At 38.7% G+C, this 144,179-nt stretch overlaps 1 protein-coding gene across 1 annotated transcript; it reads right to left on the reverse strand.

The window, feature by feature from the left end:
• Window positions 1–5,799: 5,799 nt before the first annotated feature.
• On the reverse strand, window positions 5,800–108,015 carry VEGFC (vascular endothelial growth factor C). The gene is made up of 7 exons (XM_047714233.1): window positions 107,720–108,015; window positions 43,129–43,342; window positions 41,489–41,679; window positions 27,175–27,326; window positions 10,203–10,309; window positions 9,550–9,883; window positions 5,800–6,476 (listed from the first exon to the last, which is right to left on the reverse strand). The coding sequence occupies exons 1-7, from the start codon at window positions 107,864–107,866 to the stop codon at window positions 6,362–6,364; spliced, it is 1,260 nt and encodes a 419-aa protein (XP_047570189.1). The 5' UTR covers window positions 107,867–108,015; the 3' UTR covers window positions 5,800–6,361.
• Window positions 108,016–144,179: the final 36,164 nt, after the last annotated feature.

The raw sequence follows: 144,179 nt of genomic DNA on the forward strand, positions 1-144,179 counted from the left end.
CAAATATTATTATAAAGTCATATAAAGTAGTGTTGAATATACAAGAAACATTTTTTTCTTTTAAAAGTATTTATAAATCTGGGGTGCATACATGGGTCAGTCACATCTCATCGAGCCCGATGTATACTCAGCCCCGGTGGGTGAGTCCATGAGCAGCATCTGAGAATTCTGAGCTGTGCACTTGTAGATAACATGGACACCAGGTCCTGGTGGTGTAGGCCGAATACCTAATCAGATCCTGTGGTTGGAACTGCAGATGGCAATGACACTGAAGCCAATCTCTCTGTCAGTGGCTCTGCCTGGGTGAGATAGGGTATTTGTGCATCTGATTGAGGTTCGGGACCAATGCAGAGGGAGTCTTAAGTTTTGCTTTCTGGTGGTGAGTTGCTCAGTTTTGTTTTTTCAAGGTAATTACTCCTTCTAGCAGTTGAGACTTTCCAAAGTCTCCATGTGTGACTACCTTTGAGATGAAATCAGGAAGAATGCTGCTTTGAGCTATCTAAGTTACTTAGAAATTAAGTAGAATAAGAATTAGAATTATGGCATGAGGGAGACAGGATTTTTCATGTATAATTTCATACATGAAACATTAAAAAAAATTTCCTCTTAAGGGGAGGGGGTCACTGATTTCAAGAATAGAGCTTTCTAAACATTTAAGATATATTTTTAAAAACATTAAAAAAAAGTGTTCCTTTTAATGGGGTCACTAATCTCAAGAATGGGGCTTCCCCGAAGTTCTTAGAAATGTTCTATGTGTGTGTTTTGCCCCCTCTGTATGTAGTTTACTATAAACTTTGCAGCTTCAGAGGTGGGACTGCATACACAATTTTAATTCAGGCCCCTCTTTCCATAGGGCAAGAAATTGAGACCCAGAAGGTGTTGGTGATTGGCTTAGGGGCACAGCAGAAAAGGCAAGACTAAAAACCTGGCACCTAATTCCTAATCCAGTGCTCCTTCTGTTACAGCGTGATTTTTAGGGCAATGAATAGTGAACTATGGAACAAAGAGAAAAAAAGAAAGCCGTGAAACTTAGGTTTAATTTTTATTTTTCAAACCATCACACCCATTTGCACTTACACAAGCTACCAGGTAATCGTTCCCCACTTATAAAATATCCTTAATATATACTAAAACTTCAAACGTGAACAGAAAATGTCAGAATTACTTTATGAAACATGTCACTGACTTTCTTAGATTTTTCTCTGGTTACACGCTCTGCCTTTTAGGGGACACTACTAGATTTATTCAGAACTTTCTAGAATTCGTCTCTATAAAAATGAGACCTGTTCCTGTTCTTTCACTGTAGCAGAGTGAAATGACTTTTTTAAATGTCCTTTTCATTTGCAGTTCAAAAGGTAAAGTCCCTAAAAAAGCAGCCTTTGAAAAGTCTGCCAGAGAAAGCCCAGATCTGGGGGGGAGAGTGCGGTCAGAAAGGTGAAGTGAGGGCTAGAGGTCCTTACTCAGCTCTCTGCCCAGCACCTACTCAGTGAACATGGAAGTCACTGGAGCAAGGAGTTTCCTGGGCTTTGGCAAGGTGCTAAAGAAGGCTGTGCATGAGCTCCCCGACCTGCTGTGTCTGCTTTTCCCCCACTGTGAGCGGAGCAGGGACCTGGGAAAGGGGTAAGAGGAAGCCTGTGACCCTTTGTCCTTGCCTTAGAGAAGTGCTTTCTGGGCAGGCCAGTGAATGCCTCTCAAGGTCACCACTTAGACTTCTGGGATAAGTTGTATGAGGACAAAGTCTATTTTTAGAAAATCTAATAATGGAATCTATTTCACTCAAGCAGTTAGCAAATTAAAACCCCCTTCCAAAACAAAACGAAACAAAATCTGGAAGCTAAATGTTACACAATTGCCTTTTTTAAAAAATATTTTTTATTTTAAGTAATCTCTGTAGCCAGTATGGAGGTCATACTTACAACCCCAAGATCAAGAGTCACATGCTCTACTGACTGAACCAGGCAGGCGCCCCTTTCCATTAGTCTTTTAAACTGAATGGACAGTATTTGGTATTCTAGACCTAACATTCTGTGTACAAACTTTTAAGATTTCCATATGTGTATTAACTGTCCCTGGAGACATCCTGTGTTTTCTCATCTTTATCCTTGAGATTGGCTGGGTTGGTATGTCAAGACTAATGGAGAGTTTACATTCTCACAGCATTTTTCTTTCTTTCTTTCTTTCTTTTTTTTTTTCTTCAGCTTTTTGCTGAATCATGCTTGCTAACATTCTAAATACTTATTTAGTCTTATCTCTAGTCTAAACTAGCACCACAGAATCTCAAATATTATAATTTAGTGAAGTGAGATTTTTTATGGCTCACATAAAATTATTTACAAGTATGTCAGGCAATGTATTGTTTTTGTTCATGTTACTTTTGATTTTGGCCAAAATTATTATATCTCCAGGGACAAATTAAGTGCTATTTTTCTGGCATGCTTCGTGATCTGATTTTTGATCGAGTGATTTTTTTTTTTTTTTTTGGCTTACCCACATATTCTAAGAAACTAATTGTCAACACATACTTTAGATTTTTTTAAAGCTGATAGTAGTCATTGTGCCAGGTTTTATTTCCTTACATGGCCTCAGGGGCCTGATTTGAAACTTAGAATACATATTTTCCCCTAAATTTGATTAAAAAATCAATATATTCCCCACATACCAAAACTGAAAGTGATTAACCAGATTGCTATAACAGATTTTATGATGTTTGTTTGCTTACATTCTTGGCTCAAATGTGATGAAAAATGATTGAATTGAATCTCAACTGAATTTCATAGATGGTGACCAGTTTATGCCCTAGGGACTATGCCTCCCCACCAGGTAGAAAGATATTATTTTGATTCCACTTTTCCTTTGGTAATCATCCCTGAGTTAGTTCTTATAGAGACATATTGATAAAGCCGTAGCTTTGGTCAAATTTAGTTATCTTTTTTCTTTTGTGTTCTTATTATTATTATTTTCTACTGTGCTTGTGTTTGAAAATGACCTAGACTATGGCTTGAACATAGGATTTACAGTGCATAAATTTTCTGCCTAGAGCTTCAGCCATTCTCACTAAAAAATAGGAAGATGGTCTGTAAATGTTTAATGAGAGAATTTCAGAAGATCATTTTCCCCCCAATATTTGAAAAATCTGACTTTTAAAACTCGATGTTGAAGTTATACAGAGCGTATTATTGGATTTCTCTAAACATTACGTGTAACATTATTTTTTTTAAATAATTTATTTATTTTATTTTATTTTTTTAAGATTTTATTTATTTATTTGACAGACAGAGATCACAAGTAGACAGAGAGGCAGGCAGAGAGAGAGAGGGAAGCAGGCTCCCTGCTGAGCAGAGAGTCCGATGCGGGACTCGATCCCAGGACCCTGAGATCATGACCTGAGCCGAAGGCAGTGGCTTAACCCACTGAGCCACCCAGGCGCCCCACGTGTAACATTATTTTAAAAGAATTATTAAACTCAATACCCAAAGAACAAATAATCCAATCAAGAAATGGGCAGAGGACTTGAACAGACATTTCTGCAAAGAAGACATCCAAATGGCCAACAGACACATGAAAGTGCTCAACATCACTCGGGATCAGGGAAATACAAATCAAAATCACAGTGAGATACCACCTCACACCAGTCAGAATGGCTAAAATTAACAAGTCAGGAAACAACAGATGCTGGCGAGGATGCAGAGAAAGGGGAACCCTCCTATACTGTTGGTGGGAAGGCAAGCTGGTACAGCCACAACAGTATGGAGCTTCCTCAAAAAGTTGAAAATAGAGCTATTCTATGACCCAGCAATTGCACTACTGGTTATTTATCCCAAAGATAGAAATGTAGTGATCTGAATGGGGCACGTGCACCCCAATGTTTATAGCAGCAATGCTCACAATAGCCAAACTATGGAAAGAGCCCAGATGTCCATTGACAGATGAATGGATAAAGAAGATGTGGGGTATATATACAAAAGAATGTTATGCAGCCATCAAAAATGGAAATTGTGCCATTTGTGATGACGTGGATGGAACTAGAGGGTATTATGCTAAGTGAAATAAGACAGTGAGAGAAAGACAGTTATCGTATGATCTTGCTGATATGTGGAATTTGAGAAACAGGGCAGAAGGTCATGGGGGAAGAGAGGAAAAATGAAATGGATGAAACCGGAGAGGGAGACAAACTATAAAAGACTCTTAATCTCAGGAAACAAACTGAGGGTTGCTGGAATGGAGGCAGGTAGGAGGGCTGGGGTGACGGGGTGATGGGCCCTGGGGAGGGTATGTGCTATGGTGAGTGCTGTGAATTGTGTAAGACTGATGACTCACAGACCTGTACCCCTGAAACAAATAATAGATTATATGTTAATTTAAAAAAGGAAAAAAATAAATAAAATAAATGGGGAAAAAAAGAACAACACTTAAAAAGAAAAACATACTGGTGCATGCAACCATAGGAATGAATATCGAAAACACTGAGTCAAAGTGGCTTCTGTGTCAAAGAATACAAGTACCTGAGAGGACATATGTGATTCCATTTCTGTGAGGTTCTCACACTGGCAAAACTAATCTTGGGTGATAGAAATTGAATCAGAGCTTGCCTCAAGGAGTGAGGGACTGACTGCAAAGAAGTACGAGGAAATTTCCTAGGGTGATAACAATGTCTGTACCTTGATTCAGTGGTGGTTACACAGAGGGTATATATCCGTCAAAACTTACCAAACTCTATACGCAAAATGTATGCATATTACTCCATGTAAATTATACCTCAATAAAATTGATTATTTATATACTTAAAGATTTTATTTATTTATTAGACAGATCACAAGTAGGCAGAGAGGCAGGCAGAGGGGGAGAGGGAAGCAGGCTCCCGCTGAGCAGAGAGCCCAATGCGGGGCTCGATCGATCCCAGGACCCTGAGACCATGACCTGAGCCGAAGGCAGAGGCTTAACCCACTGAGCCACCCAGGCGCCCCTAAAATTGATTTTTTAAAATGTAAAGAAAGAAAGTCAATACTGAAAACACTCAGGGCATATTTAAGCCATCGGTCTTTTAAAATATTTGTAAAGAAAACTATCTTACGGCAAAACATGGATACTAATATTCTGAGTAGTCACCTATACCATGTAAAAATGCTTTTGCTATATTTGCAAGCTTTAAGAAGCTCATCTTTATATAGCTCTCTAGAATTTTCTTCTCCTTTCAGGACTTACTGTGTTTATGTGTTGCTGTAGCTGTGTCTTTGTATGTCTTGCTGGTACTTACGCATTCTTCTTTGCTAGCAGCTGGATCGTACCAGCAAGTAATCCTCTATCAATAAGCAAACCACTCATATGGTTGTATTTATGCAGGCAAAATATTTGTTCCCAGAGGAAAGTATTTCAGCGTGATGCCCTTTTAAACATGAGACAAGCACTTCAATTGAGTTACTGAAATGTTTCCTTTTTAACCTGTAAGAGCAATTAAACATGATTTCCAGTTTATTTTACATGTGCTGGCTAGGAGCTCATGAAAAGTATTCAGCTCACAAGAAGTATTTCAGGTGGCCAGAGGGATTTAAATACTGGGAAGGATTCTTTTTGAGTAAAATACCTTAAACCATCTTAATTTATACTGAGGGATATTAAATCAAGTATGAGTCTGAATGATCCCAGGGCACTGAATAATTTCCACCACGTGGTCATGCTAAGCAGATGAACTTATAAGCTATGTTCCATGTTGACTCCCTTGTTTATAAATTCCAAAGTGTCATGTGCTAAAACATTTAAAATCATTATATTTATTCAGAGATGAATTTCAATAAAATGTAATAGCAACTGTTGTCCCTCTGGAACTTTCTCTCTTAGGATCACACTTTTTCCTAATAGTCAAAATCTGACATCTGGTTGGAGGAAAGGAGGAAGGGCAGGAGGAGATGAATGTTTTCATATCATCAAGTTTTGCTTATTGTGGAAGATAGTAATGGACTGATCTTACCAGTTTATAATACAATTTTCATTTTATTTTAAACATTTTGCATGATATAAAAATATTGATCACAGTGAGCTTTACCAATTGTTATTGCTATAAAAATGAATGCAGAAACAATATTTTTAGTGGAAATAAATTATATAGTCATTTTTTTTTTTTTTTTAAATCACAAGAGAAAAACCTCAGCTGTCTGGTCATTGTCAGAAAAACCAGTCATTAAAAGAGGTCTTTTGCAGATGAGCTCCAGTCCGTTTCTGTAAAGTTATCCACACGGGTCAGCAAACGCTGACTTCTGTCTTTGTCTCCATGGCCCCACAAAGGTCTCTCTGTTCACAGACAGTTCTAATGTGGCAACACAGTTTTCCAAGAGAGAAAACTGACAAACTGGAAAATAGTACAGTCTTAATTCATATGTGGTCTTTTCCAGTATGAAGGGACACAGCGACATACTTCTTCACTAAATAGAAGTCCTTGGTCACAATGCTTCGGTCGATTTGCACACGGTCTTCTGTAACAACTAGGAAAATGAGGAACACGTTTTTGTTAAAGGCCAAAGCAATGAGTTCATTACGCTACAAACACAGTTGTTTCCCTAAATTTAAAACAAGAACAAAGTTACTCATTTTATCATAAAATTATTCTTAGGTTTATGTCTTATTGAAGTTTGTGCTGAGAATTACAAAATTTAGGAGGAATGGAAAAGCCTAAAAGCAGTCTTTCTGATAGAACAGATGGGAGACTTGAGATGACGTGAGCTTTAGTTCTTTTGAAGTGCTCTCTGCTTCGAGGATGAAAGGAACATAAAACAGAAACTGTGAAAGTGAGTGTGCAAGGTCTACCGATGTGGTGTGAGCGTAGCAGCATGGCAGAGTCTGTAAGCATCTGGGACTTGCATGGAACCCAGACCTGTATGGAAGTCCAGCCATGCTGGCAGGATGTTGTCCTCCGCGGGGGGGGCCACCCCCACCCCATCCCTCTGCTGGGCAGGCAGGTGGTTGAGCCAGGGTGGTCCCCTCTTCCTCTCCACCTGGGCTGCAGGTGAGAAGAAGGTGGTCTGGGGGGGTTGGGAGAGAGAGAGTGCCTGTTCTGGGCACCCCTCTCTTTGTACCCTAGACTTCCAGCTTCCAGCAGTGGTGAAAGGACATGATCAAACAGCCCCGTTGCTGTTTGCAAGCAGGAGCTGTCTTTGAAGAAGCTGTGGGAGTGTGAGCGTGTCCAGGGCTGGGTGTCCAGGGAGCAATGCAGGATGACCCGGCAGGGAAATCAAAAGCGCACTATAGAGAAACTGCCAATGTGAGTCTGAAGTTTCATTTCTTGTGCTCTAGTAGAAAAGAAGGTGTATCTAGTTAAAATGTTACTAATTTTTTTTTTTTAACTTATAAGTACAGATGCATTATTAGAAGACTTCTGGCATTCCTTTACTAAAAAGATGCAATTCTTAATCATCAATGAAAGTTGCTGATTTAAGGCAGTGGACAAAAAATACATAATCTGCCCCCTCCCCCACTTCTGGAATAAATATTAAGAGAAAATGAGTGTACATATTTTCAAAATATTAAATTACCTTTTTTGTTTCAATATATATGTAAACCTGGAAGTATATCCTTAGAAAAATGAACACAGGAAGAGTTTCAGTTAAATAGAAAGTCTTCATGAAGCAATGTATACTATTAGGAGAAATACAAAGATCAAAATCTTTTCTCTTAATATAAGAATTCTGTAGAAAAATATGGCTGGTTAGTCTTATGTAAGCAAAAAATCAGGTATCTCATGGATGACAGCTTTTTCTTTCATTATTGCTTCAGAGTACCTTATAGACATCCTTTTGTTTCCTTTCTAGAATATATATATGTAAAATATATATATATATATAAAAGATTTTATTTATTTATTTGACAGAGAGAGAAGACACAGTAAAAGAGGGAACACAAACAGGGGGAGTGGTAGAGGGAGAAGCAGGCTTCCTGCTGAGCAGGGAGCCTGATGCAGGGCTCAATCTCAGGACCCTGGAATCATGACCTGAGCCAAAGGCAGAGGCTTAACCAACTGAGCCACTCAGGTGCCCCTCCTTTTTGGAGTATTTTGAGCAACAACTGTATTCCAATTTTTCTTGCATATCCCTACTCTAACTACTAGAAGGTTATTTCAAAAATGTAGAGTACTATATAGATACTAATCTTACCAAAGATTATTAAACCAATTTGTATACTGAACCCTTCTGAGTGAACCTAGATTCAGGGAAGTTCCCTTATGCAATGGCTAAAATGTTAGTATGGATGGATCATTAGAGATAGAAATTAAAATAGGAGCACAAAACTCATGAGGATTAAAAAGATGGACATTTTATTTACTGGGGAAAGGTTATGAACATTAATGAAGGTACAAAACTGTAAATAAAAGAAATTAAAGTCTCAAGTCCTGTGAGTGGTCCGCCGCTGCATGGGCATCACCGCCATCTCTAAAGACTGAGCTTGGAAGAAGAGAGCCCAGTGGAGGTGATGAGGCACAGACCCATCTGAAAACTGGAAGGGCAGCCAGAGAAGGAAAATGTTATGTCCGCCAAAACAAAGAGGGGGGGCTTCAAGAAAAGGAACAGAAAAGACAGGTTACACGAAGACCAAACTTGCCCACTGGATTTGGCTGTGGAGTCTACTAACCCTTGACTAGCACATTAACCTGGCATTCTAGGGCCTAACCTGGGTCACAGCTAGTTGGATAAATGAGAGAAGAAAGGGGGGGAACGCAAAGGGTGAGTGCCTGGATCCTGAAGCGACTCTGGAGAGGACAAAGCTTCACTGCCAAAGTGTGTTCAGCACCATGGTAAGATGCTAATAAAACAAAAGTTTAGGAACTCTCATAAATTAAGGGGAAAGAGAAGTAGTTAAAGATGTCAAACGTATGGGAGAGAGAAGGCCTGTCTAGTGGAGTTGTGCTGAAGGAAATGCCCAAATCACAGAGCCGGCCCAAACAGCCCATCTCACCGTCCGATTAAAGAGGAAGTCGTTCAGGGAGTAACACTGAAAGTGTTTGACTCCAACAGTCTCATTTTGTTTTTCTTGGTGAAGAAGGGGCAGAATCGACGTTTTAGGAATGCATCTTGAGTAATCTTTAACAATACAATTTATTTCTCTAATTCCACTAAATAAATATTTTTCTAGATACAATTCTATATTTAGTTGCACTCTCCCATCCTCTGTAAATTTTTCATAAAATTTTCTGCACTTGGAACAGCTGTCTTATATTACGATGGCATCATAAGTTTTGGTGGAGGCAGGGATGCCATGTTTGGATGTTCTGGAAATCCTCCTCAAGCGACTGTCCTGTGCATCTGTCTCCCAGCCCAAGTGAGCACCACCGCCTCAAACTCAGCCTCTGGGATGAGCAGTAGGAGTACATTCTGGGCTTGGATCTGGCTTTGGTTCCCAGGGCTCCTTTCAGGAGCAAACACAGTCTCAAGGAAATTTCAGTTAGAAAATAACACAATTCATCTTCCAGAACTGACGGGTCTCATTCTAAAAAGGCTCCGCCATTTTGGTTCAGGAAACTGTCCTCAGTAAGAGAAAGGAATACACTTTACGAAGATTTCTTACCTGCATGTTTGATGTTGAAATTTCTTTCCTTTTAAGAGACATTTCTGTGAATTTTCTGTACATTCACAGGCACATTTTCCAGGGTTTAGGGGTTGATGTCTTGGGCAGGTTCTTCTGCATACGCACTGGCATGTGGTTTCGTCAAATTCCCTGTTGGCCCCACAGGAGCTGGGTAAAAGTTTGTTTTTACAGACACACTGGCACGAGTTTCTGTCTAGTTCTTTGTGGGGTCCACAGCTGGAAGGCTGGAGCCCCCCTTTGCAGACACACTGACACGTTTCTTCGTCGAGCTCCTTGTTGGGTCCACAGATGTCATGGAATCCATCTGCAGAGTCTAGACAAACACAGTCCGACATCTTCAGTACACCTTACTGGTGTGAGACAATTAAAAGCACTGAAAAGGTCTCTATGTTTTTCATTAAAGTGTGTGCACAAACATGGGTCTGTCCCTTTACAAGGAAGTTCAAAACAATACCAATGTCAAGTAGACAGCGTCCTCTCTGGTAGTTTGTTATTCCAGTGATCATCAGAATATTGTACATGTGGTTTTAATACTAAAATGTTAACCAAACTAGAGGCACTTGGCATTTTGTCTTTAAAGTATCATTCTGCTTAAAATAAATAAATAAATAAATAAATATGATTCTGCTTACCATCTCCAGAATTTGAGGAAAAAATAAAATCTTGCTGAGCCAGGCATCTGCAGAGGTGATTATTCCAGATGTAGTTTGTGGGGCAAGTCTTGTTTGCAGCTTGGCACCTTGGGGAGAGACAGATGAGTTAGCAGTCTAACTGGTACACGGAAGGCATCCTCTCTTTTCTTCCCTGTGTATTACAAAGCCGGTACATGCCTGTGAAAAAGCTTTAATGGGATGCGAGGATATCTGAAATGAAATGTCAAAGTTCCCTCTCCGAGTATCTCCCTCCCCCACATATGTGGCCAAGTTCTAATCCCAGAGGTGACCACTTAGTGGTATGGTCTAGATCACTACACGCTTTGATCTTGTTAAGGCAAATACATTTATTTGTATAATCACATGGTGGTTTAGTTGGTGCAAAAAAAAACAGGATAAGCCTCTTACATTACTCTGAAGTTTCCTTCTTCCACTAAACAATATATTGTGGATATCTTCGTAGTTCTTTGCAGAATGTCCTGCTTGTTAGTGGTACATAGCCCTCCATGAAATGAATGAGTAATAATGTCCTGTTGGTCACTGTTGAAACTGCTTCCAGTCTGTGGCTCTTCTAAACAAGTCTACAGGAAACCTCTTTGTACTTTACCTTTCCTGACTTATTCCTGAACCAGAGATACCTATAACTATGAAGGTTCTACTCTTCCAAAATTTCCACTCTACACTGCACCAGAAGGGTATCAAAGCCCGTGCTTCATGTTACTGCTGCTCTAGTTTTCTCTCCCTTCCTCTCTCCTCTTACATTCTCTTTATCTGTTTTAGTAAAAGTTATGAACATATGGGCTTCCATCCAGTACACCAAGTGCTCCTCTGCTCCAGCCGTCCGACTGCTGGCGCCTGTATGAAATGAGCCTTGTAGAGGACAGCCTTCCCTGTCCCCTGGGTGAGCAGATGTCGCAAGCTCATCTTGCCCATTGTCTCCTCTACACCTAGAATCAGCCGTTCCTTCAAGAAGCCCTCGTTCTCTGTCGGGAAATGCCACTTGGGATTAGGTTTGCTCAGTGCCAACAGCTTACATGACTACTTAACCTTTTCAGGGCGCAGAGCTACGAAATGCACATGTATCCCACGGAAGGTCTTCTTCCATTAGAATTCTTGGCTCTTAATATCCTTACAGAGTATCTATACACCTCTCACTACCTTAATTTTCAACTGAGGTTGGTGCAGGGGAAATAATTCTATCTTTCACACTCAGTATCGTGAACAGTATGTGAGGGAAGAGTGCTGAGTTACAGGCCAGGCTGGCAGAACAGAACAGTCATGTGCAGACCTCTTAACAGGTGAACCAAGTGTAAACAAACAGGTCATGTGCTTTGGATGTTGCTGAGAAAAGTTCTAGAGTCTTACTATGTGATGACGCAATGACATGCCTTTAGAAGCCCACCTGATGTCTCGCATAGCACCCCGGGAAGGACTTTTTTTTTTTTTTTTTTAAAGATTTTATTTATTTATTTGTCAGAGAGAGAGAGGGAGAGAGAGCAAGCACAGGCAGACAGAATGGCAGGCAGAGGGAGAAGCAGGCTCCCTGACGAGCAAGGAGCCTGATGTGGGACTCGATCCCAGGATGCTGGGATCATGACCTGAGCCCAAGGCAGCCGCTTAACCAACTGAGCCACCCAGGCGTCCCCCGGGAAGGACTTTTTGAACAGTGTAAGCACATCTACAGTTGGTAACCACTTTTCCCTTGACAACTGCCCCTGAGGATTTATGGACTTTCTCCCACTCAGCAGTCTCTATAGCAGCTCCCAGACCCAGAGAGTCTCTACTTGTCCCACTCAGTGGGAGAATTTGCCTAAAATGCCCTCCCACACCTCTCCACAGAACCAAGAGTTGCAATGACTGTCTTCCCCTTATCCCTCCTCCCTTGTAACATTCTTCAAGGACCATGTCTTCAGTCTGATGAAGACAATCTATTATGGAAAGTTTTCTTGAATTTATTTTTGATTTTTTAACAAGTTTTTGAATACTGTGTGTTATTTGCTGTCCCATATCATAAGCTGATAATTTCTCACTCAGCATGCAAATAATCCAAGTAATCACACATAAAGTATCCATGTGTTAACAAGCATAGAAATTGTTGGATGATCAAAGAAACAGTGTTTGAGCTTTTTAGATCCTATCACGGTAGTATGTTACTTTTCTACAGGTATTGTGTTTAAGCTCCTTGTAGGAAATTTGTTATGTTTGGGGTTTAATTCTTCCCATTTAAGACAGTAGAAATTTGTTTGGAATGTATATTTTTGAAAATAGGCTACTGATCTTAAGTAAGAGACGCCTGTACATAGTTTTAGGAGGAAAAAAAAACATAGTGCGATTTCCAAATGTAATTTAACATTACTGGGTTTTAAACTTACTTCTTCATACTAATAACTTCCATTAAAATTTTTGTTCCTAACAATCTTTATATTTGCTTAAGTATATATTAGGTATGCCTATATATAATAGTAAGATATTTGCCTCCTGCATATATCATATGCTTTTTTCTTTATAATTTTATTTTTTGAAAATTTATGTGATTTCAGTTAAAATTATGAGAAAATATACATTCAGAGGAGTTCATTCTGATCCATGTCCTCAGCAGGCTGATCCTTTTTGCATTTTTTGGTTTATGTTTTCAGTGTTTCTTTTTATAAATAAAAAAATATGTACAGGGGCGCCTGGGTGGCTCAGTGGGTTAAGCCGCTGCCTTCGGCTCAGGTCATGATCTCGGAGTCCTGGGATCGAGCCCCGCATTGGGCTCTCTGCTCAGCAGGGAGGCTGCTTCCACCTCTCTCTCTGCCTGCCTCTCTGCCTGCTTGTGACCTCTCTGTCGAATAAATAAATAAAATCTTTAAAAAAAAATATGTACATATGTATATATTTTTCCCATTCTGTTATCCTAAAGATAGCCTCCCTTACATGCTCTTCTAAACCTTGTTTTTCCAGTTAGCTTTGTGCCTTGGGGAATGTTATACCTCCCTAATAGTTTTATGTATTCTCAAGAGCAAGTCTTTACTTACCACATATTTTGGTCATTACTGTTTTCTTGGTTAATCATTAATGTGCATTGTTCCAAAAAAAATTTAGACAGTACTTATCAATTCTCCAAAAACAGTATCATTGTTTTTTTTTTTTTTTTTTCATTTACCTCCTATCCAAAGCTTTAGTCCCTTCCATCAAATAAGATGCTGTTAGGTTTAGTTATATAATAGTAATGCAGTCAATCCTGGCCGAATGCAACTCAGACCACTCTTCCATAAATGAAGGTAGATCCGTTTGGGCTGTGTTGCGAGGTTGATACACACATGATTTAAGTGACACACTCCCCTGCTGTAATCAGGAGGGCACAGGCCTATGGTGGCTGCAAAAGGGCGAGATCATTTTGCCAATATGTGATTTCTTCTGCCATTACTTCAGCCAGTGTTCTTCCAGTTGTTACTTGTAACCCATCAGTGGATCACGAAATCAATGATAAGGGTTGGGAAATGCATTTGTAAACTCAAAGAGTGACAGGTAATAAAAACTGCTGGAATGATATGATATGGATCGCTTTCTGCAACGACACTTCAGTTCTCTTTGTGCATATTTTTTTGTTATACGCACATATAAACAGGCATGTATATGCCCTCACACATATAACCTCCCCGTCCCACCTGTGGTGTATGTGTGTGTGTGTGTGTATGGTAGCAATGTCCAGTGTGTCTGCCTCTTAGTTAACAGTCATTGAAGTTGATAAGCATATCTAAGCTACTTATTTTCATGGGAAAAAGTGTCAAGAATGACCTCAATCACTAGCCTAAGTGAGACTGGTCCATCCTGAGGTCTTTAACTGCAGGAGAACATGCTAATGTCTCTGTACTGAAGTGAAAGTCGGTCTGCAAAATTGTTCAGCCTAAAGGGATAGGAAAATCATGTCCTATTTCTCATGTCATGAGGGAAAAGAAAGAGTTCTGTAATATCTCACATCCTTAAAAAGATAAATCCAAAAATATGGACTTTGTGTAGAAACAGATGAACGAATGCATTTCTGAAATTGTCCTACAAAACAACAAGGTATCTAGTGCCTAGTTTTACAGCATTCAGTAGTCCCCTAGGATCTGGCTACACCAGCTCTTTTGGTTTTGCACATGCACACTGAATAAAAATATGGCCTTCAGAATAACAATTTCAGTTGTTATACCTGAAGTGTTTTTGTCAACATGAACTTTATATTATGGACTAATTATGCTTTGTTCAAGGTGAACCAAATATTTTAATTTCCAAGATTCTTAAAACATAATTTAAATTTCTAGAAAAACATCACTGTAGAAGCTTTGCCAAAATTAAGAAACAACTACTTATCAATGTTAACATATTTTAATGCTGAAATTTGAAGTCTTGCTAGATACCATTTAATGAAGGATACATATATTTACATAGGATGCATTTTCATAATTACTAAATGAGGTTCCCTACTCTAAAAGTGAAAGGCAAGTTCTTAGCATAAATATTCTCATGCAAAAAAAAAAAAAAAAAACCATTTCCAGAACAGTATCTTAGAATGAAAGAAAATGTTTTTAATGTGGATAGAAGGTAGCACAATTTACTTATCTCCTACATATCTTCACCTCCAAAGCATTTTTATCCTATTGAAATTTTTCTTCCAAGTTCCGAATATTAGTGTGAACATATTAAGACTTTCAAAGAAATTATTTTTGTATACCGTCTTTATAAAATACTGATCCAAAGATGCATTTTGTCTGCAAAGCCAATGACTATGCAATTATTTGTAAAGTAGATCTGTGTTGAGAATCACATGTAAATAAAGTTTCCAGTAGGCAAAGTATTGCCTTTCCCATCCCTCCCCAGCAAACACAACCACAATCCTGTTTATAATACTTACGAAGGAAAAAGATGCTTTTCTAAGAATTATTTCATTACCTCACTCAACTGGTTAGGTAACTGTTGCTAGTTAGAACTAGAGGACAAAAACTTAAGGGCATATGGTTCAAGAATGATGGATTTAATGATTAAAATGATTCTTATCTCACCATTTATCTTTTGAAATTTTGAAAGACTAGTATGTTCCGTGTGATTAAACACTACATACTGGGTAAGAGTTGTTAGCTCCTGTGCTCTGGACACTGTAGCAGGCTGTTTTGTCCATCATGCTGTTTGGGTTCTTTCATCATCTCTACACTTTGGCACTAGAGTTTCTACATGCTTGGAAATTCTCTGACTCCCCTAATCCATATTTAAGGAACACAGACACACTCCTACGTTTTGTTTGGCATTAGTAAGCACTTAGTTGAATGTAATATAGCTTGTAATATATTTCTCAGTGAAAAAAACCCTCTTCATCTGGATTTATTTAACTACTCTTGATCCACTTTACTAAATATCTCAAAATATTTCATAGATCATTCAAAATAAATGTCAACATTAATTGAATACAAATTCAACTCATAGCACTCAATGGCTTTTTAAAAAAGCAAATTCTTTCTGTGGACACGAACTGTGCTATTAATCGAATGCTCTCATTGGCATCTCTTTTCATAAGGTGTCTCCACAACCACCGAGCTGATTAAAATTCTGCTGATCATTGGTATCATGCTCCTCAAATAGCTAGCCTGCCTTAAGTGTCCCTAAATGTGGAATGTGATCAGTGATACTAGTATGAAGGCAAGTGACGTGAGCACTCATACATCCCTTCTAAGCATCTTCATATCATTCAATGATCTATTCAGTAAGATGATCTATATTCCATTAAGAAAACCTATACAGGGGCAGGGTGTGGGGGTGGACTCTGACCATGTTAATAATGTCAATAAATATCCGAGTACATTTTTGATTCCCTAAATGCCGACTGTTGATGTCATCTGAACTTTCACCCACTGTGATTGACAGTCACTCAAACCTGTAATTATATTTTGAAAGAATATCCATCCAGACCCTCTGGCCCAAGACAGTTGTCAGAATAGCAGCCGGAACGGCAATGTTTTCTTTCATTATTAGAGCCACAGAGCCCTAGGTAAAATACTTCAATGGTTTTATTCCCAAGGCCTTTGAATTGCTGTGTTCATCTTGAGTTCCTCAAGTATGGCCCTTGAATACACTTGACTCTCTAAGGCAAGGTGTTAGGGGAATCTGGGGAAGGAGGGTAAGAGGTATATGGGAATTCTTTGTACTTTTTGCTCAATTTTTTCTATAAGCCGAAAACTGCTTTAAAAGGTCTATCAAAAATCCTTAGAAAATGACTGATAGATTTGGTCTAACGTAGACATTTCTTAAAAATCATTCTCAGTGCATTTTAGTTGAACTTGACATTATGTTGGCAGACTCTTTGATCTAATAGTTCCCGCCTCTGGGTGACAATGCAGTCACAGCCTCAGAGCAGAGGATACACTACTGGAATATTCTCAGCCACAGACCTTTTGCTTAATTTCTACCAGTCAGTCGGCAAGTCACAGGAATGCTGCGCTTCCAGCTGTTCTCTCTTAGAAGGCAGAAACTAGAGGGTCCAAGGGAAGGAATACTGGACAGCACAGTTAGCTCCTTTTAGAAAAAAAAAAAATACCTTCCAGGGTCTAGAGACTCTTATTTGAGCTCCATGGGTGAATTCATATCAATAGGTAGTCATTTGAAGGCATTAGATAATATTTAGATAATAATGAACTTTGTTAAAAAAAAAAAAGGATAGCACTGGGTGTGGTGCAAAAACAATGAATACTGTTATGCTGAAAATAAAAAATTAAAATAAAAGGATAAACAGATATGAAAATAAAAGTTCAAAAATAACTGTATAGTATCATGGGGGTTTTCAACCTAGAAAGGGGGTATTTTCAGGGCAGAATACAGATGCATCTTTTGAAGTACTGGAAAAGTATTTATTTCTGATCAATCAGCACAAGACCGTGTTGTGGTTTAATTGGCAGATGTGTTACCTCTGCATTTCTGCTCTGATGCAGTTTATTAAATGTATCACGCTATTCTATCTCTATGTTTGGTGAAGCAACAACATATGATCTTAAAATTAAAAGAAAAGAAGAACAGTAAAATGAGAAGAAACCCTCATGGATATTCAAGCTTCTAAGCACTCGGACCGAGGATCTGTTACAGATTAACAAAGACACTGAGCACTCAAGTTCTACTTCAAAGGTTGCCAGGGACATAAATCTACTGTGTTCCTTGGAGAAGAGATGACTTCTCACACAAATGAAATTTTCCTTAATAAGCCCAAATAACTCAAACTTCTTAGAAGCAAATATGTTTTAGTTGGTGTCTTAGTAAGCAATGTTGACATTTTTGTAAAAGAAATGAAAACCAGTAAACAAAACAAATGAGCCTTCAGGCTAGGTTTTTCCATGTTCTCATCTTTTTTCACCCTTTCTTTTCCTCTCTCACCACCCCAGGCCTCTCCCCCAGACTGATGTAACCTCTTTACCAGGCTGAAATCACCCATGGTTTCTATTTATTATCATTTAAAAAAAATTCAAGGTACCCTGGCTCTGCTGAGCACAGTCTTGTCATTCCTCTACCAAAAAACTCCCCACGCTACACCAGTCCCTCTACAGAAAAGGTGAAACTCTTCAGGCTGGTGCTTCTGGAGCACAGGCTTAGCGTTGCCTTTTTAATTTAGTCTCCTCTGGCCTTCACCGATTAAGACCCAAATAAATTATTCTGGTCTATCCATTGTCCCCAGAAGGTGCTATTTCCTTGAGGAACCCTGTGGGACACTGTCAGTGAGAACCAACTGACTAATATATTTGCCCGTGGGTAAAACTCACTTCAGGGCACTTGGCTATCAAAGGTGACATCTCTCTCTTTTGATTTTACTCTCTTCCTAATAAGTAGCATAGTGCCTCCCCTATAGTAGGTGTCATAGAATAAGCACGAACATTCACTCACTCATTCATTCATTCATACAATGGAATATCATACATGTATGTAATGAACAAGCCAGGCCTATAGACCTCAAAATGATTACATGTCTAACACATACCATTGAGAGAAAAAAGTAATGTCACCATTTTAACATAAATATTTTAAACAAAGCTGTATTATACATTATTTTTTCCTATGTTAATACATCCGTATGCCATAAAAATGGAAGAGCATGAATGAGAATACAATTTCCAGGCAGTGGTTACCTCTGGGAACAGAGGATGCAGAATGGTGACTGGGGCTTTGGGTTGTATCTTAAGTGAATATGACAAAATATTTGTTGAATTTCAAGTCAACATATGGAAGGATATATCCATATCCAACAATATGGAAGGATATATCGATTTGTGAGTTTTTTTTTTTCCTTGTCCTTTAGTATTTATTTGGAGATTTCTTCTGAAATTTAAAAAAGTTAAAAATGCAGTAATGGGGGCGCCTGGGTGGCTCAGTGGGTTAAGCCGCTGCCTTCGGCTCAGGTCATGATCTCAGGGTCCTGGGATCGAGCCCCGCCTCGGGCTCTCTGCTCAGCAGGGAGCCTGCTTCCTCCTCTCTCTCTGCCTGCTTGTGATCTCTCTCTGTCAAATAAATAAATAAAATCTTTTAAAAAAAAATGCAGTAATGACTGGATTCCCAGAGGAATGGATTAGCTCCAAATTTAGTCTGAATCTCTGGTTTGCTCCTCTCAGTTGGTGATGGTGGGGAAAATGACTTAATCCCTCTGATTTGGCTTCTCATGTAATAATTGAGAATTTCACCTTCAGATTTCACCCTCTTGTTTCCTCTGCCTCTTTCTCAAGACTGTTGCGCAACGTGGGATATCAATAAATAAACACGTTATCTCCCCTTTTTGTCCTTCCGATAATGGAGTCAGTCCTGGTCATTCTTGAGTTTGACCTAATTCTTGATGATCCCACCACTTCTTTCTTTGAATTACTGGTTTTTGCAATCTCCTTTGGATTCATAATAAACCTTTATTAGTCTTAATTTTTCTGGCTGTTCTTAAGTCTCTGGCGCAGAGCACTGTTTCTCCCAGTTTCTTAAGTAGCGATCATCCCCACAGTGTCCGCTGCTGCTTCTCTTTTTACGGTCTCTATTTTCCTTGTGGGTTCATCTCTTCGAGTGCTCGACCAGCTTCATGCCGGTAGCTACCGAAGAAGAGTGCCCACCTTGGGGCAGCTCCAGATCCCACTGCCTACGGAACATTTCACTTTGATTTCTTACAGACACCCCAGACACCAATATGTATATTCAAACCAAATTCCCTGTTTCCAGCCCATTCTCCCTGTGAACATGCGTTCCATCCTTGTATCATCCGTGCACTTTCATCCTTAACTTCTGCCTCCGTGTTCTCCCACACACGCAGCCCCCAAGTGCTGGGCTTTCTGAAAAATGTCTTCCCACCTATTTTTTCTCCATCCCCATTTCCACCACCGTGGGCCCCACCCTTCTTATTTCTGTATCAGATTATTTTCGTGAGCTGCTTCCATTTTTCTATCTCCTGGTTTGCTCCTCCAACCCACCTACTACACAGCTTTCAGGATGTTCTTTCTAGAATATACAATGTAAACATGACAGGTCTGACATGTATCTTCTAATGGTTCTTGAGAGACTTGAAGAAAAAATCCATCCTTGGCACGGCGGGTGCAATCCTGTGGACTTCTGCAGACCCAGGCTGGTCCTCTCCATCTCCAGCGTGATGGCAGGCATGTGTCCTGCATACACACTTCCTCTGCCACACTAACTCCAGTCCCTTGTTCGCACGTCTGACTCGCTTATGGGATTTCTCTAGAGGAGTGATCCTGTCTACTGTTCTCTACAGCCTGGCATAGTAGCTGCACCACACAGACACACAGTGACTGTTTGATGAATGACTCAGTAAAGCACAGCATTGTGTTTTATGTACTTACTATACTAGATGTATTTGTGTTTGTACTCTGGCACATGAGCTGTTTTAGTTCAGGAAGCATATTATCCATTTTTTAATATCCCACATCTCTTAGGATGGTGTGGCACATGTCAGGCTCAACATAAATGTCTCATGAATGAATGAATAAATACTACTTTTACCAACTAACAAAATCTAGGGCATCCCTTCTTAATCACAAAGGACTCCCTCCATAGAAAGAGACCTTCCATGTAAGGGCTCATGGGACTCCACGGTGTTCAAGCTGATGGAAAATATAAGAGGAGATAATTGGAAGGAAAGAGAATAATCTGTGAGTACATCAATATGAATATTGCTGTCTTACCACTTCTCAAGATAATCTCTTCCACCTCTGGAATTTCTGATTATTTTGGCTCTGCTGATATTGAGCCTTAAAAAGTTTTCTTCTTTCTTTCTTTTTTTTTTTTTGTAAATATTAGAAATTCTATAAGATACTGGGGAGAGCATGGGTTTAAGAGTTATAAGACTTGAATTTTTTTTTCTAGCACTTTTCTTAGCTGTTAGGTTTGTATGTGCTAATTAACATTTCCAGTGCTCAATTTTCTCGTTTGTAAAATGTCTGTAAAAATAGCAACCGACATTTACTGAATGCTCACTGCCAGGCATTAGGCCCTGTGCTAACATTGAGCAGGGATTACTGATTATAAACATCGCTGCGTCCCAATGTGTGAGGTGTTGTCCTCATCGTTCTCATTATTGCTCTTATTCTATTACATCATCACACAATATCAGATGGGTATGTAATATAGCATAGTGTCATTGGATAGGTTGGTCATGAGGATTAGGTTACGAAGTTTACACTGCATTATTAATAACATTTTGATTTACGTTTTGTAGCTGAGGAAAATGAGTAGCAAAAGGTTTATAGAAGTTAGTGAAACCCCAAGCAGAAAATGAATTTCCTAACCAGGAAGCTGTGGGCAGGGTGAACACCCTTCGTCCCTGTGCTCTGGGGTGTGAATCACTGGTGTGGCCTCCTTGTGGGGGCTTGTATGAATATGATGTGGGCAGATGCTTATGCAGAGGGATGTCTAGTGAGCTACTACTGCTACTACTAATCCAGCTAGAACATGGGTCCTACCTCCTTGACTGTGAGTGCTATGAGGCCAGGAGCAGGCAGGTTCATGCTTGTCCTCTCTCATACTACCTTGCAGCATTCTTGGCCCATTTTAAAGACTCAATTATTTTATGAATCACTCATTTTATGAATGATTCATTTAGTGATTGAATTATATTTCTTCATGAATAAGGTGAAACAAAATGGTCCACTACTTATTTAATCCCATAATAATGGGCATATGACGCCCTGAGAAAGGAATGCCTCGTTTTCATTGTGGTGGTGGCTCCTGAGAGCACGGGGTTGGGGAAGAGCTGTGGCCACGGCTGGGAAATTTCAAATTCCATATGAAGGAGGGTGGGGAGGCTCTCTCCGCTAAGGAATCATGAGAATCTTAAGAGGTTTGACTTAATTACCATAAAGATTTTAAGCAAGCTACCATTTTAAACCTAAATGAATTTCAAATCTATAGTTAGTAAAAGGATCTGTTCCTCTTGCCTTTTCAAAAATCAATTTTTTTTACAAATAATTTGCATAGGATAAAATGCTCCTATTTTAAATTCACTCCCCCCCCAAATTTATGCACCCATGTAACTATTATCACAGTCAAAATACAGAACATTTTTTATTACTGCACATGTTCCCTTGGTCCCTTCCAGTCAATCCCTACCACCTGTATCTTCAGGCAACTACTGAAATGCTTTCTCTCAATCTAGATTATATTTGTCTTTTCTAGAGTTCTTATAAATTGAGTCATATAACATGTATTTTTTAGTTCAGCTTGTGTCACTCAGCTTAATGTTCTGAGATCCGTTCATATTGTGCACATCAACAGTTCGTTCTGTTTATATCACTCAGTAATGCTCCACTGTATGGACACAGTGCAGTTTGCTTATGCGCTCCCCTTTGACGGCCACTTGGGTTGCTGATTTGTTGGCTAACGAAGCTTATGTGAACATTGGTGTGCAAGTTGTTGTGTGGAAATATGTTTTTATTTATCTTGGGTAAATACCTAGGAAGCAATTTATGGATTATATTTGTAAGTGTATCTTCAAGTTCATAAGAATCTACCAAGATGTTTTTGCAAAGTGGTTATACCATTTCACATGTCCTTCAGTGATACGTGAGCATCCGACAGCCTCTCCAGCACTTGGTTTTGTCATTTCTTAATTTTGGCCATTGTGGCAGCCATTCCTATTAATTTTTAACAAATGGTTTTATAACATAGCTATATATTCATTTTATAAAAATTGCCATTATAGTAGTTTTAATTAAATTGTGGGTCAAAATTCATAGTGAGTAGAGACCAACATTCAAAGAAAGAGAAATAGAAGAGAAGAGAAATTATCTAAGTGCATCACAGTAAGGCAGACATTCACAATGGAGGCAATGTCACTGTAAGGGAGTAAAAACGGTATTGAGGAGGAGGAATCTTGAATCTTTTTTATTTTTATTTTTATTTTTATTTTTTTTAAAGATTTTATTTATTTATTTGACAGAGAGATCACAAGCAGGCAGAGAGGCAGGCAGAGAGAGAGGAGGAAGCAGGCTCCCTGCTGAGCAGAGAGCCCGATGCGGGGCTCGATCCCAGGACCCTGAGATCATGACCTGAGCCGAAGGCAGCGGCTTAACCCACTGAGCCACCCAGGCGCCCAGTCTTTTTTTTTTTTTTAAAGATTTTATTTATTTATTTGACAGACAAGAGATCACAAGTAGACAGAGAGGCAGGCAGAGAGAGAGAGGGAAGCAGGCTCCCTGCTGAGCAGAGAGCCCGATGTGGGACTCGATCCCAGGACCCTGAGATCATGACCTGAGCCAAAGGCAGCGGCTTAACCCACTGAGCCACCCAGGCACCCAGGAATCTTGAATCTTACATTGGTTTTTGGCTCTCCAAAACCCAACAAAAACTTCTGAATCAATATTTAATTTTTACTGGGTTTTATGGGCTGTCATGGGAGCAGCACTGGCCCTGAAGATATGCAAAGAGTATGCAATATAAGGGCTTTAAAATTATCCTGAAGGGGTGCCTGAGTGGCTCAGTCACTTAAGCTTCTGCCTTTAGCTCAGGTCTGATTCCAGGGTTCTAGGATGGAGCCGGTGCATTGGGTTTCCTGCTCAGCGGGGAGTCTGTTTCTTCCTGGGCCCTGCCCCCTTCTCATTCTCCTTCTCTCTTAAATAAATAAAAAAAATCTTTTAAACAAATAAAATTATAGTGAAGAGAGGGCTGTCACTGAAGGACTTTCTCTGGACCAAGTGCTCAGTATCAAAATCATTGAGTGACACTGTTTCATGTGTCTGTTAGCCATCTGTACGTCTTCTTTGGAGAAGTGTTTGTTTATGTCTTCTGCCCATAATAATAATAATAAAAAAATCACAGAGTGACAGGTGCTTGTGTGTGCCTGGTGGCTGCCTGGTGGCTGCTGCTTACACTCTGTCTCTGATGCTTTGGTAGTGACGTGAGCTTTGGAAATTAAGTAGAGAGAATTTACATTTTATTACTTAATTCTACAGAATTTATTCAAGTCATAGTATATCACAGGCTGAGAAGAAAGAAAGGGTGACACTGGATGTCTAGCAGCTACAGAAGTTACAAGTTGTTTTCTCATATGAAGCAAAATTACATTCTCTAAAGAATCTGAAACTATTTAAAAGAAATTATTTAAAAACTTATCTTCCTCTTCTTGGAAAAAGAACTGTTATGTTTTCCTTAAAAAATGTTTGTACTATTTGTTATTTATATCAATTGGTACTTTCCCCATGGAATTTCATATATTACTACTAAATAAGTTAGCTTAAATGTTTCTCAGCAGAAATTGTAGTTCTAAAATTATGTTCAATGTTAATAGCTTTTTAATTTCTTTTTTTTTTAAAGATTTTATTTATTTATTTGAGAGAGAGCACAAGAAGGGGGAGGGTCAGCGGGAGAAGCAGACTCCCAGCTGAGCAGGGAGCCTGACATGGGACTAGATCCCCAGACTCCAGGATCATGACCTGAGCGGAAGGCAGACGCATAACAACTGAGCCACCCAGGTGTCCCATAGCTTTTACATTTTCAGTTTAACTTTTAACTATAAAATTTTTTTGTCACTTTTAAGCCTACGTTATATTACCTTTTTTATATATAAAGCCCAAATATACACATGACACATAAAGAGATATGAATAGGTCTATGGTATTACAATTTTATGAGTGAGGCGATTAGAGAAAAGGTCTATAAAAGAATAGTTTGGAGGTGATAATGAAAAAAGGGTTTGGGTAGCAGTACAATCAAGGAAAGTGTTTTAAAATGACTTTCTGTTTTACAATTCTATATGATTATAACTACATGTAAAGTTACACAGTTATTTCCTTTAAATCTATGCACTATGTACGCTATATGCATATCATATAAACATAGATATTGCATTTCTCATTGTAGATGGTGGTTAAAAAAATACTGAAAAACACAGATGCGTGCATCAGATATGAACTGTAATGGTAATAATAAATCTGCCCTTCACGCTCTCTCTCAGACGCCAGGCTCTGAGCTACCCACCACACGCGCGTGTGGGACTCCATTCATTCCTCTGCACGTCTTTGTGCTTTTACATGCAAGCAGACTGCGGTTCACACACATAAAACCCCTAGCCTTAAAAAGTGACTTAGTAGCCAACCGGAATTCGGGCTCAGACCCGGCTCACTGGAAGGCACAGGCTCTTTTTGCTCATTTTGTCTGTTCTTGACATTGACGGTGTAGTAGCTACAGGGATAAGTAAGGATGAAAATCTGGGCAAACACGCAATTGCTACATAACACTGCAGATGACCAAGTCACTTCATGCAGCGAGCGCGGGTGGCCAGCAGAGTTACTGTTTAGCCCCCGGCTCTGATGCGTGAGGACTTGTCAGGTATAAAATAAGGGAATCCTGCGAGCAGCTGCCCAGGGGTCTTGGGGGAGGGTGAGCTGAAACGCAGAGGTAAAGGGCTGAAAGCAGAGAAATGACTCAGGCACTTCATAGCGTGATTAGCTGTGGTGGTTGTAAGCCTGCCTGTACCTCAGGTGCTCGCAGTCCAGGCGCACGTGCCCTTCTACACACCCCTACAAACACGCGCAAGGAGAAAGCACACACAGGGATTGCTCTGGGCATTCAAGAAGTGGAGATGGCAGTGGTATTTGGACATGACAACGCAGGACAGAGACCTTTACCTGAACTCTGAGAGATGGAGGCGGCTTTGGGAAGGCAGATGACAAAGGGCACTTATTTTATGCCAGGGTCAGAAGAGAAAGAAGATGCGCTGTGGTCAATGAGCTTGGTGTTCAGGGAATGAGACTTTGTGAACCCAGATGCGGTGAGAAATGAGATGTAAAACAAGAAAGGAAGGCTGGTCACGGGACAAGGAGGTGAGACATTTGTGCTCAATTCCTTTGGGTTGCTGAAAGCCACTGGCAGTTTCTGGTCAGATGAATGGCATGGTGGCTTTGAAAGCTCAGGGGTGACATTATGCAGGGGCTGGGGAGAGATCCAACACAAGGGAACCGGTCTGGACACCCCGACATGAGACCAGGCATACATGCAGAACAGAGCAGATGAGGATGCCAGGGGTGGAAACGAGATACAGGCACAGGCTGGGGCCCATCTCTCTCCGCCCCCACACCACCTCCCAAATCAACAGTGCTGGCGTGTGACATTAGGAAAAAACCAATTAATGACAACCGTGTGATTTTGAGGTCTCCAAGAATATGAGAGAAAAGTGCTATGAATAATGTAGAAGTAAACAGAATAAAGCTTTGATGTTTGTACCTGTTCTATCCAATATAGTTATAAACACAGCAATATAAGAGATTTCGATGTAATATTTTAAGTCCATCTGAAACCTAACTTTGGGAACAGCATGGGGATAATGGCTGAAGCCCTCAGAAGGGATGCGTGGCCATGGGAGCTGGGGACACATGTCTGAGCTGAGTGAGTAAACCTGCACATACAACTTTGGGGTAATGTGGGTACTGTGCCCCAAGCAGTGGCCTCAGTTTACGCACAGATGCCGGTAAGGCCTCTGTGTTCCCATGTGAAGGACAGACTTCACTCCAGTTAGGCTAGCCATAGTTTTTTGTGTGTCTCTGGAAAGATGAGGCTCCAATCTGCCACACTAAGTAAAGCAACCCTGGGGAAAACTACTAGCATTATCATATTTATTGTCAAGTCCCCTAAATGCAAGGTTTAAATAGGTTAGTTGGTTTGTTTTGGTAATATATATGTTTGCACACCGATTTATTTAAAATTTTGTTACAAATGTCAAAGTTCGGTAAGTTTTATCCACATGCATTGGACATCCTGAAAACCAAAGAGCTGCAGCTTCACGTTGGGGCAGAAAGCAGAAAGTTCCTCGATTTTTAATGACAATGCATAACGAGTCATTATAAACTCTTCACAGAGTCAACTCTCAATGCTCTAGGCAGGTCCTTCTGTGTGACCAAGCACAGCATCTGCTGCCCTTTACCAGGCTAAAAAAAATATGCTGAGAAAGGAATTTGATTAGCAAATGTTACTTTGAATGTTAATTTGAAGTAATAGTAAGAGAAAATTCTTTCAAGTACTTTAGTGTTTCAGTATTCAATGCTTGCTGAAATAAAAAATATGAATAGAGGAAAAAAACATCGAGATTGAAGAAACGCAACTGTATGGTAATAGATGTAAAATAATTTTTAAAAAATATTTTTTGTTTTGGATCAAAAATCCAAAGGCTTAAATGGCTTTAGCTTTCACATCAATTGTGAGTTTGCACACTTGGTTGCATGGGTGACGAAGAGTGGAGGAATCTGTATCATCTCATAGAAATAACTTCTTTTATGTTGTGAACACTCTGTCTATTAAAAAGACTTCCCTGTTTCAGTTTAATTTTACTTTTGTGCTGCAGTACCAAATTCATCTTTTGTATCTGATACAAAGTATATTATAGCAAATTTCACAAGAATTCTTGTAATAAACTGTATTTACTTGAAAATACTTTTAGCAGAGGACGCAGAAAACAAAAGCTTTAATTCATACTCACTGCGGTAGTGTTGCTGGCAGGGAACGTCTAATAATGGAATGAACTTGTCTGTAAACATCCAGTTTAGACATGCAGCGGCAGGAAGTATGATTGGCAAAACTGATTGTTACTGGTTTGGGGCCTTGAGAGAGAGGCACTGTGATTTCAAACAACTACAAAGAAGGGACAAAAAGAAGAAAAAATTATATAGATGCTAAAAAAATACCTTTATGGTCAATGTTGGAGTCCCCAAAGAGTGAGATTATCTCTTTCTGATAACCTAGTGCTCGTTCTGCATGCAGGATGCAGAAGGCTTTCATGATCACACTGTAGAAACTGTTTTGCTTCTAATCAGTATCCTTTATCAGAATAATAAACAGTCCGTTTACTTATCTCATGTCACTATGATAAAGCATATTAGAATTTTGATAACCAGCTAACGACGGAGCAGAGATGCGACAGACCACCGTGTTCAGGGAAAAAGAATCTTTCCAGAGTCCCAGATTGCTCCAGGGGTTGTTACAAAGTGGCACATATATAAATATCTTCGCAATAGAAGTGTACAAAGCTATTGGCCACACAACCTAGAAATGCTTGGTGCAGTCTTGTTCTATGTAAACTGAATACAGAGACACAAAATACAGAGATGTAAAATCAGTTTTCATTCCAAATTAAATTTCTACCTCAAAGTAGTTTTACATTTGTCCAATATATCTTATCCATTCATTATGTTCAAAAGAAAAACACATTCATCATTTAAAGGTTTGTTCCTGCTATTTTGGCAAAAGTGTTATGAAAGTAATAAGCTTAAAATAAGGTGGGACATGATACACAATTGTGGGCTAGAGTCTCAAAATTTAAAGTCTCATTCTGAATGCTTTGTCTATGGGGAACTCTAATTCTCTTGTTCCTTCTCCAAAATTAATGTTTTAAATGGAATATACAAACGAATTAGTGATTAAGTAATTTAAAGTGGATTTAAATTCCTAGGTTTCTTAAAATCTGAATTACTAGTAATGATGGTGAAAGCTAAATCTTGGCCATTACTTGCTTGGTAAGATCAGTCTGTAGTCCTGTCACTGTAGCTGAACTGCTTTGGTATTATTTGGTGCCTTTTCAGCAATACGAGCCACGCAAAAAATGGTGACAAACTCCAGAGCTTTGTGATTCAGCCGGTCAATATACTTTCAGGCCAACATTTAAAGATCACTGAAAATCTTTAGGGAATTGTATTAGTCCCCAACTTAGTCCTACAGGGAGATTCATGGAAATGAATTTTGAAGAATGAAACACAGAGATAGCTAAATTATAAACTGCACATTTTCTTCATTTGAAATGTGTTCATTCTATAGTCACTGAAAAATTCAGCTACTTTCTAAGCACAGGTGCCTTAGGTGGAACGAGCCCAGGGTTATACCCCAATGGGGCATTTTTTAAGAGCAAACCCACTTGTATGTTGTGTGAACTTGGAAAAGTCATTTAACTTATCTAAGCTGTATATTTCTTTAAAAATCAGTAAACTGAGGAAACATTTGACCCATTGTTCATGGGACTGTTAGAAAAATTACATTAACTAATGTATATGAATGTGATATGCATCCTGATTGCCATATACACGTGTTATTATTTGAATATTGTCTCAAGATTCTAGATGTCCTCCAGAATACTGTCCGTGCTACGTAGATAATCCCAGCATATAGCCTCAATATATCCCAGTATTATGACGCTGACCAGTTTCTTCCCTAAAAGGACATTTGTTTATGCAGTTTGGGAGAAACCTTTTATTAGATGAGCTGTCACTGGCAGAAGTCCTTTGCACTAGGTAAAACTATTTTAAGAGAGAGAATTGTGCAGTGTCTAAATACACTAAAGTTTACCTACTTCTTAGAACATTTCTGGACCCTATGTTAAGAACCAGTGCAACAGGAGAAATGTAAAGTTATTCCAAAAATAAGCAGTGTTTAATAAATTGCTTATTTAACTTTTATATGTCTAAAGTTTATAAATTATTTAAACCCCGTAATAGTAGAAATGGTAGGAAGATGTACAGGTCTGCTCATAAAATCTGAATTTATGTCTAGTAGGCCGTTAGATTTGTGTCAGAGCTTAGGAGAGCCATTTAAAAGCCAACAACGTTAAAGTCGTAGTCGAAGTCTTAGACACTGATGAGATTACTTGGTAAGATCATGACTGGAAGGTGGAAATGTCTAATAATAGAAACCTGGGGAACAGGTGCACTTAAAGGATGAAAAAAGGCAAATGAAGTAGTAAATATGTCTGGGAAGAAGGAAGACATAAAGATGGAGAGCCAGAAGGGGGTTCCTGCTAAGCCAAGGGAAGCCGAAGGCAGAGAGGAGAGCTTCACAAAGGTGTCTGTCGTCACAGGGTCTGATGTCTCGGGGCAATGGAAGTAAGTGTAGGGATGGAGTGAAAACAAATGGTACCAAAAGCAGCTCTAAGGACTCTGGTGGGCTGGGCTATGGGATAGGAGCAGCGGGCAGGGTGGGGATGGAGAGGAGAGAGCCCTCCAGTGACCAGAGGGAACGCACTTAGATAGCTCAGGTCAGATAGGGGGAGTTGTGTCTGGAGGATGGGAGGCCAGTTATCACTGCAGGATTTGGCACCCTCTGAAGTGACAGGAGGCAGAAGAGAGCCTGAGTGTGAGGGGTAAGGGGCTTCTGTTGTAGAAGCATGCCTGGTATTCCCCAACCCTGTGCCTCACAGCACCTCCCCTGCACCTTTCCTCCTGGACTGCTGCATCCCAGACTCCGTTATGGCACTTTCTCCTAAGGGCAGAGAGATCACAGCAAGCATGGACAGCCTTCAGCCCTTGCTGGGGGTGGGGGGCGCTGGGGGATAATGTCTACAACCAGGACCTGCCTGTGAGTACCAAGTGTAGACCCAGGAACTGGGGCTTCGAAGAATGTTCTAGTGAGATCAGAACACTTAAATGCACATCAGGAAAGCATCTTCCTGAAAATAAGCCTGGTACTAAACTTTCAAGGGGCAGAAGAGAGTTGTGGTCCATGAACACACGGACTAAAGGCGTAAAGGCGTAAAGGGGCAGATAAAGAGGTGCTAAAAAAAGACATCACTAGATCAGTCTACACAATCAAAATCACAGTCAACTAATTTGATCACATTCATAAGCATTAGAACTACAGTACAGGGGAGTCTGGGTGGCTTAGTGGGTTAATCATCTGCCTTTCACTCAGGTCATGATCCTGGGGTCCCACAACTGGCTCCCTGCTCAGTGGGGAGCCTGCTACTCCCTCCCTCTGTGCCCCTCACCCTGCTTGTGCTCTCTCTCTGTCTCAAAGAAATAAAATCTTAAAAAAATAAACTACAGTACAATAGGAGAAAAAAAATTACTTACAGTTAAATAAAAACCCCAAATTTTAACTACTGATGTTTTTTCTCTTCTTTGAGTCTAAGTAAACAACTGACTGATTAAATTCAGTTAATTTCTTCAAAAGGAATAAATATTCTGAATATTTAAAGTAAAAAAAAAAAAATCTAAGACTTTCCTTCTCTTGAAATATGTATCTTCCACCTCCAAAATTTTTACCTGAATGTTCTACCTGGTTTCTTTAATTCTCTACTTAACTGTCAGTGTGGACAAAATTCAAGAGTCCGGAGAAAGATGCCTTGACCAATATTAAAAGTAGAAAGGTTCTTGATAATTAACCTTTCCTCCTCTATGACCTTCATGACGAGAGCATGCCGTGTGTGTGCATTAAGGCACAATTGTACGTATCATGCCTTGTCATATATTGAAGGGGTATCTTTCATTTTCCAATTTCTGTCTGCACTGGTCTTAAGTGTGTATATTGGTGGACTACTCTCACTTAAAAGGATTATAAGGTTTCTACTTCCTTTTCAATAAGTATGATAAATTCCGTCTTTTTCCTTACAGATCAGTTTGTGAATTTTGAATAGCAATATTGAATCCCTAAATTACTAAAAATGTCCACAGGCCCTTTTCCCTAATCAGATAGTGTATGCTTAGAAAATGTAACTTTTTTTGAACTAAAAAATATTAATAATTTGAATCACCATATAAACTCACAAGATGTCGCCTGCAAGAAAATGTACTTTTGCAAATATCCAGCGACTTCGCTCCTTTACTAGAAAGAGAGGAGGAACCAAGAGAGAGTCTGGGCACGTGTGTCTGCACCTGCCCCTTCCAGCTTCTGTGACTGGGAAGAATTCTCTAATTTCCCTTTGCCTCAGTTTTGTTACCTATAAAAGAGGGATAGTAATGGTGTGATTTCATAGTGGTCTTCTTTGGATGATGATTCTCCTTCAAAATTGAGTTGAATCTTTGAGGAATTAGTGTTTTTGTTTAGAATTTTACCTTCTTTGGTTTTCAGTAACTATTGATTCACTAACTAGCCAAGCACCCTGCTAGCTTCTCAAGAGCCATCAAGGCATAACCCTTGCCACATGCTGCTCTGTCCCTCCTTCTCTCTCATATATATATGCATACACGGATATACTACATATACATATATATCCACATAATATACATATATATATATATAAATTTACTAGGTTAGAATTTTGAAATATCAAATAGTTTTATCACAAATGCTATTCGCAAGAACCTGCATTTTAACCCTCATGAAATCCACGCTTGCCATTATAGAAAGATCTAAACCAACACAGTAAATAACAATAATTTTCTCTCAAAAGAGTCAAGGTCTACCCATGCACACCACTGTTGAAACAATAAATAAATTCTTTAAATTTTTATAAAACAAGAATGCTTACACTAGGCTGTTTTGTGCCTTAATGGGTGCACACTAGTATTTTCTATTTTGGATTTAAGCTCATAGAGTGCAAAGTTTATGTATTATATTCAGCGTGAGCTAATCATTCCTTGTCTATATGTGTACTCAGCCAGTACTAACTGAGGATGATGACATTTATGCTTTGATATTTTGAACATGATGATTTTCCTAAGACAGTTTCAGGCTATAAAGTGAACTGTTCTTGAACACTACATTATAATAGCTTGTACCTAATTTAGGATCTAAGTAGTAATAAAATTCATAATGGAGACTGATGGTATATGTTTTGCTTATGCCTGTTAGAGCAGTTGCTGGTTTTGAAGATCAAAAGGTTTATATAAAGATGGTATTTAAATAAGCCTGGAAACTGGGGGGGGGGGGGGGGAATCTGTGTATTCTGTAAAACCTCCATAGACAGGAGAAAACACCAAACATTTCCAAATGAGAGGTTCCCAGTTGTTCGTTATCTAGTGGAATTCCTTAATAAGAATATCTGATCGCCGAGGGGGCGCCTGGGTGGCTCAGTTGGTTAAGCAACTGCCTTCGGCTCAGGTCATGATCCCGGAGTCCTGGGATCGAGTCCCACATCGGGCTCCCAGCTCCATGGGGAGTCTGCTTCTCCCTCTGACCTCCCCTCTCATGCTCTCTCTCTGTCTCTCAAATAAATAAATTAAAAAAAAAAAGAATATCTGATAGCCGATTCTCACCAACAAAAATGGACTTCAATAAAGCCACGTTTGGAAACAATAGAATTGTTCACGCCAGCATAGCAACAGTGGCAAAGGCAAAGCAACAATCCCTACTTCTACTTATCTTGCAAGCTATTCAAGAGAAAGGTGTAGAACTTCCTTACTGACAAGATCCTGGATTATTCCTTTGGAATGTGTATGTGGGAACAAATACCAAACCAAAAAAAGGGAAAAAAAAACAAAAACCAACAAAAATCCCCGCCCCCCCTTTACATCTTTTTTAATACCCCCAAACATAGCCAGTTTCTCTTTATAGCATATCTCATTGCTATTTTTAATTTAAATATTCCAGCCCTGAGTCCATTAATGAAGTATCAACGTGTAGCTCCTGAACACTATGGTAATAACTGTAAAATGAGAGAGAGAGACTACATGGCATTTAAAGAAATAATCCCTAAAAATGGGCAAAGGTGAAAACTGAGGGTCCACTGCCAGCTTTTCAAGGGAGGATCCGAACCACACGGCCCACCCTCTAGGACCTACAGAACTGAAAGTGGGTCTGGGAAGAACGTAGGAGAGCAGATGCTAACGGATTCATGTTTGTACTGGGTTAATTTTTATGTATTATTACACATAAAATGCAGATACAGTGCTGCAATTAAAAACCCCCATTCAGGAGTTTTAGAAATTCTGGATAAAATCTGTACACAGGATCAATACCTTAAGCTGGGAGAAAAGGGTATTTTTAACGGACGCATCTTTTTCTCTTAAGGCAAATGTTACTCTTAAACTCCCAATAACTCGTATTGGTATAGAGCTTCTCCCGCACATCTGGATAAAACCTGATTTCCAACAACTGTGCCTGCCAGATATTAATTAGCTAAAGATTCCAAACAAATCACATTCCACTTGTTGAATACATCTGAATGCAATCTTTCAGACTGCTGCTCTGTAAAACAGTATCTCTGGGTTGCGTTCCATAGTTGCACATTTTACTTAGGTTTAAATATGTTTTGGTAAAAAAAAAATTTTTTGTGAAGCACTCAGCTCAACTCAGATATAATCTGGGATGTTTTTGCTAATATATATGCTTATATTATTTCTTTATAAAACAATACAAAATAGATTAGCTTGCTGTTTTTTTAGAATGGCAACACAGAATTTTAAATCCTGCTGTGCAGGTCCCTGAGAAGGAACTAGGGGAGAACCAGCTCCCTCACTGCGCTGGCTCCTTCCATGGGCACTCGTTGAACCCAGCAAAGAGGCTGAGGTTTCTTTAGCTCCAACTCCAGGATTTCCAAGGAAGCCCCATTGGGTTTGGTCGTTTTTCTTTCTCATTCCTACCTCCCAAAAAACTATGTAAGGTAAATACTAACATTTAAATAACATTTTAATCCAAATGTTTGGCTCAAAAGCAGATGACTTTCTTCTGTTTCTCTATTTGAGTCATCAAATAATTTATCTTCTGCAAAATTCACTTTCTCCTTTTCGGTTGTATCTCTTAAATATACAACTTCTCATAAGAAAATATACTGACAGCATATGTTTATGAAAGAGGTCAAAAAGACACCCAATGTACTTCTCAGAAGCAGATAGCTGGGGGACTTTGAAGCAGTTGTGACCTACTAGTTCGTTCTGGAATGCTTCATGCATATGGTTTCACTTTTTAACTAATGGCTGGCTTCCTCACACATTCTGCTAACCTGCCCTTCACTGAGCCCCATAAAACAAATTCTAGGAAGTTTTTATAAAAAACTTGGGTTTAAAAATACTTAAGGTACACTGTCCTTAAAATTTATATGATTCTAGTTGGTGACCTTTTTTGCTAAAGGATATGTCTGGAACTCCTTTAACAAGAGAGAAATTCTTTTTTTTTCCCCTACAGAAAATACAGCAATAAGGAACTTTCCCTTTATGTTTGAAACAGATCCTCCCATGCTCCCCTTTATAGTATATTGAAAATAAAATTAAAAATACACTTAGGAAAGGTACTACTTAGGTGTAACCTTTTATAAGTTGAAATATAAGCAAAAATGTTAAACACACATGAAAACCTTGCCTTCAGGAGTTTCACATCTCACTGTCCTTGATGTGCATTTCCATAAAGCCCTGCATTTCTCTTTCACACATTTAGACAACTTTTATTTACTTGACAAATGTTGACTGCCTTTCCCTGCTAATCTTTGTGCTGAGTGCAGGATCTATTCGTCACGTTAATCCTTTATATGGCAGAGTACGAACACCACATGGTGGGTGCTTCACCCCACTTGCTTAATTCAATTTAAATTAAAATAATTGCTTCTATCATTAAAAGTGGATTCTTCAGGTAGGAGAAGAGCATGATATTAAGAAATCAAAAGGAGAAATGGATGGGACTCTCAGTGACTGAATGTTGGCTTTCCCTTGGCATTGGCTTTCGCTCTTCTCTCCTGATACGTGAACTCTCTAGGTAGTAGCAAGGACGCCAGGGCTTCGAACAGCATTTATCAATATGCTGCTTCCTCTCATATCTGCAGCTGTGGATCCAATCGCCGTGGCAGAACTCTAGAATCACATGCCCAATCTTCTTCGGGTATCTCTACCCAAATATCACTCCGATTCTTCAAAACCAACACATTCATGGCTCTACCCCTTGACCCTAAATCTGTTCTCTTTTCTTTATTCATGGAATTTAGTGCCTAATGCTTACTATGTGCCAGCAACTGTGCTGTGATCGAAGGTAATGATCAGTCTCCACTGTCATAGAGTTTGGAGCTTACGGACTAAAGCTGTCGGACAGATGAGGTAATGATGCTGACATATGGGCATTAAAGGATGCTGCAGACCACACAGCAGGCTGTCTTAGAGGGTGACCTTCATATCTACACCTAAAGAGTCACAGAAATTCTCGATGAGGGGGGTATAGGAAGCTGTGTAAGGAGACAGTTCCAATACAGAGTATCGTAGTGACCCTATGGAAGGAGGTACTGACAACATTTAAGGAGTAGGTGAATTTGGGTCCTTGTGGAAAGTAGTATTTGGGAGAAAGCAGTGGCAACTGGGACTGCAGATTTAGGCAGCAGCCAGATCACAGCGGGCCTCATAGACCACGTTGAAGGATTGACCCAAAGAAGGCCCCTTAAGGAGAATGTCGTTCCAAATATGTCACAGCTTAGAGCGTTTGCATAGATCAGTCAGAACACATGCTAGCCTGGGCAGAGACTGACTTCTCATTTAGAAGACAAAAACTCACTTCTATCACGTGGCCCATGACTAGGAGGGAGATAGGGAGATACGAGGCTGGCCCAGGGGACTAATGAACGTGGCCGACGTCAGATGAGATCAGCAGGATGATGACCCTGGGTAGATTCTAGCCATGTTTGGAAGGGAGATTTAACTCGAATTATTGACTGGGCTTTTAGTGAAATGGAGAATAACTGCAATTAACCAAAAAGATGGTGGTGTCACGTACAAAGAGAATACCAGAAGAGGCAGAGGGTTATTTACTTGCTTGTCCATCTGTGTGGGTGCGGTGGGCTTGGGGGAATGGGTCATAACTTCAGCATGGCGCACATGAACCAGGACCCACCAGAGGGGAAGCCAAGTCCCATGTTGGAGTATGGGAACCATGAGAGATGACAACACAAACCAATCACGAGAAGCCAGACCTCAAAAGTTGTATAGGCAAATTCTTATCCTTCCCATGAGCAGATGACCAGGAGGCAGCAGGCAAAATGAATGATTTCAACATCATAAATCTGCTATAAAAGCCATCCTAAATTCTAGGAAGCCTGGAGGTGAAAGGATGAAATTCAGTGAGAACGGATTCCATATGATCAACATAGACTTAGTTTTCTCTTAGAAAAAATATCCTACTTGGGGATACCAGACCAAATTCTATTTTACCTACACATACCTTAAATTTAGCACTAAAAGCTCTTCTTAGCCTGGAAGGCTTCTACTTTCTGAAGCCTACAGCCTTCTGACACCTCCAGCTTGACAGAAGCTTGTGTGCTCTTGTGCATACACACTTATCCTAGAATAAATGCCTTCACTCTGGCACCCAGTAAGTCCACGTGGGACCTCATCCGGGCACTGGAGGTAATAAATACGCAGTCGTGCCATAGAAACCAGTGGTGAACAGAAGACTACGTTCATTCATTTTGTTTACTAATAATGATTTTTCTGTTTTCTAAGTTTAGATTTTTACCTAAGGCACTCCTGGTGTCATTTGGCACATGTGTAAAGTGTATTTACTAAGACAATAGTAAGAGCAATAGAATGGTGACTTCTCATATCAGCTGTGAATAGGAAAAAAAAGAGGAGCATTTTCTCCTCCGTTTATTCAAAAATAGACATTTAAAAAATACTCTTCTGAAATTTATAGCCCATACTTTGATTAGGCAATAGGATCAGTTTATTTAAAAATTACACACATGAGTTAACAAACTATATTACTATTGGCCTTTAAGGCAGTAGTTTTGAAATCTGTTTTGACAGATAAGGACACCTCCCCTCCTGGGAACTGTGGGATAAGCACTGCGGATGTGTCCATATCTTCATTTCTTTTTCTCTGGTGAGAGGGTCAGTTTTAATGTGCTTCCAAAAGGGGATGTGTGCCAATTCTGTGCCTGACACTCAGGGAACTGGTGAGCAACACAGATGTGTTCTTGGCTTTATGGAGGAGGTGGACATTCATCAAATAATAATGGCTATATTGTAATAAACTAGGATTATAAGATGAAGGAAGTGCTAGGAGAGAAAAGTATGGGAAACTATCAAGCCTTTAAAAGAAATACATGAGGGGCGCCTGGGTGGCTCAGTGGGTTAAGCCGCTGCCTTCGGCTCAGGTCATGATCTCAGAGTCCTGGGATCGAGCCCCGCATCGGGCTCTCTGCTCAGTGGGGAGCCTGCTTCCTCCTCTCTCTCTGCCTTCCTCTCTGCCTGCTTGTGATCTCTCTGTCAAATAAATAAATAAAATCTTTAAAAAAAAAAAAAAAAAGAAATACATGATACAGTCAAGGAGGTCAGAAAAGTGTCCCCCAAGGACTTCTGGAGCCATGTGGCAGATCAGAAGGACTGATACTTCAGCAAGGAGGAGACGGGCAGGTGAGGGAGACTGACAAGTGTGAGCGAGGACGCCGGGCTAGAGGGGACACTGGTTCCCAGGGACTCAAGGAAGTCGACAGCAGTCGGGAGTACCGTCAGTTAAGAACAAGGGGCAGTTATGTCCCATGGTGCTGTGGAGGAAGGCAGGCACTGAAGGCTGTGATAGAGATTTAGGTCTTACTCAACAGCAGCGGGCAATCCCTGAAGGGTCTTTATGCTGGAGACTGACACCACCAGATTTGTGTTTTAAAAATATCACATTTGGGGGTCATTAAGGGAGTGCATGGGGACGAGGAGAAATGGAAGTGGGAACACCGAGGGGCATGGTTTTTCATTAGCTGGAAAGCATGAGAAGCCTGTTGGACTATAGTGATGGTGGTTGACATGGGGAGTCAAAATACTTAGGGGACAAGACGGACATCTGATGTGGTGACAGGCTGGATGTGTGATAAGAGAAGGGAGACGGCAGGGAAGACCCCTGTGTTTCTGACTAGTGATGAAGTCACACGTCAGGAGGGGAAACCACAAGGCCAGGGTGTTGTCTGGGCTGAGTGCGGTGCTGGGAACGGGAAGCTCGTCTAAGCAGCTATTGCACAAAACATCTGAGCATCCGTATCTAAAGAAGACGCACTTTGAAATATGTAATTCCAGTATTAAAATAAGGAATACACCTTAACGCATGAGATATTAAGGTTAAAATAAGATGTATTTTTTAAAGAAAATTCATTTTAAAACATATTTTCTATCAACATGCCATAATAGAAGAATCTGCAGAAGAAATTAGTAATGAGCAATAAATAGCTTTACATATTGTCAACTAGCAACTGATTTTCACCTAGAAAATAAACTAACTCCAACAGAACAAAATCCTGCTAAAACACTTATTGCTCAGCTTTATACTTTTGCAATATGAGCACTTTGAAAGTAAAGTTTTATCTAACAACCAAATCCAGTAAGGCATTTTTGAAATGATAAGTAACGAGCTTTTAGTAGATACATCTTATTTGGTGAAATAATTCTTCAAGAACTGTCTTTTGAGGCTATTCTATGTCATCCCATTTTTATTTTTATTTTGTTAAATATTTTATTTATTAGAGAGCATGAGAAAGGGGAGGCTTAGAGGGAGAAGCAGACTCCCTGCCGAGCAGGGGGCATGATGTGGAACTCGATCCCAGGACTCCAGGATCATGACCTGAGCCGAAGGCAGTCGCTTAACCCACTGAGCCACCCAGGCGCCCCTGTTATCCCATTTTTTTTTTTAAAGATTTTATTTATTTATTTGTCAGAGAGAGAGAGAGAGAGAGAGAGCGAGCACAGGCAGACAGAGTGGCAGGCAGAGGCAGAGGGAGAAGCAGGCTCCCCACAGAACAAGGAGCCCGATGTGGGACTCGATCCCAGGACGCTGGGATCATGACCTGAGCCGAAGGCAGCTGCTTAACCAACTGAGCCACCCAGACGTCCCCTGTTATCCCATTTTTAAAAGAGATATAGCCTTTCAGTCTTTGGAAAATGTAACTGGTATATCTAGGCCTTTGAACCTTAAATCGGTATCAACCAAATTGATAGCGATTTAAGTCAAATCCCGTAATAATGATATAACCTAGGATACATATCATACTGCTTAATTGAAATATTTAAAAAGATGCTAGTAAAGACATTCTGAAAATGTAATTTCCTCAAACACTCACTTTTATTTTCTCTAACTTTTAAAAAAAATGACATTTCAAGAAACTCAGAAGGCCAAAAATTCTTTTATGGAATTTGGCTTAAATATAAAAGCAGCAACATTTTTAATATTAACATCTTTTAAAAAAATGAATGTTAGTTTTTTGGAGGCTATCCTACTGGAATAAATATTTATTTTGATTTTTTAAAAGTATTAAGTTCCAACATTTATTAAAGGATTTTTAAAATCACGTTTTACTACAGCGTTAAGATAAACACATATTATCCAGTAAAACCTGTCAAATTAGTAGTATTTTATTCAGAAGAGTGTACACTAAATCTACAGCTTCTTAGCTAACAAATTCCTAATTACTGTTTGATCAAGATGGAGGGGTAAGGGCGGGGTGGGGGGGACACGACAAAGGAGCTTCACTATGCTCAATTTCTACAATTATATGTTATCCTATTAAAATATTAGAATTTTATCAAGCACAGAAATGTTATCCCATGACCCACAAACATAGTTTACTGATTGTTTCTACATGCACAAATATATTTAGAATTATGCTGCATCTCTTGCTAATGCTTGTCGGAAGGAATGCTGTATCATTGTGCTAGCCTGTAGAAGGTAATCAGGACTAAAGAAACTCCTGGCTGTGCTTAACTCTGATGATAACAGCATCACTCCTCAGTTTTGTTTTGTTTTTTTTTAAATCTTTAAAGTTTAGGTACAGGTAAGTTGAAGAGAAAATTCAGTTTTATAGTTTATTTTTTGTTTCCTCTTGCAAGTCTTAGTATCTGAAATGGCTTATTCCGTCATCAAACATACGTACAATACAAAGAAATACAATATATTTTTCCCAAAAAAGCAGTCTGGATTGTATATTAGGACAGTGTCTCCAAAACCAGAGCCCAAATGATCATCAGAGTAAAATTCTTAGACATTTCTAACCAGATGAGAAAGCACAGTTGAAGAAACTCGGGTAATCTTAATTTTCATTTTCACTTAGTTGTATTAAAATAGGAGTAGATTTTATTAATGGGATCCAAGCTTTCACTCAGCTCAAGTCTCTGTGAGAAGCTTTAATGATACGTATTCCAAGTATAGACATTATTTGACTAAAAATGTTAATTTTTTGTCATTCCACATTGTATCAAGCAAACCTCACCATCACATTTTTAAAATTATTTTTCATTTTGAAGGTCAAAGTGTAGTTCTGAATGAAGCCAGATTACCTATGTTATTTCAACTCTCAAAAGTGACTGGAAAAGCCTTTCAAGCAAACACAGGTTTGACTTTTGGGAAGTTTGCATCAGCTCAGCCCACAGCCTGGGCTTCTCCAAATATCGCTGTGCAGAGGCCAGTGACACACAGCGCTTTAAGCCACACTTGGTGGTTGTCCTGGTGGTTATCACAGCTCGTCATGTGCCTTCTGATAGCAGTCTCCTCGCCCACAGGGGACCTCAGTGCAGGGTAGCGCAGCTGAGCCCAAAATCCCGGACCCAGACCCAACCTCGAGATAAGTTTCTTGATTATTATACTAAAAGCTTCACATCTAATATGATGGGACTTTACGGGTGAACCAAAATACTTGAGATTCAGTGTCAGAATATTTTCTTGGCTTTCTAAGTGGACACAATGAACACGCCCTGAGGACTGGCTTACTTCAGTATTGTCCCCCGGTTGCACAGAACACAGATGTTTCCTCGCATGCTCTGAATTTGTGATTCGTGCCGAAGCTCTAGAATCAGAAGACTTAACTGTTTAAAAGTAATCAATGGCCAAATGGCAACATTTAGATATCTCTCTCTCTCTCTCTCTCTCTCTCTCTCTCTCTCTCTCACACACACACACACACACACACACACACACACACACACACACATTCATACGTATGTTGATGATTTGTTTCCCTTGGCTGGGACATCAGAGCTCATAAAGCAAGAGTAACTTTCTTGGCGAGATTAAAGCCTCAACACCACAGAGTACTGAGAAGTCCCCTTCACTCCCCAAAGACAATATAAACCGCTCAGAAAGGCAGGGGGACCCGCGCCACGGTCAGGGACTGAGCGGGCGGCCCGTGGGGCCAGGGCACCTACCGTCTTGCTGAGGTGGCTTGTGCTGGTGTTCATACACTGTAGGCCCTCGCTGTTACAGCAGCCCCCACATCTGTAGACGGACACACATGGAGGTTTAAAGAAGGTGTTTGTGGCAGCTCCAAACTCCTTCCCCACATCTATACACACCTCACGGGGTGCGCACTGAGTTTTTCTCCACTCATTATCAATACCTGTCGGGTCACAGGGAAGGCCGTAAGTTACACAGAAGCCAGCGAGGGGAGCGAGCCCGCAGCGAGTTGGAAGTCACGTTTGATCTCAGATTTTCAGACTGAAGTTTACTACGTGAGGTTAAAAAAAGAAATAGTTGACAGGATTCTAAATTGCCCTGAGGATCGGAATGCAATATAATATTTATTTAATACTGAACAGAGAAGCGAAGGATATTTTCTTAAAAAACGAATTTCTGTAGTCCGGTAACAAGCTAAATTAGGATTATGCTTTCTTAAAACAACACCAATTTTTCTGTAGCACTTATGTTTGGTTTTCTTTGCTTCTGAAAATGAAAATTTAATAATACAGATGTTTGCAGGACCTGCGGAGAGACAGTCACGCTCATTTGCTATAGCATGTACTATTTTTGCGGTTTAGGCAAAGATAAACAACATGATTGAATTTTTCTTTCTAAACTGAGATGTAAATGAGGAAATCGCTCCGGGTTTGGACTGAATTCAAAGATCGTTTTCAGGCAGGCTATCTGGCAGCTTTGGATAACGTCACTTGAAATGCAAGGGTGTTTTCCACCAACTGGGACATGTATCCTGAACTAAGTGTCTTCAGGAAAGTCAGATGCTCGCTCTTGGAATTCTGTTTCCAGTGACCTACAGGCTTAGTTCTAATACTGTGGACTCTTTAAATATTGCATTAGAGATGACGTACTTCTCAAATATTCTGGCTTCTTTTCCCCATCTTCTCCCTCAAGTAAAATTTTTAGAAGAAAGGATATAAACTATGGGCTATTCAACCTTGAAGCCATTTTGCTTGCATGTCTTTTCAAAATGATTTGCAATCGCAAACCGTGATAGCGATGACTCTCTCCCAACTGAAGGAGTTAGTTTTTTTTTTAAAAGTAGCCCACCAATTTATGCTATTGCCCTTCTACGCAGCAAAATTTCTTATAATGCTCCCTGCTAGATCTTTCAGTAGCTTTCCAAAAGTCTAGCTCCCAAGCCAGTTACCTGTGAAACAAGGCAATAAGAAGTCTTGGAAAAGATGATTTGGGGGGTGATTTAGAAATTAAGCACTTCTGAATCCGAATCAGAAAAGGTATGTGCAATTATTTTGTAAGATACAGAATATTTAAATGGGGAAACTGACACATTGTGGAAAATACTTCTTCAGGTTTTTAATATTTTGCAATGGAATATCACCTTAATAAAAAAAATGTGTTGGTAGGTGTGTACCTTTCTATTTTTATATTTCGAGAATTCCTCTTTACCACTCAGAGTGAAATTATAAAATGCTGTATTTTGAAAATCTTCATTCCTGTTTTTTTCCTTTCAGCCCTAAGGCATTTAGTGGTACAAATGCTGAAATTTAAGAACAAAAACAAAACAACAGGCTGGCAGATTTCACTGGGCTGATATATAAAGCTTATCATATATTTTCTTTCCCATACTTACTTTTCAAGATCTCTGCATTATAATGTGCTGCAGCAAATTTTACAGTCTCTTCTGTTCTCGCATTGTTGTTGGGCTGTTCTTTGTAACGCTGCCAGCCGCCCTTCCTTAATTGACACTTGTACATTTTCCAATATTCTGGGTAGAGCACAGTCATGAGCTCGTCCACACTAGACACTGACCGCAACTGTTCCTCCAAATCTTTGCCTGCATACGCCTATCAAAGAAACACGCATGATCAGTTATCAGATCAAGAGATTTGAAAACAAATGCACTAAAAAACCCTCTAGGTTTAATGTTATATATGCCAGATCCTTATTAAAAATGTTATTAATTAAAAAAAAGTTATTATCCTTGAATTACTTCATTTACTTGGTAAAATTATATTCATATCTTAATTTGAATCAGTACCATGATTAAAAATGAAGTTAAGTATGCACAACCAAATTTGTAAAGTATACAAGATAAGAATTTTGTGAGACGTAATTTTATTTTTTTCTATTTTTAAAATTATTTTTATTAACATATAATGTATTATTTGTCCCAGGGGTACAGGTCTGTGAATCATCAGGCTTACACACTTCATAGCACTCACCATAGCACATACCTTCCCCAATGTCCATCACCCAGCCACCCTCTCCCTATCCCCTTACCCCCAGCAACCCTCAGTTTGTTTTGTGAGATTAAGAGTCTCTTATGGTTTTGAGACATAATTTTAAAAATAATTTCCAAAGTAGCTTGTTGGATTTATAGTTCTACATAACTGGCAAATTTTTAAGTCTGAGAATGTATTCAAGCCTGTATTATCCTCCAATACATATAAACTGAAGTCCGCTCTAACGCTTTGCTTCGCTTTTAGTTATCAGCATCAGTAAAATATAATGGAGCAGGATGCTTGACATTAGGAAACTCTGTTTTACAGAAGTGGTTTTAGAATGAATAATTCCACGAAGGATGGGATTTCAGCAACAGCATCCCAGGTTTATATTCTGGCAGGACCTCCAAGTGTTTCCAAAAAACCTGACTGTCAAGATTAATTTTGCTGTGAAAAAGACATGAAATAGTTTGGAGAACATTAATTCTGCTCATAAATAACTGTCCACATTACTGTGTCCAATTAAGTAGACCATCCCAAGTTATATTCAGGTAGTTACCATAGATACAAAAAAAAAAAACCCCTCAGCTTTCTAAACTATTCTTTGAAATTAAGGGAAAATGGGACATTGTTTAACTTCATCTGCAAAGTGAAATACAACATGAACTGTTTATTTTATACTGCCATGCTTATCCCAGCTCTTAAGTCTAAATGTGGGAGGAAATGTTTCAGACACTGGTTCTTACAGTTTAGCGTGTGTAGGAATCAGCTAGAGAAGTGACCACCCCCACTGGGGGGTCTTGGATGGAGATCAATAGTCTACATTCTGGGGTGCCTGGGTGGCTCAGTGGGTTAAGCTTTGCCTTCGGCTCAGATCACGATCCCAGGGTCTTGGGATGGAGCCCCGCATGGGGCTCTCTGCTCAGCAAGGAGCCTGCTTCCTCCTCTCTCTCTCTCTGCCTGCCTCTCTGCCTAAATGTGATCTCTGTCTATCAAATAAATTAAAAAAAAATGGTCTATATTCTAACAAGTTAGAGTTGGGCAATAAAATTGGATAATAAAAGTGTTAATTTTAGGATTTCCTTATTAATTTTAGGATTTCCCCTTCCTTTATTTATTGTGTCAGTGGAGTATATATTTAATCTCTTTAGGTCTGTGTTCTGAAAATAGGGATATTAATCCATTACCTTCTGGAATTCCTGATATGCCATCTGGCTATATAAATATAATTCCCTTGAATAGATGGAAGGTGGGATGGAGAAGTTGCAGTAAATGAAAGTGACAACATCTCACACAGTTGTCCAGTTGTTTATGAAATATTTGTCTCAGGAAAATCTCATCTATGACACAACATTCAAGAATCAAAAACGTCTTGGAATCTTAAAAGGATTGCAAGTGAAGAGAAAGGCTGCAAAAAAGTACATGGGTAAATGTTTGGTCATCGCTACCTAAAACGCAACATCACGGATGGGGTTTCCGTCTGTCTCTGCTTGCTTGAATAGCCCTCGAACAGTAGGAACACCATGGGACTGTGTGACTGGTGGGTCCCTGGGAATCTTTTCCCCATAATTTGGCTGGAATTAAAGTCAAGTCGTGACCTCAGCTGATCACACGAAACTCACAGGAACATGCATGAGTGTTCGCTCTGCCAGGAAGAGCTTCAGGACCACACCCACCAGTGTTACATGACAGAGGAGAGGAACATGCCAAGCCATAGAGCACAAAGAGACAGTGGGGAAGTGGGACTTTCAGTGAAATATTATTCAAAATTTTAGGACAAATCAAAATTGTGCTTCACATTTTGTACTTCGAAACTTAGAAAGGGAAAGTAATATTAATTGTATCTAGGACAGAAAATGCCATTACTTGTTAGATAAATAGAAAAATATAAGCATACAATTCACAATAGAAAAAACACAATATAAAAAAGTGGAAAAAAAAAGTGCCAAAGCCAACCTACAACATAGGAATAGAAAATAAGGTTTTATTTATATTCTTAGGCTGAAAAAAAGGCTTTTTATGTAAATTATCTATATGGTAGAAAATACTGGAAACCAAAATACAATAAAGTAGGGAAACTATTTGCAATATACATGACAGATGGAAATGGACTAATATTCTTAAAATATCTCATGAACATGATAATGACAAAAAATAAACAGGTGCTTCAATAGAAAAATGGGCAAGGATCGTAAACTGAAGATTCACTGAGAATAAATATGTTAGTATGTATTTGGTGATGGTAAAAGTGAAGGAAGCCCTAATTTCTTTCAATCCTGGTGGGAATGTAAATTTGTAAAGCAATTTAAGGCAAATGTGTTATTTCAAATTGGAGGGAGTTGAGTTAAAAACAAGCTCCGTTTTATTCAGCAAATTCACTTTGGAATTAAATTTTCCATCCAATAGAAGTGAGACTATCATTATGCCAGATATAAGTACAAACTTGTTATGCGGCTGTCTATCATATATGAACTTAAAAACAATCTGTACAGACAATAAAAAAAACTGATTAAATAGTATAGCGTACAAACATAAATGTAATAATACAATAAATGAGATATGTAAAGAGGTTCATAAGTACTTTATGAAGAAGTATACAATTTAGACACAGTACACAGGATGTTTATATATGTAGTAAATATTTTTATAAAACCAAATTCACATATAGATTGTATGCATACATTTGCATATATAGACAAGAGTAAAACATATGCAGCTACATATATATATATATTCTCCAAATTGCAGAATTAAGGTAATTATTATGTCCTTCTTTATAAATTTTTATGCTTTAAATTTTACTTTTTTTAAAGGTTTTATTTATTTGAAAGACACAGAAGGTATCAGTAGGGGAAGGAACAGAGGGAGAGGGAGAAGCAGACTCCCCACTGAGCAGGGAGCCCAACTCAGGCTCAATCCCAGGACCCGAAGATCATGACCTGAGCCAAAGGCAGACATTTAGCCCACTGAGCCACGCAGGCACTCCTGTACTTCAAATTTTAAATAATGCACATATATAATTTTGAACAACAGAATGACAATTTGAAAATAATTGTCTCTAAATGCATTGGCTCTTATTTCGGCCTTCATTTGCTTTTTTCTTCTTATGTTTCTATAGAGCATGCCTTTGACATATAAATTTATAGCAACCACTGGCAAAAGCAGAAGCTGTCATAGAATACCTACGTCTAATACCTGTCTAATACCTAAAATGGTATTAGAATAGCTTGATACTGAGTAATTTATTTATTCCCATTAGACTTTAATTATTATATCTGTGGAAGAAAAAGAAACCTTAATATCAAAAGACCAGATTTCCACCTTGGCAAAAGACCTTTTTAACTGAGGAAAATTAGATTTCATTTTTTCAAGTCTCCCTCTATAAAATGGAAATCATAATATCTTTCTCATAGAATTTTTGTGATGATCCAAATAGACATTTGATACAGAAGTATGTTACACATCTTATAGGTAAAGGTGAATAACTTGTCATTATAAAATCTATAGACGGCAAACGCACAGTACAGATTTTTTAGGTAAACTGAAATTTTTGCTCAATTTTGAACTGTAACTCTCAGTATTGTACCAGTTCTGGCATCCTATTTCTTTCAATGTGTCTTCTGCATTTTTGTTCTAAATGAGTAGCAACCTGGGAATTCAGCATTGTCAGCTAAGTGATATGGCCAATGTGTGACTCTGGAGAAGACCCCAGTCTTAAAGATAAAACAGTGCCAGTTTACCATGGCACATTCACGTTCACATTCTACTTTTGAGGAATTAGAAGAGGTCCCAGTAAACCTAGAAGGAGTTCTGAACCAGGAACACCCTCAAATCTTTCAAGTAGAGGTGTATCTGTGTGAAAGGTTCCTTCTCAAAGCTTGCTCTTTTTTCTTAGTACAATATACTTAACTCCCAATGTTATATTAATTTTAGGTGTACAACATACTGATTCAAAAATTCTATATGCTTCTCAGCAGTCACCACGGTAAATGTAGTCACCACCTGTCACTGTACAACTTTATTCTAGTATTACTGTCTACATGCCCCATGCTAAGGTTTCTATCTCCATGACTTATTTATTTCAAAACTGGAAGTCTGTACCTCTTAATCCCTGTTTCTATTTCAACCATCTGCGTGTGTACCTCACCCCTGGGAACTACCAGCTTGTTCTTGTATTTAAGAGTCTCTTTGTTCTGTTTTGTTTTTTTTAGATTCCACAGTTCCATGTAAGTGAAACTGTATGGTATTTACCTTTCTCTGACTTATGGTGTTCAGCATAATGCCCTCTAGGTCTATCCATGTTGTTGCAAATGACAAGATCTCACTCTTTTATGGTTCAGGAATATTTCATTGTGTGTAGTTATATGGATGTGTGTGTGTGTCTGTGTGTGTGTGTGTGTGTGTGTGTGCACAGGCGCGTGCGCACGCAACACCTGGGTAACTTCCATATCTTGGCTATTATAAATAATGCTACAATAAACATAGGGGTGCACATATCTTCTCAAACTAGTGTTTTCATTTTCTTTGGGTAAAATAGTAAAATTACTGGACCATACAGTATTTCCATTTTTAATGATTTGAGGAATCTCCATACTGTTTTCCACAGTGGCTGCACCAGTCTACACTCCCACCAACAGTGCACGAGGGTTCCTTTTCTCCGAACCTCACCAACACTTGCTATTTGTCTTTTTGATACTAGCTGTTCTGACTGGTATGGGGTAGTATCTCATTGTGGTTTTACTTTACATTTGATCATCATTTGATGATTAGTGATGTTGAATATCTTTTCATGTGTCTGATGGCCATTTGTACGTCTTTAGAAAAATGTCTCTTCAGATCCTCTCCCTATTTATTAATTGGATCATCTGCTCTTTTCTGGTGTTGTATAAGTTGCTTATATAATTGAATATTAATTCCTTATCAAATATATCATTTGCAAGTATCTTCTCCCACTCAGTAAGTTGCATTTTCATTTTGTTGATGGCTTTCTTTGTTGTGCCATAGCTTTTTATTTTGTTGTAGTCCCAACAGTTTACTTTTGCTTTTGTTTCTCTTGCTTGAGGAGACACGTCCATAAATATGTTGCTATGGCTGACATCTAAGAGATTACTGCTTATCTTTGCTTTTTGCAGTTTTATGATTTTACGTTTTACACCTAAGTCTCTAATCCATTTTGAGTCTATATTTGTGTCTGGTGTAAGAAAGTGGTCCAGCTTCATTCTTTGCATGTAGCTGTCCAGTTTTCCCAACACCATTTGTTGAAGAGATTTATCACCATTGTATATTTTTGCCTCTTTTGTAATGGGTTAATTGACCATATAGGTGTGGGTTTATTTCTGGACTCTATTCTGTTCCATTGATCTGTTATCTCCTTTTGTGCCAGCACCGTACTGTTTTGGTCACTACTGCTTTGTAGTACATCTTGAAACCTGGGATTATGGTACCTCCAGGTTTGTTCTTGTTTCTCAAGAACATAAAATTGCTTAAGCTATTTTAGGTCTTTTGTGGTTCCATATAAATTTTAGGATTATTTGTTGTAGTTCTGTGAAAAATGCTATCAGTATTTTGATAGGGATTGAACCGAATCTGTAGATTGCTAGGTAGTATAGATATTTTAATAATATTAATGCTTCTACCTCATGAGCATGGAGTGTCTATTTGTTTGTGTCATCTTCACTTTCTTTCGTCAGTGTCATAGTTTATGGAATACAGGTCTTCTCCTTAGTTAAGTTTATTCCTAGGTATTTTATTTCTTTTTGGTGTAATTGTAAATGGGATTATTTTCTTAATTTCTCTTTCTGCTATTTTGTTATTAGTGTACAGAAATGCATCAGAGTTCTGTATATTAATTTTATATCCTGTGGTTTTACTGAATTTTGTCATCAGTTCTAGTCGTTTTTTTTTGTGGAGTCTTTAGAGTTTACTTTAGGGGGGGTTCTATGTATAATATGTGATCTGCAAATTGTGATATTTCTTCCTTACCAATTTAGATACCCTTGTTTCTTTCTCTTGTCTGATTGCACTGGCTAGGACTTCCATTACTAAGTAGAATACAAGTGTTGAGAGTGGACATCCTTGTCCTTGATCTTAGAGAAGAGCTCTCAGTTTTTCACCACTGAGTATGTTAGCTGTGGGTTTTACATATATAGCCTTTGTTATGTTGAGGTATGTTCCCTCTAAACCCATTTTGTTGAGAGTTTCTTTTCTTTTTCTTTCTTTCTTTTTTTTTTTTTTATCATGAATGGACGTTGTATTATGCCACATGCTTTTCCTGTATCTATGCAGTTTTAATTCTTCCTCTTGTTAATGTGGCATATCACATCAAGAGATTTGTGAATATTGAAACAATCTTGAATCCTTGGAATAAATCCCACCTGATTATGGTGAATCATCCTTTTATTGTGTTGTTGAATTTAGTTTGTTAATGTTTTGTTAAGGAATTTTGCATCTGTGCTTGGCATCTAAGTCAGAGATACTGATCTGTCATTTCTTTTTTTTTGTAGTATCTCTGTATTCAGGGTGCTACTGACCTTGTAGAACAAATCTGGAAGTTCTTCCTTTTCTATTTTTTTGGAGTAGTTTGAGAATAGGTATTAACTCTTCAAAGTTTTGGTGGAATTTATTTGTGAAGCCATCTGGCCCTGGGCTTTTGTTTGTTGGAGTCTTTTGATTACTAATTTAATTTCATTCTAGTAATCTCTATGTTCAAATTTCCTACTTCTTATTCAATTCTGGAAGATGCATATTTCTAGTAATTTATCCATTTCTTCTGGGTTGTCCAATTTGTTGGCAAATATTTTTTCATAATATCCTCTTATAATTCTTTGTATTTCTCTGGTATCAGTTTTTATTTCTCCTTCTTCATTTCTGATTTTATTTATTTCAGTCCTTTCTCTTTTTCTCTTGATGAGTCTGGCTGTTTTCAATTTTATTTATCCTTTCAAGATTCAGCTCTTAGTATCATTAACTGTAGTATTGTTTTCTTTTGTATTTTTCTTTCATTTATTTCCATTCTAATATTTAGTGCTTCCTTCCTTCTACTAGCTTTGAGCTTTGTGTTTTCTTTTTCTAGCTCCTTTAGGTGTAAGGTTAGGTTGTTTGAGAAGATTCTTACTTCTTGAGGTAGGATTGCATCGCTATATCTAAATGCTTTCTCGAGTCTTCATGTTCATCAATGTTTTCCAGAACATTGAGGTCCTTTGCTTGAATGTTATATATTCTTTTTATTTTTCCAAAAGAATTTAGTACATCTTACAATAGGAAGGATCTTAAAAATGGATATTCAAATGTAATAAAAACCTTCAAGTAATCTAAAAATGAATGTAATTTTATACTCTATCCTTGGAGGGATCAAATACAATGGCCCAGTGATGACTCTTATGTAATATTCAGTCTGTATGCATTTGCAAACAACCACCTATGTGACATTCCATGGAGGATTTTGAGTGCTATGGAAGTCAAGCTGAGTGTGCAACATCAAAGACGGGGAGCTACCATCAGGAACAAACCGCTTTCTTGATAATTCATTGTACATGAAATACATTCCCTTTTTACCCTAACAGAAGAATGATGATTCCAGAAGTTACATGATGAGAAAGAGTTTTGGGGATTCACCTTCAATCTGTAATTCCCCTAATTATGAAGAATCATAGTATAAACTGAACACCTGAGGTAGCATTGACTGTGGATCCTAATCACTTTACATTTTACACACCTAGCCTGCAAAACCTATTTTTCCTCCTCCTTCTCTTTGTTGACTAGCGGTTGTTCAGACACCTGCTAGGGACAAATCAAGAGTCCATGTAGGTTGTCCTTCCTCCCCCAAACTGTGACAACCCAGAGAGTCAATGATAAGTAGCAAGTAAGTCACTTAGGATTCATGTTAGTAATAGCCAATGAGTGGAAAATTGGTTTTTAGAAAACCCTCCAAATCCAATGTCAATAATCTCTTCGAACAACAATCTTAGTTAATTTCTATGTTATATCTAGACTTGACACTCATTTGATAATATTATGAAGTTGAAAATTCATGAGGAAATGCATATACTTTAATTATGGAAAATTTTCTTTCACTTAGAAGCATAATTTGTTACCAGAGAGTAATAATCAGAATTGAAGGAGTGGGCAAGAGTCTATCCAAGACAGGTTTGATCACACTACTGTATTTTCATGAAATGGCCAAAAATGTCATAGGCAAATCTGTTTGGTTGTCCCATATATCTATATTTTGAAGGAGAGGAGGTAAAAAACTTATCGTTCAAACTGGAAAATAAGGGATGTTTGCATTTTTTTCATAAACTGTGTATATGCTGTCTTTAAAAGTCTGGCTCAAATTATACTTTATATTTGAAAAGTGTGTATTTTGATGGACAATTTCACAAGACGAAGCAAAAAAATTATTTGGTCAAATTATCAGTTTAATAAAACAAGAAATTTACTAAAAAGTTGAAAAGAAAATATTTTTCATATTATTCCCATCATATACATCATTCCTTTGCCTTAAGAAACCAAATTATCAGTAGAGATCAATTATAAGGCAATTATCAAGATCAATAACTCTGTATTACCATTGGGTTTTCTTTCTTTCTTCTTTGAAAATAGGATCAGATCCAATCATTAGAATAAGTAGTTGCTGAAATTATTGTTTCCCTAATACAGCAGAGGAAATGCTTATTCAGTCCTTCTTCCTTAACAGGGGCAGTTATATGGCAGGTGTTCTGTTTCCTTCAGACAACTATCCACACTAGGCAAATTTGTAAATTTTACAGTATATTTTGATTAATGAAAAAACACCTTTTAAAAGCCAAAATCTGGAAAAGGTGGCAGAACGTAGAGGGCTTTGGATTTGAAAAATCATCCAATACATAGCTGTAAAATTCATTTAAAAAAATCACCCTTTAGTAGAGTCATAAATAAATATGTAAGATGAAACGTTATCCTTCTAAGGAATAGGAACTTGTAAATGTTTTATATAAGCTTAGCAAGTCATTCTACCTAATGTTTCAGGGAGGGTTTCAGAGTCAGGTATTTCCCCCCACAGATTACCCATCACCTATGTCTACACCAACCTGATATGCCACAGATAGGTATACCCTGAAAGCAGACATTTATTTACATTTCAGTTTAACACTGGAAGTTTTTTATTGGAAGTTTTAAGTTTCAATTTTTTTCTTAATCCCCTGAAATATTTTATTGTAAATTTTGAAAATAAGGCCATAATAAAGAATGGAATCTTTTTATGTCTATTATTAATAGCATGGATTGCTCTTTTTTTTCCCCCCAAAAAGTCACTTTTTTAGTTTATCACATATATGAATTAAATTAAAAAATCAAGTATTTATCTCATTATCTAAGTAGACTCGTAGAAGATATTTTAAATATTCACTTTCAATTGTTATTGTGGAAACAACTTTCTAATTTAATGCCAAAGTAGACAATCATATTTGCATAATCCACACAACGGACAAGATAGCTCTATATACACTGACTACTTGCACCCAACACTGAAAACCACTCGCTTCTTATTTTTGAACGGAAGTGGTCTTCCTTATAGAATGACAAACTGATCTCAGAACTATTAATTCCAACCTTTGTCCATGTACAATGGCAAAAATAGCACCAGACAGATGAAGCTAGAAATCAGGAATGTTTTTACTGACAACAAGGGACCAAGGAACTAAAACCATTCACTCAAGAATGACTGACAAGCAAGGAACTAAAACATATTACTCTAATATTCCAATATTTACATATTGTAGAGCAATGGCTTTAAACCAGGGATGATTGTCCCCTTGGGTCATTTGGCAACATCCACAGACATTTTGACTTTTCAGAACTATGGGGTGATGCTACTGGCCCTAGTTAAGTGAAGGCCAAGAACCCTGGCAACCATTCTAAAATGCACAAGACAGCTTCCTAAAGGAAAAAAAAAATTATCCAGGCCAACACTCACTGGTGCTGTTTGTTGGGAAACTGCAGCTAAGTTAGAGTGGGCTTTGCCATATTTTAGCCTCTTTTTTTTTTTTTTAAGATTTTATTTATTTATTTGACAGAGATCACAAGTAGATGGAGAGGCAGGCAGAGAGAGCGGGGGGGGGGGGGGAGCAGGATCTCCGCCGAGCAGAGAACCCGATGCGGGACTCGATCCCAGGACCCTGAGATCATGACCTGAGCCGAAGGCAGCGGCTTAACCCACTGAGCCACCCAGGCGCCCATATTTTAGCCTCTTAAAAATGTGTCAGAAGGTTAAAATTTGCATGCATTTTACTTTTTAAAACCCCCAGTCAGAACGACTAAATGAATGAATGTATGGTTTTAAAATATCCCCTGCAGGTGGACTTAGTAACATTCTCAGAGATACTTTTTATCTTGCAGGGTTACATCTTATTTTTCTTTTTACACAGGCATTTCTCAACGCCTTGTTTCCTAAGGAGAAGAGAACAGAGTAGTTTAGACACAGTCTTCCTAGGTAAGTAAATTCAAAACATTTCATAATTATTTTCCTTTGATTGCTTTCATGTTTTCTTTTGAAGATTAATTTCAAAATCAATTTATACATTTTTTTGATGATGCTCTTTTAGAAGGTTATTTTGAAATTACAGAATGTAATGGGTTATTATAAGATTTCTTTTCAGTAAAAATTTTTCTTTGATATTTTAAAGGCTAATTTATATTACTGCTGCTTAATTCTGGAAGTAATATTAATAATACTTTTAAAAGTCCTTAAAAATATTCATACAAGAAAGTGAATCATAGGACACAGTTTCATAAACTGTACAAATTGAACACACCCCTGTAATTGTACCCAGATCAATGATACAGAGTATCAACCACATTCCAGGAACTTTTTTTTCTCCTCAGTGATTATTCTTTACCAAATATTGCCACTTTGTTATATTTCTGCATTTCTGTTTTCTGCCAACATAGTTTTTAGTCTTTTTAAAATTTTACATAAAAGGTATCCAAGAACATACAGTATTTTCTGTTGGGTCCTTTTCTCATGCTTTCATTTGTGTCATTCGTGTCTGTCATCTGAAGCAGTTGGTTTTCCTGCTGTCTTGCTTCTCATTCTATGAAATACTGTAATTTATTAATCTAATCTATGCTCAGCATGTCTTCTGATAGACGTAATATGAATGCAGGGGTGGTCTCTAACTAGAAATAGGTTTGGTGGTTCATGAGGTATGCATATATAGAGAGCTTATAGATATGGCCATTTCTAAAGTAATTGTGCCAATTTATTCTCCTAAGGGCTGTGGACAAGAATCCCTGGCTCCTTATCTTTGCCAACAACTAGCAGTGTTTGGTTTTCCATTTTAGCCATTCCGATGGGGTTGTGAGAACACTTATGTGGTTTTTTGTGTAGTACGCCTCGATGACCGATGATACTGAGCATTCTCATGTTATTTGGACATTGGGTTATCCTCTTCTAAAAACTGCCAGTTAAAAGCTTTTTATTCATCCCTGTTGGCTGTCTTGTCATTGATTTGTAAGAGTTTTTAATGGACTCCGGAAATAAGTCGTTTATCAAATATGTGGATTGTAAGCATCTTCTTCCGGTATGAAACTCATATTCTCTCTCAGTGGTGTTTGCTAAGAGAAATTAAAGAAAATCCACATAAATGAAGAGACTTATCATGTTCACAGACTTGAACACTCAGTATTATTAAGTTGACAATCCTCCACATGTTGACCTATAAATTCAACGCAGTTCCAGTAGAATTTCTTGCAGAAATCACAAGCTGATCCTAAAATGTGTGTAAACAATGTAGAATAACTAATTTTACTTAGAAAAAGAACACAACCTTGGAGGACTCACATTTTATCACGTCTCAAACTTTTTGCAGTAATCAAGACAGTCTGATACCAGTTTAAGACTAGACTGATAGATTAGAATACAGAATGCAGAAAGAAACAAATAAAAAACATCTAGACTGATGATCAATAGATTTTTGACAAAGTTGCCAAGGCAAATAAATGCAGAAGGGGTAGTCTATTCAATAGAAGGTGCTGGAACAATCAGTTAGTTAAATGCCAAAACAGAAACAGTAAAAAACAACCAAAAACCCCTCAAAAAACCCAAAACCAAAAAACAAAAACCAAACCAGAAAACAAAACAACTTAGACCCTTTCTTCTCACACACTTATAAATCAATACAAAATAGATCATATACCTTAAGGTGAGCATTAAAACTATAAACATTTTAAGACAAAATGTGGTTTCACCTTTGTGAATTTGGATTCGGTCACAGTATCTTAGATGTGACATCAAAAACATGATTTATAAAAGAAAAATTATAGGCTGGACTTCATCAAAATGGAAACTTTTGTTCTTCTAAAGACATCAGTAGAGGCACCAGGGTGGTTCAGGGCGTTAAGCCTCTGCCTTTGGTTCAGGTCATGATCTCAGGGTCCTGGGATCTAGGCTTGCATCAGGCTCTCTGCTCAGCAGGGAGTCTACTTCCCTTCCTCTCTCTCTGCCTGCCTCTCTGCCTACTTGTGATCTCTTTCTGTCAAATAAATAAATAAAATCTTTAAAAAATTAAAAAAAAATTAAAGACATCAGTAAGAAAATTAAAAGACAAGCCAAACATGGTAGTAAGATGTTTGAACATCATATTTCTGATAAAGAACTTGTATCCAAAATATACCAAGGTCTTCCAAATAAAAAAAGAAAGACAACCCAAGTTTTAAAAAGATGGGAGGCAGAAGACTTGAATAGATGTTGGTCCAAAAAAGATATTCAGATGGCTGATAGGTACTTGAAAAAATGTTCAACATCACTAGTTATTAAGGTAAATTATGCAAATTAAGCCCCAAGTTATCATTACACACACCCACCAGAATGACTATAATTCAAAAGAATAACATACCAAGTATTGGTGAGGAAGAGGGAAAAACTACAACCCCCCATTTTGTTCACATGAATGTAAAATATATACTTTGGGAGCTAGTCTGACAGTTTCTTAAATAATTAAACATATATTTATATGGCCCAATAATTCCACTGCTTGTGATATGTCCACACAAAGATTTGTATGTGAATGTTGACAGTCACATTATTCATAATAGCCCAAAACTGGAAAAGATTTTACAAACCTAACAACTGGCTAAACATGAGTAAAATGTGTTATATTACATAATGGAACACTACTCAGCAATTAAAAGGAATGAACTACTGATAGATGAATGAACCTCAAAAATAGACATGCTAAGTGAAAAGAGCCAGACCCAAAAGACTCTGCATGATATAATCCCATTTAAAAAGAATTTCTGGAAATTGCAAAACTACAGAAAGGAAACACAGATTGGTGACTGCTTGAGGGTGGGAGCAGGAATTGAGCACAAGGATACTTTTTAGGGTAGTAAAGATACTAAAAAACTGGACTGTGATGGTTGTTGTTTATCTATAAATCATTATCTATTTACAGTGAGCAAATTTCATGGTATGTGAATTATACTTTAATAAAGCTCTTAAGAATGGAGATTCTTCTCAATACCCCCACTTGTGATGAGCACTGGATGTTATCTGGAAGTGTTTAATCACTACAACTGAAACCAATATTACACTGTGCATTAACTAACTGGAATTTAAAGAAGAACTTTAAAAAATGAGATTCTTCTTCAAAATGAGGGAATAAGCCACAAAGAAGACATACAACCCAGGAAATTAGCATTCTCATACTGGAAAGACATGAAGAGATGTACATAGGACTTGAAACTTAACTAGTGGCAGAGGCCTCAGGAGAGAAAAAAGAAAAAAATATGTAATTTCTAAATTAACTGCTATGTTTTGTTATCAATTTTCAGTGGACTCTTTTACTTATTTTAGAAGACCTGTAGAACATTCGTGGCAGGGCCAAGCGAACAGAAATAAATAATTATTAGTTCTAAAAACTCCCAAAAACTTGTACAAGAAGAAAAGTTATTCAACAATAAATAGTACAGTGTATGATAAAATAAACAAGGTACATCTACCCTCACATTCGGATATACTGTAGCTCCTTTATGAAGATGAGTGGATAAGAAGTGTGTGTATGAGATGCAGAGGATGAGTCGATCAAAGGAGGGATACAGACCAGATCCTTATCTTCTATAATAACAAGACAATAAATAAAATCTAAATGCAAAATATCAAGAGAGAGCACTGAAATATGGAGGTAACTACCAATAACACCATCAAAAGACTTGAAAGAGGTTGTATCTGGAGAACAGGACTTAGGGATATGAAAGGCTGTGGCAGAGGATACTTTTTTCATTAGCAGAGCTATGATACCATTTTACAGTTAACTCTTCCCATGTATCATTTAATAAAAAGTTAAACTTCCCACCATTCAAGAATTTGGTTGAAAGGCACAACCCAATCTATTAGCATATGAATCCCACAAACAGTTACGTAAACAGTTACAGAATTTAAAAAACCTCCATCATATCCATCCAACTTCTCACCCAACTCCTATCCCCGATGTTCCCCAAGATGAATCTGTACCAAATGGTTCTCCTTGTGCCCAGGTGTAACTGGCTTCATTATGCAGTCGCTCTGTATCTCCTCAAATTATTTCTTTCCTCTTTTCATCCATGAAAATGATACCTATAGTTCAAGACCAGGTTTACCTATTAATTTCACCCTGAATTGTTCTTTAGCCGTTTAAACAAACTTCACATGAACATGTTGGCTCTTGATTATTCACTCTTTCAATGTGCGGCAACTGTAGTCCTCGTACTTGCTGAATTCTCTTTGTGTATGAAAAACTATTCTGTTTGTAGACATGGAGATTGGTAAATAGACTGGAGGGCCATGGAGTGCTAAAATGTAGAATACTTGGTTTATATTAGCAAAGTGTGAGAGAGGGAAATGTCTGCGTGAATACAGAGTTTCTGGCATGAGTGACAAATGGTGAATGCAGAATACTATGGGAGGACCAGATCTAGCTGCTACGAAAGTACAGAGTGAGCACACAGCCACGGAGAACTTGGCCTGGGAGCTCCCAGATCTGACATTCAAATTCCAGAGCATGAACCTGTGAAACAGCAAAAGGACACTTTGGAGGAGCTGGTGTCAGGAAATTTAATTTAAGGTAAGGGAGTGTTTCTGAAAGGAGGGAATGGTTTAAAATGAAAGTTAAATTCTCCTGCATACTTTGTAAGATGACAACCCAAGCCATCAAAAGGCCCAGAGCAAGGGCAGTGATCCCTAGCCAAGTACAGGGCAGAAAACGGGCAGAAAAATAAAAAGGTGACGATTCACTGATAGATGAATTACCCAAGAGAATGGGAATTCTCCTAACCGGTTCTGACTACTTTATTAAGAGAATACACTGCAGTTTGGAGGTTTGGGTTGGTTTGAGGAACCCTGACTAGGTTCTTAGGGAAGCCAGAAAATATCACTCACAAAATGTGTGACTTGCCAGTTTTCAAGAATAGATTTCAAAAACCATCTCATGTTTTCATAGAATTTATGAAAGTAGAAGGAAAAGGTATGCACAGATAGCTTCCAAATTGCTCAGATAGCCAGGAAGTGAAGCACGGACAGAATAAACACAAAACATATATATATATATATATATATGTATGTTTATATATATATATATATATAAAAGTCTCAGAGACTTAAATGTGTAAACCTCACAAAAATTTCTAGAAGAAAATCTTTGTGCTCTTGAGGGAAGCAAAGTGTTTTTTAAATTTAATACCAATAACAGGATACCCAAAATAAAGTAAAATAAAATACAAATTGTATATTTGAAGAAAACTGGATGTATACTTCTGGAAAGACACAGAAGCCACACACTGAGAAAAGATACTACCAAAGCACGAATCTGATAAGCACTTGTTTCCAAAATAGAAAGGAACTCTAAAAACTGAATGATGAAAGATACAAAAATGCGCAACAGATCTATCAGATATTTCACCAAAGAAGAGAAAACAGTTGGCAAATAAGCACATGAAACAATGTTCAGCATTATTGATTATTAGGGAAATGCTCACTATGGACTTAATGAGATGCTACTTCACATCAGTTAGAATGGATAAAATTCAAAATATAATACTATGTGCTAATAAGGGATAATATTATTATAATACTTATCATATGGGCACCTGGGTAGCTCAGTGGGTTAAGCATCTGCCTTCGGCGCAGGTCATGATTCCAGGGTCAGGGATCAAGTCCCACATTGGGCTCCCTGCTCAGCGGGGAGTCTGCTTCTCCCTCTACCCTTCCCCTGTGCTCCTGATCTCGTGATTTCAGCCATTCTAACTGATGTAAGGTGATATCTCATTGTGGTTTTGATTTGAATTTCCCTGATGATTAGTGATGTTGAGCATCTTTTCATGTGTCTGTTGGCCATTTGTATGTCTTCTTTGGAAAAATACCTATTCAAGTCCTCTGCCCATTTTAAAAATTGGATTATTTATTTCTTTGGCACTGAGTTGCAGAAGTTCTTAATATATTTTGGATATTAACCCTTTAGTAGATATATCATTTGCAAATATCTTCTCCTATACAGTTGGTTACCTTGTTTTTTTTACTGATAGTTTCTTTAGCTGTGTAAAGGTTTTTATTTCTTTTTTGTCTGATTGCACTGGCTAGGACTTCCAGTAATATGCTGAATAAAAGTGGTGAGAGTGGACATCCTTGTCTTATCCTTATATAGAGGAAAAGTCCCAGATTTTCACATTTGAGAATGATATTAGCTGTGGGTTTTTCATATATGTGCTTTATTATGTTAAAGTATGTTCTCTCTAAACCTACTTTGTTAAGAATTTTTAACATGAATGGGTGTTGTACTTTGTCAAATGCTTTTTCTGCATGTATTGAGATGATTGCTTTGTTTTTATCCTTTCCCTTGTTAGTGTGATGCAGTGCGCTGACTGATTTGCAAACATTAATACACCCTTGCATCCCTGGAATAAATTCCACTTGATCACAGTTCCAATATTTTCCTTTTAATGTAAATGACTAACAAGGCAACTATTTCTGATTTTGCTAAAGATGTGATCTCCCGCTGTTGTAGGAGTCACTCCCTGGTTGGAAAGAAAGTATTTGCAGTGGATTTCTCTGTAATGTAGTTTTGTTTATTCTCAATCTGCTGGCAATCTTTTTTTCCTGTAGCATACAGTTCTCTCTTCCCTTAGCTCCTTTCTACATGACTTACTGACTGTAAATACATTAAAAAACACCTTTTTAGGGATGTCTATGTAGCTCAGTTGGTTAAGTGTCTGCCTTTGGCTCAGGTCATGATCCCAGGGTCCTGGGATTGAGCCCCGTATTAGGCTCCTTGCTCAGCGGGGAGCCTGCTTCTTCCTCTGCCTCTGCCCCTCTCCTGCTTTTGTTGTTCTCTCTCTCTCTCTCTCTCTCTGACAAATAAATACATACAATCTTAAAAAAAAATCTTTTAAATCCTCACATTCTATTAACATTTCCCAAAATAGTCTTTCAGGTACAAATGAAAACTTGTCTTCTTTATCTTCAGGTATTTTTCAAACTATTCTCTTTTTTCCAGCACTTTTACCTATATTTTTAGGATCAAATACAAGATTGTGAAGTACTTCACCATGGTAAAATTAGTGATTATGTGTGTTTTTATTTTAATAATTTTAAATTTGACAGTATAGAATAACTCATTATTCAGAATAGCATAAATCTGTCCACCTTTTGGATCTAAAAAGACAGAATTCTGACTTATAGGTCTTTGGCCCAGTTCTAATCCTTACATATTATAAAACAGGAGTGAAAAGGGAAAGAAACAAAATATTAGGAGCTATATACTACCACTGCCTTTTCTTTTTTCAGCACTGGATGTTTTGGACAGAGGCTCTTAGAAGACGTCTTCCCAGAGATGAAATTCTTATCTTTGCCTATTTGTTTGTGTAGGAAGAGTTCGATGGAGTAAGAGATTGTAAAAAATCATATTCAAGAGCTTGCAAATACACGTTTCTGAATGGTGACACTTTGAATAGAATGATGCAAAATTTAATCTTGGAGGACCTAACATTGACCTTCAAGTGCAAGGAAACACTTGACCAAATAGTATCACAAAGCTTCAGAGGGGTGCCTGCCATTTGGATCATTTTCTTTTCTTTTCTTTTTTTTAAGGTTTTATTTATTATTTGACAGAGAGAGAGAAAGAGAGAGAGAGCACGTGCACAAGTAGGTCGAGCAGCAGGCAGAGGGAGAGGGAGAAGCAGATTCCCCACTAGGAGCCCGATGTGGGGCTCGATCCCAGGACCCTAAGATTTCATTCATAAGTGGGATCTAAAAAACAAATTAGGGAACAAATAAAAAGCAGAACTAAACTTACAAATACAGAAACCAAACTGATGGTTGCCAGAGGGGAAGGGAGCTACGGACTCGGGCAAAATGAATGAAGGGGAGAGGGAAAACAGGCTTCCATTCTAAGATGAGTAAGTCACGGGAATTAGAGGCACAGAATAAGGAATATAGTTTATGATGTTGTAAAAACAATGTATTAGGACAGAAGGTGGTTACACTTGTGGTGAGCACAGCATAAAGTATAAACTTGTCCGATGAACTATGCCATACATCTGAAACTAATGTAACATTGTGTTACCCATATTCAAATAAAAAATAAGAGATGATATGTGTACAGAATTCAGTTTAATTCTTGGTATACATAATGAACACCACATAGTGTGAAACTGTTTTCTCTGAGGCTCCAAGAAAGTGTTCATGTTAAATTTAATAACATGTAAGGAATGAAAGACTCCATCTTGGATCTATACATTCATTTCAATGAGAACATCTCTTGTAGTGATTTTTAAAATGTTTCTTCTTTTATGGACTTGTTAAGTATCTCATAATTGTTTCAACATTTTTCATATTTCTATACAGGGTGCTGTTCACCAAATTAAAAACAATTCTTAGCTAAACACGTATAGGTAGAGGAAAACTACAGAGTAAATATTTATCAATGAGCTACACAATGAACATAATTTTATTTTTTTTTAAAGATTTTATTTATTTATTTGACAGACAGAGATTACAAGTGGGCAGAGAAGCAGGCAGAGAGAGAGAGGAGGAAGCAGGCTCCCTGCTGAGCAGAGAGCCCGATGTGGGGCTTGATTCCAGGAACCTGGGATCATGACCTGAGCCGAAGGCAGAGTCTTTAACCCACTGAGCCACCCAGGCACCCCTAATTTTATTTTTAAGGATGCATTTAAAAATGTGATCTTTCTAGTTCAACAAATGATAACTGTTTTTTTAAAAACCATTCTTAAACAAAATATCTAATGTATCAGTGTATAAATTTTAAATGGTCATATAAAACATGCATTATTTGTAAACCAGAGTGGTAATATTAATTAAGAAACCACCCACTTTGTTGTATTAACTAATAAACACCCTAAAATAAAATGTAAACCAACACTGAAAAAGAAATGTAAACTACCATTAAAAACTCATTAATTAAAAGAAGAAGGAAGGAATTATTATGTTTGAAAGTATTCTAAAAAAAGATTAATGCAGAATTTATTCAGTGTTTCTAAAAAAATTTTGTCTTTCAGTATTCATATAGTTCATGTAATGCTCATAGCTAAAAATTATTTGAAAAGGAGAAATACTTTCCTTCACTTTATAAAAAATGCCCCAAATAACAATACAGTGTTCTAAACAGAATAATCATAAAGATAGTCCAGTTATAAAACTTTTATAGCATCAATTTGCTTTTTTTCCATTAAACTCTCCTTGGAAAAATTACATCAACTCTTCATCATTTATCATATTTTATTCCTTAGTGGCTACTTAAATACAATCCATGATTCCCATAATAAATTATTTCAGATCTATAAGCTGCAGAGGCAGAAAGTACAAAATGAGCAGAATATGTTTTGGAAATTGTGAGAGATACTTTTCCTCATATTTTCAGTTGATGAATAAAAATGTATTGATTTGGGGGATGATAATAAAGTGAAGAAAAATCTTTCTGCTATCAACTTGACAGAATAAGATGCTGGATCTGGGCAAAAGATGGAAAGAAACTGCAGCTGGAAATTCAGAGAGAAAGGGCTTGAAATTTTTTAGGAAATAAAACAAGATAAGTCACGGGTTGAAGCTTTTAAATCTAGATGCCAGGCCAAAGTGAGGTTACGTTGTGGAATTTCAGTAACTTTGGAGGGACAGGTAACCCAGGGGAGATGGTGCGTGAAGTCTGAGTCTGGGCCAGACTGCCTTAGCGCGCCGCTGAAATCAGACTTCAGGAGGTTAACGTCACTTTGTGGATTGCCGTATAAAAACAAGTCAGACACGAGACTTTTGGTAAATACCACATTTAAATGACTTGGTGACTTGGAAGTTTCCATACTGATTGTTGGTATTAACCAAATTTTTGCAGTTTGATGATGGTAGTGCTGGCCCTCAAATCAAGTGTAGGAAAATTTAAGTGAGTCTTCAGCTGGGATCTAGGTTTCTCAGCTTGTTAGCTGCTTGGGGGTTTTGCATTCAGAGGCTGTTAAAAAGGGTTAGGAATGTGCCAAAACCATAGGTTTCAGATTTGAAATGGTTTTCAGAACACACACACACACACACACACACACCCCTCATCTTTTTACAGTTATACAGATACTCTGATCACAACCAGACTTCCCTAACAATTGGAATAATTCACATTATTTATAGAACTTGGCCTCAAACGATTTGGGCTGTTATTATATTGGGAATTATTTAGATTATTTTGAAGGAAAGAAAAACTACAGATAATGGAGACACTTTCAAAAGTCAATATTTCAAAAATGTCTTAAGTAAAGTTCTCCTCTGTCCCAAGTTCAGGTAATTTTTTTTCCATTGCACTTCAAACAGTTGTTTACACAGAGCACGACCTCAGGTAATACTTACTGATTGAAACGGACAGCAAGTACTCAACAAATGTTTGTTGCATAAAGTTGGTAATCCATTAATTAATGAGGCCAACGAGAACTCCCTGAATCTGAGAGATAAAACAACAAAGAAACCCAAGGAATAACTATTTCATTTTACATTCTTAATTTGCCAGTGTCACTGTCCAGCGCCTCTCAGGGATTGGTGTGTGCGCCACATGGAGCTCAGTTTTAAAGTGAAAGCTCCGTTCTGATGGTTTGTCTTTATGGAAAATCATCATCTTACAGTAAATTGGGAAGTTAAAGAACACAGGAAGTTTTGTGGTTGTTTCACTTAAATCCTAACTTTGTAGCATGAAAGCATTCTTAATAGAAGAAACACACACAGAAAAGAGAATATGTTCATTCCAGCTGGCTTAATTGTTGGAATAATGACTTGTTTTATGTAAGTCATGTGTGTACTCAGGGCTGTGCCAGCTGGACAATCAACATTGATGGAGATTACACTGGGATGTCCTGCAGGCTCTTTAAAATGTGAGAAATCCAGGCCAGCATCTACTTTGTGGCCTGATTTATCTGGTGCGGTTCGTTATCTTTAGGATCACAGCAGTTGGGAAACTGCCAGATTGCTACTGAATTATGCTGTGTATGTGATGTCTTGGACCTCTAGTTCCTAATTTTAAGCTAAGAGAGTACATAGTGTCCCATACGTCCTAAAACACTCTGCTGTGAATGATAAAAAAAAATAAAGTGTAACCTTCAGTTGAAAAACCATTTAATGGGTATTTTAAATTGAACTGTTCCATACAGCTGTTATTGATTGTACTGTTCATTAAGAAAAAATATTCTGGATTATACCCAAGATCTATAGTAGGGAAAGGAAAGGGGCATGAGAGTGATTATGCTTTTTCTTGGCAGTTACCACATTTAAAAAGAAAAATCATAAATGATATAGTATTAAATTAATTCTCTTATTTAGTTAAGTGTTGTTCTTCCTCTCTTTCTTCACAGTTCAAGCTCATGGTTTAAGGGAAGATCATGAGTTTGGGACCAGATAGACCTTGGTTCCAATCCTAGTTCTTCTATTAACTTTTTCACTTACCTTCAAATAATTATTTGTAATAATTCTGAGTCTCAATTTTATTACATTTAACTGTATTTCATAATAACTATCTTTTGGTCATCCTGAAGATTAAAATACTCAACGTGTTCATCTTCATGCATTTTTTGGGGGGCACTAATTTTTAAGTTGTAAAATTCTGAAAGCAACTCTATTCTTAATGAATTCTGTTCAAATTCTTCTGTGATTGGTGGTTTACTCTTGCCCATAATGATGTGAAAGGTCAGCAATTAAAATTTATCCCCCACAAAATATTTACTTGGCAAGAAATGGGCCAGGTGCTAGGATGGCAGGTGGAAAATGTCTCCTAACTTGAGATGGCAGTGATGCTCCTATCAAAGCATCCACAGTCAGCTAACCACACAAGGGAGCCCATTTGGGTGTTGGATTAAGGGAAGAGGAAGAATCAGACACTGAAGGCCAGATATATTCAAGGAAGGGCTAGCAACCCAGGGGAATGAGAAGATTAAGAGGGAACTCAAGAAGGAAGTCAAAAGGTAGACATGGGCCATGGGGCAAACCCCCTTGTTGAGCACTGCCTCCCATTCTGGTCATAGAGTCTCTCCCTTCCTGTCCCTGGAAAGGTCCTGTGAACTCCAAGTCCTCTGGACAGAGCAGACAGAGCTTGTTTTCAAAGTATTTATTTTCATTTATCTTATTTCATTATTATTCATGTATTTATTTTCATTTATATTCATATAGAATACAAAGGTTGAAAATATTTGGGACAAGAAAATCTAATAAATTTTGTATGTAGCTATTTGATATGCTCTGCTTATTTAAATAAATGAAGTGCAGCGGGTGGCTCGGTCATTAAGCATCTGCCTTCAGCTCAGCTCATGATCTCAGGGTCCTGGGATGGAGCCCCACATTGGGCTCCCTGCTTGGCAGGAAGCCTGCTTCTCCCTCTCCCACTCCCCCCTGCTTGTGTTCCCTCTTTTGCTGTGTCTCTGTCAAATAAATAAATAAAATCTCTTAAAAAAATAAATAAATGAAAATGATAGCCAATTAAAAAATCATATAACAGAATCATAAAATGAGGGTAAATGATTTAAAACCTTCTCTGAAAGAGACTGGAAATAGTATGTAGCATGAACAATTATGTAGTCATCACATATGTATAAGTATATAATATATAAGGTAAAATATATTACAATGACATACAAATAATATATAGTTATCATATATATATAGTTCTCCAGGGTTGAGGATACTTAGTAAGGGCTTTCCTTAGCATTTCCATAGCAATGGAAATATTTTATATTTCTCTTTAAAAAAAAAAAAAGATTTTATTTATTTATTTGAGAGAGAGGGAGAGCACAGAGGGAGAAAGAGGCTCCCCACTGAGCAGGGTGCCCAGTGTGGGACTTGATTCCAGGACCCTGGGATCATGACCTGAGCCGAAGGTAGATGCTTAACTCACTAAGCCACCCAGGTGCCCCTTTATTCTCTTTCTACTGTTTTATTCATATGAATGACAAATGCATGTAGGCATTTAATAGTATATATTACTCAGTGAATTTAAAACATTTACTCGGCAAGCTAAGTAATAGCAACTTTCTAAACATAACATAGCAACAGTGTAAGCGTACAACAAGTACTATTTCTGACCAATGACTCCACATCTCCACCCCGGGCTTCAGGCCACATAAACTTAACAAAATTTTCATTTCCAAAAATGCTGTTGCCATCCTAAAAGGAAAAATTTGCCACAGTTTCAAGAAACCTTTGTTCTTCCATTTTAACTTGAGCTATCTTTTCTCAAAGCCATTATGTGACTCAAAACTTTTCCTGCTTACAGCATTAATCAAATTTGAATGTGGTAGGAATCCCCATCCTAAGAAAGAAAAATCACTTTATGTTGAAAATGTTTGTCAGCGATTAATCCTGTATCCTCATTTTTCTGAATTCATGGACTCTGTCTTGCCATCAAGTCGTTGGTTACATAACTATTTCTGTGAGCTAAGCCTTTATTTTATAAATACTATTTGTGTGAATGGAATCTGTGATGAGTGAGGTTCTGAACTAGAATAAAGAGAATGTTCAGAACATCTAGAGAATTCAGGGCAGCATACACACAACGGAAGCAGAAAGAAATACCTTATTTTCTCAGAACGCCAGAAGGGCCATGGCAAACATTTCCTTCTGAATTATCAAGGTCCTTTTCTAAATGAAAAGCTAACTTTCCATTCCCTTCACAGCACAAGGTCCGTATGTGATGGGCCCACAGAGACAGAGCTCAGGAAGATGTTACCTCTTTCTTTAGGGCCTTAGGATTAAGTACGATGCTCAGCAGGAATGATTTCAGCATGTCTGCCCCAATATTTTGGCAATCCTCATGTAACGATATAGAGGTGTTAATGGAAAGGAGGGTAATCAACTTGTGTAAGATTATTATAATAGCAATAATTATCAAAATTCTTATTGTTAATGACTAGAATCTCTCCTAGTTGTTTAAAAGATACACTATTGCTTCTCCTGTAACAGTACTTCTCTACAAGGTAGAGAATATTAACCTTATTTTATAGCTGGGAACTGAAGTTAAATAACTTGCCCAGGGTATGCAGCCAGCAAGCAGGGAGACAAGATTCAAATCCATATTCCCATGATGTCACAGCCTGTGCTATTTGCACTGTAGTTCAGTATTTCTATGTCATTCCATAAATCTGCAAACTGTATAATTTTATGCTCCCCAGTAGCAGCGCACATTGGGAACTGGGTGTGTCTTACCCTTTCTGTTTCAGTCCTTCCCCTGACTACCAACTTTTCTCCAGTCCTGCTGGTGAAAGACATAACTGACTTGGTAAGCGTCAGTAACAAGGACCAAGGTTTTAAAGACCGACAGCCCCACGTCAGACACCAGCCACTTCTCCTTGCAGATTTCCGAATGCCGCCTTTTCCCTGAGTGCTCTGGGCAGCTTATCGATTCCCCGCAGTCAGCCGGTGGCTTGGGTACCGTAGCTCAAATGCCCACTGCCCACACGCTCAGCCTACCAGTGATTCCAAAGCTTTTGCTAATGAATGTGCAAATCTACAAACATATATATTTCTTTGTGTTAAAAATATAAGTTCCTCGGCTTTTTTTCTATAGATACCAACTGAATTGTTCTTTATCACTGGGCCTCGCTGCATGTGGGTCGGATCTCTGGCCTACTCTTCCCACAACCGGCCCTGCAGTGTGGCTAGTCTGACCCAGCCAGGAACCCTGGGGCTGTCTGACTTCTCCACTGCCCACGGAAGCCAGATCTGGTCCCAGGAGCAATGCTGCTAGACCACGTCTCAAATAATACCGCAAACGGCCTGGCCTAACAGCTCATGCGAGAAAGTTCATCCAACACCAGAACTGTGACGTTGCACTCAAGTGGCACGGAAGCCTGCTTGGTCACAGATGGCAGCTGGAGCACTGTTTCCACCTGCGCACCCCTCGTTCCAAGATGCAGGACGATGATCCAGATGGGGATGGCAGGGACAGTTAGCACTCTGAAAGCCAGGCCAAGGAAGGGACTGTTGGGAGCACTAGAGATGAACGGGGTGAGAAAATATAAATTCAAAGGAAAAGAGATCTTTTTCCACAAACTTATTGTGTTCAGATTTGGAAGACATTTTCTTTACCCTGGGAACAGAGCTAGAACCAGTGTGCAAAGGCAAATTTATGGTTCATCTTAAGAAATAATTTTCTAAGATCTAGAGCTTTCCCATAATGTAAAGTAGTGAGGGCAACACCCGGCAGAAGCAAAGGAACTTGTGAGGGACAGTTCTTGGCCAGAGTGTGCTGGAGAACTTATTGACACCAGAAGGTGAGACTAGAGGGTATTTTCGATTCAGCAGTCACTAGCTTCCCTGCACCCCATACCATTTATATGAACAGACAAGTAGCGTGTCTCTAGCTCACAGAACTAGTGTCCCTCCCCCAACTAAAGTCTGTGCTACTCTTCTGCTCTGTGCCTAGAGAACAGTAACCCGTGCTAGGCCAACAGTGTTCACTCTTCTGTTCCAAAGTCAACAAATACAGAGAGAGATGGCCTTTGGAGCCGGACACGTGAATGTAAATATGTCTGAGAGAAAGGTGTGAGATTTTATTGCTGAGATCCAGGACTGGTCAGGAAACTTCCAGAGTCTTGGCTATGCAGTCTTGGTTCTCTGCACTAAAACTGTATCTTTTTTTTTTTTAATTCTTTTTTTTTAAATTTTAAGATTTTATTTATTTGAGAGAGAGAGAGAGAGAGAGAGAGATCACAAGTAGGCAGAGAGAGAGTGGGAAGCAGGCTCCCCTCTGAGCAGAGTGCCTGATGTGGGGCTCGGTCCCAGGACCCTGGGATCATGACCTGAGCTGAAGGCAGAGGCTTTAACCCACTGAGCCACCCAGGTGCCCCCCCCCCCTTTTTTTTTTTTTTAAGGAAAAAGAAATCCCTTTTAAATCAGCAGTTGGTAGGAGTCCGTGTCTTTTACTTGCTAAAAACCCACTTTTGAACATCTCGCCCTCCCTCATAAAATAGAATTCCTAAATATTATGTTTGTTGTTTTTTTTCCCTTGATGCTTGTGTTTTGGAAGGTTCTTCAAGTTAAGGTACAGGGGATAACAGTGAAGGCTACAGAGGCATTGGTCGGTCGACCCTGTGATGTCTAGGAGTGTGAAGCAACCAAGAGGAAGTTGGTTACGACAGGAACATTCACAATAACACACACACAACACTAAGCCACTATTGAAATTCCAAGCGACCGCAAAAATGATCAAAGGTCACCAGGCATCAGTTATTCATAGAAAACCACTAAAGTAAGGCAGATGCCAGATGTTGATAAACTCTTGTTTGGTTAATTTATTAAGAGATACAGAAATTTACTTATTGCTCGAGTGCTTGGGAACCATCGTGACATGCACTTTAGGAATATGCAGACAGGGAGACGAAAAGCTTCCTCTGTACAGCGTGGCGTGTGACCGTGCATACTCAACGAGCGGCACCCTTCTGGTCCCATTCGTAATCCAAAGATCTGATATCATGAAAATATGTCATGGGATTGTATCCTGTGACTTTGCGTATAAAACCTAACAGTGCGGTTCTATAAGCTTCGAAAATGGAAGCAAAGGCAAATGAGATGCACTTAAAAACCAATCAAGATGGAAACAAATTGAAGTTACGAACTGATTATGTTCTTCTTTTAGAGCTCTGTATTAAAATACACTGATTTGAATTATGTATATACAAATGATGATGCCAATCTTTTTTCTGAATAGTAAAAATAAAGGCAGAGATAAAGTACATAAAAACAGCTCCACTATTTTTTAAAGGAAATATCACAGTCATTATTCATTCAGAACTATAATGAATGTGATTGCAAAGTCTGGGACAGAAGCAGAAATTGGACAAGCACACCATGCAAAGCTTACAATTAAGCTTTATGAAACAGCTTATGATACAGGAAGATGACACGAGGGCCAAGAGGAAGGGAAAAGGTGGCTTAGACCGAGCATTATTTACTTGGCTTTGATCTGCCATGAGTTTAACTTTATTTTTCTAAAAATATTAAAAACAATTCCTTTGGGATTGCCAAAGGCTTTTAAAATATATATTGAGGCATTTAATACATGAACCAAAAATCCTGGAATTTTAGATTATACTAGGAATGCACCAGATTGATTTTGAATTGGATCCCTTTATTTTTTTTTAAGATTTTATTTATTTATTTGATAGAGATCACAAGTAGGCAGAGAGGCAGGCAGAGTGAGAGGGAGAAGCAGGCTCTTCGCTGAGCAGAGAGCCCAATGCAGGGCTCGATCCCAGGACCCTGAGATCATGACCTGAGCCGAAGGCAGAGGCTTAACCCACTGAGACACCCAGGTGCCCCTGGATCCCTTTATGATGTGATGGGTTACCTTATGATATGATTCCATAGGTAAAATTCATTTTAAACTAAGAGAAATTTTTTGTGTGTCTTAGTAACAGCTCATAGATAATTGTTGAGGTGATGAATTATTACTTTAGTATAAAAAAAATACACAAGGCAGGGGCGCCTGGGTGGCTCAGTGGGTTAATAAGCCTCTGCCTTCGGCTCAGGTCATGATCTCAGGGTCCTGGGATCAAGTCCCGCATCGGGCTCTCTGCTTGGCAGGGAGCCTGCTTTCTCCTCTCTCTCTCTCTGTCTGCCTCTCTGCCTACTTGTGATCTCTCTCTGTCAAATAAATAAATAAAATATTAAAAAAAATACACAAAGCAAATCAACATAGAAGTTAGAGCATGTTCTGGAATAAACACATATCCGAACCCAAGTCTGAGCTTTATGAGATTAGTGCTATAAAATCTGTATTTGGCTGTTACTAACTTCATTAAGTTAGTAACTTAAGAGGAAGTTGGTTACGATAGGAACATTCACAATAACACACACACAATATTAAGCCACTATTGAAATTCCAAGTCTCCATTTCTTCAGTTATAAAATAAGAACAGTATTTTCCACATATTTGGTTGTTTTGTGAATTAAATGTAAAAAACAATGAGTACAGTGACTGGACATGTAGGTATGAGAGAAGTGGTATGAGTATAGACTGAAAGAAAGCAATTAGATGAATACCTGCACATTTCATGTTAATTCTTTCTGTTTTAGTTTCCTTATCTACAAAATAGACTAACAAGATAAGCCCTATTACCCTCTATAACGTTTGATACAAAAATGATTATTAAATATAAAAATGTTATTTTTTTAAAACATTCATCAAATTGTGTTAAAACTTTTGAACTGGATCTTTGCTGTATGTTGCCAGGAAAATACGGGGCACAATTTATATGGAGAAACGAGGCGTGAAGAGTAAGTCCTCTTCTGGTGCTGGTGTGGTTTCTATGTCACTCATACCGGCCCCTGGAATGACTTATTGACTTTCCATAACCTGAGTGCGAGAGAGGAGATCTTCTGGCTGTGAAGACACTAATGACACCAACCATCACCACCAAAATCACCTTCGTCTTCACTCTGCCACTTTAGGAAGGCACAGAGGCATTTAGATACGAAGGGATGAAATGCAAAAAGAATCATTCCGGGGCGCCTGGGTGGCTCAGTGGGTTAAAGCCTCTGCCTTCGGCTCAGGTCATGATCTCAGGGTCCTGGGATCGAGCCCCGCATCGGGCTCTCTGCTGAGCAGGGAGCCTGTTTCCTCCTCCCTCTCTCTCTGCCTGCCTCTCTGCCTGCTTGTGATTTCTCTCTGTGTGTGTCAAATAAATAAAATCTTAAAAAAAAAAAAAAAGAATCATTCCTTCTGCTCCCTACTAAAATGGAAATTTCATCTTTTGGCAGTTCATTTGTTTCACAGAGACAAGCACATCCTCTCATGAACGTTTTCCAGGTAACGTGTACTGTGCACACACGATGTCACCAGGCATGGTGCTTCTCACACAAAACTCGGGGAAGCACGACTTTCCCACAGGAGAACTGGAACGTGGCCAGTAAGAAGCGAGGCCGGGCAGCCAGAGAGCTTGGGCCTCCTCACCAGCTAGATGGGTGACTTGGCCCTCTCAGCTTCCTCATTTGTAAAGTGAAGACATGAATACCGATGGTCTGATGTGAATTTAAAGACCAGAACGACAGTTGACAGCATATGGCTTATTCAACAAATGGGGCACATTACGATTTACTGATGGACGGTGGGAATTAAGTGCAGGGAATCAGGTCCAAAAGAAGCTGGCAGGGACAGCAAAGACCTGAAATCCCTAAGAGACATTCCGACATACCCGGGGGCCCCCCCTGCCGCTCTTCTCCATCTCCGGGCTGATCCTGCTAAAGTACTGACAGGTTGCAGCTGTGACATTCTTAAGGGTTGTTTGATGGCTGTGCCATTTGTAATCAAACGGCAAATTGTTTATTATTGTTTGGCTCTGAGCTTATTTTTGGTAGGGGCACGAAAAGGCAGGGCGTGTCAAAGAATGATGTATGGGCCACAGGATAAAAAATCCGCACACCAGTGCCTCACCTCTAGGGCTTAAGAAGAGAGAAGCCCGCGACCCCACCTTACGGAATTCATTAGCTGTGTGGGTCCCTCCCCCGCCAGCCCAGGGCAGCCTGGAGTCCTGCTTGCAAGCAGGCGGCTGGTCTGGCTACAGCAAGGATGACCCTTTCATCACAGCCCGTTCGTCCTTTTCTGTGCCCCCAAGGAATCTTTGCTAATATTAAGACAGAGGCAAAGGAAGATTCAGAATGCTCTTTTGCCAATGTTTCAGAAAAGCTCGAACAAGAACGCAGTTTTATAAGCCATGCTGAAGCAGATGAGGCAGAGTTCAGTACCTAATAGCCCTCCTAAATGTTTTATTCTCATGTGAGTGAGCTGTTTAAAAACACTTCTAATTGAGGGCAGAAAAAGGCAACTTAAAATGTAGGACAGAAAAGTAACAATGATGTTGTCACTCTCAGTAAACATCCAATCATGTAATACAGACTTAGGACTTGTTGATTGTAAATCTATTATAATACTTCTTCATTTGATTCAGAAACACTAAAGAATCTCTCATTGGACCAGAAATATGTGGCTTAATTTGTATTTTTTGAGTTCTTGATTTCTGAGATTAAGTCTTTTGCACTAGCATTTCCTAACAAAGCCAAGTGAGACTGCCTATACCATCTCGGAGTCTAGAAAGTACTTTTGCATGGATTAGCTACACTGAACTTTCAATACACTCCTGAAAGAGGCAAGAATGTTAATACTGTCCCTACATTCCCGAGGACAAACTTAAAGCTAAGAGAAATGAAATGTTAACTGAAATAGACAATAATGAGGCAGAATTCCAAGCCAGTTCTGTTTTTTCAAATTCCAAATTCTTTCCAGTGTTCAAAGCACAGCATTCTTTTTTTCTTTTTTGCCTTTAATTTTATTCATTTATTTATTTTTTTAAGTAGGCTCCACACCCAACATGGGGCTTGAACTCATAAACCCGAGATCAAGAGTCACATGCTCTACTGACTGAGCCAGGCTTAAGATGCAAAAAGTCACCGTATGAGTCAGGGTCCTGTCACGAAAACAGAATCTATTCTAGATGGTTTCCATGGAAGGGATTAAATCTGTGGTCCTTGATGACAAAAACTATGGAACAGTCATGAAGACAAACAGGGAATGTTTTAACTCAAGTGTTGGCGAGAGCAGGAAGCCACTCTCACCTCTACAGCGAGGGGTGAAATGAGTGTGGTATTCTGAATCCTAGAAGCAAGATTGATGCGACGGAAGCTAGAGTTGACAGGAGAGAGGAGACCCCAAAAGGGGAGACATCCTCACTAAATAAAACACCAACCTACCACCCCAAAGCAATCGCTGATTGAAATACTTTTTGCTCTTACAGCTGAAAAAAAGAATAAAATAAAATACTTTTTACTTATTTTTTTAAACTTTTTTTTAAAAGATGTATTTATTTATTTAAGAGAGAGCATGAGCGGGGGGCAGTGGCAGAGGGAGACGGAGATCACAATTTTTAATACAACAGAAAAAAGCTATTAGGTAGGGGCGCCTGGGTGGCTCAGTGGGTTAAAGCCTCTGCTTTCGGCTCAGGTCATGATCCCAGGGTCCTGGGATCGAGCCCCGCATCAGGCTCTCTGCTCAGCGGGGAGCCTGCTTCCTCCTCTCTCTCTCTCTGCCTGCCTCTCTGCCTACTTGTGATCTCTGTTTGTCAAATAAATAAATAAAATCTTTAAAAAAAAAAAGTTATTAGGTAGATTTTGTACTTTTCATACTTTTACTGAAATATACACTAAAATGTATGGAAGACCCACCTTGCTCCTATTTCAACTAATACCTGATCTTCTTTACGAAAGCCCAGCATTGTTGATCATATTCATCTATCTACCTGTATGAAAATTGCTATGATTTACAAAACACATTTGGTCAACATTTTTCCTTACTCTAGGTGACCCTACATTTATGTTTGATTAGGTAGCCTATTAGTTTCTCACAGCTGCTGGAGTAAATCACGTGACACAATGCAACTGCATTATTTTACAGTTTTGGAGATAGGAAGTCCAAAGTGGCTCTCACTGAGCTACAATCAAGGGCTGTGGTTATTTTTTAAGAGGCTTTAAAAGGGAATTAATTGTGTTGCCTTTTCCAGCTTCTAGAAGCTGCCCACGACCCTTGGCTCATGTCCCCATTCCACCTTCAAAGATAGCAGTGGTCAGTAGTGTCTTTCATACCACATCACTCTGAACCTGACTCTCTTGCTGCTCCTTTCACATACGAGGACTCTTACGATTACATTACATTGGACCCACTGAGATAACCCAGGGTAATAATCTTCCCATCTCAGGTTCCTTAATTTCACCAAATCTGCAAAGTCCCCTCTGCCATGGAAAGCAAAATTCCAGGGATTAGCATGTGGGCATCTTTGGAGGCCGTTATTCTGCTGGTCACAGGTAGGTCTGAGTCATCAAAAAACTATGTATTTATACCAGTGAGCTTGGGGGTGGATACCTACAGAGAGAAGTATTGACAAGTTTGTTAGGTCACCTGCTGGTATCTTATTCTAAAGAGGACTGCTCTATATTATATAAATATGTAACTTTCTGAAATATACCAACAATTCCTAAAACACAGACTGTTACCTGGTTTGCGTCAGCATATTCATTCAGAGAGAAACCAGTTTATAAAAGTATTATCTGTATATTCTGTCTTTGCAATTACATCTGAGTCTCTCCGATATTTTAGTTTTCATTCACTCTTCTTCTGTTGGTCCCAATTCATACCGACACATACACGCACGGATGCACAGAAATCGCCATATGCACACGGGTAGTTCAGAAGACCCTGTTAATACCTTGCCTATAGGTCCGCGCCCTCGCTATTTCAATAAAGCCCTGTCCCACTTCATCTGCTTCTCCCTTTTACTGCTCAGTGCTTGTTTCTACTGCGAGAACTCATTCTGCCCACGGAGGGCAGTTAGGATGTACTGGGAAGTGTGCTCCCCAAAGAAGTCTTCAACCAAAGATTAACAAGAAGTTGTGTGCAAATATAAATACCCCAGTTCCCTTGCTCCTTGGCAGGGCTAACAGTGAGGTTCATGTTCCACACTGATTCCCAGAATGCCACAGTGGTATGAAACTCCAGATGCCCATAGCTGTAGTGTGCTTGAGAAAGTATTATTCACTGGCTCCTCTCCCATCCTGTCTCATATCACTTCCTTGTAAGTGTACCCTGGAATCATCTGATAATTAAACTCCTTGTCTCAAATACCCCATCTCAATGTCTGCTTCCAGGGAAACCCAATTAATGATCTCATCGATACACACGTATTCATAGTCCTATAACCGTGAATTCCCAGTCCGTGAGTTCCCATCTTTATCATGAACATATTACTACATCATTGTAAGGCTAGTCTGCTATTTTTAGTTTGGTAATTCAAGTAAACAGATAGGTTTACTTGATAGGTATCTAGTTAATTTATGCATGATTTGTTGTATAAGGACTATATCCCTATGCCAAAGATTATTTTGTAAATACATCCTTTGATATTGTAACATAATAAAATAACTTGGCACAAGGGTGTAACATGGCACAGAGATTGAAGAACACAAGTAAAGTTCTAAGGTCTGACAGAGCCGAGTTCAAATTCTGCCTCTGTCACTGAACCTACTGGATGGTTGGGGGCAAGACAGTTACCTCTTAAATCTTTATTTTTTAAAAAAACTTAAATGACAGTAATAGCATTAAACTTATAAGGATCTCAGAGTTGTGTGAGATTATATTTTCTTATTTAATAAAATGTACTAAATGCTTATAAACACTTTTTGAATGCCAGACATTATTCTGGGTCCCAGGCATTTGACTGTAAACAAAACACTCCAAAGCCCTTAGAGTTTCCAGTAGGGAGAGAGAATCAATCAAGAAATGAAGCAATAAATACAAAGGAGAGTGAATGGTGATGACAGTAAACTGAGGGTCATGATAAAAACCAGGACGGAAGGCTCCTAAAGAATTGGTATTGAAGCTGAAACCTCAACCACAACAAAAGAGCCAGCCATACTTCTCCAGGGAACATTCCAGGCTCTCTGGAAAGAATGTGTTTACATGGTAGACAAAAAAAGGGTGGGAGGGGATATAGTCTTTTGAAAAGGGATGTAGCAAGGGTGAAGGTGAACGGGTAGTCAGGGGCCAGATCTTACTTACAGTCCAAGGTAGGGAGTTTGGATTTTAGTCTGAATGTGATGGGAAGAAGCCATTGGTGGGTTGAGATTTAGGAGTGATATTATCTCATTTACAATTTTAAAAACTCCCTAGCAGCCATGGGTGGATTCAATTTAAAGAGCGTAAAGAGTGGACACAGGGCAATTGGGTTCTATTACAACCATCTAAGCAAGGGATAATGACGGCATAAGTTGTAGGACGGGGGTTGAAGCAGAGAGCGGTCGATGGACTGGGAATGGACTTTAGAGGAAGAGAAGCCTTGAGCTGCTGCTGGATGGCTGCAGGTTTAGGCGATGAGGTAAAATGAAAAATCCAGGATGTTTCATTCATCAGATTCATTATATAAACTAGGCATAAAGAGCTTTGTTCGATGCCTAGAACATACTGAGCCCTCAGTAAATGGTGGCTACACGATAAGGCTTGATGGATAGACAAGATAATTTAAATGTAGACCAGTAAAATGAGGAATATAAATGGAAAGAATATGTTAACATGCAGCAGAAATAAGTATATGTGTAGAACAATTATTCATTAACAATATACATTTTTTTCTGGGCACCACTTATAATCCACACATACATAACTGGATACTGAGTGTTAAGAGTTGTAAAGGGACATGCATATGGTGCCAGTCTTGATGTTCATATATATTAAATGCTGAATGAACGGAATAGGCAGTGATGGCCACAGAGGTGTTCAGAAGAGAGAGGATCTCTGGATCTGTAACATAAATTCAGAATTTCAATAGAGAAATAACATTATCTACTTCTAATCTAAGTCCTTCAATGCCAGGCACAAGAAATTCGACTGTAATTAATGGTCAGCTTGATCTGTTAACAACTTTTTAATTTAAGATTTTTTATTTATTTATTTTAGAGAGAGAGAGAAAGGCAAGCTGAGGGAGGGGCAGAAGGAGAGAGAGAGAAGACCTCATGCAGGAGCATGGAGCCCAGTGCGGGGCTCGATCCTGGGACCCTAAAATCATGACCTGAGCCAAAATCAAAAGTGAGATGCTTCAATGACCGGGCCACCCAGGCACCCTGTGTTAACAACTACTTTAAATAGACAATAATAGAAAGTAAGACTCACACTGTTCTCTGAATTAAATCAGAGATAATTACATTCTTTTTTTATGTGAACATGATTAAATTTTTATTTAATATCACTTTTAATGAATCACAGATAATTAGTCTAATGTAAATTCTAAGGTATGCATTACCAAGACCAAAGGACTTGATGGAATATAAAGCAAACAAAAAATTTCTCATGTACTACTTCATATTTTATGCTCTTTATTAATATTTCTTATGATTAGTCATCACGTGAGTTCAATTTTTAAATTCTTTCTTCTAGTTGAACATACATCCCACCAGCTCTTCAGTATTTTCAGCAGGTTTCAATTCTTTTCTCATACATCTTATTCTTGTATAATTAGTCCTGTGTATAAAGAGCAACAAGCCTCTTTGATTTCTCTGAAAATAAACCTAATTATAGGTTCAGTATCATTTTAGGAAATATTAACTTATTATATTCAATATATTGCCTTTTCCTAGATTTCCATAAAAATGAAAGCATAATTTCACTGGAAATTTTCTGTATTTCATGAAATTATGTGTTCCATGTCTTAGTGCTATCTCTTGTAAGTTTCTTACTCATTTATTCAATAATATACATTTGTTGATCACTCGGTTATGTGCAAAAATTCTTTGTTTTTAAACTCTAGGGGGGAAATAAGTGATTTAGGCATGGTTCCCTTAGGGTGAGAAATAAAAATATTCCCATATAACAGCCATTAGTAGAAGGAAGGAAAGACTGGTTACCAGCAGCAAATAAAACCCATTATATAGCTGAGGTCCCATTTTTAGAGGACAGATAAGTGTAGTTGCTTCCATTTTTCTCACTAAGGTTTATTCCTCAGCATTCTGAGATGCCACACTTTAGTTACCGTGCTGATCCGAAATACTGACGAAGTATCCTGAAGTTAAATCTATTTCCCAGTAGGACTTTCATATTGAGATGGAAAGTATCAAGCATCAGTCACACCAGACACTTTGTAGCGCTAACACACACACATCTGTTTAATCGCTGGAAAACCTCCTTGCTGACTGAAGTTGAATTACACGCGGACTTGATCCATGTCAGGGAGGATATATGGCACATCAGTAAGTAGCTTCCCAAATGGACACCATTCTGGACTTTCTGCTTTTTTTGCTCTGTGTAACTTGTCCCCAGAAAATGGGCGTCCTCAAACCCTGGTTATCAGTAATACAGTGTATCCAAATTCTCGTATCTAAAATCTGAAAGCTTTCAATGACATCCGCCTCATGCTCCATACCGTGCTCAAATACCAGACTTTAGTTACACCCAAGCTGCCCGTCTCTTTTCTCCTTGATGCTCAGGTTCTAACTCTTCTGCACTTACAGTCTCACATGGCCATTCCTAGAACAGACCCATGGTTTCTTCATGTATTTGGTCCTGACTGGCACTTGCCTGGTGCTATCCCAACCCTCCTGAGCTCATGACCCTGCATCCACACCCCGGGAGAGCAGAGCCAGGATCACTGGTCTTCCAGTTCATTGCTCTTGAATTACATCTTCAATGTACTAGACGAGCTTCCCACTGAGAGAACCAGGAGACTTGATAAGAAACTCTCTAGGAGGACAATATTCACTGTCACGAAAATGAGCTACCTTTCAAAAAGAGAATCAGTAGAATGTCACAAATGAATTGTAAAAATTCATACATAAACGAGAAGCTAAAATAGCATCTGAACAATGTAAAACTCAGTAACTGTGAAACTAAATCCTGAAATTTAGAATTGGCAGGATAAAATTTTCTTCATTTATATTTAGAAATTGAATCTAATCGGTTTCCCCCTTTGAAAACACGTCTTAGATGTGGTATTTCTTGGGGGAAGCCAATTCATTTAGGAGAGTGGGGTGAAAAGGTACTTGTGTATTTGTTTATCACACAGAAAAGTGAAAATAGTTAACAGCAAGGAGGGACCAAAACAAAAAATGATGTAATACAGTCATTAAAATCATATTCTTATGGAATAGCTTCTGATAGGAAAAATAGAGATTATGTTTTAAAATTAAGTTATGAAATTGTATTTGAAGCATGGTTTTATTTTTTCCAAATACAGCTTGGGAAAATATAAAGCGAAGTATGGTAAGCACTATTACAGACAGTCATTTTAATATATGTCTGATTTTTAAAAATTACCTACAAAGATCTAATATATATTTATAGAAACAATTCAAAATATAAGGTTATTTTAAATTTAATTTCATGCATACATTTCAAGTAGCTCACTAAGCAATAGTCTTTCCTTTTATAATGGTTCCCAAGGAATTAAAAAAAAAATTCTCCAAGCAAAACTATCTTTTAGTGGTTGGTGGGTTTAAGCAGACTCAATTACAACAGGCTAAAATGTCTTCAGATGTTTTTAGGCACTACTCTCTACATACTTGTAATAAATATTTATCAGCCTACTGACTAAAGACTTTCCAGAGCAGCAGGTAAAGAGGAAATGATATAAGCATTCTACTCTGTAACAAGCTTTTACTGTTTCCTTTTCTTAGCCCATACTCCCCCTCAGAAGTCTACTCCAGCACCTCTTCCATACAACCTCAAGTCCTCTGAGAAACAAGGCATGAAAGAATTTCATTTTCTCGGGCCAGTTTTCTCTGGCCAATTTTTTTCCCACGCCTAGAGTTTGAAAAATTCCTATTTATTCCCCAGAAATATGCCATTCATTAATGATCTACTGATTCCAAAACAAAGAATTATTTTTTAAAGAATTGAACAAACACCACATCGAGGCAGCTCCAAATGGCATCAATCTCAGTTAGGATGTTGTCTAAGCTTATTACAACTCACAGTACCTGCAATTGTCCTTTCACCGACGGTAAAATCACTCAAAGTCAGCATAAACAAGTCTGGCACGCTGCAGGTCTGGCCCAGTTAGCAAGACTACGGCTTCCAGGAAATTATCTATTCCCTAACATGAAAGTCCTGTATTTTCCCGCTATTGAACTAACAAAAGCAAGCGACAATTTCTGAAAACAAAAACAACAAAAACCCACAAAAAACTAGTGTATAATAACAGATCTTTTATGGAATTGTCCTAAAATTGCTATGATATTAAATAACACAAATGCGAAGGAAATGTATTTACCTCCTCTTACTATACATTTTCCCCTCAAATATCCGTGAACATTCTAATATAAGTATCTTTAACCTTGTATCAGTGAAGGTAAAGACAGCTAATATCATTTGTGGTGCCTATATACACATGTGAGTTTTCTGGGGGAACAAATAGTTTTTATAGGTGATCCTTAGAATGTAAACAACTGTGTCACATAGTAAGATTATAAGAATGTGTAATGTTGAATACTGCATCAGGGACAACAATAGATTAGTGTGTGTGTGTGTGTGTGTGTGTGTGTGTGTGTGTGGCCTCTGCCTTTGTCAGACAGCTTACCCGTGCACATTATATACATGCCTATGTAACACTAGAGAAAGTACTGTATACTTAGCACGTATGTTAACTATATCTAATGGCACACAGAAATGACAAAGAGGAAGTACGTGTGGGCTCATCATATGCAGATGGAAGGATTAAAGGGAGAAACACAGAGTGTTTAAATGGGATGACAGAAAGTATAAGAATGCAGAGCTGGAAGAAATCATCAGCCCAAGAAGAAAATCTGGTCAGAGAGAGAAAGGTAAGAAAATGAGAGAAAGGAAAGTCCAGCTGTCTCTGACCTATGCAATTAGTTTTATTTAGAATAGCAAATTTATTCACTATCTACCTACCTACCTACCTCCACACATATAAAACTGCACATGTGTGTGGACATGTGTGTGTGTGTGTGTGTGTGTGTGAGCATCTCCATATAGAGTGATAATCAAGTAAGAAAGTAAAGATTTCTAGGAAGCCAAAAATGAAGTGAAAGAGGGAAATCCACAGACTAAGCAAGCACTCAAGTCATATTTACTTTGGGAACAGGTTTGGCTGATAAACTTGGGCTTTGAAATTGACTGTGTGACAGAAGACAGAGCCCAGAATTCTCCCAGTGTTGGGAATCTAAGAGAAAATCCATATTAAGCTAGAATCCCCAAAGTCTACATTGTCCTTTCAATACAAGGACAAACTGGGGAAAAGGTTTATGTCCACAGAGACAGCAGGAATTGCCACCTCACCATTTGTTCTGTGTGTAAGAGGGGAAGAAATCTCTTTCTTGTAAGATAGTCACAAAAAAGTCCTCATCCTGGTCTGTGTTCAAAAATAATACACTTGTGCAGTTCAAGGAGCTTTTAACCAAAACTACCTTTGAACGTGGTCTGTATTTATGGTGTCTGGAGGTTCCTAACAAAAATCTGCTCTACAGAAACTCATCCTAAACCCACTTCAATAGGGCTCCAAAAAAAAAAAAAAAAAAAAAAAAAAAAAAAAAAAAAAAAGAAGGAGAAGAAGAAGGAGGAGAAGAAGAAAAGAGCCCTAAGTGAAAGATCAGAAAACATATTTCCATTCATGGGAAAATACATATATGGGGCATATTTTTATAATACAACCTCATTACACTGAAAAATGAGGGGGGATCAAGGAACTACAGGTACACAGGTACAAAATATTAACATGAACTACAGAGACTTGACAGAAAGGGAATAAAAATCTTAAGAAAAAGATCTGATTTTCTAATTACAGATGATAAAACTGAGCTTTCAACAGAGAAGTATTTCAAACAGAGTAAGTAGAATTCAAATCAAAAGCCTATCCAAAACTTTGTTCCCTTAGTCCCTAAGCCATCCTAACCAGATAATTATTAAGATGGTTTATTTAGTGAATGGCACTTCCAAACATGTTGGAGCAACTGTGACAAAACAGTGCTTCTGCCCAGAACTAAAACACATGAGATAAAACTTAAAACAGCAAACACCTATTTGAATATCTAACTGTAGAAGCAGCCAAGGCTTTGGGTGCCAAGATCTTGGATAGAAAAAACTCCGAGAGGTGGGCTGACGCTACTCTTGGACGTATATACCAGTCCTTGACTGGTGTCCAGGCCAAAACGAGATTAAAAGCGGAGAGTTCTGGATCTTTCCAACCTGTTCTGTTGGGTTGGAAAGATGAAACCCTGAGGTTTGGCACTGCGGGGGAAGTCAGGGTTTGAGGGACCCACATCTTGAGAGAAGGTAAGATAAGAGAAGCGGTCTGACATTTACAGCTTTCCTCTTGTACTTGCTAAATTTTCAAACTGGTCCAGGGCAAGAAGCAAAGCAGCCAAACGAAAAATATGAAAAGAACAGGATGTTTTCAGCAATAGCACAGCACTGAGGAAACCGCAGTTGGAGGTCAAGATCTACCAAGGAGGTAGGATCGCGCTCCAGTGACTCTCCTGAGTCAACTCCACTGGAACACGGGTGAACCAGAGCAGCCTGGGTCACACCCAGACTGCAGACAAGCCACCTGGCATGCCACACTGTCCCTGCACTGCAGTGACCTGTCCCCATTTTAGCGGACTACCAGAGGACAAAGTAACCCTCTCTGAAAGAAAGAGCCTGATACAGTTATAATTCCTCATATATCATGTCAAGCACTTCGTCAACAATCTTCAACCACACTTACAAATGAAACTAACGAAACAAAAACACAGACAAAGTAGACAACAGAGATAAACCACAGATAAGCTAGATATTGAAATGGGTATTGTAATGTGCTGCAACTAGTATGTTTAAGAAAACAGAAGACAAGGTGAAGAATGTTATCAGGGAAATGGAATTTATTAAAAGAAAACCATGCAGAAATTGGAGAACTGCAAAACATAGTAACTGAAAATAGAGATCTCAGTAGATTGGATTAATGGTATTAGGACAAAGCGAGGACTGGTACACTGGAAAACAGATCAGTAGACAACATCCATCCAGAGGAAACGAGAAGAAAAGTGTAATAGACACAGACAATACAGAGATGTGATGTGGAGACAGAGGAGACAGTGAGGGGGTCTAACATACATTCAACTGGAGAAGGGAGACTACAGGGCAGAAGGAATATCTGAAGGGAGAATCTAGAATTTTCTGAAATAATTAAAAAAAAAATCAAGCTATAGATTGAAGAACTGCCATGAACTTCAAGCATATTAAACCCAAAGGAAGCTAAGCTAAGAGCACAATAGGACTACTGAAATCCAAAGACAGAAAACCTGAAAAGCCAACAAGGAAAATCATTTCTTATTCTTCTTATTCGAAGGAATAAGATTGCCATTGGAAACAATGAAAATCAGGACAAGGTGGGGAAAAAAAATCTTTAAAATATGAAAAGAAGGGGCACCTGTATGGCTCAGTGGGTTAAGCCAATGCCTTTGGCTCAGGTCATGATCTCAGGGTACTGGGATCGAGCCCCGCATCAGGCTCTCTGCTTGGCAGGGAGCCTGCTTCCTCCTCTCTCTGCTTGCTTCTCTGCCTACTTGTGATCTCTTGTCTGTCAAATAAATAAATAAAATCTTTAAAAAATAAAATAAAATGTGGAAAGAAAATAAATGCTTGACTAGAGTACTATTCCCAGAAAAAAGATGATGAAATGCATCGTCTTTTTATCCTTTGCGATGGCGTCAACCATGTCAACTATCTGGGCACCAACAGGGAAGATGTGCAAGAGCCATTTTGTGGAGACACAAAAAGAAAAAAAAAAGGTTTAAATAATTGAAAGAAAGTTTAAAAGACCGAAATAGAAGGCTCAGTATTGCTGTATATGCCAGTTTTCTTTACGTCAATCTTCGGATTCAATGCAATCCCAGCATATGTAGCCCAGACAATATTAGAGAATAAACCAGAAGTATTTGAGCCATGTATCAAGTCTTTCTACGAAACTACACAATTTAGGAAAATGTTAACACTGGCACCGGACAGAGTAAAATAATAAAACAGACAACTCAGGAAGGAACTGCGTGTGTATAGAGAGAACATTTACAGCAAGGCTTAACACCAAGGAGCAGTGATAAAACATAATACAAAATTAGATATCTAAATAGAAAATATCCTGATGCATACCCCTCTTGCTATACAATATAGATTTCAGGTTGATTATAAATCTGTGAAAGGTAAAATAATAAAACTTCTTGAAGACTACTTTTATGGCACCGGGCAGACAAAGATTTCTTAAGCAAGATATAAAAAGCTGCAGAGAGCATCATGGAGTACCTCCTGTCCCCCAGGAGCCTGTGACCAAGCACTTAAAGGTGCGGCAGCTAGGATGTATCGCAGGGACCAGCATCCGCGGACACCCCAGAACTGGTAACGAGCAGGAGCAGAGGAGGTCCGCAGGGGCCCGGGACCGATTAAATCCCTTTAAAAGGGGGAGGATCTGGGCAGCGAACTGCCAGACTCCTCAGACAGGACCCTCGTGTCTGACCACTTAGAAAGGGCAGCGGCCTGGGAAGGCTCTGCTGGTGGATCTCTGAGCAGAACCGAGATCCTTCCCCGCTCCGACAAAATAAGCATTAGGTGCTGAGACCAGATCTGGACCAGACCAGACCCAGGCCGTGTCTCAGCTGTGTGCCCACAGACCAACTGCATGTTTGGTTCCTTAACTCCCTACACCCTCCGGTGCTCTCGTGTGTTGTGTGTGTTGTCTTCTGTCCTGCTCTGTGTGCTGGGTAAGAAGCCAGCTTCAGTCACGTGGTGACATGTCGTTGGGTTTGGAATCCTGAACCTGCTTTATAATAGTGATTAACTTGGCTTTATGGTTGACTAGAGCTGACACTGTGGAAAGACACAAGTCATGTGTGCGCCTTCATAGTGTGCTCATGACAAAAGCATTAACCATAAAAGAAGAAAAAAAGAAAAGTCATTCTACATTAAAATTTAGAAACCATAGCCATTAAATGAAAGAAAAAAGGCCAGCAGTAGGTGGAAGGAAATACTTGCAATATATATCTTATAAAAGTCTGGTATCCAAATCATATAAAGAAATTCTAAAAATCAATTAAAGAAAAGATATACAGCCAAAAAGAAAAATGAGCAAAATATTTGAGCAGGCATTTTACAAAGAGGTTATCCAAATGGGCAAAAAACTTATAAAAATGAGTCCAACTTCATTCTAGTCACCATGGAAAGGCAAAATAAAACCACAGTGAAATACTATTACATAACGACCAGAAGGGCTAAAATGTAAAAGGCTGATAATATCAAGTATTTGACTGGGATATGAACAAAAAATGGGATGGGACATTTATTCTCTTCACTCCCTTCCTTGCCTCAGCACAGATAGGGAAGTATGCCCCTTCCACACTCCAGATCCTGCTGGGCAGCCCCTCTGTCACGGTGCCAGCAGTTTCCAGGACTGATAACACCATTCCCTCATCCTGCCCCTGCAGGACTGAGGTGGTTAGGCCTTCCCCACTGTCACTAAGTCCCTGGGTGTTTCATGAATTCCACACCTCCTTAAAAGGGACCAGTCACTAAATTCTTTCAGATGAGAACATCTCCAGAATCTCATTGCTATTCCTCTGTAGAGAATTTGGTTTCTACTCTGTGCAAAATAGGGAACAACTCTGTTGGGCCTTCAGTAGAAGAGGGCTGTGGTGGGACTTGCTTTCTAAAAGGATTATTTTTACTTCTCTGTTGAGAACACTCTTATGAGGGGGTGAAGGGTGGGATCCGAGAGACCAGTGAACAGATCCCTCCTGTAATCCCCGTGAAACCCAGTGGTGGCTCCAATCAGGACAGGGAAGACATGGTAGTTAGATTCTGGATATAGTTTGAAGGCTTAGCCAAGCAGATGCCATTCCCAAATATATTTGGGAAAGAAGTCAGTCAGGGCGGACCCACTGGATTTTGACTTGTCCCACTTAAAGCACTTTGTTGTCATTGACGGAGTCTGGGAAAGCTGCGGATAGAGCACTGGGATGGGAGGTGAGGGAGAGCAGAAGTTCAGTCTTGGAATTTGTGAAATGTGGAATGTCTCTCACCCATCTGAATGGAAATGTCAGAGAGGGAGTTGAAAAGTTAGTCAGTTATGTTCTGAAGTTCAAAAGAGGAAACTGGACAAAAGACACAAATTGGGGGTATCTGGGACCATGGGACTGGACTGCATCACCAAGAGCATGAGCAGAGAGCAGAACACAGGGCATGAGGTGGAGCCGTGGGCACTTCAATATAAAAAATTCTGGAAGAAGATGAAAAAAAATGCAGGAAGAAGAATGGCTAGAAGTTATGGTTCTCTGCTCTGCACTTGCTCACAGGCTGGTGGGAAGGGAGTGTCCCTCCCCACTGGCCATTTCTTAGAGCTTCAAAGAGCACAGTGAGGAGCACATTTTGATATGCAAACTAACAAGTCCAGACCCAAACCTCCTCTATCTGGCACTTTCACTCCTTGAGGCACTGCTCCTTGTCTTAACATCCCAAGGCTGGTTACCAGGCAGCCAGGCACCAGCCTTCCAGTTTAGACCCCCTGATATTTTTAAGACCAGCCAATCCCATCCTGTCTCCCCTGCCCTGCCATGGCTTTCCTTTGGAAATTCCAATAAAGGGTCTTAGTCTCTGCTTTCCCCTCACTCCTGCTTCCCGCCTCCTCACCAGAATCTTCTCGTATGGCCAAGCATGGCATTCCATGACCTCTTCCTGTGAGTGTAACAGACTTTGATTGTGTTTCCCTTGTGACTTGTTGCCGTATCTGACTGACTACCACAGAAAGGCACACAGAACAAAAAGTTCTAATAATTGTGCATTGGCTTTAGGAACATGGAGGTCACTGCTACCTTTAAAAGAGCAATGCATTATTTATATTTAATTAGTATGTATTTAGCCAGTAGATACTACATCAATAAACAGACTTTTTAAAAAGATTTTATTTATTTGACAGAGATCACAAGTAGGCAGAGAGGCAGACAGAGAAAGAGGAGGAAGCAGGCTCCCTGCTGAGCAGAGAGCCCGATGCAGGCTCGATCCCAGAACCCTGGGATCATGACCTGAGCCAAAGGCAGAGGCTTTAACCCACTGAGCCACCCAGGTGGCCCAATAAACAGATTTTTAGATGAACTTTATTCTATTTGTGGGCCTTCGGTGACAAAATCTTAGTTAAGGACCCTGAAGGCAAGAGTGTGAATTACAGTGTTGCAGGTAAAGACTTTCACAGGCCCTGGAGAGGGAACCAGTGTTTGTAGTAAAGTTTCAGGCAACTTTAAAAAATCTGATAATTATACATGATCTTGAAAAGTAATTCTGAAGTACAAAATTCAACTACCTTTAACATTCAAAATTCCAATTACAACTGATTTTATTCCTCTTTTCCTGTTACATTGAAAATATTTAGAGAAGTTAAACTAACAAAAAACCAACTACCTAAAGACTTCAATGAATATTATTGCTTAAAATCAACAGGCTGCTTTTGTTAAACTTTGTTAGTAAAACTCTTTTCTAAACACATTTAGCGAGTATATTCAGCTACCCACAAAGCCTCTTTCCAAACATTGCAAGTCATTTCCAATGAAGAAGGGTAAATCCTAATATTACCAACATTATTATTGTGGAAAAAGTTTAATATATTAGTCACTAGGATGATTTTCTAAATATATTTAGCAGGTTTGTTTAGCTACATATGAAGTCTCTTTTCAAATCCGACTTATTTCCACTGACCTGAATAGGGTATTTCCCTGAGAAAGCAGAATGGCATCAAGTTTCAGTGCAGACTTTCCAAACAGAGAATAAGAATGCATCTAATATGTTGTCAGCTTTGAAATGATCTAATCCTCACGTAGAGTTCCCTGGACCACTGCCCCTGAAAAATCACTGGGCTCCTACTTTAGCAACATTCTTGAGTTCGTTGAGTAGGATACAGAGTTCAACCAAAAGCTATGGGAATTCCACTGAAGGTGGTGCACATGAAGGCCTGTTATATAATCTTGGGTGTTTTTTTTTTTTTTCCCCATATGATGAGCACCTTCCCACTGCTCCTCTGCCATCCACAGAGCAGCACTGTAGAACATACGAGAAGATGCTCGTATCTGGTAGCGAGGCTGTGCCCCCTCCATCTGTTCTTCCTCTGTGAGGACCATGCAGCTGGGTCTGTACCACTAGCTTTACCGGTGGCGGGAAGCCATCTGAATCACCCATCTCCATCCTAGGGTTAGTTTTTTATCCTTATCTCGTGGTGTGCTATCTGCAAATCAACACGGGCCCATCGGGATTATGGTATTTTCTCTTATCAGAGTGGCCTGTCATCTGGCAACAGCTGTTCTCCACTCTTCAGACAGATCTGTGTGAGGCAAAGGAGGACTGGAAATCTCCATCAATACCAAACTGCCTCACAAATACAGCTGCATGGTACAGAGCACAGTAAGGCTACGCATAAGCGGTGCGGAGGAATCCTTACTGTCTTACGCTGAAATCGACCTTACTTGGGTATCTTTCAAGAACATTAGCTTCTCCAAGTTTTTCCCTTCTCTGCTACTGCACTTTATTTGACCCAATACAATTAGCAAGTTTAAGTGCTCACGTTCTATAAATGTTTCCTATAAGCACCATCTCTCCAAACTAGATTTTTAAACCTTTTGAAGAGTCAAAGTTCGTACATGATACATTCATGATACCTTCTTAGCGTCAAAGAACAAAAGTACAGAAGCATTAGGAGAAGGAAACAAAAGACAAGTATAAAAGCAAATTTTTTAAAAAGTGCAAGGGCCACTGCAAATAGAAGTGGTAAGTAATGGATGAATGGGAAGTAGCCTTAATTCTTATTTTGCAGCCAAATTATTAAAATGAGGTTATGTTTAACCTGCTTTACTCAGCATCATAAAAATATGAGGTATTATACTCAAAAGGACTATTTGCAGGAGTGCAGAAAATTCACTTAAAACAAAGACAACCTCATTTCTTTACAATATTGGATAACTGATAAGTATGTATACTCTGCTTGTGGAATTTACTTGCTCCCAGCACGTTGCTAGGGAAAAGAAAATAAAAATAAAACCAGTACTGCATAATATACAGTTGATTTATGACATGCAAATAGTTGTAATTCTTGAATAATTTATGGCACAGGACTACTTAATATATAATTAATCAAATGATGTTTAATAGGAGGAAGCTGAATGTTAAATGTGAATTTTGGTTGATATGAATTATTTGAATTCACTAATAATTGTGAAAAATAACTTTGTGTTAGGTTTTAAATATGCCAGCAGGTATTATGTAGTTAATAACTTGAGAAACTAAAATCGAAGAATCACTTTTGTTTGAGACTCAGTAACTACATCTAGTTATGCCAGTAGTCTACATATGTGAGGCATGTCAAACTATTCTTCTGGCAAACAATTATCCTGATATAAAATGGCTATACCATGTAAAATGAAAGAATATGAAACTGAAAATTTAAGTATCAAAGAAGCAAGAAATGGGAAAATATGACCAATTCTAGAAATTAAAATAATATCCCAATAGAAGCTTGGTAAGTAAAAATACACTTCATGGTCCGGACGAAGTCTTGAAGGAATACATTAGAACACATATTTTATTTAATGTTGCTTCCTGCAAACGACAGGTCTTGATTCGTAGCCTCTAGACTGTCAGGTAAGAATATCTTAGATATCAGTCAGTTCAGCCTCAGAGTAGAACCACAACTTAATGACCAGATATGGTCAGAGTGCCTTGAGCATAGATAGGCAGTCCACTGTATGAATACGGCTAACTCAATGCCCAGCAATCCCCCAGATGGCACATAACGTGGCAGAGTGAATTTAAGACATTTACCCACCCTGGAGTGGAGGATAATAAATCCACAGCTTCAAGGGGAAGCAAGTAACCTTCAGGGAGAAGGCCTGTCAAGTATAAAATCTTTAATCATTTCAGATTACTACAGTTTGGCCTGGGGGCTCCAGCTCCATAATTTTACAGCTAAGGGAAAAAACAAAACAAAACAAAACAAAAAACCCCAAAAAAACCCACAACTCTAACTGAAAGAGACATATATTGTGTTTATAAATAAACCATTATTAGAAAAAGTAAACTGAGGTTCTACAACTCATATTATTTGATGGTATTCTCCCTCCCACATGTTAAGCTGAAACTCTTCATCCATCTAGAAGGGACTGTATACATTTAAAATTTGTGTTGGACAGAGCTTTTCTTAAGAATGAGTGCCCTGTGTGCTGGCCAATCACATTCTTGGAATCACCTCTAAACATTCCACTGAGTTTTATAATTACACTTAAAACCGTCCATGTGGCATCTGTAAGCACTTGTTGACAGATGAGAAGATGGGCCTCAATGCCATGTATTATATTTCCAGCTGCTTTAAATTTAAATTAGCATGCTTTCCTAATTTCCCATCTTGATGCAATGATGACAAATTCAGGCTTGTAAAGGCCTGGAATCAAACACAATTTTTGCACAGTCCAGGTATTTAATTATTCATTAATCTGAATGAAGATATGAAAATATTTTCTTGTTTGCACATTTTTTCCGTCACTTCTGAGACTTCTCATCCAAAACACACTCTCTCTCTCTCTCTCTCTCTCTCTGTCTCTCACTTTCTCTCTCTCTAAATCCCAGGAGAATTTTCTCTCTCTCTTCTCCCTAGCTACCACCTTCCAAACACTTAGAGTTGGTTAGGAGTCACTCCCAAGCTAGTAACACTTCGAACAGTGAGAAGGGACAGGACATATAGACTTTCTCCATAGACAAAATTTTTATTTATTTTCAATGTGGTTTCTTAAAGTAATATGAACATAAATAACATTTTAAGAGAATCCATCAGCCATGCAAAAAATGTTGGAAATAAAGATACAAATTATTTTAACTCTAGGGGCAACAGATGGAAGACATTGTGCAAATTTAGAAAGTCACTTCATGGCCACATGCTTACATTAATAATTATAAAAATTTTAGTCCACAGAAGTCTTAAAGTGTTCTTTTGATAAGCATAAAGTATTTTTTTATTATAAGCAATATTTTCATATTCCCAGGGAAGAAAGCAAAACAGGAAGAAAAGCAGTATCTTATCAGAAAAGTGTCTTATCAGAAAACTTACCATAAAAGTTTCTTCATAAATCTTTACTAGAGTCTGTCTTATATTTCATTGGCCAGAACTATCCTATGGTAATGCTATCTCCAAAGAAAGCTACGAAGTAAGTTTATAAATCTTAACTGAGTACAAGAAAACTGTCCCATAAAAAAAATGAGTCACTATTATATACAACACCTTTGAGCATATAAAAGCTTACATCTTAGAATTTTTTAGCATCGTTTCCCTCAGGTATTACTTAATATCTTAAATACTGATGCATGGAAGGTGATAACTACTTGGTGAACCAATTAATCAATTTTATAAAGAGACAGATACAGATCTAACAGTTACTCTCGGTATACGTAAGGTATCCATTTATAGGCAGAATGTGCCTAGACATCTAGTTCTTTGAGTTAACTCTGCTTGAAGCTGTAATTCTAAATAATTCTTCAAATCTAAGAACTTGATGTCTTTTCTGTGTGCAGTTCAAATGACATACATTTTTATTCTGCCCATAATTATAATCACCAAAATATTGAAATTTAACCAGAATAGTACATACATAAGGAAAAAAAAGAGTAGGGAGCAGAGGACAGACAGTATGACTTTACATGCTGGTGATTTAGCTGTGGCCGACACTGTTTTCTCACAGTAGACATATTTGCTGGTGAGTCTGATGACTAAACCATGCTGGGTTACGAAGAATTTCTATTGATATTTGTTTACAATTATAATTGGAAGTGACAAAGAAAATGCCACATACCTACACACACACACAGACAGACACGAAGAAAGCAAGTGAACAGGAACTTCTAGAAAGGAATGCTACCGGAGGGAAAACTACTCCTTAAGATGACCTAAATCAAAGGAAACAAGCATTTTTTTCCTCCAACCATCATTAAGCCAGTATTTAGTGCTACGACATCTATTATAATCAGATGTTGATTCAAGTAGGAACTACCCAGTTAAATAATTTTGACTAAAGCACCTGGCCCTAAGAGCAAGTTATTTTGCTGACAACTAAAACATTACAATGGCTAATGTAAACTACACTCCTCTTTAATTACCAGTCTCATTTAAGTCAACTTTTGATAACTAAACATGACCCAGTTATATTTCAGCTCCAACTCCTGCTGCAAAACATCTGGTCTGATCCAAAACACCCTCGTTCCACATGTGTAGGAACCTACCTTCTCAATTTCCCGAGCGTCTCATTTTCAAATATTCTTGTTGTCGTTATAAATCCTAGATACATCCTCGAAAATTTTCTGATTTCAAATTGCAGCAAGAGCATAAATCGGCTTAACAAAACTATGATAAATTTATACATGTTGCCACAAAAAAAAAAAAAAGGCACCAAAAGTCTGGAAAAAATTCTGGTTCTTCACTCTAAATGCACATACCGTCGACATGCTGTTTATACATGTGTATTTATGGACACAGTATAGGTACTAAGTTTTCCAAGCCACAAACCAGCTAATGGTACATGAAAATTGAAGCGACTGCAATGTAACAGCATCATTTCTGCATCAAAATAGTGGGAAGATGTACTGAGGGGCAAAGACAGCAGAACCTGGAACCTGGTCTTCCAAAACACTGAAGTTCAAATTTAAATTTACTCTAAGAAAATCTACCCTCACTAAAAATGTTAACAATCTTCACAGAACGCCATTTATATGCCATTTATATACTGTAGTACGAGGTGATGTAAACAATGAAAAACTCTTGGCAAGTGGCAGATGTAGTTATTTTGTAATGAGCAAAAGTTGTCTAAAGTGTTTAAAAATATTTAACTGCAAAATATTACACTAGAGTAGAAAGATGGACTAAAGGAAAAGATTGTATAATTTATCAGAAAGAATATGTGTCACGTGTCTGAAATTTTGGTTCATAAAAGAATGTTACCATATCTATCGGCACTCAAGAGCACATTATCAAGTGTGGTAATTTGCACTGGACTGAAATATTAATCCTTAATCAGGAGTTTCGGTAACTTTCAAAGGAGACTATGATCCTGGAATTATTGCACGTAGGACAGACCTACTTATGTCAGGGGGAAAGCAAAGCACCCAGACAGGGAAAAAAAAATGCATTTAATTAACTAAAATGGTAAGAGTTTAAGCTTAGACTTAGAAAACTAGAAACTGTTCTGGAAAAGACTACACATAAGTATGGAAAACAATGTTCAGTGTACTGCTCCTGAAATCATGCAACATAAGAGAGTCAAGTACCCGTCAGTCTAAATGACAACCATAGTAACAGATATTGAAATCCATGATTATGATAGGTTGTGACATTTTGTGAAGAATTGAAAGGTTTTAAACATAAATATTTAACTGGAACTCTTAAAGTTCAGATGAATACCAACTGTTTGGCACTTCACAGACTTATCTGTTAAAACTCATTTATAACCCTTCTGCTACTCAAGCATTTATTTTCTTTTTTTATTTGAGAGAGAGAGCACTCGTGCACAAGGTGGGGAGGGTCAGAGGGAGAAGTGGACTCCCTGCTGAGCAGGGAGCCTGATGCTGTACTTGATCCCAGGACTCCAGGACCATGACCTGAGTTGAAGGCAGAGGCTTAACCAACTGAGCCACCCAGGCACCCAAAGCAAGCATTTAATACTTAACGTGCCACACACAGTGCATATGGCATAGCCTACAGTTCGTCTGAGTATCACAGATTTAATCTCATACATAAATATCTTAGAATTTAAGTTAACCATTTTAATTTTGGGGCAGAAAGTCAAATTTATATTGATCTGCAACAACCCTGCGGGGAGAAAACCCACAGTCAGCCCTGAGAGGGGCAGAACTATTAGTGAAGGCAAATCAGGCATGTTTGTTCTCCTTCCTGCCATACTGCAGACACTTTACAGAGGTGTAATAAAGTTAAAATCAAGTTAAAAAAAAAAAAAACTTGGCATATGAAGGCAAGAGTTTAGATATTTTCTGGTAGAGGAAGCTTGAGGCAGTCACACTAACATCACCCCCAGTTTAAGAATGCAGAAGGGTCAAATAAGCATGGCAGAGAAAGTTAACACTGATTTTAAGTATTTTCATCTCTCCTTTACTAGGGTAGGTGTCTCCATATGCTACATTACGGTAATATAATTATGTTGTGCTCCTGGGGCCATGACACAAGGGTGCGTTTTTCTAAAGTAAAAGAGAATGGGTCTCCAAAAGAGCACGCTCTGCTGCTATGAATGTCTAGGAGGAAAAAATAATTTGCACAAAACTGTATAACATCATTATTTGCTTAATCTGTGTATCTAAAGCAGCTTCAAATTACCCAATTTTAAGTGTGATGGTCATGACTCATGAGTAATTCTGGCCTTAGTAAAATTCTAATTCAGCATGGATGGCCACCAATTTTTTTTTTTTTTTAAGCCCTAGGATTCAAAGAGAACAAACAATGATTCACGATCGTCCCCAAATTTAAATTTGGCTCTGAGACAAAAGGATTAGTTTGTTTTTTAGGGAAGTCGTAAGTGTCATGACCCATAAGCAAACATGGATCTAAATAAGTATTCCATTTTTCAAAACATAGACTCAGAAGAGGGCATTAAGATGGGCAAAATAACTAAATACACACAACAGATGCAAACAAAAAGAAAGAATTAAAAATATTCCACGCAGGCAAGGATACTGTAATAAAGTAAACCACGGTGGTCTGGGATGGCCTCACGTCTGGTATTGGAGATTAACCGGCTACTTCCAAGGAATCTAAATGAGAGGAAGTAACAGTCCCCCTTTCCAGATTATAGGAATTCCACCCAAAGATTCATGGCAGCTGTGTGGTCACTAGGGTTAAAGAGAATCGGGGCCATTTTCCTGTTTGTCAAGTTTATCCCCAAATGGTTTTGAGGGGAGGGAAGGGGGCATCAGAAGAAAAGATGCCGTGCAACAAGGTAAAGAGAAGAAAATGCACTATTATCTTGAGGAAAGCTTATAGGGCTCTTACCAACACATCTCTTAGTAAGATAATTATTTTTGCTATCAGAAAAAAAAGGCATTAAACCTTTGAACACTAGTTGGCTGAGAAAGGGATAAGCAGTCAGCCTCCCCTCCTCCAGGCCAGTTCCCAGGAGTGTGGCCCTTCTCCCAGGGGCACCCATTCATATATGTGAGAAGCTTCCAGAACAACCACAATGTCAAATGTGCTCTTTCCTTTTAGAAACTTTTCATCTATTTCAAGTCCTTCACATTGGAAGTCTTATTAATTTCATGAATGTTTCCTCCACATAGAAAGGAATATTAAATATGCGATGTTATTTTAATCTTGTTTCTGACCAAAAAACATAAGTATGGTACTTTTAACAGAAAAAAAAAACAAAACAGCATGAGAATAAAAATGACTGTGAAGAAAATTACATTACACTTTAAATTTGAAAATGGAATGGAACTTAAAATATAAAGTATATTTTACATCACGGCATACAGTTCCAGTCCTGAAATAAAGATATGGAAAATCAGTTTAAAACAAGATGACAGCAGTATCTGCAGATAGATTTGTATAGATAATCCACATGGATATGTATGGATTTGTATAGATGATGTATTATCTAATTCTTTATTCATTTACAAATAGGCTGAAAATCTAGTGTCTGCCTTATCTTTTGGTTTAGATTGAGTCAGAAATACATTTTCAGTTTAGAAATACGGTTTCTGATCAAAAGTTCCTAAAATACTTCAACTAACATCTGTATTTGAACCTAAGGAAGTAAACTTTCAAGATGTTATTGAAGAAATAACATATTGTTAGCTCTTGAAGAGCCAGAATCTGTCTATACCACTCATTTTGAATTTCCTCTTCCTTGTCTGCTTGCCACCTCCTACACTGCCCACCCCCATCACCATCAAGTTTCTGCACCATGAAAGTCACAGTGTTTACTGACCGTCTGGCGAACCAGTAAACAGAACCATCAAACAAAATCAACTCCTATGACAAACGAGGGCACTCAAGTAAATCAGACACGCCCTAGAAGTAAAGTATCTACTCCATGATTCATCTCAACGACGGCACAGACTTTGCTGGTTCCCATTCTGGAAGAATGCCCCAAAGAAGCAGGGCAATTACGTTTTTCTAAACAAATTTACACAAGTTTACCTCTCGTGTTTAACATTCTACCATTATATTTTCTTTTTTTAAATGGTATTTTTAATATTTTAGATCTTCTGGAATGGTTTCCCTGTAAATTTAGAATGTATATTTTTATTTCTCTTATGACAATTAATAATATACAGACTTGAGAGGTTTACACATTGAAGTAGCAACATCAGTCTGTTTCTTTAATAGAGATTTAAATTTTAGAGTATTTAAGCTTTGGGGCGCCTGGGTGGCTCAGTCTGTCAAGCGTCTGCCTTCAGCTCAGCTCATGATCCTGTGGTCCTGGGATGGAGCCCTGCATCAGGGACACTGGGTCCCCTGCTCGGCGGGGCGTCTGCTTCTCCCTCTCCCTCTCCCCAGGCTCATGCTCGCTCGCGCTCTCTCTCTCATCTTTCTCTCTTAAGTACATAAAGAAAATCTTAAAAAAACATAAAGCATTAAAGCTTTGAAGTATTCAGGATGAGGTCATATGAAATTATATGGCATTATAACACTCCTGTGTGGACCAGAATCCTTTTCAGCTATGACTTAAGTACAGGGCACTTCAGGAGATGACCATCACCACCTACCAGAGCTGTCACACTCAAGGAAAGACACAAACCCACGGAGCACACGGGAGATGTGGAAACACATTCTAAGCCAACCTACAACACGTAGCCTCCGTACACTGAGGGTTTTAACACTGTAGATTTTCCTCAACTTTCTCAAAATCAAGTATCAATATTACCTCCCCTTTCCATATTTAAGAAGTCAGGAAAACTGTCAGAAAGCTTATAGTACAAATATAATAAATTAGGTGGAAGGTGCTGGAGAATCACTCTGAAGACTATCACAGTTACTTCAAATGTCTAGGACCACAGTACTTAGGTCTGTGATGTGTTTTTGATGATGAAACCTATCTATTTAACAAAAATTTACAGAATTTGATACCTCATTTCTGCTTCTCCCCTGCCTAGTCTTACTGTTGGTAGGAATACTTGCAAGCAGATTTTAAAAAGAATTGCTGGGGTGCCTGTCTGGCTCAGTTGGTGAAGCACGTGATTCTTGATCTCAGAGTCCTGAGTTCAAGCCCCACACTGGGGATAGAGGCCTCTTTAAAAAAAAAATTTAAAAAAGGAGGAACTGGGCGCCTGGGTGGCTCAGTGGGTTAAGCCGCTGCCTTCGGCTCAGGTCATGATCTCAGGGTCCTGGGATCGAGTCCCGCATCGGGCTCTCTGCTCGGCAGGGAGCCTGCTTCCCTCCCTCTCTCTGCCTGCCTCTCTGTCTACTTGTGATCTCTGTCAAATAAATAAATAAAATCTTTAAAAAAAAAAAGAGGAACTGCTAGACTGCTAGGACATTTCAAGGTTATCAATCTCTCTCTCACCTCACTTTCTAGCTCCTTAATTGCTAGCTGAACTACCAATCAGTATATAGGCTATAGGGAATATAATATCATATACTCTGATTTTTTTTTTAATTCTCTTTCAGTGGATGTCCAAAAATAATTAGCTAGGTGAGAAAGAATACATAAGCCATGGCTGGCAGTCTGAAGCGTGACTAAGTTTGGGGGGGAGCGGAGAAAGGGGGGCAGAATGTGTGTGTGTGTGTGTGTGGGTGTGTATGTAACTAATCATGACCACTGTTTACACTGCTTGTTCTGTTTGGAATGTGAGCCATAATAGAAAAAATGTCTGTTATTAATATATTTTATAAATGTTTCCAGATAGTGCAGTGATGGGTGCTTACATAAGTCCGCAGTGGTCTTCACTATCCATCAGAAATAATCAGGAGCATATAGTGGAGCTCAGATACCATATATGGGTGGTCCATGGAATGAGAAGAGCTAGGCAGTGACAGACGCTTCAAGGAAGGCTGCAGCTGAAAATGGCTCCGGGGAAGCTTGTGGCCAGCTTCTACTTCTCTTTTTTAGACACTTCTGTACAATGATACCCAATTAAGCTCCTTCAGACACCCATTTCAGCCTATCACTCAAGTATCTGCAGTGGTCCTATTGCTTTCAGCCAAGTTCCAAAGTTAGGTCCTGCTCCTTGGTTTCTTACACCTTCTACAAGATTCCCCTCGGTTTCCCTTACAGCTCTGGACACTTCAGCCAAAGCGGTCCACTCCCCACTCACCTCCCCAACTTCCTCTTTTTTTTTTTTTTAAAGATTTTATTTATTTATTTGAGAGAGAGACAGTGAGAGAGAGCATGAGCGAGAAGGTCAGAGGGAGAAGCAGACTCCCCATGGAGCTGGGAGCCCGATGCGGGACTCGATCCCGGAACTCCGGGATCATGACCTGAGCTGAAGGCAGTCGTCCAACCAACTGAGCCACCCAGGCGTCCCCCCAACCCCCTCTTGACTGCACTGGCCTTCCTGCCTCTTTGCTTTGCTCTCAATATCCCAGATGCCCCCCTCCTTTGTTTCTGTAACCAGCATCCACTTGTTTTCTGCCGCTGACCGAACGCCGGTCCAGCCTTCCCATGCTTGTCCATGCAGCCGCCAGGGGCTTCCCCAACAATTTCTGGTAAATCAGGAGACTTGCTTATAACAGCTCTGACACTGTCTGCATTTACGGTGTAGCCCATTTTTGGTATTTTAAGTGAGTAAGCTTCTCGTTCCTCACGAAGGATCACATGCTTGTTACAGACAGGAATCACCCCGCACTGTACGCCTCACTCACCGCATTGCCATTTCCTGCTATGGTCAAAGCTGCCGTGGGTGAGAATTCATTACAATGCTCCCGAAGTGAAGTAGATTCGAGTAGGAGAATGTGGAGTCAGAAATCCATAAATCTCATCCTAACAGGGAAGTGGAACTAGTGCATCACCGTGGCCTGCTTCCCGAATCCCTCAGTTCCCCGTCCGGGTGGTCGCTGAGGTGATCAGGGCACTGGGGGGCGCCTCTGGGAAAGAAGTGCTCCCCTGTCCAATCCCGTACCCTGCCCGGGGGCTGCGCTCGCTTCAGATCACAGAATCCTTCCGAAGACCCAGTGCCTGCATATACCTTTTATACGTAACCAACATACAACCAACTCCCGGCAAGGCCGACCTCATCAGTAAATACATTACTCTGTCTCTAATGAAATTAGAAATATGCAAACTTAGATGATAAATACTATAAAGAACCTTTTGTTAGATCAGATCAAGGGTACAGGACCAAGTAATTTATGAAAAGGAGCTTTTGGATTTCAGAACTGCACCAATGCCCCCTCACATTTGAAAGCCACTGGTGCACGATCAGTACCAGGACACAGCAAGAATGTACCAGTGATAGGCATCTCAAGGCATCCGTTTGATTGACTTTATGATGGATGCCCAGTAATAAAAACAAGGTCTTCTTTCTCTTACAGTTAAACTACAAACTCTGAAAAAGAGTGAGTCTACTAATGATAGGAAGCAGCTGAATAATTTACATGAGGGAATTTCAGAAGAAACAATTATACAGACAAATTTATAATATTTACTGTAAATTTTTGAATGACGTAAGTTCAATGAACTATCATCATTCAATGAACTATCATGTCTTTTTCTAACGTGAAAAATCAAAGATACCTTAATTCACAATTTATACAGATCTGAACTCACAAATGTGCCTTCTGCAACAACGGTAGGACTAGGTAGTATTTATAGAATGAACACCGACTGGAAATAATGTAACTGGTACAAGATGCAACAACGCATGCCTGGAAGTCCAACGACCTGAATCCTTCTACCAACCACAGTTCGTTCTTTCCAAATCCAGTTATTCCTGAAAGGTCACTGGGCATAGGTAAAACCATAATTTTCCACTGAAGTTGCATTAGTGCAACTTAGAAAAACTGTGTGATAGGAATTCTGGTTAGAATTCTTGTTACGCACGCATTCATGCAATGCTACTATGGATTCAGGCCATGTATGACCACCTTTTCATCGGAGGGGGCACCATATGGTAAGGCTTGGAGGAAAGTTGTCCAATTGTAAGGGAACTGGGACTTAAATAAATGTAACTGGATAGGCCCCATGTGCAGAGTACCTCTTCTCTCTGCCTTCTTGCCCACAGCTACCACTTGCAGGAAGAAAAGACTATCTATGGTCATGGGCCTTTCACAAATCCAGAAGGCCCAAACCCATGATCACACTTTTCTAAAATAAGTGCTGCAGAAGCTTTTTTTAAAAAGAGAAACTAAAGAAAGAAAGTTCTATCTCCGCTCCCGGCTAAGTCATTCGAGGCTTGGGCTTATTATCTTTAATGAAATAAAATAACATCCATCTCAGAAAGACGTAATGAAAAACAAACTGAACTTGAACAGCTCCTGGCACAGTGCAGGGCACACAGAGATGCTGAGGATGTTACAGAGAAGATCTAATGATCGTGTGAATGCCTCCTCAACAAACAGACGTCTGCACGGTCCCCAGGAAGTGATCTGAACCTGCAAATACCCCGATAGCTGCCCAAAACACCAGTGCCAGGGGCACAGGCAACCTTCTGTGCTCTCCCACCAGCCTCTGAGTCCCAAAACATCCTAGAAAGAGCTGTGAGACAGAACTCCTGGTTGGCAACCATGTTGGTCAGGAGGCCAAGACCTTTACCTCAAGAGCCGCTGAACCGAAAGGGCAGAAAGCAGTCTCCCCAGTCCACCACCCTCCACCGTCTCAGGTCAACTTGGACAGACAAGAAAAGAGACCCACCAGCCCTAAAGCTGTGCAGCTGATACCAAGAAGTGCTTCCGACAAAGCAATCTTGATAATCAATGCTTGAACAAATGACTGTTCATCAGGTGTCCTGAATTCAGAAGAACAAATTCAAAGAAGTGAAACCCAAAGGAAAGAGGAATTGAGCTCTTTTATGTCCCAAACCATAGATAACAGCATCACTCAAAGTTGGGTCAGAAATCTTTTCCAAGAGAGGAGGCTGACAAAACACTTAATCGTACACTCTAAGGCAATTCATAATCATAAAAACTGTAGATGTGACATTAAAGTGTAGATGCTTGGGAAAAGGGGACAAAAACCCAATCCTTCCATTATGTAATCCTTTGCCCTCCTCAGAAAGGGGCTCTTAGGGAGTGAAACTCTGGGCCTCCGACATAAATTGATGTGGAGTGAGGTGAAGACAAGAAAGTTCATAGGTCTCCACTTTCACAGACATTTCATATTTCCCTACTATTGAACCCCTTTCTAAAGACTGCTGCCAGAGAGTATGGACATTTGCAGAACATCCAAGAAATGTCACGGGTCCTGCGACATGAAGCACAGAGAAGGCCGCAAGTCAATGACTACGTATTATAGTTGCGCTTACCGCCTAATTTAGTGGAGTAAAATTTACCTCTCCATTTTCAATGCAGAGCGGTAGGATATGCAGACTCTTAATTTTCCTTTCAGAATTGTAATAGTACTTGTCAAATGCTCACATACTTTAAGGATATTACACAGTTTAAGTCCTTTTGATCCTAGGCAATGATTTTCCTCCAATGGGATGTTAATTTGTAAAGCTTATTTTGCTTCTCCAAAGAGTTTTTAGACTAGTAAAATCTTAAGCGATTTACAGAATCATGCTGTCGTCATCCATCATGGATCCCTGAAAACCAGTCTCTGCTCTTCTCCGCAGTGCCCTAAACCTGCAAGGAGGACCCACGCTGCCCTACGATTAAAGTATTGATGCCAAGGTTCGTTTCTTCTACTCCCTCATCTTCTTTGTGAGTGAGTCCACAAATCTATGGGTTCTTTCTCAGTGACAGCTTTGACTTCTGCTCCTGCTGCCTCAACTCTGCTCTATACATCACTTCCCTTCTAGAATACTGTTGTTGTTTCTTCACTAGACCATGTCCCCAGCAAGTCTTTATGATTTCTAATCAGTCCCAGAATGATTTCAAAACTTCTCTTATTACCTGTGTCTTTCAGGTGCTCAGAGCATGAATCATCCTCCATAACTCACCTTCAAGTGGCTTGGGTCATACGTGACGTGACCACAACCATTTTTAAAAACTTACTCATAGTTAAGATTCTTCACTGTTATTCTATATAACCCCTTGCCTTCTCAACTTCTCACCCCATCCACGACCCAAATGGGATCCCCATGCTTGATATAGTCTAGTCACGTGCTGGAAATTCTCACCCAAGTTACAGCCCAAGTTCTGCCTCTTGTCAAGGCACTCTAGGCCACGTGGATGACTCTCTTGTGCAAACTTCAGGACACAGACGATGCTCTGGGACTATTCCCTCAATACCTCACAGTATTTTTGTGCTTAAGCCTTTATTTTTTCTATCTGAGCTGTATGCTCCTCGAAAAGAGGAAAAATGGCTTACATCTTTTAAAATACCCCCTGCCTAACAGATTACCCTGCAAACTCAACAGTTACATAATGAAGATGGCAAAACCCATGAAATTAGTCATTGTTACATACCATAGTTCAGTGATTCTAAAACTGTCATTATGCTTGAGAATGACTTAGGATGTTAGTTTAAATGTATATTCCAAGGCCCAAACCTAGAGATTTGGTTGGTCTTAGGTAAGGGGAAAAAATTTAAAGACCTCTAGGGAATTCTAATACAGTTAACCCACACATGTTTTGTTGAAAAACATCATCACTGATTAATTTGAAACAGTAAACACAAATAAAACAAGAACAAAAGTATGGAGAATTATTAACAGTGGAGAAAGAAAATCTGGCATGTTGCAAACTAGTTACCATTACTAGAAAGTTTTTTGTGATAGTAACCATAAACCATATGTTCTTTTACTATTTTAATTGAAAACAGCTATTCTCATTAAAGCAATTAGTGTTAAGATTAAAATAATCTTTTTTTTTGCATTTAAATTGTAAAGTAGGGTTATTTAAAGTTAATTATGTAAAACAAAACAAGTTATATTTGCTCATTCAATAATACTTGATCTAGACTATTCCCTTAATTGAGACATTATAAACCTTTAAGCCTTCTTTTGTTGATTTTGATCTTTAACACAGGCATGTGCAACATAAGACATGTTCTCCTTGAATTCATTGCTCTAAAATATATAAAGACCTAGGTATTTATACTCCCTGCTAAACCCCTTTTTGGAATAAAAGTATACTACTTGTAATTCTCTCTTTTTTCATGATAAACAATTTTTTTTTCTTTTAAAATAAAAACTCAACTCCAACCAACCAGAGTGAATGCTACACAATCTCATGTTGGCAAATCTAGCAATTGTATTTAGCAATCTAGTGCTCTTGCTAGGTTTTGCAGGTTTTTGAGTTAGACGATAATTTTAAATAGTTCCTCTTAATTTTAATTATATAATAATTATATAATATTATAATTTTATAATACTTTAATTATATAATTTTAATTATATAATAGGCAGTACTTTGCCTGCCATACTTTTCTCATGTTGGCTTGCTTGTACTAAGATCCTTCAGGGAAACATTCTGGGATCTGTTAGTAAGTCACATAACCAGGAAAAGAGGAACCTAATAAATATAAGTCAAGGGACAAGGGAGTCTTGTTCATATGCGCTTGGATGTATATGATATATATGTTTGTATATGCTTGTTCACGTATGCGATTTTACTTCCCATTTTTTGTATGGCTTTGGGGGGCAGTGTGGTGAAAGACTGGATGGCTAAGCTCAGTTTATAGTTTGTGACCTGTTTTGTATTTTTTTTTAAACACTATAAAAATACTTCCTAAGTGTCAATTACCAAAACTCTGCATTTATAGAAGATTTTGTATACTTAGTGTCTCTTATTTACCTTCTGAAATCTCTTCTTGGGGTGGGGTTTCTGTAGAGCACAGGAAGTTAACAATCAGTTCCTCTCCCAGCTTTACCTCCTCATGAGCCACTTGTTTAGGCCACTAGGGAGAGACATGGAGTCTCTGGACCATGGCAAGGAGCCAGCAACTTCACGAAAGGCATTAATGACGCTTGCCCCGTCAAGCCTCCACTCGACCAATGAAGAACATTTTGGTGCAGAAATAATATACTGTCTTAGGGGCTGCAGAACTCAGAGACTTAAAGTGATGTTTCAAGTGGAAGAGAGTCCCTGTCACATACAGAATATCAACTCGCATTCACCATGCGGGATATAAAAGATGGCTAAATATGAAAAGCAAATAAAAGCACGTGAAGATTTTTACAGCCAAAGAAAGATTTGATTACATCACCAAAGAAGAGGATTTTGAAGATGAAAAATAACTTTAACCTCCAAACGCACACCCATACAAAACAAACATGCATGTGCACACATGGGCACAGTCATTCAAGGCTGACCCAGCAGTGAGTGACTCCCACACAGGCTTTTGGCTTATCAGGAAAGACTTCTCATTTTACTTCCTTCTTCACACTTTCCTCCTGCAAACTCAAGTAAGTTACCACAGGTAATAACCTGCTCTCAAAGAGGTTACCTGATCTCTTCACCAGCCACCTCTCTGGGTGTTGCCTTACTAAGTCATACTTTTAATAATTTGACTTTGCAGAGACAGAAAGTGAACAGATATCATGAAATCCAAGGCATTCAAATTACAGGAAGTGTAAGTGGGTCTAATGTTACGTTTTTTTGTGGCATTTAAACACAGGGAGACATTCTCATGATAATAGTTCTACCAACATTAAGTATTTGTGTTGAAAATTATTTTACAAATCACATAATACACTCTGTTCTGCAATTTAACATTTTTTTCCTCCCAAGGTTTTCTTTCCCTTGACCCATATATAGTTACGAATTGTTTTTTTTAAATAATTTGTCCCCCAAATTTAAAGTTTAACGGTAGTTTGATTTTTTTTTGTCTTCTCCATCGTAAAACGTTATTTCAAAATATAACTGTGGAGGCAATTCAATTTCTACACATTCAACATATGTTCATCAAGTCACCTCCCAGCTGACAGTCACACACCACTGTCCAAGAGGTGAAATAAAGCACTGCATTCTGGACCCAGTCAGGGGCTCTGCACGCCTTTGAAAGGAGGCTCCCACAGTATGTGGAATATAAAACTTCTCCGGGAGTTCCCAAACTCTTCAGCACACTATCCACCCTTATGTCAAGGCTGAACGTTTTACGTACACATTTTGGAAGAGCAGAAGCAGGCACAAATACAGTCACTCCTATATGAAAATCAGAATATCTCAAAAGTACCTTGGCAACATTTTCCGGCAAAGGGTTAAACCCTCTGTTACTTAATAAACAAAACTATCCACCTTACTTTTCAGTACTTTAGCGCACTTCAGAAACGCAGAGTTTATGAAGTCGAAAAGTCATGCCCGATTGTGATCTACATGCGATCGTGCTTTGCCCAACTTCTCCAAGTGAATCTCACGTCTTGAGCCCCGAGCCGGTGACAACATTCCTTTTACACTTTCCCTAAAAACGCCCAGTGCTCCAAATAAGAGTAACGCTCCGGGAAAACAAACCTCGGATGACGGGTCGCCCCAGCCCCCGGAGCTGCGTGGACGCCCACTGATCTGATGGGGGAAGAGAAGAGCCGTCCCGACCGGACGAACCCGGGCTCCCCCGAGCCGCGCGCCCCGCGAGGGCTCAAGCCTGCCGGGTGCACCCGCGGGGACCGCTCCCAGCAGGTTGCGATCTCTATCACCCGCCGCCTCTGCGGCTGCCGCTTTCTGCTGACTTTGCTTCCCGACTTAGCAACAACTCCACCGCAAAAAACCAGGAGAAGAAAACTTTTCTCCCAGGAAGCGTGCGGGCAGCTCGGTTAACTTTGGATGCAACGCCCAGAAGGTGGAACAGCACCCCACGCTCCGCACGGCTGCCGGGTCCCCGGGACCCCCAACACCGCAGCGCCCCCGCACTCGCCCCCAGGCCGGCCCCGGCGCGCGCGGCCCCGCACCTACCTGGGCCTCGTCCGCGTCCGGCTCCGCGTCGGAGAAGCCGAGTCCCGATTCGAAGGCGGCGGCGGCGGCGGGCGCGTCGCGCGGACCCGGGAGCAGCGCAGCGGCGAGCAGGGAACACGCCAGAGAGAAGAAGCCCAGCAAGTGCATGGTGGAAGGACCGGGAGCGCGGCGGCCGGGCCGCGGTGGGGGCGGGGTGGGCGCGCGGCGCCCCCGCGACGCTGCGCTCCCTCCGCGCGGAGCCGCCGGCGACCCCCGAGGGCGGCCGGAGGCGGCGGCAGCGGTCCGCGGCTCGGCGCTCCCCACGCGGCGCGGCGCGGTCCCGGCCAGTGCCGGGGAGGGGCGCGGGGTCAGGTAAAAGCCTCACAGGAAACCGGACGTCCGAGCTCCCCGCATTCGGGGCCGGCGAGGTGAGGCGAGGGCGAGGGGGGACGGCTCCTCGGTTCGCCTTTCTGTTTTCGCTTTCTGGCACGAGGGGGGCAAAGCCGACCCCCTCGGCGCTGCTCGGCCCCTCCGACCCCCCCGAGCCCGCGGCCCCCTCCTCCCTCCCCTCCCCTTCCCCGGTGCAGCGAGCGGCGGCCGGGAGGAGGGCGGCGGGGCGCCGCGCGGCCAGGCCGGGGAGCTCGGCGGCGCGGGCGGCTCCGGAGCGCGGGGCGAGCGGCGGCGGCGGCGGGCGCAGGGGCAGGGCATGGCTGACGCGCCCTCTGCCTGCGCTTATGTGAGAGAAAGCGGCCGAGGGAGGGAGCGTGCCGAGCCCGGCCGCCCTCCCCTCTCACTTTCCCTCGGAAGCGCTCCTCGCGCTCCCTGCGGCCCGCGCCTCCGCCCCGGCGCCCCGCGTCCCCTCCCCTCTCCCCTCCCCCTCCCGGGAGCGCGGCCCGGGGGGCAAGTTCAGCGGGGGCAGGCTGGCGGCGCGGGGCCGGGCGGAGCGCGCCTGGGCCGGCGTCCCGGGAAAGGCCGGCCGACCCTTTGTCCTCGGCCGCTGCCCGGCTCCTGCCCGGCCCCCTGCGCCCCCGCTCGAGGTTTGCCAGCCGTCCCGGAGTTTCAAGAGGTCCGAGGGCAAGTCCTCGCAATGGCGGAGACCCCGCCGCGGGCCCCTCTTTCCCTGCCTGTGGGTCGCTTCGTGTGCAGCCGGGCACCCCGGGACAGCTCAGAGGGCAGGGCGGGCTATCGGGATGAGTGCTGAGGAGCCCCTCGGATCCCAGACTTTTGGCGGGTGGGGAACGTAGAGCCACAGTCTTCAAGGAGAGGAAAGACACACACTGTCAGTTTCTGCAGGGAAGTTGGGTTTCAGGGAGAAAGGGAGTGATCAAGAGACACGTGTGCTGTTCACAGCGTGGAAAGTGACATCTGCAGAAAAGTCACTGCATTTCCCCATTGGAAAGTCACGTTGTGGCGCCCATCGCCTGGGCTGTCTCCCTCTTTGGGGCTGACTGGACGAGTCGCTGGTGACCCAGATGCTGGGTTTCAGGAGCTACTTTTAAATACACTGATCATAAAGTCTTGGACGGAGAAGAGACTTTGTTACCTGATTCAACTCTCCAAGTTCTGAACCCCGCCCCCCCCCCCCCCATTACATACTAGAAGGCTCAAATATCTTCAGGGACAGGGAGTCCTCTGCCTTTTGAAAATCAACATTGCCAAAAAGCATTTCCTTCCACGTATCCATTGCTTTCGACTTCTGGATTTTAAACAATAAATCTAATCTAACTTCCACATGTGAGTTCTTCAACTATTTTGAAAACATCTGTCATGTTCTCCCTATGCTAGCTTTCCTCCAAGCTAAATATCCTTTTTTAGGAAAACGACAGCTCCACATTCCCTCATCAACCGTAATCTAATTTTCCATGTTCATCGTAAAGGAAACCGCTCAGGATGAGGTTCAGAGCTGAAAGCGCTCTACAAGTGTGTAGAAAGGGTCTTCTCGTCCAGCCATTGCTCATGTGTTGATACAGCCTCGAATAAAGTTTCTTTTCTGGCAGCCAAATGAGTGTTGACTCACGCTATGCTTAAAATCAACTAAATGCCTCAAGAATTTTTCGTGTGTATTGCTGCTCAGTCCCATGTACGTTGCCCTGCATTTGTGAAGTTGGCTTGCTGTGCCCAAGATTTGAGCTCTGTAATTTTTTCTTTATTATGTTCTGTCCACTCAGTGAGTTGGCCCAAGATCACAGCCTACTGAGTTGTTTGGGGGGGATGCTAGCCCTCTGGGTCTGTCATGCTTCTTGCTGTCCTTCTACTTGTATTTCATCAGTTTGCCATATTTGTCCTCAGATACCGATAGAGCTGTGGGAAGGAAAGAGCCAAAGCCAGACTAGTAGGGCTGAAGTCGAAGTCAGAGCTTCTTTTGAACTGTTCCCTATTGTAGCTATTCTCAGCTTTGCCCTTAGAATACCGAAGGGAAATTTCAAAAAACACGTGCTCAAGTGCACCATCAGAGACTCCTTCAATTGGCCCCCCGGTGACATGTGTGCTTTGGACCCCCATAGGCAACCACACTGGGAATCTCAGGCACTTGCAGCACTCCTAGGGCCTGGCATAGAGTGAAGACAGAATCAAAATGTATCAAAAGGCGTCATGTTAACTGATTTATTTTATTTGAAATACAGCTGAAAGCACATACAGGCTCTTTTTCCTCTCAAAAATGTTATCGTTTTACCACTTATTATTTTAAGTAAAGGAAACGCTGGCAAAAAGTATACTTGAGAGAGAAAAAAAAAGACGGCGGTCTCAGAAGACCGTCCTGGTTTGGCTGTTGGAGTGTCTTCGCTGTAAAAAGGGCTACTTTCTCTGCTCTACCTTTATCTGCCACTTTTGGCTATTGTGCCTTCTTTGAAGAGCAGTTGTAAATTTATCTTAATTTACTTAGGACTTTCTTTCTTTGAGGCATTCAATTTTCTTTTGTTGCTGTTGGAAAAAGATGTATGATTTTTTCTAATAGTTTTTAATTTTATTGGACTTGGTTGTACTATAGACGATGTTGGGTTTAGAGCTGCGCTGAGACTTTCTTGGTGACTTTGTACACAGTTCATTTTGGAACCACTTCAGTATGTGCTCTTTCTGTTGGATAGTTCCAAGTTTGAGCTTACTGTAATATTTAAGTCTTGAGAGTGAATTTTTAAATTAATTAATGAATTAATTTGATTTTGTTTATTTATTCATGAGAGACAGAGAGACAGATAGGCAGAGGTAGAGGGAGATGCAGTCTCCCCACAGAGCGGGGAGCCTGATGTGGGACTTGATCCCAGGATCCTGGGATTGTGACCTGAGCCAAAGGCAGATGCTTAACTGGCTGAGCCACCCAGGTGCCCCTTGAGAGTGAATTTTAAAATGAAGTGTTCTTGATCTTTTTAAATTTATTTTTACTTTTTTAAAGAGTGTATTTATTTGAGAGCAAAATGAACTAGAGAGAGGAGGAGGAGCAGGGGGAGGGGCAGAGGGAGAGGGAGAAGCAGGCAACCTGCTAAGCAGGGAGCCTGATGCTGGGCCTGGCTAGATCCCAGGACTCCTGGATCCTGACCTGACCTGAAGGCAGATGCTTAACCTACTGAGCCACCCAGGCAACCCTATCATGTTTTCTTCCTCTTCTTCTTCTTCTTCTTCTTTTTTTTTTTTTTTGTTAATCAAAATTTTCATTTACTGTTGTATACCCATTTTTGTAACATCTGATGTTTTTATTTGAAATTCTGCTTTTATAGGTATTAAAATCAGAGTCTTTGAGAATTGAGACCATCTGTGAACATGACTTGTAGGCAACCATAAACCCACTTATAGCAAAGTGATTTAGTTATTCCTTCTAGGAAACTTTAACGCAGGAACAATGATGGCAAACTAGTAATTAAATCCACTGTTTGCTTCCGGAAATGCCCACAAATCAGTAGAGTCAAGACAATAACTGCACACTGGCAAGTAGCAGTTTACTCAGGACCCTCACCTAGATGTGTCAACCAGTCCTAAACTGTGACATCACAGCTTTGTTCAATCCTACTCAACTCTCCACTTTGAAAGACCCCCTTAACCTACTTGAGTCTAGTCCCCAAAGTCCTACAATTATTCTACTTCTGACTTATCTCTTCTGAGACATTGCTCTGTCCCTTAATGCAGTAAGTTCTACTAAATGTGACTTTTGTTTATTGAAGGGTTATCTGGTGATGTTTTGGGGAGATCAACCACCTGGAAGTCCCACCAAGATCCTACTGAAAACCTCCTTTGTGCCAAAGCCTAGTCCCTCTCAGAAATGGGGGGGGCCACTGAGGCCACAGTGATGAGATAAGTCTTGCATTAGATCTCAATTCCAGCTTCTCGTCATCAAACTATCAAATGGTAAGTGTATTTTGTCCTGGAAGATTGCCTTTCAGGAATTCTTTGATTATTTGATGAGATTTGTAGACGTATATCCCTGGGAGAAAGCTGTCTCATTACAAGCAACGTTGCTTTTTGTCACCACTCTTTTCATTATTTTCTGTTGTTAATGGTGAGCAGGAAGTTCATGTCCGAGCATTATGTCTCCCAAGACCTGTCAGGTTGGCCACTGGAAGCTGCCTAGCCATTAGTTTGTGTGCCCAGGACATAAGGTCAACAAACCACTGATTTGACTGACCATTGCCAAACTATCATGTGTTCCTCTCAGCCTAGACGCGAGTGTGTGTCTTCCGAAGGTGTCTTGCATGTATTTACATCGTAACTAATACATGTGAGTTGCTTCCTAAATGGCATAAATTTACCAACAATAGTTTAACTTCGGTAGCCATTTTGGGAAACCTTTCATTGGAACAACATTACTCATATTTGAGAAGTGGTTTAGAATGGAAAGAGTAAAACTGCAAATGTTCAATGACCTGTATTTTTTTTATTGGTATGCAAAAGCTTGCAAGAGAATTCAGATTCCACTGTTGCCTCTCTAAATATTCTGGTGAAGGAAACCAATGAAAAATGTGAAAGACTATCTCTTTTCTAGATCTGCTCAAACCACAACTTGAACCTAAAAGTTTTGATCATACTCTTCTTCTGTCCTGTGGCCCTCAGTTACCCTCTTGCTCTACCACTCTGACCAGCTCTCCTCTCCCGCCGGCCAGCCAGCCCCTCCAAAAGCTGAATTGTCTCTTAAAGTTAACCAGATCAGAACAAGCCCCTCATGGTGGAACTTAAGCCCTGATTGTGGTTTGAGCTGAGAGTGATTTTCAAAGGCTTTCCAAAGCCTGTGCAGGACAGGCGGAAATTTACAATTTGCAGTGGTTATAAGAATGTTTAATTCAGTGTCCCCAGATCTGTTTCAATTGATTTATATGTTATTAGGAACCTCATATGTGATAAAATTCAATAGAAAAGGTACTGTGAATTTTTTGATTGTGGCTTAAAAGACCTCAAATCCCATAATAAAATCAGAGGAACTTAGAAAAACTATAAATATTAGACAAAAATTTTGGAGACCATGTCCACAAACAGATGAATACACTGGAGACTTTGGGAATAGGCTCTTAAACCCCTTTGGAAAACATTTAGGTGTAGCTCTTGGAGCAGCTACGACTACAGCTCTTTCCTCACTGAATGGCCTTCAGTCAGAACTAGGGGCTTTCATATGCAAGCAAAAACTGGAGTGGAAAATGGTCCTTTTGCTCGACCTCTAAACCCTTGCTGAGTGAAACCCAAAGGAAAAAAGGAAGTATGAAATCAGTGAGGCTGCCACAAAGGACGGTCACACACTCAATTTCTCATTTTCCCTTAAACTCCCAAAGACTTTTACTGAGGAATATTTTTTGTGACATAATACCTGTTTTAGAGTATGAAGATATTTTTGTGGGGGGAAACAAACACATGGGGATAATCTCTGTCACTTTGGCTGCTTGACATCTTCAGAAACCTTCCACTGGAAACTTGCAAACATTTAAAAGAAATTACCCACTCCAAGGCAGACAAATTGATCACTGACCTTTTATCAGCAGTGGTGAGAAAGTTTTATTAAGGTTGCTGAGGCTGTCTCTGGTTTCATGTCTCATCTGCATCACATTAATCTTGGTAAAACTATAAAGATGGAATGTAGAAGAACTCAAATTTTAGGGCACCCTTGAACACTCACAAATGAGTTCATACAATTGCAGCTTGTGATGGAGTTTGAATACCCTAGTTAATATTTGCTGATTTTCAAGGGGGAACGAAATTTTCGTTTGGTGGAAAGGTTCTTATAGAAGCAAAAAAATTACTTGACCTTGTGGTTTCAATCTGAGGAATTCCAACTTATTTTTCCAGTAACTGAGGCACTCAATGTACTGGGATAGTTACTAGAGATCTTTTCAAAGCCTTAATGTTCCCTCAGAAATTTTATTGTTCATATTATTCTCAGTCCTCATAAAAAAAAGAAGGTAAGTGGTATTTTTAAACTCAGATGAGCACTCACTAACTCTTACCATAAGAACACATCACAAGTGCCCTTTCAAGGTTCACATTTCTACCCCGATTCTGGTTCCACTTTGCTTTGGGCAGATGTGGCAAAACACTTTAAAAAGAGACTCGGCAATCTAATCAGTCTTAGTACTAACAGGGATGAGTTACATTTCCTTCATCTTCTCTCAAGTGGCCTCTACATGACCTAAAAAACACAAACTTTGTCAGCTGGAAGACACCGTAAAAAGTGCAGAAGATCCACAATGGGTGGGAACTCTTCAGTAATTCTTGATCACTAGACAGCAGTTAAACTTGAGAAAGTAAATACTTTCTCAAGTAAAAAAAAGATTTAACCCAGTGACAACAGGATTGATTTTCCTTTAGAAAACTTAAAATTAGGAATTCTTAAGAATTCTTTAGAAGCATTTGGTCTTTGAGTGGAGAAAACTTACACAACAGAACTTTGTGCCAACACGGCAAGATGGCAACCGCAGGACATGGCCAGTTTCCAGCAGAGACCTACAGAACTAGATTTAGATGACTGGGACCATGCTTGAATCTGACTTTTTTTTTTTTTTCTTTTCCCTCTTAGCAATTTTCTGTCATGATTGTAGGCTTAAGGTGCTGGGTAGGTAACCAACAATTGTTATTTCTTAACCATAGAAAAGTCAAGGTCTCTAACTTTAATATTGCTTTCTCTGTCCTTAGTCATTCCTTGCTGTGACTCAAAAACTGGGAGAAATGTGTGCATGATTTGTCCAAAAAAAACAATAGAGCTCCATGTTTGGTACACATTTGCATATGAGTGCCAACTGGCTAGTCCTAGTCCTTTGTTCTGAAATATTTGGTTTCATCCACAATTGGACTCAACCACAAATTGGCCTTTTATGTGGAAGAGAACACAACAGGACAGGTAACCAAAATCCAAACTCCTTCAAAAGAGAGGTTTCTGCCTCCACAGAAACCACACTCAAGGACCATTTCTGAGAGATAACGTCTGTAAACAAGCTTTCATGGAGGAAAGACTCAGAAAGGGAACAAAGAACAGATGGTTTGTATTTAAGATCTGTCTCACATTTACAGACCTTACAAAGAAGGCTAAGTATGGAGATACTCTTGATTGCCTATCAGTCCTACCCCGACTGACCTTTGGTGAACCTCTCTTCACCTCATGAGGTTTATGTTTCTTTTTTTTTTAATTTTTATTTTTTTTTAAGATTTTATTTATTTATTTGACAGAGAGAAACAGATTACAAGGAGGCAGAGAGGCAGGCAGAGAGAGCGGGGCGGGGCTGTGGGGGTCGGAAGCAGGCTCCCCGCTGAGCAGAGAGCCTGATGTGGGGCTTCATCCCAGGACCCTGAGATCATGACCTGGGCTGAAGGCAGAGGCTTAACCCACTGAGCCACCGAGGTGCCCCGTCATGAGGTTTATGTGAATATTAAATTAGTTAATATATGTAAAAACTGAAAATAATACTTGACATTTAACACTCTGAATAAATTTTGGATAAAGAATGACTAATAATTATGAATTAATTTTTAATTATATGTTGTTAATAAGTCAATATATTAATTTTTATTCCTTCCTTATATTTATTATAATTTTTCTGTTATTCACCCTTATAATTAAATATTTGTTCAAGCGGATATAAAATTCTCACACTGTCTTTTCTTAAGCATTTTGAAAATGTCATTTCCTTGAATTCCTCCATCAAATACTGCTACCGAGAAATCTGAAAACAATAACAGTTTATAGCCATATAATGTCTGTTATGTATTTGGCTATATTTTTATGGGTTTTATATATTGTAATGTGTTTAGAACCCCCAACAATCTTATGACATGGAAATTATTATGATCTGTATTGTATAAATGAGAAAACTGAGCTACAGAGAAGTTAAGTATTCTGTTTAATGTTAGAGCTAGTGCTCGTTTTTGACAGACCCTGGATTCAAAGCCGGTGGGCTTCAGACCAGGAGTGTGGACATTGTCCCTCTTTACTGCCTCATTTCAAATATCGCTGTAATGCTTTCCCTCGTTAGATGATCTGCCAATTCTTTTTTTTTTTTCTGTAAATTTTTTTTATTATGTTCAGTTAGCCACTCTATAGTACATAATTAGTCATTGATGCCATGTTCAGTGATTTGTTGGTTAAGTATATCACCCAGTGCTCATCACAGCATGTGCCCTCCTCAATACCCATCACCCTGCTACTCCCTCCCCCAACCCTTTTCCTCTCTGAAACTCCCAGATTGTTTCTCGGAGGCTGTAGTCTCTCGTGGTTCATCTCCCTCTCTGATTTCTCCCCCTTTGGCTTTCCCGCCCTTCCCCTGTGGTCCTCCATGCTGCTGCTTATGTTCTGAGCAGCCGTGTCCACACTAGCCAAACTGTAGAAGGAGCTGAGAAGCCCTTCAACAGTCAAATGGATAAAGAAGATGTGGTCCCGGGGCGCCTGGGTGGCTCAGTGGGTTAAGCCGCTGCCTTCGGCTCAGGTCATGATCTCGGGGGTCCTGGGATCGAGTCCCGCATCAGGCTCTCTGCTCAGCGGGGAGCCTGCTTCCCTCTCTCTCTCTCTCTCTCTGCCTGCCTCTCCATCTACTTGTGATCTCTCTCTGTCAAATAAATAAATAAAATCTTTAAAAAAAAATTTAAGAAGATGTGGTCCATATACACAAAGGAATATTACGCAGCCATCAGAAAGGATGAATACCTACCACTTACATCCACATGGATGGAACTGGAGGGGATTATGTTAAGTGAAATAAGTCAAACAGAGAAAGACAATTATCATATAGTTTCTCTCATACATGATCTGCCAATTCTTGCTAGAAAATTTTAGAATGTTCCCTTTGTCTTTGCTGTTACTGAATTTTCCTGTAAATATCCTTAGTGGTTTATTTGTAACTTCTTTGGCATGCTTTGGTTTTTTTCTATCTGAGTTCATGTTTGTGTGTATGTGTGTGTTTGTGTGTGTAATTTCTGCAAAATAATGGGTCCTATTTTATAAAAGCTGTTTTCCCTTTATATTTTTCTAGCATGTCTTTTTTTTTTTTTTTAAAGATTTTATTTATTTATTTGACAGAGAGAGATCACAAGCAGGCAGAGAGGCAGGCAGAGAGAGAGGAAGGGAAGCAGGCTCCCCGCTGAGCAGAGAGCCCGATACGGGACTCGATCCCAGGACCCTGAGATCATGACCTGAGCCGAAGGCAGCGGCTTAACCCACTGAGCCACCCAGGCGCCCCTAGCATGTCTTATACACAGATGTTGACATTTAACCTTTATTTTCATGTGTTAACTTTTATTATTTTCCATTCCATCTGCTTATCCTTTTTTAATGGATCCTAAAATTTTTTCCCTGATTTTGATCTTATCCCCCTTGTTGATATCGATGATTCTTCTTTCTCCCTATGTATGTATACATATGTAACTTTTCTGCCAAAATGTACATGTTCACATAATTCACTATTTTGACACTTTCCTGTGATTATTACAAGGATTACTGAAGTTCTACTGCTCACCAATTTTGATTGCACATCCAGCCCTCAAGCTTAAGAAAGAATGTCAGAGGGGAACCTGACTGGCTCAGTCTGTAGAGAATGCAACTCTCGATCTCAGGGTTTTGAGTTCGAGCCCCATGTTGGATATAGAGATTACTTAAAAATAAAATCTTAAAAAAAAAAAAATATTGGAAAGCCAGTTACTAAGTATGATGTATTAGAAGGAAAAATCTTGATCAAGTTTTTAAACTGCATAATTTACAAACATGAGTGGTATAATCATTATAATTAACATCATTTGTGAGCCATCTCAACTGATCACACAATTGGTAGTCATACTGTTGTTTTAAAAAATCCAGGTGCTGGGACACCTGGGTGGCTCAGTCGGTTAAGCATCTACCCTGGGCTCAGGTCATGGTCCCAGGGTCTTGGGATCAAGTCCTGCATCTGGCTCCCTCCTCAGTGGGGAATTTGCTTCTCCCTCTCCGTCTGCCTGCTCCTCCCTCTCCTTGTACTCTCTTTCTGTCTCTCTGTCAAATAAATAAATAAACAATTCTTAAAAAAATTTAAAACATCCATGTGCTTACAGAATTGATTCCACACTGCTTACTATGGGGTGTGGTTTCTTTCACAATATTATGACAGACCCACCTTTCTAGCTTAATTCCCCATTACTTTTCCATTACATGTCCTATTTGCTGACCCTAATGGAGGAATTTTTGTTCCTCAGTCACACCAGATAAACTGTCTTACTGATGCACATTTTTCATTCCATCCCTCAGGAGGGGCAATTCTTCCCAGTCTTGATGTTCATTGAAATATTTTTATTTTTATTTATTTCCTTCCTGTCATGGTCATCAGACAGAATGAATTTTTTCCTCCCTCATGCTTTATTATTTTTGTGTATTTCATGATCTAAATGTATGTTGTATCTCATCATATGCTTGCTTACTAAAAGTACTTTCTCAGTGATGATCATGGTGCCTGGAATCTTATAAATACCTAGTTTATGCTTGAACAGTGAGGGAATCTCTTATTTCTTGGGTTGACCAAAGCACAGATCTTTCTTCTTCTCCTGCTCATTCTTCTTTCCTTCTTCTCTTCCTCCTTCCCATTCTTCCTTTCCAACCTTCTCCAGATCACAACCCATAAAAATCATATTTGCCGCTGTCTTAGCTCCCATGTTTAACGCTAACCAGCTTCTTTGTAGGGACTGGATCTCACTCATCAGTGTCTATTGTGGCATCTAGTACAAGAGTTTGTTGAATGTAATTAAAAGTGAGCAAGGAATTTGAGACAAAAACTTACTCATTTTTTATTATAACTGCTTTTAAAAGATGTAACTGACATATAGTAAACTGCACATACCTAAACTATGGAATTTGATGAATTTTGACATAAGTACACATCCATAAAATAATCACCATGATCAAGATTGTGACTGTATCTATCACTCTCAAAGGTTTTCTCAAGCCACCAACTTCTGCTTCCCCATGTCCAGGCAACCGATGAACTGTTTCCTGTCATACAGATAAGTTTACATTTTCTATTATTTTGTAAAACTGAAACCATATGATATGTACTTTTCTGAGTCTGATCTCTATTATCCAGTATCATTATTTTTTTAAATTCACCCATGTTGTCAACTACATGACAGGTTCATTCCTTTGTGTTGCTGATTAGTATCCCATTGTATAGATGATATGCCATAATTTGTTTATCCATTCATCTCTTGATGAGCATTTACATTGTTCCAGGTTTTGGCTATTATGAACAAAGTTTGTATGAATATTCTTACAACGAACTTTATGTGACAAAAGGATAAAAGCTGGGGCGCCTGGGTGGCTCAGTGGGTTAAGCCGCTGCTTTCGGCTCAGGTCATGATCTCAGAGTCCTGGGATGGAGCCCCGCGTCGGGCTCTCTGCTCAGCAGGGAGCCTGCTTCCTCCTCTCTCTCTGCCTGCCTCTCTGCCTGCTTGTGATCTCTCTGTCAAATAAATAAATAAAATCTTTTAAAAAAAAAAAGGATAAAAGCTTTCATGAGGTGATCATAATGTTTTATTATTTTTAATAAATAATAAATAATAAATAATAATATGGTGAATTACACTGGTTGCTTTTCAAGTATATAAACCAACTTTTTTTTTTGCTGGAATAATTCCAAGAGTTTGTATAGAGTTGGTATTTTTTCTTATTTATTTATTTATTATTACTTTTAAAATTTTAATGCCAGTATAGTTAACATAGAATATTATATTAGTTTCAGGTGTACAATATATATGTGGAATTTAAGAAACAAAACAAATGAGAAAAGATATTATTTATTTTTTAAATGTTTGGTAGAATTCATAGTTGAAGCCATCTGGACCTTTAGTATTCTTTGTGGTAGATTTTTAACTGTGAATTCAGTTTCTTCAATAGATATACGTCTATTTAGATTATTGACTTATTCTTGGAAGAGCTTTGGTAGTTTTACCTTTCAAGGATTTCTTTCATTTTACTTAAGTTGTATAAAATTTTTCACATTTCCATTTTCCTTTGAGTATGTATAGTATCTGTCATGATGTTACTTCTCTTGTTCCTGATATTAGTGGTTTATATCCTCCTTCTCTCTCTATCTCCCTCTCTTTCCTGATCAGTCTGGATAAAGGCTAATCAATTTCATTGATTTCCTCAAATAACCAACTTTTTATTTCATTGATCTCTCTCAATTTTTGTTTTCTATTTCATTCATTCTACTCTTTATTATTTTCTTATGCTTAAATTGAGATTAATGTATTTTTTCAAAGTTTCTGAGCTAAAAGACATTTTGTCTTTTATGATTAGCTTTAGTGTTACAAATTTCTAAGTACTTTTTCAACAGTATGCCACAAATTTTGATACATGTACTTTTATTTTCATTCAAGGAAAAGTATTTTCTAATTTGCCTTTCGATTTTGTTCTTTGACTTATAGGTTATTTATAATTGTGTCATGTAAGTTCTAAATACTTTCAGGTCTCTCAGAGATTTTTCTGTTATCATTTTATTGTGATCAGAGAATGTAGTTTATATGGCTTGAATCTTTTAAAATTTATTAAGTCTTTTTTCCTTGGAATATGATCTGACTTGCTAAATATTCAATGTGCACTTGAAAAGAATGGATATTCTTGTGTTTGTTAGCTATTTGTATGTATTCTTTGGAGAAGTGTCTGTTCAATCTTCTGCCCATTTTTTGACATGATTATCTGATTTTTGGATGTTGAGTTTAAGGAGTTTTTTATAGATCTTGGATATCAGCCCTTTGTCTGAACTGTCACTTGCGAATATCTTCTCCCATTCTGTGGGTTGCCTCTTTGTTTTGTTGACTGTTTCCTTTGCTGTGCAGGAGCTTTTTGTCTTCAGGAAGTCCCAAAAGTTCATTTTCGCTTTTGTTTCCTTTGCCTTTGGAGACATGTCTTGAAAGAAGTTGCTGTGGCTGATGTCAAAGAGGTTACTGCCTATGTTCTCCTCTAGAATTTAATAGATTCCTGCCTCATGTTGAGGTCTTTCATCCATTTTGAGTTTATCTTTGTGTATGCTGTGAGAGAATGGTCAAGTTTTGTTCTTCTATATGTTCATCATCATTAGCCATCAGGGCTAATCAAATCAAAACCACATTGAGATACCACCTTACACCAGTTAGAATGGCCAAAATCAATAAGACAGTCAACAGCAAGTGTTGGAGAGGATGTGGAAAAAGGGGAACCCTCTTACACTTTTGGTGGGAATGCAAGTTGTGAAGCCACTTTGGAAAACAGTGTGGAGATTCCTTAAGAAATTAAAATTAGAGCTACCCTATGACCCTGTAATTGCACTACTGGGTATTTACCCAAAAGATACAGGTGTAATGAAAAGAAGGGCTGTATGTACCCCAGTGTTCATAGTAGCAATGGCCACAGTCGACAAACTGTGGAAAGAACCAAGATGCCCTTCAACAGATGAATGGATAAGGAAGATATGGTCCATATATACAATGGAACATTACACAGCCATCAGAAAGAATGAATATCCAATTTTTGTATCAACATGGATGGGACTGGAGGAGATTATGCTGAGTGAAATAAGTCAAGCAGATAGAGTCAATTGTCATATGGTTTTACTTACTTGTGGAACATAAAGAATAACATGACAGACATTAGGAGAAGGAAAGGAAAAGTGAATTGGAGGAAATTGGAGGGGGAGACGAACCATGAAAGACTCTGGACTCTGAGAAACAAACTGAGGGTTTTGGAGGGGAGGGGATGGGGGGATGGGTGAGTCTGGTGGTGGGTATTGAGGAGGGCATGTATTGCATGGAGCACCATGGGTGTGGTGTATAAACAATGACTCTTGGGACACTGAATAAAATAAAATTAAAATTAAATTAAGATGTTAAAATAAATGCAGGGTGGAATTTCCTATGAATGTCAATGAGGTCAGGCCGACAAGATAGTGTTCTTCTTCTTTTTTTTTTTTTTAAGATTTTATTTATTTATTTGACAGAGAGATCACAAGTAGGCAGAGAGGCAGGCAGAGAGAGAGGGGGAAGCAGGCTCCCCACTGAGCAGAGAGCCCGATTCGGGGCTCGATCCCAGGACCCTGAGATCATGACCTAAGCTGAAGGCAGAGGCTTTAACCCTCTGAGCCACTCAGATGCCCAAGATAGTGTTCTTCTGTTCTCCTGTGTCCCGTCTGACTTTCTGCCTACATGTTCTGGGTTATTGAGAGAGGGACATTCATGCCTCCAGCTGGGTTTGTCCATCTCTCTTACACTTGTATCCATTTCTGTTCCAGTATTTTTAATATCAGTTTTGTGTGCCATGTAATATATTATTCCCAAAATAAGATTCTTTTGAGAATAAAACTGGTTCTAATAACAATGATACCATAACAATGGATGTAAACCTAGATTTTCCTGGGAATACTCATACATATATCAATTTACTTTAAAAATGGCAGATACACACACACACACACACACACGCACACGCACGCACACACACACACACACACACACACACGTTTTCTCACATGAGTCTATAGGTGAGAAGTAGAAACAGTCTGAATGTAATTTATTATTCCAATTCATAGAATTCCTGTCTTTAGTAAAAAATTGCAGCACTCCCTACTAGTTTTGTTATAGTCTTACTGCCCATGGAAGGAAGGGGGTGGTTATAGTTTCTTTTACATTTGCTGTTCTCTACCGCTCTCATGCTAGCTGCTGCAATTTTGATACTTTGAAGAACAGGGAAGGAAAAGAACAAAGTAGAGAAATGAGGAGATAGAAGGAGGAAAATTATTTCTTGATTTACTGTCCTGATGGTCTACTTCCAGTGTTCTCTGAGCTTGGAGAATGTTAACAGCTGACTTTCTTTGGCTATTACAGATCTTTTTGTCATTTTTTAGGGGTACCTGTATACATGGCCATTTTTTTAATTGAAGTGTAATTGACATAAAAGTGTAATTTTATTGAAGTGTAATTGACAAGTGTAAGTATAATTTTTTATTAATGTGTAATATTCTGGCTCAAGGGTATATCATAGCAATTGAATATTTTTATGCATTCTGAAATGGTCCCCAAACTACACTATCTTGTGTAGTTGCCATCTGTCACCGTACAAAGACATTATAATATTATTGACTATGCTCCCTCTGCTGTACATTGCAAAGAGTGACCTTTCTTTTTGTGGCTCTTTTGAAACACCTTGTATCAGTGAGGTATTATACCTGCAGTTTCTGGAAATGCATGGATTCATTACTTTCTAGCTGATGGGTCATGGCTTCTTAGCCAGATCACGTAATGCCATCTCGGACTTCATGTACTTCTAAGTTAATATCCTTGCCACAGTGCTGAAAATGGAATGGGGCAGTTTATGAGCAAATAAGAGGGTGGAGGACACAATTATGGTAGCTGAGTCAGGAAAGGACCGTAAGTTCACCTAGGTTAGTAGCAGTAGAAGAGAGATAGATGAAGCAACCAAAAAAGTTTTATTGATTCAAAAGTGTCTGTTTTCTTGAGGAGTGTATGAACAAAAGGAAAGTTTTAGGCTTTCACCATTGGATTGATGATGGTATTTTTCAGCAAGCTATGAATGCTGAATAATAGCACCAGGTGTAAAGAGCTTGAGGAGTGGCCTACAAATCAGAGAGAGGTAGCTAGAAGACTGGATTGTCAAGTCAAGAGAGTAGAGTATTTTGAAATAGAAGTATCCTTTAGTGGTGTCCAATCCTGCCTAGAAACTAGGTAAGATGAGCTCTAAGGAACACTCATTGGAACAGTCTGTTGACCTCATTAAAATATTTTGGTGTAGTGTTGGAAGCCTAAGTCATATTTCAGTAGGCTAAGAAGAGAAGGGGAAACAAGGAAATAAAGCCAAGTATAGAAAATGCTTGTGTGAATAGAAGAAGACAGAGCTCAGGGGTAGCTACGTGGAGATGTGTATAAAAGGAAAGTAAGATGAGTTGCAGAATCGGTGGTGGGGACCAGAGGAGAGTTAGCTGAAACTGAAAACACACTTGAGAATAAATGTAAATTTTGTTATTAACTCGATTGCAGTGACCACCCACTGACAGGCTTTGAACAGTGTTACTTGACACCATGAAGAAAGTGTTGGGGAAAATGAAAGTTTATCCTTATTCAGAATGCTAGAATAAAGGTGTGTTGAGAGGGAGAAAATGAGATTGAAAGTAGAGAAGGTAAAAGAGAGATAAAATTTTTTTTTTCCAACAATGTAGGTGACAGATGATAAGGAACTAGATTATGTAATTTTGAACTTAAAAGACAATATGCCAATGATTATAAGAGTAAGTAAATGTTCTTTTATTTGCTGAACATCTATTATGTGAAAGGCAGGAAAATAGAGTTTTCACAAATGTCATCTCATTTTATCCTGGCGATCCAATGAGGAAATTGGATAAGAAACATTAATTTACTTCAGTTTACATCGTTCTTCAAAATTCACATGACTATCTTCAGAATATTTGTCATTATTCTAACCATCTCATTATATGGTGTACAGTGAGGACTAAAGAACCAGATGAAAAAATAGGGAAGTAAGGAAAATAAATTTGGTTTTGGATCTGTTAAGAATTGAGGATAATCATGTACAGCAGTACTTTTGATTCCTGCCTATTTGTTTGTTGCAACAATAAATGAAGGTATTAGAAATGCAACTCATTAATCTTTTAAATCGCATTCTTGAATCCAATACAAAGAAAGGCTTTATTACCCAAAGTGATTGACAGAAATTTTTTCTTTCTTTCTGTCCTTCCTCTTTCCTCCCTCCTTCCTTTTCCATATCTCCCCCACCCCCGCTTCCTACCTTTTTTCTCTCCTCTCCTGTACGACTCACCATCTCTTTCCCATCTTCCCCCCTGACCATTCACCTGGACAGATATCCATCTCTCGACCCATTATCCATTTTCTCAATTGGTTTCCAACAGAATTTATGTCACCTTATAATATATAAACAAGATAAATTAAAATCAGTTAGTAAGAAAATAAGCTCAGAGTAGTAATATGAAGAAAGACTAAGCAGGTGAGAATAAAAATTATATGAAATAAATGTTGCATAGAACCGAGCAAATTACTTTATCAATGATCACTATTTGTAGCCAGTCAAGTGGTTATTTGAATTAAAATACAATCTTAAGTTCTCGTCAGGACACCTTTGCCTCTCCATTCTTTGAAACAGTATATTTTTGAGGTTTTAGTTGTTAAAAAAAAACAATAAGGTGTTGAGAGCAATTTCATTATAACAAAATGGCATGCATACAAATATATATGTGTTTTAAAATTGGAATGGTTTTACCCATTCTTAGTATGTTTTAAGATACAGATAAGCTGCCAAAGAAATAGCAAGAAATGCCTCTTTTCTGAAAGAACACCTCAAAAAAGCTATAGATATTATCACTTGGTATTTCTGTTGCATGGGCCTTTTGAAGTTGACAGCATACATGAATAATTAGAGTTTCTCCTATGTTTTCAAATGTCACCTATTGTTTACTAAAATAATATTTATTTTGAGAGAAATTCACAGATATGTTAAAAAAAATGATGGTCATATCTAAGAAGACACTACCAATTCTGAATGTTTATAAACTAGTTTAAACAAAAGTCAAGCTGTCAAATAAAAATTCCTTTAAAATAATTGGCAGAAAAATGTAGCATGAATTTTATAATTTTGAAATAATTTTTTCAGCTTATACCTTCTTTTCTCTATGTAATCTGAGTTCCTAAATTCATTTATTTTTAATGTTAAAAGTTAAATGTGTTTTTTGTTTGAGTGGCACACGATGTTACATTTGTTTCAGGTGTACAACCTAGTGATTCAGCTTCTCTGTACATTATGCTGTGGTCACCACAGGTGTAGCTAATATCTGCTCCATACAATGCATGACAGTATCCTTGACTATATCCCCTATGCTTTTATGTGTCTGTTGGCCAGCTGTATGTCTTCTTTGGAAAAAATGTCTATTCAAGTCCTCTGCCAATTTTGAATCAGATTGGTTGTTGTTGATGATGTTGAACTGTAGAAGTTCTTTATATATTTCAGATATTAACCCCTTATTAGATATGTCATTTTCAAATATCTTCTATCATTCAGTAGATTGCCTTTTTGTTCTTTAGATTTCACATGTAAGTGAAATCTTACAGTATTTTCCTTTCCCAGTCTGACTTAGCATAATACTCTGTAGGTCTGTCTGCGTTGTCACAGATGGCACAATCTCATTCCTTTTTATGGCTGGGTAATATTGCATTGTATGTATATTATGTACATTACATATATATAAAACTGTATATATTATATTTATTATATATACCACTTCTTCCTTATTAATTTATCAATCAATGGGCACTTCAGTTGTTTCTGTATCTTAGCTATTGTAAATAATGCTGCAGTCAACATAGGGCTACCTATACCTTTCTGAATTAGTGTTTTTGTTTTCCTTGAGTAGATACCTGGTAGTAGAATTATTGGATCATGCAGTATTTCTATTTTTAATTTTCTGAGGAACGTTCATCCTGTTTTCCACAGTGGCTGTATCCATTTACATTCCCACCAAGAGGGCATGAGGGTTCCTTTTTCTCCACATCCTTGCCAACACTAATTTGTGTGTGTGTGTGTGTGTGTGTGCGCTTAATTTTAGTCAATCTGACAGATATAAAGAAATATCTCATTGTGTTTTTGACTTGTATGTCCCTGATGATTGGTGATTAACATCCTTTTATGTGTCTATTGGCCATCTGTCTTTTTGGCCATCATGTCTTTTTGGAAAAAAAATGTCTATTCAAGTCCTCTGCCAATTTTGAATCAGATTGGTTATTGTCATTGTTGCTGTTGATGTTGAGTTGTAGAAGTTCTTTATATATTTTGGATATTAACCCCTTATTAGGGGTTGTATTGTATGTATATTATGTACATATCATTTGGTTGTATTGTATGTATATTATGTACATAACATTTTCAAATATCTTATTCCACTGAGGAGATTGCCTTTTGTTTTGATATTGGTTTCCTTCACTGTGCAGAAGCTTTTTATTTTGGTGGAGTCCCAATACCTTTATTTTTGCTTTTGTTTCCCTTGCCTTAGGAGACATACCTAGAAAAATGTTGCTATGACCAAAGTAAGAGAAATTATTGCCTAAGTTCTCTTCTAGGAGTTTCATGATTTCAGGTCTCATATTTAGATTTTTAATTCATTTTGAGATTTTTTTGGTGTGTATTGTTTTAGAAAGTGGTCCGGTTTCATTCCTTTGCTACTAGCCGTCCATTTATCCCAGGAGAATTTTTTGAAGAAACTGTTTTTCCCCCATGATATGTTCTTGCCTCCTTTGGCATAGATTAGTTGACCATATACGCATGGGTTTATTTCTTGGTTTCTCTATTCTGTCTTATTACTCTGTGTGTCTGTTTTTGTGTTTCTCCTATACTGTTTTGATTACAGCTTTCTAGTATATCTTGAAATCTGGAATGTGGTACCTATCAGCTTTGTTTTTCTTTCTCAAGATTGCTTTGGCTATTTGAAGTGTTTTGTGCTTCCATACAAATTTTAGTATTATTTGTTCTGGTTCTGTGAAAAATGCTAATGGTACTTTGATAGGATTTCATTGACTCTGTAGATTGCTTTTGGTAGTATGAACATTTTAACAGTATTAATTCTTCTAACCCCTGAGCATAGTGTATCTTTCCATTTGTTTGTGTCATCTTCAGTTTTTTTTTTGTCAGTGTTTTACAAGTTTCAGAGTATGGGTCTTTTACCTCCTTGCTTAAGTTTATTCTTAAATTTTTTTTTCTTTTTGTACAATTGGAAACAATTTTCTTAATTTTTCTTTCTGCTTCTTTGTTATTAGTGTATAGAAACACAACCAGGGCGCCTGGGTGGCTCAGTGGGTTAAGCCGCTGCCTTCGGCTCAGGTCATGATCTCAGAGTCCTGGGATCGAGTCCCGCATCGGGCTCTCTGCTCAGCAGGGAGCCTGCTTTCCTCTCTCTCTCTCTGTCTCTCTCTCTGCCTGCCTCTCTGTCTACTTGTGATCTCTCTCTCTGTCAAATAAATAAATAAAATCTTTAAAATAAAAAAAAAAAGAAACACAACCAATATGTGGTTATTAATTTTGTATCCTGCAGTTTACTGAAATCATTTATCAGTTCTAGTAGTTTTGTTTTTTTTTTTAAACTCTAAAGTTTTCTACAGACACTATCTTGTCATCTGGAAATAGTGACAGTTTAGCTTCTTCTTTACCAATATGGATGCCTCTAATTTCTTTGTCTTATCTGAATGCTGTGGCTGGGACTTCTACTACTGTGTTGAATAACAGTGGTAAGAGTGGACGTCCTTGTCTTGTCCTTCATCTTAAAGAAAAAGCTCTGTTTTTCACCATTGAGTATGATGTTAGCTGTAAGATTTTCATGGATGATCTTTCCTATGGTGAGATACATTTCCTCTGAACCCAGTTGGTTGAGAGCTTTTTCATGAACAGATGTTGAATTTTTTTTTCAAATGCTTTTTCTTCATCTTTTGAGATGATCATATGTTTTTTATTCTTCCTTTGGTTGATGTGGCAGATCATGTTGATTGATATGCAAATAGTGAGCCATCCTCACATATTCAGAATAAATTCCATTTGGTCATGTTAAATGATCCTTTGAATGTATAGTTGAATTCAGTTTTAATATTTTATGAGGATTTTTGCATCTGTGTTCATCAGGAATATTGGCCTGTGGTTTTCTTTCTTTCCTTTCCTTTCCCCTCTCTTTCTCCTCCTCCTCCTCCTTCTTTTGTGGTGTGTTTGGCTGGTTTTGGTATCAGGGAAATTTTGGCCTCATACAATAAACTTGGAAGCTTTCCTTTTTCTTTTTTTCTTTTTCTTTTTTTTTTGGTAATAGTTTTAGGAGACCAGGTATTAACTCTTCTTTAAATATTTGGTAGAATTCACCTGTGAAACCATATCATTCTGGACTTCTGTTTTTTGGTAGTTTTTCATTTCTGATTCAATTTATGTTATTAGTCTGTTTAGATTTTCTATTTCTTCCTGATTCAGTTTTGAAAGGTTGTATGTTCTAAGATTTTATCTATTTCTTCTAGGTTGTCCAATTTGTGGGCATGTAATTATTTTTTTTAGTATTTTCTTATAATTCTTTATATTTCTGTGGTGTCTATTATTCTTCCTCTTTTGTTTTGATTTTATTTCGGTTCTTTCTCTCTTTCTTGATGAGTCTGGATAAGGGTTTATCAATTTTGTTCATGTTTTCAATGAAGCAGCACTTGGTTTCATTGATTTTTTTTCTGTTTTTTAATTTTTTAATCTCTGTCATTTATTTCTGCCCTGATTTTTATTATTTCTTTCTACTCACCTTGGGTTTTGTTTATTGTTTTGCTGGTTCCTTTAAGTGGGAAGCTGGACTATTTACTTGAGCTTTTTCTTCTTTTTTTGAGGTAGCCTTTTATAGCTATATATTTTCCTGTTAGAACTGCTTTTGCTGCTTTCCAAAGAGTTCAAACCACTGTATTTTCATTTGCCTCCATGTATTATTTCTTCTTTGATTTCTTCATTTAAACAACCCATTGGTTGTTTAGTATCATTTGTTTAGTCTCCACATGTTTGTATTTGTTTTTTTTCTTGATTCATTTCTAGTTTAATACTGTTGTAGTCAGAAGAGCTGTACGATATGATTTCAGTCTTTTAAAATTTATTGACACTTGTTGGGACACCTGGGTGGCTCAGTTGGTTAAGTGTCTGCCTTCAGCTCAGGCCATGATCTCAGGGTCCTAGGATCAAAAACATTGGGCTCCTATTTCTTCCTCTATCTGCTGTTGTCCCTGCTTGTACACACACACACTCTCTCTCTCTGACAAAGAAATAAACAAAATTTATAAAAAATAAAATTTATTGAGGCTTGTTTTGTGATATAATGTTAAGATCTATTCTGGAGAAGTTTCATGTGCACATGAAATGAATTTGTATTTTGTATTTTACAGTTTAGGGATGGAATGTTCTGTATGTATCTGTTATTATACATCTGGTCTAACATGTCATTCAAAGACATTGTTTCCTTAATGATTTTCATGCCTGTGTGATCTGTCCACTGACATAATAGGAATGTCAAGTTTCCCTATTATTATTGTATTACCACTGGTTTCTCTTGTTATTTGTACTATTATTTGCTGTATGTATTCAGGTGCTGCAGTGTTAGATGCATATTTACAATTTTCATATCCTCTGTTGGAATGATCCTTTTATCATTATGTAACGCCCTTCTTCATCTCTTGTTGTGGTCTTTGTTTGAAAGTCTGATATAAGTATTGCTACCCCAGTTTTTTTTTTTCTTTTTTTGCTTCCATTTTCATGGTTGATATTTTCCCATCTCTTCACTTTCAGTCTGTATTTATCTTTATATCTGAGATGAGCTTCCTGCAGGCAGCATATAGATGTGTCTTCTGTTTTAATCTGTTCCCTATGCCTTTTGATTGGATTACTTGGGCCATTTACATTTAAAGTATTGCTAAGGTATACTTACTGCCATTTTGTTCATTATTTCTGCTTGGTTTTCTAGTTCTTCCATGTTCCTTTCTTTGCCTTTTGCACTCTGTCCTTGAAGTTGATGAGTTTCTGGTCTAATGTTTCATTTTCCTTTTATTTTTTTGTATATCTATAATAGATTCTGGGTTTGTGGTTATCATGAGATTTATATATAACATCTTAAGACTATAGCCATCTATATTAAGTTCATGGTCATTTAAGTTCAAACACATTTAAAAAAAAAACTTTTCTCATTTCTTTTTACTCCCTCCTCCACATCTTATGTATATGCTATCTTATTTTACATCTTTTATTCATAATTTTCTTGCATCTAATTATGGCCAATTCTTTTCCATTTAAAGAAGTCCCTCTAACATTTCTTGTAAGTCTCGTTTAGTGTTGGTAAATTCCTTGACCACTGAAGATCTGGTGGGCAGAGGCCAGTGTGGTCCATGAGTTCTCCATGCAATGGGTGCCCTGGCAGGACAGCTAAAGTAAAGTGGGTGCAAGCTAGGGTATCCTGACACATTACTCAGAGAAAGCACCTGTAGGATAGCTGGAGCTGAGGACTCTTTGAGGTAGCAGGCTGGATAGGGCACCCAAACAGTGCACTGGTATGTGCTTTCAAGGTGGAAGGGGAGTTAAAACCACCTTCGTTAGGCCCTCCCATGTAGAGAGAGTTCTAGCATTTTCCTTGCCATTCAGTGGAGTTGTAGAGCTGGCTCATTTATATGCTAGTTTTTCTTTTATACAGGCTTTTTTCCTGTGCCTAAGACAGGGGAATATGTTCCCTCAGTACTGTCCCTCCCTGCTGCAGTTTGCAATGTTGGGAGTGGGGGTTCCCTTTGTTATAGAGTTTCTGTCTTTTTCGGTATTCTCTTTGCCATTCTCTCTTTTGCTGTGCAGAAGCGGTTCAGTGGGCCTTCAGTTCTTCTTTAAGAAGAATTGCTCTGTAAATAGGTATAATTTTGTATGTTCTGTGGAGGAGGTGAGTTCAGGGTGTCTAACATCACCATCTTGGACCCAAACCCAGATTCATTTAGATAGAACAAAAGAGCAAGCAGTGGGCAAAAGTGAACGTAGAAAATGCAGATGTCACAGGTACACAGTCGGGGAAAAAGCTATATTCAAATCATTCTAGAATTAAGAAACATAAATACCCTATCCCAGAAGAAACCTGGGTAAGCTTTGTTTAATTAACATCCTTGAGAAGAATTATTTCTTACGTTGGTCTAAATCATTTATCAGCATCTCAAAATAAATTTTGTCTTGAATTGCCCTCTACAAAAGATAAGAGCACCTGGTGTTATTCTCCTAAAGATTGCTTACTCAACTCTCTCTTTATCACCTGAATAGCTAACATTCAAGTTTTTCTTGATTATTGGCTGTTGAATTTCTAGTTATTTAGCTGATCCTTCTGTATCTTTATTGGGCCTTTTATTTTGGCTTAGATTGCTTGATCTTATAAGTGGAATGGAAAACTTATTTTTTCTGACTATTTTCATATCAATCAAAGCAATCTTTATTCCTAACATTATGGCACCTATGGCATTACTTAATTTTCACTGCATTTTGGGATTTTCAAATATCTCTAGGACAGTGGTTCTAAAATATGGTTCCATAGACCAGGAGTATCAGCAGCACCTGAGAACTGGTTAAAAATACAAATTCTCAGGACCTGCTCTAAGCCTAGTAAGTCAGAAGCTGTTGGAGTGAGGCCTACCAATCTTTGATATAACACACCCTCCAGGTGATTATAATGCCCATGAGGTATGAAAACCAACTGCTTCAAAAATTCCAATACCCAAGGCAAACCCCAGAACGAGTACTTCAGCCTCTCTGGATGGGACCTAGATACGAGTATTTTTTAAAAACTACGTTGGCATTTATGTGCTTCTGATTAAGAATCACTACTCCACGGGGCGCCTGGGTGGCTCAGTGGGTTAAAGCCTCTGCCTTCGACTCAGGTCATGGTCTCAGAGTCCTGGGATCGAGCCCCGCATCGAGCCTCGCATGGGGCTCTCAGCTCCACAGGGAGCCTGCTTCCTCCTCTCTCTCTGCCTGCCTCTCTGCCTAGTTGTGATTTCTCTCTGTCAAATAAATAAGATATTAAAAAAAAAAATCACTACTCCAGGAAAAAATTCCTAACTTCTGGGATACTGGGCTTCTGATCTGCTGAGATGTTTGTGTCCCTTCTTGTTTAGTGTCCTCTGCACACAGAAGATGACGGGAACTGTTGTTATATATGTCAGAGAAATACACTAGCATGTTTAGACAGTTACATTAGTAGAACTTAAAAGAAACAGATATTCAGAACTTAAGGTAATTTTTTCATCGACCAAACTTGGGATCAATACCTTCTATCAGATCACATTTGCTTACTCTCAAGATCTGAATCATCCTCAAATTCTGCCTCCTGCTTCCTGATTTCCTCTCCTTTTCTTTAAATCCACACAAATTCTATGAGTATTCCAAATGATCTTTTTACCCATTGGCTTTGCTTTATCATTTCTTCATCTATGCCATTGGTCTTTTAAAAACCCCATATCTGTTTATATTTCTCTTTTGTTTAAATCCCATCAACAGCTCCTTGTAACCTACAAAATAAAATACATGTATGTTTGCATGGCTATTTTCATCATAGACTGCTTTCCACTCTCCCCAGCATGCTGTCTCCTAATCATATCAAATTACTTGCAAGTCTGTTAATAAGCTTTGCCTTTGTTAATGTCTAGCACATTTTAAAGTCCAAATAAAGGTTTCTTTAGTGAATAAATAGGACTATTATTTAGTGTGTTAAAATATAAACAGTAGGGATTTCAGCTTCTGCTGATGCTGAAGTGGCTTAGTCTAACTAAGGCAGCTGCAGATAACAATTATAAAATCTGTTCTATCCCCTAACTCCCTCAAAACTCCCACCTATTTGAAGTCACTGAGAGAGTTGCCAAAATAAGACAGAAAATGGAGGTGTGTACTCTTGAAAAACAGACTGAAACAGATCTATACTACAAGAAATGCTGATAGCTTGTCAGGCTACAAGGAAATTACACAGCAGTTAGTAACTTGGATCTATAGGAAGGAATGAAGATCACCAGAAGTGTAACTATGTAGTCAAATATTTAAAAAATTTAAAATATGTAAACATACAACACACATATAATTTATTTTCTTAATTTCTTAAAGCAATAATTGTAACATATTGAGGAATTTATAATGTGAGTAATTGCAACATATGTAACAAGAATGGCACAAAAAACAATGAAAATATAGCTATACTATAGTAAGATTATTTTATGTGAAATAGTACAGAATTAACAGTAAGTAGATTGTGTCCATTTAAATATGTATATTATAAATTTTGGAGTAACCACTTTAAAAATAACACAAATCCCTGAAATGCTAATAGAGAATCAAAGTGAAATACTAAAAAAAAAATTTTAAAAAAAATGGAATAATCCCATAAGAAACTAGAAAATGAGGAACAAAGGAAGAAGAAATGCCACTAAGACCAAATGAAAACATAGTAAAATTGCAGACCTAAATGAAATCTTATTAATAATTATATTAAAGGGGCACCTGGGTGCTTCAGTGGGTTAAAGCCTCTGCCTTCAGCTCAGGTCATGATCCTGGGGTCCTGGGATCGAGCCCTGCATCAGGCTCTCTGCTCAGGAGAGAACCTGCTTCCTCCTCTCTCTGCCTGCCTCTCTGCCTACTTGTGATCTTTGTCTGTCAAATAAATAAATAAAATCTTTTTAAAAATTACATTAAATATAAATGACTAAATGCTACAAATAAAAGGCAAAGATTTTTAAACCAATTAATGAAGCAAGACCCAACTATATAGTCTTTAAGGGACATACATTAATTATAAAAATACAAACAGGTTGAAAGTTAGAATTCAAAAAAAAATGTTGGGGAAAACTTTTAGACAGAAAATTTTGTGAAATGCAAAGAGGGACATTGAAAATTATAAGGGTATTAGTGCATCAGGAAAGCATAAAAATTATAAATACATATAACCTAGTAACAGAGCTTCAGAATACATGAGAGAAAAACTGAGAGGACAAAATAAAAATAGACAAACCCACAAGTATTGTTGGAGACCACAATACCAACCTTTTCAGTAGAACAAGTAGACCAAAATAATCAGTAATGATGTACAAGATATGAATGGCACCATTAATCATGTTGACCTAATAGACATGATTAATCATGTTGGCCTTTATATACCAATATTGTCAACATTTGCAGAATAGACATTCTTTTCAAGTGAACATGGAACATTCACCAAGATAGACCATATACTGGGCCCTAAAAATGTCTCAGTGCACTAATTTCAAAAGATTGAAAATATCATAGGGTATGTTCCATGATGAAAGAGGTTAGAAATCATTAACAATCAATATCTAAAAAAGTAGAAAAGATTTAGAAATTAAAAAAAAAACACTTCAGAATAATGCATAGGTCACAAAAGAAATTAAAGGAGTAATTAGGAAGTCATTTGTCACTAAGAGAGTGAATAAATTACAATATAATCATACAGTGGAATTCTACTTAGCAGTAAAATGAACTACTGATAGGTGAACAGCATGAATGATTGCATTAGGCATCCTTTGAAGAAAAGATGTTGGTGTAAAATATTTTGAAAAAATAAATTCTGTGATTATGTTTATATGAAATTCTATAATGGAAAAAACTAAGGAGAAAAATCAGGACAGTGGCTTTGGGGGGGTGAGGGGATTATAATTGTGAAGAGAAACAAGGACATTTTTTGGGGGAGATGGAAATGTTCTATATCATGATGAGTTCAGGTTACATAGCTGTATCCATTCATCAGAATTTTTTGACTGAAATTTCAATGCCTTTTAGTGTATGAAATTTATACTTCAAATGAAGACCTATAATAATAATAATAGTAATAATCATTCTTACCCATAAAATAGTTGTCATTGTCATTATTGTTGTTAATATTATTGAGTGGGAAATCAGTCAAGGTATAGATACATGAAAATGGCAGAATGTTTGTAATTATTGAAACTGTGTGATGATAGGTGGAAATTGTTTATATTGTTCTGTTTACTTTGTATGTATACAGTATTTTCTATAATTAAAAGGTAGGAGAACATAAAAGTAGTGACCATCTCAGGCTTTCTTTTTACCACTATTCAGTAGCTGGATTGTGAGAAAGGTAGTCTCAAAATTAACACAAGGAAACATTGATGACCCTTTTCCTCTAAATTCCTTCTGTGGGGCTAGGTATTTTTTAAGGAAGCATTTTTTATTGCTAATGATTTAAAGGAAAAATCTTGACAATAGGAACAACAAAAAGCAAAATTAAGAATCTAAGGATTAATCATTCAAAATTCATTTGTTGAGATATCTCAAAATAGACGACATCCACATTATATACAGATCTACTTGTGTTTTACTCAGTATTTCATGAAGTTAATCTGACCCTTGGGAAAGTTCTGAAGTAAACTGTTATTACATTTTTTTTCTCATTTTACAGAGGCTATAGTATATGATGCAGAAATATGGCCATTGTCAATGGCTATGTCAGAATTATCAAATTTATCACTATGGCTCAAGCCCTCTGGGTGCTTCATTTTATTATAAAAGTGAATTAGATTACACTGACTTTCTTGTTCCTCACAATTCATATTGATTGCTGCCCAGTGTATAATTCTATTAAAGATGATGTCAGATTGAGTCTATAATTCTTATTTAGTTTGCAGAATTTAAGAGTGTGTTTTGTGGTTTTGGATTTCTAATTGTTCTTATATTTCAGTCACAATCACTACTTGCTGCCTCATAGCTAAGGACTAAATTGCAAAATTACCTACCAATGCTCTATCTGAGATAAAATAGTAAAGTCACAAGATAGAGTAAAAAAATAAATTGGCATATAACAGAACAAAAAACAATTAATGGTTGTCGTTTCTGCAATACATTGTAAGTTATGATCATCATTTATAACTTCCTCCTTTCCTCTGCATTTCATGTTTGCTTTGCCTTTAGGTAGCAACCCAGCTGGTCAGGATTCATTACCAGATGGTATAACCTAAACCCTCACTCCAACAAATTCCAAACACGTTTCAGTCATGCCCATATGTGGTAAGAGTTGTTGTCAATGAACATTTTTTAAAAAGACTTCAATTTTGTAACATGCATAGCCGCCTGTTATCAGTTTCATTCATCAGAATGGTCACACTTTTTGCCAAGGATAAACCTACACTGACACATCATAATCACTCAAAGTCCATAGTTTACTTTAAGGTTTACTCTTGATTGTGTTCATTGTATGGGTTTGGACAAATGCATGATGACATATAGCCAGCATTATACAGAGTATTTTCACTGACTTTAGAATCCTCTGTGCTTTGCCTGTTCATCCTTCTCCTCTCCCAGTCCCTGTCAGCCACTGATATTTTTAGTGTCTACATAGTTTTACTTTTTTCCAGAACGTCCTATAGTTGGAAGCATATAATAATTCTGACTGGCTCTCTCACTTAGTAATATGCACTTAAGTTACCGCCACGACTTCATGGTTTGATAGTTTATTTCTTTTGAGCACTGAATAATATTCCATTGTCTGGATATACCACAGTTTATTTATGCATTCACCTACTGAAAAGCATTTTCGTTGCCTCCAAGTTTTGGCAATTACAAATCAAACTGCTATAAACATCTGTGTGCAGGTTTTCGTGTGGACTTGATGTTTCTGAGACAGTTTTTATAACATGAGAGTGAGGGGTGCTTCTTGTGAGAGGCAGAGTAACAGCTCTCTGGATGGAGAGAATTGAAGGGCTGACAAGCCCTCAAACATCCCCACTGCTACTGCCACAAGAATTTGGCATCTCTTTTATATAAGGCAGTGGTGTTGAAACTGCTTTGTACATTGCTGGCATGCTGCTGGGTCTCAGCCACCGTGGAGGGCCAAAGGCACAGCTAAGGCGGGCTAGACTCCAGATGTCCAGTATGTCAATCTGGGCAGCTCCTTCTGTGACCATTTGATATATCAGAGTTCCACTTAAGTTTTCTTTTTGGAAAATAAATCCAAGAAATAGTTTCAGCTTAAAAAAAAAAAAAGAAAAAGGAAAATGTTAAAAATCTCTGGCTTGCATATGACCAGAAACCATTGAGTTACACACAGTTCTCAGAAGAGTTAACATTGTAACCCCTTATCACATACTGTTTCCGGGAAATAAGTGAGTTAACTTAGAGAGATTGGTTTGCTGAAAAGTTAGTCTAGAAAGTTAATTTTTAGTGCTCACTTGGGCAGCACATATACTGGAAAGTTAATTTTTAATGGGAAAATATGTGATAAGACTGACTCAACTTTAATATGTAAGAGGGAAAGTTCGACAGAATTATTTTGGGGGCTAGTAAGGGTAAAAAAGGATCGATAAAGGACTGTGCATGTGCATGCGTGAATATAGATAGTACAGATTTTTTAAAATTCTCTCTTGGACTCCATAAATAATATCACCTCATTTGTTCTTTCTTTGTTAAGATTTTATTTATTTATTTGAGAGAGAGCATGAGCAGTGAGGGTGGGTGGAGGAAGAAGGATAAGCAGACTCCCCACTGAGCCAGGTACCCTATGCAGAAGTTGATCCCAGGACCCTGGGATCAACACCTGAGCCAAAGGCAGACACTAAACCGACTGAGCCACCCATGTGCCCCTCGTTTGTTATTTTTAAAAACCAGAGCATGACTTTTTTTTTTTTTTTCAGGCTCACTATTAGGAAAATACATAGTGTGCCAGAGTAACTGGTTTATTCTTCTCTCATGGTCACTATGACTATTTCCTGAGATCCTGTTTCCTCTTTTCTCTGTTGGCTATTAAAGCTCATTGCCAAACATTTGGCCTACCTGTAGCAATGATGAAATTATGTGCTATTGGTGAAGTTTTTCCTTAGCTTCATATTGTTTTACTACCACTATTTACTCTTTGGCCTGCTCTTAATTGTCTTGTCCTCCTTGGCCTGCTCTTAAATTGATGTTATATATCACTGAACATTCTTAGCGTGCCTTGTTTTATCAATATTCATTTCTAAAGGTTAATTATATCACCACAGGGAAAAAGGTGACTGTTTCAAAAACTGTTCTTTGAAATTATTATTTTTAGAAACCATCCATTTGGTTTTTTTATGGAAAAAGACATGTGAAGAGAAAACAAGCTAGCATGATTGGAAAAGGAGCGTGTTCTATCTTTTGTGAATGAGAGCCATGAATGGTCATTGAGAGAGTGGTGTTTAAACACTGGTTGTACTGGAGGTTGCAGTTTAAAAGCAGCTAATGTCCCCTATCAGACACATGAATTCTATTTCATGAGATTAACTGGGGGATGTATATGTAATAATATATATTATTTTAAAAATTTTAAAAATTAATTAATCAAATTAATATATAAAATTACCTGTAATATGATCGGTGACCTAGTTTGACATCTTTTCTCAAGAAAGAAAGAATCGAAGTAGGAACTTAATTGGGGAACAGAGAAGCAGAAATGGGGGTCAGTAGAAGAGTGTGAACTGTAGTTTCACCATCAGATTATTATTAATCCCTTAGCAACCCAAACCCAGAACCTGGGAAGGAGAGAAACTCCTCTCTGATATTCTGATCTAATCACTTTGCACCTACTTTTTAATAACTTAATGTTTTCTTACTATACATATAGCTACGTATCACAGTCATGACAATAAACTAGCTCCATTTTTTCCATGTGTCAGCACTTGGTTGCAAGAAAGAATAGCATGATTACCTCAAATCATTTAAACTTCTTGATTAGCCCTGTCCATAGAAACATAATGTCAGCCACAAATGTGAACCACAGAATGAGATTTTAGATTTTCTTGTGTCTTCTTTTAAAACAAGTCAAAGAAGAAAGAAAGAAAGGAAGGAAGGAAGGAAGGAAGGAAAAAAGAGGCCCAAGAAAAATAAAGGTACAATGATTTGAATGACAGTAGATTTCTCATCAGAAACTGGGAAGATAGAAGGAAGGGACACAAAAATTTAAAAATGTTTAAAGATATAAACTGACAATGTAGAAATAATAGACATGTCAGAATGAGAAAACAAAACAAAACAACGGCCATCTACTAGAATCTCATGTTGAATATATTAATATAGATAGCTTAAAACAAACTTCTCAAATCACTAATCTAAGCTTTTCTCTGATGATATGACATATCATCAGAGAATATATATATATTCATATATATCATATACGATATATAATATCATATATATTATTTAAAAAACAACACTAGAGGCCAATATCCCTCATACCCACAGATGCAAAATCTTTAAGAATATGTTACCAAATCAAATCTAAGAGAATGTAAAAAAAATAGTATTTCAGGATCCCCTGGGATTTATGTAGGAGTTCAGTTTTGGTCCTATAATTGAAAATCAATGTATGTCATTCATCAATTAAACCTTTCAATTTTTTTAAATTATGTAATCTTCTCAATAGATGTAAAAAAATCATTTGAAAATATTCAACATCATTCCTGATTTTAAAACTCAAAATCAATTAAGAAATAAAAAAAAAACAAGTAAAAGAACCAGGTGAAATTAATTTAAATAATTATTTTATTTTAACTAATATATCTGAAATATTATGTCAACCTGAAATTAATATAAACTTATTAATTGGATATTTATTTTATAGCCTTTTAATGTACTGTCTCCAGTAGCTAGTGTGTATTTTACAGTCACAGCAAATCTAAATTTGGACTGGCTATAGTTCAAGTATTTGGTAGGAACATGACGCTTGTGGCTACTGTGCTGGATAACACAGTTCTAGATCATCATTCCTATGATTAGTGGTAAATCCCACACAATCAGGCAGTATTTCTGAAGCTCACTGCAATATACTATTTCCCAAGGAGGGCCACGTTAATTAATGATTTGCATACCCAATTCACAGTTTCATCGTTTATATGAACTCTGGGTTAGCTACATGATTTTAACGTTTATGTGAATAAGCAACTCACATTCTAATTTTCAGTTCCTTGGTCTCTTCAAATCAAAGGAATGTCAGTTTCCTTCAGCTTCCATTATTCCCTTTTGGAACCACACCAAGCACTTTGTGTTCAAATGAAGCCACGATAGCTCTGAAGTCTTACACTTTTGCTCTTTTCCCAGCCCACAGCCTCCATCCTTTCCACTTGAGCATGGCCTCATCTTTGCTCTTTGGCCACATTGAAGGTACACTCCCCTTGAGACCCTGTTTTCTCCCTCGTCCACTCTCTGCTGCTAGTCGTGTTTGTTTATGAAGCATAAATGACTCAAGTGAAAGGACCAGGTCTTAACTATAAATTGCCTCTGCGAGTGTGGTATTCCCCCAGAACAGGCGCTTTGCTGTATTCTTTTTAAGTCCTCTTTGCCAGTAGACCCTAATAGACCTGCCCCACACTACTTCATCGTGAGGGTTCTCAGACATATCTATGTGCTAGCAATAGTTCACCTTGGTTTCAAGCCGCCACATGTCTCTCTACGCCCTTCCTGGGTGATTTCATCAGCCCCATAGTTTTAAATATCATGGGTCATGCCAGCTGCACTGCCAGCACTTCCAGTGCTGTCTTATCTCTTCCGCTCTCATATTTCTTATGTCTTCCTTGATTTCTCCAATGGTGGTGGTTTTGTCCCTGCTCTTCCTCTTGCATTTTATCCCTTGTTTAATGTCTTTACTACCAAGCTCACCAAACAGAAACTCAGGTGCTGTTCTTTGACAACTTTGTCCCTTCATCCCTGCCTGCCCTTGCCTGCTGCATCCATGTTGTGATAACTCCTGCTCCACATCTCCCTCCTTGAGGTTCATGGAACCAGTACCACCCTGTGCATCAGGTTTCCATGGCAGTGTCAAGACAGCTCCCTGATGTGCCCATGCTGTGGGTGACGACACAGAAAGCTGGGCCTGCCAGCTCTCATCCTTGGAGGCTCTGGCTTAAGCAACACCTGCTTCAAATTAACCAACCAGCATCTGATGATTCTGTGATATTCTCTATCTTCAAGGTGGTGCTTCTGAGTTATGGTGGTGTCTTTAACTCAAGAGCAGCTATCTCTGAGTTATATGACTAACACTTCCAAATAACTGAGGTTATCTTAGGAAGCAAAATCATATTACGTTCATTAGTGAAAGAAATGTGATTTTTTGGACTTTACCTGATGAAGCATGGGTTATACACATAGTCTCATATTATGGGTTTCATTATTGTGTGGAACAATAATAAATATTTTATTTTATTAAAATAAATTTAGAAATTTATGTTAATAAAATAAAATGAATACTAATTTTATTAATAATAGTAAACATTTTATTTTTATTATTATACATTTATTATGAATTTATCTAAGAAGAGAGAACATGCTTGATTTAACAGAACATGCTAAGGAAATATACCAGATGAACTTTCTTACACCCCTGGACAAATTAAAGCCAAGCTTGAGTTGACAGATATAATTAATAATAAAGTCTATATCAAGTTTAAGGACAAGTTTATTTATGATTAGAGAATGACGTAGAAAATTTGGAAAATGTTTTTTTACCTACCAGTGTTCTTTAACATGCCATTGATTAACAATTTTATACTCTGTGCTTGGAAACTATACACTATATAGTCCATAAGTGGGCAAGACTTTTCTATTAAAAAGATTGAGTATTGGGGCTCCTGGGTGGCTCAGTGGGTTGAAGCCTCTGCCTTTGGCTTGGGTCGTGGTCTCAGGGTCCTGGGATCGAGCCCCGAATCGGGCTCTCTGCTCAGTAGGGAGCCTGCTCCCTCCTCTCTCTCTGCCTGTCTCTCTGCCTACTTGTGATCTCTGTCTGTCAAATAAATAAATAAAACCTTAAAAAAAAAAGATTGAGTATTAAGTTTGACATTTCGAGTTTCTCATTGACTTAAAATAAATATCCTAAAATAAGATGGGGGACTTATCTGAAAGAAAATGAATTTAGACGAAAGCATCTACTACACCTTGTCTTTAAAAGCAGTCACTGGAACTGCTAAAGGAGTAATTGCGTTAACGGTGACCCTGAATGTTCCTTTAACTGAAAGAATTATACTTGCCATTAATACCCATGCCATGTGATGATTCAAGCAGCAAAATATGTGAACGTGATGTGCCTGCCTTCTATAAGACTATTAGCTTTTGCTTTTCACATTTATGTACACTGAGGAAATAGATAAAATCACCTGCAGTTAATCAAAAGGGTACATTTTATCTTATATCTCTAGGAAAGAATTTAGGGCATTTCCCTTGAAACACTATTAGGTTGTATTAGGGGTGCTGAACCTACCAGTTACATTACCATTAGGTCATTTCCCATATGTGCAGCAATACAATGGAACCATAAGACAAGGAAAGAGCAGAAATCCCTGTGGCCCTTGCTTCTAGAGTTTGTAAAGGCAAAGAAAAGTTCGAATTCTCTAAAAGTGTCAGTGCTAAAACAGCTCAGTTCTCTTTAGTAAAGAATCAAGTAAGGAAGGCTAATCTTGTTTTCTAGACACTTTGCTCTCTTTTCCTGGGCGTCTTTACTTTCTGTTTTCCTTGAGAGTCTCTTAAAGAGAAAATCATATTCTGAAGTGACTTTTTAGTAATATAAACGTATTAGTTCTAATTGCATCAGTGTCACAGTAATTGTGTTCAGAAGTTAAGGTAAGCTGAACACTGTAAAGCACACACTGAATATCTTTTCCCCAAGTGGCATTAATGCTCTTAAGGCACACAGTTTTAGTGACAAGTTTACTGATATTTTATCTAGAGGAACTATCACAAGACAACCATGTTAAATGGGAATATGAAAAGATGTTTCAAGAACAAAAATAGGAAATATAATCCTTTCTTAAATATTTATGGGCATTAGAGATGTTCCATGAAAATTTAGGTTTGGCTCCCTTTTGCTTGTAGTTAAATATCAGCTCAGTGGGATAAGCATTTCATTACTGAAGGGTGGAGTTTCAGATCATGGAATAAGATGGTTCCTGTTTCCCAGGTTACCAGCTACATGCCACCGGATTCCTTAGAAGTCATCAGGACAACCTGAAACTCGCAATCCATTGAGCACATTTTTGTTTCTGAGTTGGGGGTCATTTTCAGTGCTATTATGACAAACTCCACCTTTATCTTAAAGTTGAATGATAAAGTGCCTTCAATTTAAGAGAATATGAAAACCTATTTTATCAGAGATTAGAGGCTTTGGATTAAACATGCCTGAAATCAAATTAGAGCCCTGACTGTCACTGGTTCTGTGAATTTACGGGTGTTGCTTTTTCTCTTTAGGAAGTAGGGGAAACACTAAGGTTTGATGCTACTTTAAATGACCACTGCTGTGGACTGAATGCTTTTATCTCCTCAAAAATTGTATGTTGAAATTCTAGCCCCCAAGGTGATTGTAATAGGAGATGGGGCTTTTATATTAGTGTTCTCATAAAAGAGATCCCACAGAGATCTCTGGCCTCTTCTGCCATGCTAGGAAACAGAGGAAAGCACCATATGTGAGGCTGTCCCTCACCAGACACTGAATCTGCCCTCACTTTGATCTAGGACTTTCCTCTAGAA

Source organism: Lutra lutra, chromosome 2, assembly GCF_902655055.1.
Source record: "Lutra lutra chromosome 2, mLutLut1.2, whole genome shotgun sequence".
Classification (NCBI taxonomy): Eukaryota; Metazoa; Chordata; class Mammalia; order Carnivora; family Mustelidae; genus Lutra; species Lutra lutra.

Bases quoted from the DNA above. Each gene is read 5' to 3' on its own strand.
- VEGFC (XM_047714233.1), bottom strand. From the start codon at position 107,866: ATGCACTTGCTGGGCTTCTTCTCTCTGGCGTGTTCCCTGCTCGCCGCT. The intron at 9,884-10,202 runs GTAAGCAGAATC...GTGTTTGTCTAG, and splicing joins TTCCTCAAATTCTGGAGATG to ACTCTGCAGATGGATTCCAT. The intron at 6,477-9,549 runs GTAAGAAATCTT...TCATTTTCCTAG, and splicing joins TTTCAACATCAAACATGCAG to TTGTTACAGAAGACCGTGTG.